This window comes from Labrus bergylta, chromosome 2 (assembly GCF_963930695.1).
Source record: "Labrus bergylta chromosome 2, fLabBer1.1, whole genome shotgun sequence".
Taxonomy (NCBI): domain Eukaryota; kingdom Metazoa; phylum Chordata; class Actinopteri; order Labriformes; family Labridae; genus Labrus; species Labrus bergylta.
The window spans coordinates 6,964,948-7,108,211 of NC_089196.1; the positions used below are offsets into that span (position 1 = coordinate 6,964,948).

At 40.8% G+C, this 143,264-nt stretch overlaps 5 protein-coding genes and 1 long non-coding RNA gene across 9 annotated transcripts; 4 read left to right on the forward strand and 2 right to left on the reverse strand.

Annotated features, from left to right (window-relative positions):
- The first annotated feature begins 19,292 nt into the window (after positions 1-19,292).
- On the forward strand, positions 19,293-46,491 carry LOC109982027 (trichohyalin). Of its 2 annotated transcripts, none has more exons than XM_065963397.1 (11): positions 19,293-19,413; positions 29,260-29,396; positions 30,567-30,752; positions 31,943-32,114; positions 32,500-32,679; positions 32,804-32,926; positions 33,364-33,497; positions 33,614-33,644; positions 33,732-33,837; positions 36,336-36,405; positions 36,486-46,491. In XM_065963397.1, exons 2-11 carry the CDS (start codon positions 29,262-29,264, stop codon positions 44,493-44,495), a joined length of 9,147 nt encoding a protein of 3,048 aa, XP_065819469.1. In that variant the 5' UTR covers positions 19,293-19,413; positions 29,260-29,261; the 3' UTR covers positions 44,496-46,491. The 2 variants fall into 2 exon arrangements, with proteins under 2 accessions (XP_065819469.1, XP_065819474.1); XM_065963402.1 differs by having other exon boundaries at positions 33,367-33,497.
- A 2,402-nt stretch (positions 46,492-48,893) lies between these two features.
- On the forward strand, positions 48,894-68,791 carry zfr (zinc finger RNA binding protein). Of its 3 annotated transcripts, none has more exons than XM_065963408.1 (20): positions 48,894-49,041; positions 49,218-49,299; positions 50,970-51,252; positions 51,343-51,481; positions 52,828-53,046; positions 53,193-53,428; positions 53,513-53,716; positions 54,190-54,508; positions 54,667-54,860; positions 54,943-55,062; positions 55,571-55,716; positions 56,519-56,672; positions 57,607-57,818; positions 58,090-58,240; positions 58,859-59,000; positions 61,812-61,909; positions 62,751-62,846; positions 64,763-64,874; positions 66,779-66,876; positions 66,967-68,791. In XM_065963408.1, exons 1-20 carry the CDS (start codon positions 49,005-49,007, stop codon positions 67,147-67,149), a joined length of 3,225 nt encoding a protein of 1,074 aa, XP_065819480.1. In that variant the 5' UTR covers positions 48,894-49,004; the 3' UTR covers positions 67,150-68,791. The 3 variants fall into 3 exon arrangements, 2 of the variants coding, with proteins under 2 accessions (XP_065819480.1, XP_020486778.1); XM_020631122.3 differs by having other exon boundaries at positions 57,607-57,809; XR_010668723.1 differs by lacking the exons at positions 61,812-61,909; positions 66,779-66,876; positions 66,967-68,791 and having other exon boundaries at positions 64,763-64,806.
- A 485-nt stretch (positions 68,792-69,276) lies between these two features.
- Positions 69,277-70,086, reverse strand: LOC136182687 (uncharacterized). Its single transcript, XR_010668726.1, has 2 exons — positions 69,948-70,086; positions 69,277-69,707 (listed from the first exon to the last, which is right to left on the reverse strand). It is a non-coding gene; the product is annotated as an uncharacterized lncRNA (long non-coding RNA).
- Positions 70,087-70,178: 92 nt separating this feature from the next.
- Positions 70,179-72,441, forward strand: uqcc3 (ubiquinol-cytochrome c reductase complex assembly factor 3). The gene is made up of 2 exons (XM_020631117.3): positions 70,179-70,420; positions 72,137-72,441. The coding sequence occupies exons 1-2, from the start codon at positions 70,304-70,306 to the stop codon at positions 72,260-72,262; spliced, it is 243 nt and encodes an 80-aa protein (XP_020486773.1). The 5' UTR covers positions 70,179-70,303; the 3' UTR covers positions 72,263-72,441.
- A 2,888-nt stretch (positions 72,442-75,329) lies between these two features.
- On the forward strand, positions 75,330-80,861 carry sub1b (SUB1 regulator of transcription b). The gene is made up of 5 exons (XM_020631041.3): positions 75,330-75,417; positions 79,031-79,100; positions 79,295-79,414; positions 80,332-80,440; positions 80,573-80,861. Exons 2-5 carry the CDS (start codon positions 79,032-79,034, stop codon positions 80,650-80,652), a joined length of 378 nt encoding a protein of 125 aa, XP_020486697.1. The 5' UTR covers positions 75,330-75,417; position 79,031; the 3' UTR covers positions 80,653-80,861.
- A 28,659-nt stretch (positions 80,862-109,520) lies between these two features.
- On the reverse strand, positions 109,521-142,760 carry npr3 (natriuretic peptide receptor 3). Its single transcript, XM_020631048.3, has 8 exons — positions 141,808-142,760; positions 120,581-120,703; positions 119,039-119,214; positions 117,122-117,257; positions 115,163-115,257; positions 114,919-115,036; positions 114,721-114,805; positions 109,521-112,515 (listed from the first exon to the last, which is right to left on the reverse strand). Exons 1-8 carry the CDS (start codon positions 142,466-142,468, stop codon positions 112,404-112,406), a joined length of 1,506 nt encoding a protein of 501 aa, XP_020486704.1. The 5' UTR covers positions 142,469-142,760; the 3' UTR covers positions 109,521-112,403.
- Positions 142,761-143,264: the final 504 nt, after the last annotated feature.

Sequence of the window (143,264 nt, forward strand, 5' to 3'; positions counted from 1 at the left end):
CAATATTTGATCATTTCTTCTATTTAATTGCCAAAGAATGCCGGCAAACTCCTAAATGTTGTCTAAATTTGACAAAAATGCTGGCAACGTTTCTGTACAGAAACCTTACAGATGTTTTCTTGCAGTTTAAACAATGTTTAGGTTTTTGCCTGTTATTTCTGATGGATTCATGCCTCTCCTAATCACCTGTCATATGAAACAGATGTAGTTTTGGTACTTTTTGATACTATTGATCATTTAAATAACAGACATTGTATTGTTTGAAAGCACATGGTAACAGAAAGATAGGAGTATCGAACATTTTGACAACCTTAGGGAAACCAGATCGGCCTTTAGTTATTCTTGGACGCTAGGATGTTCCAGAAACAATGTTGAGACGTTTTAGTTCAAATATGAAGCCAGATGAGAGTCTCCCTCCAGATGTTCTGCTTCTTTCTTGATGACTTTTATCTGCAGCATTAAAGTGATGTTGAGTTGATGATCTCAGGCTGAAATGGGATCGTGTAAAGCGGTAACAGGTTGTGGTGCTGTAACAGCAGCAGATGGTTTCATGTTTCTGTATGCTGCAGGGGGCTGTGAACTCGACACGTCTTTTATCAGCTGTTAGGAGCTCTCTGACTCCTTCAATACCTTTATTATGGTAGAATCGGAAAAGAAGCTCTAACATTGAAAAGATTTACTTCAAGAGTCAAACAATGTTGCAATTTATGTGTTTTTCTTAACTGGACAAAACAGCTACTGGTCCTGATCAGTACGCAAAACTGTTGTGTTATTTTCACTAAGACTTAACAAATAGAGAGCAGGCATGATCAGAAATAAACCTAATTATTTAAGAGGATTGAATGGCTTGCTAAACCTGTGCATATGAATCATTGAGAAACCCCTTTATTCACAAAACACACACAAAGGGTTAAATGCACCTTTCTTTGCGCTGCAGGGCAGATAGCGTCTCTAAATGGATCTTAATGCACTCATTTTGGTGGAAAAAAATTGCAAAAAGCTTCTCATTCACAAACACCGGCACGAACAGCCACGTGCAGTTAAAGGAGAAAAAAACGTCTATTGAGAGTTGGTGGTAACTGCACCGCAGTATTTATGAGATGTCACGCTCAAACTTTCCAGTGATTGGGAAAACAATTCTACCTCTGTATGACTTATAAATGAATGATCTGTAAATATGACTTTGACATTAATATAACCAGGAGTTCAATCAGTACGGGGCTGTCAGCAGATCCACTTGTATAAAAACCGGTCTGGAGCCGTTACCGTGACGACGATGTGAAGGTTAGGTTTTTTCTTCTGAATTGTCTTTTCTTACTCTATTCAGAGAGGAAGCTTTGTTTTATATGGCAAATCTCCCATGATGCACCATTATTGGAGCTATTAACGGTCGCGATCCATTCTTCGTGAATCAGGTCAGTTATCTTTCCAACCAGAAACGGCTGTGCAATATCTTTTTTATGTTGTTGTGTGACTTTGGTGTTATTTAGTGGTTATCTTAGATCCAATACAATATCTGTGTGGTGATTGGACATTTCTGTGTATTTTTCCTTGTTTGGCGCTTGTGTTTTTGTTCTTTCAGAGGCTGGGTGTGGCTTATTGGCTGCTGGAGCTCTCTGCAGTCACTCACCTGTTCGTCATCTGTAATCACCGGCTGCAGCATTTATACCCTGGTTCAACTCTCCCAAACTGCCAGATTATTTCCGCCTACACCGTGGTAGATTGGCTTCACAGTATCAGTAAACTTTTTGTGCTTTGGATACCTGTCACTAATTATTCCCCAGTGCCTCACCACCCAGCCTCTCATTCAATCCTCACCAGCCTTCACCAGCCTCCCGTCAATAAATACCCCTTTACCCACCACCCTGTTTTCCGGTCTTGCTTTGGGGTCCACTTAAAAACCTTTAAGATCATAACAATCTGTATAACACAAAATAAACAAACAACAACAAGTGATTAAGGCAGCATTAGATCATCAAATCCTGTGATCTGAGAGGTAAAATGACTGTTTTAATCTTCATTTTCAAAACTTTTTGTACCTATTTAGACTAAAACAATAAAAGAAATAGGGGCCGGGTTTTAAAATAATTGACTTGCCCTTTAATGCTTCAGTATAACCGAGTGTTTTTGGTGGTTGTAAGTAGCTCAGGGCTCATGTTGGTGGATCAAATGTTCTTTTTTCACATTAGGGATTAGTGGAGTGGACAGGAGGCCTCACTGTCGGGCCTCCTCTTCTCCTCTCCTCTGCTCCTTACAATAAACTCAATTCATGGCTGCTCCGCGGTGCACAGGGGTTGTAGAGGACAGGTGAAATTTGAATACCAAACCTGTGCCCCCTCCAACATGTGCGTCTATCTGCAGGTATACAATGAACAATAAGCATCTTTCTCCTTCTCTCCGTGCTCTGGTATTTTGAACTGAGTCCAAGCAGAGCTGTTTCTTTCTCTCCTTCCTCTGGCTCATTAAAACCTCTTTCACAAAAGAGCTGCTGTGTCATCCTCTGAGTCTGTAAAATAATGACTCCGTTTCTGTAAAAGTTTTGCCTCACCTCTTAGTACTCGCTGTGCGGTCTAATTTAATTTCTGAAAATTTTTAAAGCCTTTTTTTGGCTTAAAAAAATGCAAGACAAACCTCCCCCGCTTTAAGTAATTACATTACAGCACGCTGTCCAAAGATTGGTTGCTGTGAAAGAGGGAATGATTGATCAAACACCCAATGGACTTTGGCCAGAGTCAGAGCAGATGGCTGGTGGTTATTTATTTCCGCTGCTGATAAAATGTGAGTAATCATGTATTAAACATTCACAATTCCTCCAAATGTAATTATTAAACACATCAAGTTAACTAACTCACAGAGACACAGACTAACGCTCCCATTCCCAATATGATGCAAATAAAATAGTCCCTAAACTGAAAACTTTTGTGTTGAACTTGTATTTAAATTCTTCTCAGTTCTGACAGAGAAAAACTAAACCATGGTTAAACTGAACTATTGGAGTACTTTTCTATTTTTCAGAGATCACAGTGAGAGCTAACAATGATGTCATCCAAATTATTTTAAAGGTCAGTTGAAATCATGTGGGTCAGTTTACACTGTGTGATTTCAGAACAGAACAGTACTCTTGATGGTCGATCACAGGCCTGATCATCTACTCCTGATCGGTTGGAGGATATTGTGGCATGTTTGAAAACTCACATAGTGAGGGCAGAGCCACAGGCTGAGTCCCCAACTTCAGGGCTTTTTTTCCTGATTGTACCTGCACAAGCAGTGACGGACATCGTCTGAAATTACAAGGCAACGGCAGCCATGTCTGTTTGATCTGTCTACTTATTTTTTATGACTGAGCTTGTTATTGATGATGCAGCATGGTAGTGATGTGTTGTCATTAGGTATTTCCTGGTTTGAATTCCTGCTCTGACCGTTCTTTTTTGTGTTGGTTCTCTCCATGTACTCCAGCTTCCTCCAAGCACATGCTCCAAGATTAATTGGTGACTTTAATTGCACATAGGTCTGAGTGTGAGCGGGAATGTTGCCTCTAAGTGCCAGCCCTGTGATTGGCTGGTGACCAGTCCAGTGTTTAACCCCACCTCCGGCTTAATGACAGCTGGGATTGGCTCCATCCTCCTGTGACCCTGAACATGATAAGTGTTATGGGTGAATGGTGAAGTCTCTTCAATGCAATGAAGCAATTTTAACCTATTTTGTTGCCTGTGTCCCACTGCACAGTAACACAATCATTTTATCTGCGACATATAGGACATAAGACTTAGAAATGTCCTTTACTATGTGTGAATGTGTGATGAATCTTGTGAGACAAGCAGATTTCACAGTCAAATTTGGTCTTGACATAGACATTTAATTAACGTCTTCAATAAGATGGTGAAAAAACGTTCACTTTTGAGCTTCTTCTCAACATTGGCCGAAGATCTCTACAATGGAAAAATGGAATTGACCAATCAGCTTTTGTTATTTGCCTTTGGCAACTGTTGAAGATGCAGTCTGTATAAATAAAAGACCGTAATGTCCATAAACATAGTCTTGAAAAAACAAAAACAAGTGAACGTAAATGATCTTTTGGACTGTGAACTCAGTTTGAAAATTAAAAATTGAGAACTATGAACATGAACTGGTTTACTTTAATCTGTGAACTGAACATTGAGCTACCTCTTCTTAAGTTAGAACTGACACAACACTGTTGACTCCCTATTACATTTTCATACTCTGCAGTATGAATATTTAGTTCTTGGAGAGCACACAGCTCAACCTTCACAGAGTCCAGGTCTGATCGGGGGCCTCTCAGCCTGCTGTCATCAGGCCGACCCAGTTCCTGTGGTGACGCCTCGGACCTGGATGGACCAGAAATACCTCTGAGTGAACAACCCGTCTTTGTTACTGGAGTAAACAACGAACAGGACTAAGAGTCCAGGTATGAGTGGGGGATGGGAGCTAAATAAATAAATCCTTCCCCTTTGGCTAGTTTATCTTTGTTGATTTAAGATCGGGCTCGCCTCAGAAACTCGCCAACCTGAAACTGAGTCACTGGCTAAACATGAAAAAGAAAAAACTTTCAGGAGGTTTGTGGAAATCTGCTGCATGTTGGCAGCTTTCCCTCCTAGCAAATACTTTGAGCATTATGCAGAGGTGAACAGAATGTGTTTATGATCCTTGAGAGCAGTTTCTTTCCTTAATTGTCCGTCCTCTCTTTCTTCATCATGCTGCAAACATTCCTCTGTTTACTTTGTTTTAATGAGACTCTCTCATCTCAATGCAAATAAATGTCTGCTGAGTACACAACCAGAACAACAAACAACCAATTGTTGGATAAACGGAAACATCGGCTAAAATAAACACCCAGAGTTATTCTGTATATCTGCTTCACACTATTAAACATTTATTTAGGTCATGTCTTTGTAGGTTCTTAGTCATCAGGTCATGACAAATTCTAAGCTTGATCCAAAGGCAACTGGACTTGGTTCATTTGGATAACATCAGCAAGCTGCAGAAACACGACAGCTCTTTCACTGACTGTGAGACACTCACTTGTTGCTCAATCTTCCTCATAGATATGGACCTCATGTTTTCAGTAGCATGAAAAGCCAGCTTTATAACTGATGGATGGAGGAAAAAAACGCCCATGGAGCGCAGCTTACTCTGTATAAAGGCTGCCTTGTGTGAGCAGACAGCCGCTGGTTCCAACCAACACCTCACTACATGAGGTAATCACCCTAAATAACAGAGAGCGCTGTATGTGATAACTGCTCTCACACACTGCTGCACGGCTGCTCAGCAGAGATACTTACAGAAGACACAAATGACATATTCAAGTCAACAGAGCTTAGTTATTTGAAGATGGGTTAAGAAAACTGCTTTTAAAAATGGTGAAACAAAAGAATACTGATGTAAAAGGTTTTGAAATTCAATGTCAAGATGAAAAAGCTTCACTGATTCAATCTCATGATCACAATAAAAAGTCAACTGGTTCCTTAATGAAGCCAATGCTTTTGTCCAAATTCGGGCTGTTCCTTAAAGAAGGCATGAGGGACATTTTCACATCAGTACAGCAGAAATCAATACATAAATGTCAATCAATGTGAAGCTACGAGCTAACTAAAGAGCGCTAACATCAGCCTGCTAACACAACAATGCAGGCTACAGGCAAATGCAGCTTGAGCGAAGGACAATTTTGTCCGCTGCTTGCACTTGACTCCTTTGAGCGAATGCAAGGGAAGAGAGGAGTTGGAGGTGTGTCATAGGAGGAGAGCAGATTTTTCATTATGGTGAAGGTGTGGACAAAGTTTGTTTTGGTTTCATACTAGATCAGAAAAGTGCCAATTCTTCTTTTAAAACTCAACAAATTGGATCCCTATTTATAGCTTTCAGTCACGCAACCGAGGCAGAGGCTTGGAGGGCGAGTTAAGGAAAGTGGCGGCCATCCAATCAAAAAGGATGGGTCAATTATGCTGCAGTTTGGGAAGTGATGGGTAAGAAAGTCATCATCATCTAAGCATTGGTGAGTGCTAGGCCTACTTAGCTAACATTTGCTAGTTACTGTTCACGATGGTAGGATCACAAGCTGTCACTGCCTGTCAGTGTTTTGGGAAATCTCCTCTTTCTGAGTTTTCTTCTTTTGATTAAATTCTGTAAAAGTACAACCCAGGCTTGTATCTTTCAAGGTAAGTGTGTCACATTGATCAGCAACAGCCTTTCACTTAAAAAATCAAACTGATTAAAACATGTAGATTGCAACTGAGACCAATAACTCCTTGGTACTGTGAAGCAGTAAGAAGCCATTCTTACCTGCTAGTCGGGCAGTTCCTCAACTGAGGCAAATCTCATGTCATTATTTGAATCAACACATTTATTGTGTTTTAAGATTTTTAGTGTTCAGCCAGACCGTGTGGTCTCATGATTGAATTGTTTAGGGTGTGTGTGTGTGTTAGTGATGTGTCGGTCATGAACGATTCGTTCAAAACGAACGAATCATCTGGGTGAACAAACTGAACTGAATCACTTTCTGAAAAGAGTCGTTCATTTCTCAACTTCAGTTGCGCTCTCCTCTCTCCCGTCTCGTGTCTCTCTCTCTTTAGACTGTAAGAATCGCTCAAAGCCCGCCCTCCCTCTCCTTTCATGTCAGTGATACGTACTGACTGAACCAACAGGACGGAGTCGGTCGGGAGCTCTGTGTCTCTAAAGCCCGCCCCGACTTCTCCCTCTCATGTCTCCAAAATTGAGGAAGTAGCAAATGTTTTATGTAACATTTAGGTGTTGCGAAAATGTATGTGCTTTTTATAGCTGCTGTCAGTTTGCAAACGGCTTTTATATCCAACTTAATTTCACTCAGCTGACTGTTTTAACATCCACTAACGATCGTGTTTCAGTCAGTACAGTGTGTGTGTGTGTGTGTGTGTGTGTGTGTGTGTGTGTGTGTGTGTGTGTGTGTGTGTGTGTGTGTGTGTGTGTGTGTGTGACTGAGGCTGGTGACTCGCAGTCTCGCTCGTTCACGTTCAGTCAGTGTTTCGTTCACTGAATGAACTGAGAGGAAGAGAGTGACCCGGAGGCGGAGCTCTCGTTCAGTTCGTTCACTGAACGAACTGAACGAGAGCTCCGCCTCCGGGTCACTCTCTTCCTCTCAGTCAGTCAGTCAGTGAGTGATTTGTGTACTGAACGTACTGAAAATAAATGTGATTGTTTTAGCAGCTTTCAGTTTGCAAACTGTAGCTTTATCCAACTAAATTCTCAGCTCATTGGCTTATTATTCACCACCGGCTGTTCTCAGTACGATCGCAAGCAGAACTAAACGTTCGGCCGTGTTTCAGTTTATTAAATTCTGATTCACAGACAGAGCTGCAGAGAAGTACTGAACGATTCGATGAACGAATCTTTTGAACGAATCACTTTACTGAACTGATTCTACTGGTTCAGTACACTGAAAAGAACTGCTTTTCCCATCACTAGTGTGTGTTCAGTGGTTAAAAAGGTCAACAATTGGTTAAAGCTGTCCTAATGTCTATGGTCTACCACGTTTTTAAAATGAGTTAAGATATAATATTGTCTAGTGTGTAGCCAGGCTAGTTGGTTTCACAAATGCACTTCTGAAACTTTCTAGATAACATCAAAATATCTTTCTCAAGAGGTAGGACATGAAGCAAGACTCTTTAACTGCTTCTCTAAATCTTAAAACAAAGTGTAAAATAGTACATTTTTGAGGAGAAGTCTGTGAGGAGAACTGTTTTTTTCTGTTTGACTAATTCTTTCTGTTTTTGTCTCCATGAAGATGTTTGATAATGGCTTAATAAATGTTTGTTGTTCTGTTTTTTTGGAAAACCTGGATGTCCATCCTTACACTTTCACTCTGCTTGCCATCCAGTAACAATCAGTTTTAAAAGAAAATACCCAAAAGCATTTAGAGGGCGATCAGATGAGTGAAGATGTCAAATAAGCTTTGCAGCCTGAACTGAGGGAATATAATGCCCTCTGGTGGGAAAATAAATGAGCTACATGAATCAGACAGCCCCAATTTCCAATCAACTTCAGTTTAAATGTTATTGATGATTAATTCATTGGTAGGTATGAGACTTTCAGGGGAGAAAAATTAAATAAGGATTCCCTCAGTGCTCCGTCTGCACCCATCCCCTCCCCTCGGTGCTCACTCAAAAGCCATGCCCCTCACTTACATTTTTCTTTAAGGGGAAAAATCTGAGATTTCGAGATTAAAGTCCTAAATACACGAGAGTAAAGTCGTACATTTATTAGAATGAAGTCTTAGATTTATGAACATTAAGTCGTAAATGAATGAAAATTAAGTCAGAAGAAAAGAAAGTCAGAAATTTACAAGAAGTCATACATTTACAAAAATCAGTAAATGTTGTTTCTGTGTCTACTTTGGACTACTTCCTGTCCCGCAAGGGCTCTGGACTGTCCGATCTATTTCAGCACAGTGTGGACAACTCGGCCTAGTGTGAGCGCGCCCTTAAGGCCCTGACACACCAAGCAGACGGCAAAGAACTAGTAGCGACGAAGGCCGACTGTCAGTGGCGATTTCAGAGTCTGGTGGGGCCCTATGCAAAAATCCTCTCTCCTAAAGATGGTAAAGACACATAATTTCACTTCTTTTCAGGGGGCAGGCGGTGCTCTGTGGGAACAGGGGCCAGACAGCACTCTGCGGGAACTTGGAGCAAACGGTGCACTGCGGGAACAGGAAGCAGACCCTGAGGCAAAGGGTGGCTGGCTACAAAAGGAAATACGAAAGACTAGTCTCAGAAATAAAACTGTAGGACTACAAGGCAACAGGTAAAGAGAGAGATTACGCAAAAAAAACAAAATCTGCAGTGAAAAGACATAGTGCTCTGTCCACAGGGGGGCGCCAAATAAACACAACCTGAAAGTTCCTCACAGGAGCTAATGGACTCATCACACCTAATAAATTCTTTACAACAATATATTCTGAAGAGTACTTAACAAAGCTTTAAATAAATCTATCCATAGACAACGTATGTATTTTTCAAGAATGTATTTAGGTTTTTGTATTTCTATGTCTAATCAGTTTTTTGTGATTTTAATTGTTTAACTGTGGGGGAACCACAGAGAAAAGCCCGGAGAAAACCCGTACACTGCTGTGGTTCAGTATTTAGTCCTGACACACAGAAACCAGAACCAGCTGGCTACTATCTTTCAGGACAATGGACTGCATAGTTGCGCACAAGTCATTTGATTGGACCAAAGAGCATTTAATCAGGGAATGGGCCTTAAATAGGGATGAGCTTTTCTTTGAAGTTTTACAGTAATTTGTAGCCAAGACATGGGCAGAAGGGAGCTGGCTGGTCAAACTGTGGAAATGACATCCCGCCCCTTATCCAAATTGCATTTAATGAAGTGTATTACAACATGTTACATTTCGTAGGCCTTCGTGAGGGTTGTGTCTCCTCACTTGTTCATATCTCATGAAGGGCTAGGACACGGAATGTCACATGTTGTGATGAACTCCTGTGACGACCCTGCTGGTTCCTGGTCCCTTGTGTCGTTTTCCTTTGTTTCAGGTGCCGGTGGGTGTGGTCTGTTGGATCGAGGATTGGGCCCGGTGTTCTCAATACCATAAGAGCTCGCCTCACTTACTCCTTAGGGGGAGATGGGGAGACATCGAGAAGGAGATTGGGGAGAGAGGATATCCCCGATGCGCTGTACCTTTTGGTTTAATTCGCTGTTGTGCAAATAAATGTGCTTGTTGAAGCATACTCCTTGTCTCCTCCAGTTTTTGTCACGGGGTTGTGAGCCGGCCGTGACACTCCATGAATGCAATTTGGAGCAGCTCCTGGTGTGGACTCAGTCTTCCTTTTCTATGTTCTTTCCAGCACCCAGCAGCATACTTATTGATTTGGGTGTGCATGCTGTCTTCGTGTTAAGTTTTTGTTTTTCAAAAACTTTTGTCTGCCTCAAACTGACACAAGAATTAGGTGGAATGAGTCTAGACGGAAGCTCCTCAGCTGGAGCTTCGGGGCCCAAGAGTTATTCCAATTTGTGTTTCTGTGGCTTTTACTTTCACCAGTCCGGTTGAGTGAACGCTGACGCGTCTAGCTGCCGCTGCTCTCCGGTTCCTCTGACTGTTTTTTACTGATCTACGGACTTTATGCATTTGTTGTATTCTTTCCTGGACATACTTCAAAAAGATCAGATTACGCTGTGAGTTAATTTGGACTGGTAGCCTATTAGCTTACCTGTTGCGTGTAGGACTCCCACTCCTCACCTGGGTTGCTTCTGCTGCCGGAGCCCTTATCTAGTCCATCATCGGCAACAATGTGGATTAATAAAATGTTTGTATGGTCCGTGCTCGTCTGGACTGCCCTGTCCTTGGTCTTCAACCCAATGGCAGCGATACTCCATTACACAGCCACTGAGCTCCTGCAACTACGCTTCCACCTGTCCGATCCTCCACCGGCTTTGCATCTCTACCTGGATATCGCTCGTCATGCCCGTCGGAAATATATCCACCGTGGTTCCCGACGGGGCTTTCAAATTGACGACTCCACACTAATACAAACCATCTGGTCCTCATCTCGTCAACCCCGAAGAAACTCCACCCGGAAAGTTGACCGCACTGTCCTAGCCAGCCTAGCCAGGTCGGCTAACGTCACTGTCAAACATGACCATAATCTTTCAATGTCAATCTTACACTTTCCAAAAAATATCTGCCACGTGTCATTTCATATCGCAACATCAAGGACATTAACTTAACTACTCTCTTCAGTGGCATTGACAGCCTCCCCAGCATAAACTGTTTATCCACCCCTGATGAACTGGTTTCTCATTACAATGATGGTCTTCATAGCCTCTTCGTAACCCTGGCTCCTTTAAAAACCCAGACTGTTTCATTCACCCACTTAACTCTGCTCCATGGTTTACGCCTGAACTTTGCCAACTCAAAACAAAAGGCCGTCGCCTGGAACGTCTCTACAAGAAAACTGGACTTCTTATTCACAGAGAAATGTACAATAACCACATTCTCCACTACAAGGACAGTCTCTCTACAGCAAAATCAACACACTATGCAGGTATCATCAGCTCAGGTGAAGGGAATACAAGGACACTATTCTCCATCGTCAACAACATACTACGACCACCGGACTCTCTTGCTTCTCATCTGTATTCCACCGCCTATTGTAACTCTTTAATGTCATTTTTCACTACCAAAGTAGACAAGATTCACCAGCAACTGACTCCTAACATCTCATCTCTCCCAGTCTTCTTACCTCCTCTCTCTCACTCACTTTCAAGTTTCAAACTTCCTTCTGTTGCTGAAATATCTGACCTCATTCAGAAATCAAAACCATCTACCTGTCCATTAGACCCTCTCCCTACTGTCCTAGTAAAAGCTTGCCTACCCCCTCTGTCTTCCCTAATAATGGTCATCATACATTCCTCCCTCACCTCTGGTCTTGTTCCCATTTCTTTTAAGTCAGCTTCAATAAACCCTATACTTAAGAAACCTGGTGCAGACCCAAATGACTTCCATAACTTTCGTCCTATCTCTAATCTACCCTTCCTATCCAAAATTCTTGAAAAAACAGTTGCATCTCAGGTTCACACTCATTTGTCTGACAATAACCTCTATGAACAGTTCCAGTCTGGTTTCCGCCCCCTCCATAGCACAGAGACAGCACTGGTAAAAATCACCAATGACCTCCTCATGGCAGCTAACTCCAGACTTCTAACCATCCTCATCCTCCTTGATCTAAGTGCAGCCTTCGACACCATCTCCCATCACACACTCCTTGACAGACTTGCCTCTATCGGAATCACTGACACACCCTTGCACTGGTTTTCATCCTATCTCTCCGGTCGCACTCAGTTCACTCAACTCGGAACCTTCAAATCCAAGCCATTTCAAGTCACTACCGGTGTTCCTCAGGGTTCTGTCCTGGGCCCCCTTCTGTTAATCATCTATCTCCTTCCTCTTGGCCATATCTTCCGTAAGTATAACATCCAGTTCCATTGCTATGCGGATGACACCCAGCTCTATCTGTCTACCAAACCCACCTCCTCCCTCCCGCCCACTTCCCTGACTGATTGCCTGCAAGAAATCAAATCCTGGTTCACCTTCAACTTCCTCAAATTAAACAGTGACAAAACCGAGCTTCTCCTCATCGGCACCAAATCAATAATCTCCAAACTTGACAGTTTTTCTCTGGCTATTGACCATTCCTCAGTTTCTCCTTCCCCTCAGGTTAAGAGTCTGGGTGTCATCCTTGACAGCACACTATCATTCCAAGCTCACATCAATAATGTCACCCGGTCTGCTTATTTCCATCTACGTAACATTAATCGCCTCCGCCCGTCCCTCACTCCCAGCAGTACTGCCATCCTCGTCAACACCCTGGTTACATCCTGCATTGACTACTGCAACTCCCTTCTCTTTGGTCTCCCTCTCAAGTCCATCCACAAACTTCAACTGGTCCAGAATTCTGCCGCTCGCATCATCACCAGAACGCCCTCTGTTAATCACATCACCCCTGTCCTACAGCAGCTTCATTGGCTCCCGGTTAAACATTGCATCACCTTCAAAATTCTGCTCCTCACCTTCAAGGCCATCCACAACCTCGCTCCGCTTTACATCTCTGAACTCCTGCACATGAACATACCTACTCGCACTCTCAGGTCTTCTTCTTCCATTCAACTCACTGCACCACCCGCCCTCCTGTCCACCATGGGGTCCAGGGCCTTCAGCCGCTCTGCCCCCCACCTCTGGAACTCCCTCCCACCACAAATCCGTAATATTGACACTCTCTCCATTTTCAAATCTCATCTCAAAACACATCTTTTTAAACTGGCATATTCAGTCTGATCATTCTCCACCCGTTCTCATAACTCCTTTACATCCTGTACATTTGTGTTTTTTGTGTTAATTTTATCGTTGTGTTGTTACTTTGTTGTTTTTATCTCTGCTCTGTAAGGTGACCTTGAGAGTTTTGAAAGGCGCCTTTAAATAAAATGTATTATTATTATTATCATTATTATTAAGAATTAGTTCTGCTGTGGACTGTCCTGGAGGGGTCTTCGATGTTTTATCTGTCATTTTAATGTGTGCTGCGGTAACAGAAGGGATGTCATTTTCACAGTTTGACCAACCAGTTCCCTTCTGCACATGTCCTGGTCACTAATTACTGTCAAACATACTCGATACTTGATACAAGCATGATAGAATTATTTTTAACTTAGTTTGTTTACGGATAACTGTGTGCAGAGTTAATATTCAGTTTTCCTACTGGTGTAAATTTACATATTAAGAGTCTATCCCCTATGTGATGTGCACAAGTTTTGTTTGAAATTAATTAAAGGTCTGTCTCGTATTGAGGCCTGTCTTATATAAATTTAGGGTCATTTCATAGACTAAAGCAAATGAAAGCCCTGGCAATTAAATTGTACGGTAGCTCACCAGTGCAATATAACAGAGCCCATAGGGGGGTATTCTGACTTCAATTTAGTGCAGCAGAAGGAGAAGCACTGTCCATTTTAATATACAGTCAATGGTCAGGACTAAATACTGAACGACCGCAGTGCCAGTGGCTTGTTACAGCCTGTGTTTGTTTGTGTGTGTGTATGTATGTGGGTCACTCCTGGTACATTCTCTGTCGCTGACTCTTACATTGGCAGAGATGATTTGGGGTGATACGCTTCTTAAACCTCCTCCATAGAGAAATGTGTTCAATATCTAGTGTATACGGGAGTGTCGAGGTGTTAGATAAGGACCCTGTCGTCGCAATTGATCCCTGGAATGACAAAGAGTCCGATGTGTCATTGGACGTCTGGTCTTTTTCTTGGTTTGTGTCTGTTGAGTCAGAGGAGATGTCAAATGTGTCCCTGGTCGTCTCAAGTAAGTCCTGGATTGTTTCATTTGGGACCTGCACATTCTCAGGTAAGTGTCTGGTCGTCTCTGTTGTGTCGTCCTCAGCGGTGTATTCAATTGGAATAAACACGCTTGTACTGGGTAATTCCACCTTGCTGCTGTTGTCCTCAGCGGTGTATTCAATTGGAATAAACACGCTTGTACTGGGTAATACCACCTCGCTGCTGTTGTCCTCAGCGGTGTATTCAATTGGAATAAACACGCTTGTACTGGGTAATTCCACCTCGCTGCTGTCGTCCTCTGCGGTGTCTGTATGAATGTCCTTCAGTCCTGTGTCAGTAGTGTCCTGCAGGGGGGAAGGCTTAGCAGTTGTTTCACATGTATTGAGTTCTCTTTGCTTCTCGAGCTCCTCCACCTTTTTCTGCAGCAGCTCCCTTTCAGCTTGCAGTCTTGAGTTCTCCTTTGTCTTTTCGTTCAGCTGCACCGTTGACATGTTCAATTTCTCTGAAATAAACAGGAGTCTGCGGAAGGCCTCTCTCTGCACGTTCAAAATCTGGCCATCAAGGACGTCCCTTTCGTCTTTAAGCCTCTTAATCGCAATGTCTCTTTGTGTTCCCTCGTATGTTTGATTTAGAATTTCGTCTAGTTCGGTCTGAAGGTATTTAACTGTCATCCTCAAACTCTTCAACTTTTGGTTTTGAGTTGCAATAATGCCAAGTAGCTCGTCTTCAGTCAAGTCACTATAATCCGACATCTGTGGGATACTGAAAGACAAGTCATGATGTTTCAGCTTCTCTTTGTGCTTCACGCCTCCCACCCTCGACCCGTAAAGTGTGTGGTCATACTTCTGGTCTGCTTCGAAGCTACTGTTGCCGCCGCTTGCGCTGAGGACGTTGGTTGTAAACTCGCCTGCATCCATCCCCTTATCAAAGCTCTCGGCCAACTGGCAGTTTTCTGGTGCTGTCTTAGCCTTAGATCTAGTCTGATTTCTATTATTGTCCATACCTAAGTAGAGTCAGTCTTGTGGCTGTAAAGTAGTTAAAGTTATTGTTTAAGAAACTTTTCAACAGTGTTTAGTCTCAGTCTGATGGTTTAGATTTCTGTCTGGTCGCCTTGGCAACTTGTGGTTTGTCCTCATACAATACATTCCAAAAAGCTTTGATCTACAGCCAGAGTTCTAAAACTAAAGGTTGACAAGTAATGACATCATCAGAAGATCAGTGGCACCTGATATTCAAATCAAAACGGCTGCCCCACCAACAACATTAAACACAACATATTCAAACCTGCCATCATCTCTATACTGTTCACTTATATAATACACAGTTCTCACAGCTGTAATGAAGCTTAAGTCATTGATTCATTCTTAATAGTTTGTTAATTTGAGTAGTTTAAGAACAATCTTTATGTACGATGAATTATTAAATTAATAGCTTTCAGTCATGTGACGGGTGTGGAGGCTGTCCAAAAGAGTTTAGGAATGTTGCCTGCACCACACTCTGTGGGGCTGCAGGCTTTTTCATTTTCCCTCCCTTTACATCACCTGACAACCACAAAAAAAAAAATAGAGATATTAAGACAAAATGAAAGTGTTGGGCTCTTGTTACCTTTATACAGCACTAGGGGACATTACACTATATCAATCAATAAAAACACAAGAGTCCTCATCAGGATTTCACTTCAGTGGCAGTAACATTTTTCTAGAGGAGAATATTTTCCCTTACACAAATTCAATTCAATCCAAGGTGCTTTATTGGCATGAATGTAATTAACACGTATTGAGACACAGAAAATACAATACCAGAAGGAATCATCAAAAGTAGAGTAGCCTAATTAAGGTAAATAAAATAATTAATGCTGCTTTGATAATAATAATGAAACTCAAATAGAAAATCATTAAAAAAAATGTTACAGATGTTACAGTTACAAATGTTGCTGAATAGTCATTGTTGATGCCCTATGTAAAGCATTTCATAAACCTTGTTTCTAAAAGGTGCTGTACAAATCATGTTATCAATATTTTATATTAAAAGGGCTGCAAGGTGGTTCAATGGTTAGCACTATTGCCTCACAGCGAGGAGGATCCTGTTCCGAATCCCCTCTCTGTGTGGAGTTTGCATGTTCTCCCCGTGCATGTGTAGTTTCTCTCCGGGTACTAAAATGCCTGTAGGTGTGAATATGAGTGCGGTTGATTGTCTGTATCTATATGTCATGCCCTGTGATTGACTAGCAAACAGACCAAGGTGTACCACGCCCTGTGTGCCCCATGTCGTGGCTCTTTTTGAATGAAACAGGAAGCCTGGAAGTGGCTTGCTGCAGTAAAACCCCAGGAACTGTTTTTATTAGATTTATTATTTGAGAGCGTGCAGCATGTCTCTGTGAACCTTGCAGACCTCATTTCCTCTCTATGAAAATGCATCGCTTAGTGATTCTTCCTCATGTTTGGAGTCAGTTTGGTTTTAGTTTCAGCCGTGCATGTGAAAAACTGTCAGAGGTAAAGCAGAGCAACAATCACACAACAGGTGGACTGAAGAGATGACACACCATGTTCACAAAACACTCACAAGGATATGTTCTTTAAGTTTGTCTGAAACAGAATATGTATTAAGATGGACGGAGAAAAGGCTGCAGTACAGCTCATAAACCCCGCCTCCTCAGTGCTAACAGATGGGACACGAGTTAAACTATGAATTCAAAAAGCATATCAGATACGATACAATACTGGGTTTTTCTCTCAAACCTTGTCCATCATGATAGTTATTATCAAACAATTTGTTTTCGAATCATCTTTTTTCTGAGAAGTTTTTCAGTAAACGTATGCTTCAAAATGGAATAAAATGCTATGATTGACAGGTCTGTCGAGGTAGGGTTCCTGTGGCACTGAGTGCAACTGATGAACAGAGTACAGCAAAAACGGCGAGAGGAAACTTGACAAAAACTAGTGTCGTTGTACTTCGATAACCATTACGTGAATGCTGCAGCTCTACAAGCTGACCCCTACTGTGCAGATTTGGTTAAATTCACAATTTGTCAGCACCTATACGACGAAGTCCGTCTGGTTAAATTGGATGAAGCCAGGAGGCTGGAGGCTGATTGACACTGTCCACTTGTACATATAGTCTGTAGTCTGAAATGGTGCAGGCTCACATGTTATCAAAATAACACAATCCTTATTATTGTCATGAAGTTTTGAGGAGAAAAAAAAACATTTTAATAACAATGAAAATAAAAAACAGAAAAATAAAAGCAGCCTGCAGGCTGAACTACTGCCACACACTTATCTACAGGGTCTCTAGCAGGAGTCTTCAGAAGCTCAGATATGTTCATCACAGCGGCATGAGGATCCTGATGCGACTGTGTAAATATAAACATATTGCATCCCGTCCACATCTGGATTGAATTTTTAAAAATCCCAGCTGACCCATCAGTCCCCACCCCATCCCCCACCCCACACCACAAGGATCTGCTCACTTCACAAACCACCACAAGAAACTACCACTCCACCTAAATCAACCCTGTCTCCATCCCTGTATGGGGGATCTGGCCTTCTGGTCTGCTGCTCCACATCTGTGGAGTGCCATACCGGACCACCTGAGGGCGCCGCAGACTGCTGAGACTTTTTTTAAAAGCCTGAAGACAAAAACAACTTCCATAACTCCTTCTGCCCTTACTTAATTTAAATACTCATGTTTCTTTATTTCTCATTCATTGTTTTTGAGATCATCTTTCATTATTATGTAGCTTTTCAAGAGTTTTTTTTAAATAAAAGTGCAAAATGTATCAAATAAAACGTATTATCATTATTATTACCCATGTTTCTCCAACTCAACTATGAATCCATTTCTATAATTTATATTAAATAAAATATCAAATCATTGTGTTACCTACATATCTACTCAAAGTATAGTTGTATAAGTATAGTATAGTTAAGGGAAACTAAGCAAAGCTTTCAGTAATTGTCTCAGTAATAATATATGTATTCTATTCAACTCATATATAGGTTAGGATGGAATTGTTTCACATCTGCCGCTTCAGTTTGGTAAATGGACTTGGGCTTATATAGAGATTTAACTTAACGGTTGAGAGATGGCCAACTCAACCAACTGAGCCACAGTAGCTTCATTTCTGAATATCCTTTTTTATAATATATTCCTGACTGTTTCAGTGCATGATTTGGTTTTAAATCCTCCTTGCATTGATAATAAAATCAGTGCAAGTTTTTTTTCACCTTTCAAAAATAGAAACGTATGTAAAAGACTGCTGTGATCTGTTTAAATGTATTTAAATGTTGTATAATATTATGTTTATTATTATTATTATTATTTCATAAATATTCATGTTATATGTCACTTAGTGTTTACTCCTTGCTGAAATATCTTCTAATCAAATATTTAAAGCAAATTCTGAAATAATTTCTGACTGCCCCACTTTATCTTATTAAAACCTTTTAGGTATTGTTTGCACACAATTTGTTACACATTTACTAAAAGTTAGTACTGGTCATATTGATTATTGTGACTTCCTTTTAACTGGATTGCCCAAAACAAGAAAACACAAACATGATCACAAAACTCCATTTTAAAAACTCCATAAGGCTCGATGTTACTTAAAGAGATGATTAAAGAAAAACTATTAATTAAATTCTTTATTAAAGCTTCTCACAGCCTTGCTCCTCCATACATCACTGATCTTTTTTCCTTTAATGTTCCAGCCCGATCACTCAGGTCCTCGATTGCTTTTCTTTTAAATGTCCCTCATGTGACCCACACAAGCACCAGGGATCGTTCTGTCTTTATGCTCCTAACCTGTGAAACTCAAGGCTCCTGGACACCAAAACAGCGAGCTCTCTGTGTTTTTAAAAGTTAACTCGAGACCCATCTTCATAATCTGTCTTTCATAAGGAGTAACTTTACAGCCTTGTTCAATGTTTTCTTAAATTATTTATTTTATTTCTGGTTTTCATTTTGTCTTATTCAACCTTTAATAATGTGTAATTAAAGTTATTGATTACTTATATGTTTACTACTGTATTGATTTATTCTATTTCATTAGATTTTTTTATATTGTTGTATTACCTTCCTTCTTGTTTGAATCTCTTCATAATTGTATTTGTGCGTTCAATTTCTGTTAGTGTTTTAAATTTTTATGGGTATGAAATGTGCTATGAGGATGAGGAAACGTGAAAATAATCCATATTTGTAAGTGTTGGTTACCTATGAAGTTTGTTTTAAATAAAGTTCTGTTTGTCAAAAAAAAGTGCCCCAACATGAGTGTATAAGGTTTTGTTTAATCAGAATATAAAAGAGATGAGATGATTCAAAGTGTGCATATGTGATGTGAGCTTCTGTTGGATGTTACAAAAGCTGCTCGCAGTGATTGTCCCGGGTTATCGCGGGTTGGATTGGATTATAGCCTAATTTTGTTGCATAAGAGAGGATCCACAGGATTGGTGGCCTGAGCTGAGCGTGCGCAGAGCGTCGCACCTACCATCAATAAACCATACGCGTGTTTACAGAATTCAAAAACATCCCAGAGAGTTTTTTAAAGACGGGAGAAACGTCGTGTGCAGAGCTAAGGTGAGTGTGTGTTTGATTTCCTACAGTTTGGCTGTGTGTATTTTTGTTTGGAGTGTGTGTGTGTGCGTGTGTGTGTGTGTGTGCACGGCGGTTGTTGTGTGCTCTCTACAGTGCACTTATAGATTTAGGAGGCAGAATCCAGGACGGCCGCTGCATCTGCTGGAGTGGAAAGCAGGCAGGCATTAAATTGAGACTATCCCGTGCAGCTCTCAGTGAGTGTGAACACACACAGGAGAAACTCTGAGCGCACACACCGCAACAACTAATTCATTTTTACCCGGAACAAAATGTTCTGAATTCAACATGTCTGCAGGAACATCGAAGTGCTGCGTAGTTACTTGTGGCTGTTGTTAAAAGATGACCACAGAGACCGTGTGAAAGATTGATTTAAAAAAACAAGTGAGTCTGCTCCTTGTGTTTGTTTTTTTTTTTTAAACATTGGCTCGGATCATGTCTTGGGATCTTTTGCGCTCGACTTTATTTGGACGGTTCTGAGTAGGCCTACTTTGGCGCGTATAGACTTTTTTGGAATAACCATAATTGTTTGTTATATGTTTTACGTTTGAAATGACAGAAGTAGTCTGAATTTGGTGGAAAAAGTTGTTGTTTATTCCACTTTTTTGCTGTTGAGACTCCGCAGGACTCTTCATCACTTTGCGTGGCTGCGGGAGAACACACCCACCCATCCCCGCTTACACACACACTGCTCTCTTTTTCCACACACACCCCTACCCCCCACGTACGTACACACACACACCCAGTCCCATCCACAGTGACTGTGGAATTCTTCACAGCGCGGGTTGTGAGCTCTTTGTGTTCAGATTTAAAGAGACCCCATTTTTCCTGCAACTTTCACGGAAGTCTTCACTAGAACTTGTCCTGCTTTGCTTGTTTCCTGTGTGCCCGTGAAGTGCAGGGTGTGAGAGCCACACTGAGTGTTCAGAACATCGTGTTCCAAAAGTTTCTGTGGCATCTCTGCCCCCCTCTCTCTCTCGGTCAAAGACAAAACGTAAATAGAGCCACACTTAAAATACTTTGTCTTTGTTTTCTGACAGTATATCTTACATATGCACGGCCTGCACCAATTAGAAAAATGTGTATTGAAAGTTGTTACCAGGAGGTTAAAGACCTAAGGTTAGAGCCCTAGTTTGTTGTAGAGTCCTCTCTGTAAACACAGCTCTGTGCACCAGGGTGATACTTCCAAGAGCCCAAACTTTGCACATTAAGGAAAAGTATAACTAAGTTAATGTCCTCACTCCCATGATCTGCGAGGTAAAGATCCTGTTTCTGTCCATGTAATGTGGTGTGTAGAGAGAGGTGTAACAGCCATTTTCTGGTTAAAAGATCATCTTCCTCTGAAACAAAGGGATTGTGGTCTGACACTTGAATAACAATAAGAGTATCAGAGACACTAACAACTTAAAGTGGAAACACTTTGATCAGACTTCATTTGCAGGCTGTTGGTTGGAAAAGTTTTTGCACACATATGTCATTTAGACCACAAGTTATTAAAGTGAGCCTAGGTTTAAAAAAATAAATAATAATTTCCTCCAGAAATGATCTCTGAAGTAAAGCATCCCCTCCCCCGCCCTTCTTCCCGCTCAGTCGTCCTCTGAGCCATCAGTTAAGTGTTCAAGCTTTTGATCATTAAAGAAAGATTTCTCACTTAACTTTTGACACCTTAAGAGAACAGATAAATATAAAGTATTGTATATAGTCTACTTTTAAGTCTATCTGACCTATCCCAGCAGGATACAAAATCTCTTTTGTCTCGTAGAGCCAGCAGTGGAAAAAAGTTTAATACAAGAGACAAAAAAATGTGTAGCTGTGTATGACCTCATAGGGAAACATGTTCAAAATTTCAATTCTGCAAGTGTAGAACGGAAATGAACCAGCTTTCTAGGATGTACCAAACACTTTATTAAAGTCAGTCGTCTTGTACTTTACATTTGCAGAGTGATCTGGCGTGTGACTGCAGACTGCATTTGAAGTAATTAGCATTGAGACTTTTGGGAGTTTAAATGCTAAAGTTTCACTAGGCCTTTTCAGACAGATATTTCAGATATTTCCGATCCCTGCAATGTTTCACCCTCAATCTGAATACAGCGGAGGCCTGTCGAGGAGTTTAGAGGTAGTTACAGGGGCGAGACAGGATCAACTGGGCCAGGGAGAAAGCGCAGCACTGTGTGTGTGCAATTGTGACTGTGTGTGTATGTGAAGCTACCGCTGTGCCGTGCTTCCCCAACCCTGAAACTCAATGTGATTTCACAGATTAGGACACCAATATTACCATGTCACAGAATCATGATGAATGTACAAAGATGTAATGACAACTGAGCTTGGTCATGGCGTTGTTGTGGATCAGACTGAAAAGGGATACTGATGGGGTTTTCACGCATGCAAAAGGTGTCAATTTCCGTAAATTTTTAGAGTGAGCTGCATGTGTAAACGCTTCAGCGTCATTTTTATCACCTGGTCTTTATGCAGTTCCCATGCTCAGGGATTTGGGATGAGCTGATCCGAGCATGTAACAGGAAATATACAAGCAAATTCACAGAGGGCGAGCGTGAGGGGGTGATGTCGTTTATATCACGTGTGACACAACTGGTGATCTTTGTGCACATAATGAAACTGCTTCACACAGTCAGAGAGGCACACACTGCATGCTCAGCTCATCCTGTAACACCTCTGTTACTACCTCTGAAGACCATACAGAGGGGACATCACTTCAATTCCACCCCATAACTTAAATATCACGCCTTGAAATGGCAGTCTGAATAGGGCTAAGGATACCAAAGTTCCTATGGATGATGTGCACCTCGCTCATGTGGGCGAGTGATACATTTTACAGTAAAAATCATTAAGTTTCTTTTTTTTCCCCTGCAGTTCAAATCCTGTCTGCAAAAGCGGATGAACAGGGAAAGCTCACATTTACTAACAGACAAACATTCTCACATTGTTCCAGCATGGAGCCACCAGAGAGCAATAAAACCTAAGTGAGCTTTTTTTTATAGAGCAAACATGATAATTATAGTGGTGCATTTTAAGCGTGAATATTTGGTTGAATTTAGAAGTTTCCACAGGTCAAGTCTAGAAAACGTAAAATTTTAATTTTAACAACTTTTTGTACAAAAAGAGTGTGTGAGCCAAAAAAGCTGAATATCGAGCAGTGTATTAGGCAACACCAGTGGAGTGTGTGGTTTGTAGATAGATGCTTGGTATTCACTACTCCCCTCCCTCGAGGCAGCGTGCAGCAGAGCCCAGCACGCTTCTGCACACAAATACAAAATCTGCACACAAACACACTCACTCTTGTGCCAGAGCGATGATGTTCCTCTCACTTACATAGGAGGGGGCGGCAGTAGCTCAGTCTGTAGGGACCTGGGTTGGGAACCGGAGGGTCGCCAGCTCAAGTCCCGGCGCGGACCAAATATGGAAGTTGGTCTGGTAGCTGGAGAGGTGCCAGATCACCTCCTGAGCACTGCCGAGGTGCCCTTGAGCAAGGCACCAAACCCCCTCCCCACCACCAGCGCAGGAGCGCCTGCCGGGGGCAGCTCCGTCACCCTGACATCCCTCCATTAGTGCATTTCCATAGGATCCTGTTTGTGCACGTATATTTCAGCCTATGTGTGTTGCATGATTACAGAGTGTAAAAACAGAATTTCCCCTTGCAGGGATCAATAAAGTAAATCTTAATCTGACTGGATTTTTTGCTTTTCTGCTCATGATCAGTGACAGAGTGTTTCTCTGTCTCTGATTTTGTCATAGCCATCTGTAAAATGAATAACACATTTTAAAACAGCCTGGAGGACATCCTGCTGATTGGCTCAGTGTGGCTTTTTAACTTTTTTGATTAATCTAAAGTGGTTCCTTGCCTCACATAGAAGACTCCTCACAGGTCTTAATGTTAAGTGTCTGAGTACATAACAGTCCAAACAGGTCGATGGTCCAATTCTGAAGTTATGATTGAGTTTACTGAAGTTTGCTGCTTTTTTCTGTATATTGTGCTCAACATCGTTAATATCACAAGTCTATGATGTTAATTATTTTGAGGCTTTGAGTTTGTCAGGTTGGTAACCAAAAGAAGCCATATTTGGAGGAGAAGGTGAATATGCATCGCTAAATTAATAGCCTGGGTTACAGTCTTGGTAGTGACATGTCAATCACTGGTAGTCCTGCCCTAAAGCAGACCCTGCTTAATGGTCTTTTATTTAAAGGCTTTATGAGATTTTTTGATCCAGCAGATGTCGCCCTTGAGCACCAGCATGAAACCAAAACAACTCACGGTGCATTGTTGTGTTAGCATGCTAATGCTAGCGATTATGCTCATATCTTCACACTGCATGTAAATTTTCCCGAAATGAGCGTGATCTAGAAACGCAGTTAAGCAGTGAGTACAGTATGTTATTCTTCTTTTCTCTAGTCCCTCATTTAAACAACTTTTATACACGAGGGGAGGAGTCAGCCGGCTGTCCCGGCGATGTAAACAAACTGAAGATAGGACTCGGAAAACATCACAGACAGTGGGACTCGGGTGTTACACCCATTGTAGACAGTCATTACTCACAGAGTTATTTTCAGAGGATATACTTGATTTCTATTATGTTTAAGTGTGAAAAATCGCATATAAAGCCTTTAAAGTCTACTACTATACAGATTCTGTAGAAGTGCAGTAAAAAAAAAAAAACTATACAGATCCCCACCGCAGATTCTGATTCGTTTAGTCATTTGTGTTGTTAAACATCTCTGGCTGCAGGAGGAGTCAGGTCCAACACACACAGAGATCAAGCCGGTCACGGTCTTTGTAGAAAAGTGTAGAAAACTTTCGTGGAACAAGAACTGGATTATCCTTAAAAGTTAGTTATGTAACATCTGGACTTTGTGAAGTTTCTTCAATAACTCGATATTTTATGCATTGGTATATGTGACACTAAGCTACAGAACAACAGTCAGAGTGTTTAATTTGAGGTGTGAAACACTCTGAATGATTTTTATGATGAGCTGCCCGCAGGCTGTTTTTATGTAATTTACCTACATGTGTAGACATCAATGTCCCTTCAGGGTTAGCTTACATGCTGAGGAAACCGGTCCTGCTGGAAGCTCTCGATGAATCAGTCATTTCTATAGCTGTGTTTATCATCAGGAGTGTGTGCAAGCTGTGTTATTGTCGTGTAGGCTGATTATTAGTGTTTAGAATTTATGTGAGGATAGAGGTTTGTTTCAGGATAAATTAAATCCAGTGGAAATTCAAATCAAATACTCCTGTTGCTCAAAAACAAACCAGGCTACTGTAAGAAACTTAGGTCCAAATCCTCTAACTCTCAACACTCTGAACACATCACAATTATATCACCTGCTGCATTGACACATAAGCTCACTACCACTTCATGCACATATTTTAAGAAGGGGCTGGCAGGAAAAGGTCCAGACAAAGTTGGTATGAAGAATTCAGCTAGTTGTCTTCACACATACAGCTCACCGCTAACAACGAGCTGGACTTTGGGGTGATGCGTGCTTGGGCATGGTACGGATGGCCTTGTGTGAGTGCGCCCTAAAGGTTTGAATCAGACTCTGTTCAATGTACTCACGTCAGGCTCTGAGTTCAGACAGCTGTTGAAGCCGTGTGAATGGGTGTGTGTTTAAAAGACGTTGTTAGTGTGTTTGTGTGTGGACCTCCTGGTTGACCCTCCGTACACCCTGCCCTGCCCCGCCAGCAACTCAAACCAACAGATCAGTTACTGAAAGCAGTTGGCTGGTTTTACATAACTCCACACTGCAGGGAGGGATGCACAGTGTTTGTGTTTTTGTGTATGTGTCGGGGTGGAGAAGTGGTCGAGCTGGTTAAGCGTTTCACTTTAACAAATGACTTTCTGCAGAAGAGAGTGGACGAGGCTTAATCCCACCAGAGACTTCCTGGTAATCTCAAATTTAATAAAAGGTTTGGATTTGTTTAGCAACATGGAGGATTCATGCAAGACGAATAAAAAGTAAAATTAAGCTCATTAAGTTTCTCCTATATTCAGAGGAGCTCTGATCATTTTTGAACAACCATGTAAAGAAATGCAGAGCAGGAAGGTGATTCTGATATTTCACATCACAGGAACATGTCAGGGTCTCCTCCAGGTAACTTAGAGCTCCTGTGAGGAACTTTAGCTTTGAGTTTATTTGGTACCCCCCTGTGGAGGAAGCTGTATATCTTGTCAGCCTGTAAATAAGTAAGTTATCCATAACCCAAATATCTGCTCCTGCTTTCTTGTAACAGTCAAACATATGTGAATCTCAGTAATAGTCCAGTGTGTGTCTGCACAAAGCCAGTGTCAATATTTGATGTACGGTTGCCACGATGGCAGAAATGTAAACTTCGGTATGATTCGATTAAAATTATATTAATATCCGTTTGGATACCAAGACAACAAAACTAGAAGTCTTACAACCCCAATACTGGGTTATTTCCTGTTTTTAATCATCATAAAATGCAGGCGCTGTGAGAGAAAAAAAATAGGAGTAGCTGTCTTGATTGTAGAAATCTGTTAGGTACGTGGCCAAAGATTCACAGATCCAGAACAGTTAACCATCTTTATGTTAAAGGTCAGAGTTCATCAGCTGCATAAAGGGTGTCAACATTTTCAATACTGCACTTTAGTTCATCCAAATTTACAAGTCAGCAAATACTGTGATGTTTCTCAAGTCATTCTGGACTCTAATAAAGATTCAAAAGTTACATTTATGCCCCATGGAAACAGACAGAGAGCAGAGGAGGAGACACGGCCTTGATTTAATGTGTTGCACATATTAAACGTTGCCAAACATATGGCATTTGAGATTGTGTGCTTGCTCTTTTTGGTAACTATGAACAAGAAATCGCCTAGGACTTCTACATTTGATGCCGTGGTATCTAAACAGATATTGATGATGTTGGATTTTTACTTGAAGTTAAACATTCAGGTACAGTGACCTCCTACTGCTACTTAGGAATTTAGGAAATTAGTCCAAGAATTGGTTTCCAATGACATAAACTCTCCTAAAACGGTTTAATTTTACTACAGCGTTTGAGGAAGTTGAATTGGCGGACTGTAAATCTATTGCAGACGCTGTGAATGTAGCTGAAGTTCAAACAGATCGGACACAGGTGTAACTGAATCTGCAGGACGTCACTGTGCAGATTAACAAAGAGGAAGAGACAGGCCTGTGACAGCACAGTGTGATTATCTGAGTCAGTTCAGCCCGATAGAGAAAGTCTCATAGTTAGTTCAGCTCTTCATAAAATGAACGTTCTCTTCAGCTTACTATAACACTGAGCAAACTGTAAGATGTTTTGCTGTTTTATTTAAAGCATCGCTGCGTTGTTCCTCAGCATGAGTCAGCATGTCGTGAAGGGTCGAGTCATGCTTTTAGCGTCATTGGCTTATGATCTGCTTCGCTGTCACTGGTAAACCAATGCCAACAGTTCAGCGAGTGTCTTTGTCAAACCAAGCTCCATTAATTACGCAGTTAATTGGTCTCACAGGAAATCTTGGGGGATTTACTGGGATTGGCTGTGGCAGGTGGACTGGATCAGGTTACCACCTCTAGGTGAGAAGGTCAAGTTTATCCCACATAGAAACTCAACAGACTTCAGTCTCCCTCAGATCAACGTGCGAGGCTAATTAACTGATTATGGACTCATGCTGTACAGACATTAAAAAGGAAATGTGAATTAGTCTTTCATAAAGTTATTAAGTTTTCCTCTAAAGATGAGATAAAAAGCTGAACTGAGAAAATGAATGATTATGACATTGACAACAAAAAGTAACCATAAATCAAGGCTCTGTTAACTTAACCAACGTAAAACTTAATTTGTTTACATGCTGTAACCAAAAATAGATATAGTTGGCTTTTGAAGTAGGAAGAGACATTTGTAAAGTGGATTTTCATATCTGTCCTGTTCTGTTCCCACAAACATACACCCACAAATATTAGCATTTAATGTCCTTGCCTTTTTTCTTTGATATCTTTTTAGTATTTTAAATAATTAAAAAAAGGAATTTAAAAGGTCAGTTTAGTCAGTTTTGCAGAACTGATAACCCGAGTCTGGCTCTATTGTTGAGATTTCATTTGCAGAAGAATCCTTAATTCAAACTGGAAAGAAGTGAGGGGTTCAAAACAAACTTTTGGTTGTCTTTATTATCCCTGTGAGAGAGCATTTTGTCACACAGTAACAACATGCAGACATACAGCCAACAATTCATATATAGCATCAGACATACACTAAGAAGTAAAAGCCCAATGGACAATAAATACAATCGATAAAAAACGGGTTAAAAAGCAACACAGTTAGTCCTTAATAAAGGCAATGACAGCAGGGGCAACTTAATGCATTAGTCTCTTTGTCCTGCATGCTGGCAGGACGAATCTGCAACTTAAACTCAAGGATGACAAAGGATGTTTTCGATCAGATCAGATTGACTGGGCCTTCTTCAATGTACTTACTTTATACAGGTGTGATAGGTCAGCCAATGACGAACCTGCAATTGAATTATACTCTGAGTGGTTCTTAATGCTGAGTGACCCGTACCAAGTGACCGTCGAGAAAGTTAAAACCAATTCACCTTTGATTATTCAGACTGTTCTGGTTATTCAGATAACCTTTATTGTTCCACGACTGGAGAATTTGTTTTGCAACAGGAGCACAGAGTGTAAACATCAACAATCAAATTTACACCCATTTAAAATCGCTCACAAATGACAAAATATGAATTAACGTCACACACATCAACAATGACATCAGTCAAATCAGAGCTCATACTGAATTAGAATTTCCAAGTAATGCAAAGTGCAATGTGGAGGTGTAAAAATGTGCAATGATAGTGCAAGAAGAGCAACCCGAGTGCTCATTTCCATATATGTTAGAGTAGAATAGAAAGCCTTTATTGTCATTATTCAATTATACAATGGAATTAGAAATGCTTCATCTTAAAGTGCACAGGCATCCATCAGCAGCAAACAACTAGCATTCATATCGGATAAGAGGGACAATGGATATTTAGAAAATATTTACAGCAGGTAATGTAAAATAAAAAAAATTAGTTCGTCACAAGTAAAGAATATAAATAAATATTGCATAGTCCGAGATGTAAATATTGCAGAGGTAAGAAATATGTATTCTGCCTTTTACAACAAGTCTGTAATTGGGATTATATTTTTTTCCTTTCAAAAAACAGTCTGGAAGACCTGAACAACAGATGGAGACCATTAACTCATCTAATCAGAGTCTGATTCACTGGCATGTAGTTATTATAATCCATTCTCACCTGCTGCTGCATCTGTTTTTTCAACCTGTTCATGTGATGCATACTGAGCAGAGACAGGACAGGAGTCCAACAACCACAGCACAGAAATGTACCAGATACCTGAGGAGAAACAAAAGGTGTTGTTTACTAAAATCACTGCTTGTGATGCAGCTTTACATCTCATGGTTACAGCTGTTTTATCATCATCAGTCTTTCTTTTGCAGAATTACAACTTATTTTTGTTGAACATCTCACAGTCTTTATTGAAATCAGCTTTTTTAAACTCCCCCCTCCCTGCAATAAATCCGTTTATCTATAGGCCTATATCCGTTAATGGAGAAATGACTTCAAGGTTGTCAAAGTGTTTGATACTCTTTAATCCCAATCACGCACATACTGTCCTGAGAATGGGATTACTGTCCTACTAAAACCCTACATGTGGATGCATGCGCTGCTGGAAATATATATAATAGTCCCAAAGTATAGCACCATTTCTCCAGTGTATTAATTAAACTAACAGGTAACAGCGTTGTGGGGAAATTAAATGAAATATCTGACTGTTTGTTTGTTTGTTCAGGGATGGAGTTCCCCGTGGATCTGCTGGCTGATGTCAGCCACGCAGAGCTGGAACGGTCGGCCCAAAACTACATGAACAACCTCCTCTACAGCAACCCTGATACAGCGCAACACCTCACCCTGTCTGACAATACACAGGTAACACACACCTCACATGTAACATACACACACATTAACAGGTAACACACACCTCACATGTAACATAAACCCGTTTCACACATATGGAAATCTCCTAAAAAACTCTGGAGATTTGGCTACCCGGAGGGACTTTAGGGTATATGTGAACGCAAACAGCTGCATTTTTCACGTGGACTTTACCCCGAGTTTATCCTGCTGGACCCCTAGTATTTTATCCGCAGAAAGTCTGAGTGAGCTGATGTGAGAATGCAGCAGCTCCGGAGGATTCACCTAGAGCCAATGGGACCCGAGTGACGTTTATATACAGTGACTGCCGCACTGTGCATAAAGTGTCTGCACGCGACCACTACGATCTCTGTGCTCGTAATTAAACGTCTGCATTCTGTTTTCTGTTCGTCAGTATGTTGTTCTCCTCTCTTTTGTGGATGTTGTCATTCCATTGGATTACACATAGCATTGATATAAAGGCAAATATTCTCATTATAGCGTCGTGTAGCGGACTCTGTTGCTTCGGCCTCTACTTCCGCGTTGTTTGTTTAGTTCACGTCTTACGTCGGGAAATCCCCCGCCCCCCTCCCCCTCTGACAGGGATAGTCCCCCGCTGTGAGGAGCATATGTGAACGACTAGGTCGGGAGAATCTCCAGAGAAGTCCTCCTGTAAATATCTAGATATTATCCGGAGTGCATATGTGAAAACGGCTATACACACACATTAACAGGTAACTCACACCTCACAGGTAACATACACTTTACAGGTAAAACACATCTCACAGGTAACACGCATCTAACACATAACATACACACACCTCATGGGAACACACACATCACACATAACATACACACACCTCATGGGAACACACACATCACACATAACATACACACACCTCATGGGAACACACACATCACACATAACATACACACACCTCACATGCATCACAGCATAACTCGGGTTTTCGTCGGGTTCCTTCTCCTCGCTGTCTTTTACAGAGAAAGCACCAACGTCGGACTCTGAAAATATAAAGCCAACTCACCTGTAATACAGCAGGGATACTTTCTTTATTGGTTAATCCTATATCTGGCTGTATTTTTTAGCACAAGTGTATAATTGAAACGAAATGAGTTGCTGAAGACTCTATGATTTGATGTACTTCTCCGTCTCTCTATCCTCAGGTCAACATAAACATTTCCAGCGTTGGTTTAGTTCCTCTCTATGGAACCAGTGACAATAAGAAGATCCTGGCCCTCTTCTCTCCCCCTGACCCTCTGACCGCTGTGGCTCTGTTCCTGCTGGACCGCTGGTGGACGGTGGATGACCTGCTCAAGACAGCAGACACTGCTCGAGATGGAGCTGTGGAGGTACGATCTGATGAACTATTTATATAAATGTATTCTCCACATAGAGTGGACACTGTGCACCAACTAGATTTCTTATACTCATCATTACTATGAGGCTTTAATAGAATACATTTTATTTGGGTTAAAAAAAACCTGAATAAAATAAATAAAGTGATATCAAATGTGCTTACAAAACAAGGCCAAACTTTTGATTTGTGGATTTCACGAAAATGTAATAAGTCAATCTCCTCGTAAACTTTTTGCAGATGAGCAGAGTCTTCAGCGCGGTTAAATTAGCGAGCTTGTTTGGCGAGAATGGCAAATTTTAGCTGACAGCGATGCTGCTCTTCTCTTCATTACTTAGGACTCTTTATGCACCGTGAGTGAGGCTGTTTACATTCATGCTTTTGTGGGAGGGGCTTTGATATTCATTCTGATTGGATACTTTTTTATATTATAGCTTACTCTGACTGGTTCAGCTAAACTTGCCCACCTCAGCTTTTACATTTTGCAAAGGTTTGTGTGCACAGAAACAGATGCTGATAAATATTTCAGGTGCAGGATTTGAATAGTTTGTCATAGTTAACATCAGTACATCAGTCTGTTGCCACTCAAATCAAGTGGGTATCGTTTAAAGTTGAATTTATTCAATAGAAAAGTGCCTCTTTTGTTTCCTTGCAAAGCATCTGTGAAAGTAGCTTTATGACATCTGACAAAAGACAAAACACCGGCTGAACTGTGCTAGATATTTTTGCACAGGCAGAGGAGTGACTCTGGTGTTCAAAAGTATTTTTATGTATCTGACACATTAACTAACTATCTGGTACAGGCAGTGGCAGACTAGCAACTCCCATGTTCTCCCTTTCACTGCTCCAAAAATCCAAAACGTTTTGAGTCTGTCAGACTCTTAGGCCCAAAACATGTGACAACAGGGACCAGATAAAAACAAACAGAACTCTTTAAAAAGTGAACTCATCCTTTAATACTCAAGATGAGAATTCCTCCATAATGGAAATCTTATGTGTCTGTTGTTCATTACAGCGTGTACTACGTTGGAGTCTTTGTGATAGTTATTACAATGACATATTGTTTTCAACCAGCAGAAACTTTATGAAGACAAACCTTAAAACTAGATGTTCCATCATAATAATGAATTCCTAGCATTGTTGTAAAAGGTCTCCTGTGTGTATGTATGTGTGTGTGTTCCTTAGGTGAAGACAGTAGGTGAGAGGATAGTTTTATACATCCTGAACAGAGTCGTCTATAGAGCCAAAGAGATGAGCTCAGATGAGCTCCCCTTCCTCTGCCACGCAGAGAGCGAACATGCCAAAATCCTCTGGATCAACGGAGAGGCTGTCGGCTTCTACTCAGTCAGACCCAAAGGTAACATATACACACAGGTATTCTATAATGACCGGTAACTTATTCTCACAAGTAACCTATACACACAGTTGTCTTATACACACAGGTAACTTTTGCAACTTGTGTAATTTTTACATTAAATACATAAAATATAATCAAAATGTCTCAGCTGTAGTCCTTAATCTGTAATGAGGAACAAACGTCTCTAAAGGTGTAAGAGTTAAAATACCTGAGCTCATAAAAAAAAACCTCCTAAATGATGATCTAAGACTGTTAAGCCTAAATGAAGAGCTGTTTTAGGATTGTATCCTCAGCAGACATGTTTCAGTCCAGGTCTGATAAATATTTGTTTGGTTTCTTTCTGTGTCCTCATGAATTGACTTCTTCTCTGTTTTTTTTCCTGCAGGAAGCTTGTGTAGTTCCCTCACTACCAGAAGCTACCTGCTCTCTGTGATGGATTCCATATTTGTCAGAAAGTGTCATCGTGGGAAAGGCTTTGGCCTGCAGATGTTGGAGGACTTTGTGAACAGTTTCAAAGAGGACAGTCTGGGGTTGAGGTACCCCCTCACAAAGCCCATGTACAAAGGTACAGCAGGCCACACTGCAGCTTGTACACCTACCTGATTTATAGAGCGTTAATCCTCTTGCTAACAGTCTGCTCTGTTTGTGTCAGTGTTTCATCTGTTTTAAAAGTACTCATCTGTTGGCAGTGTGTGAGAAGTACCTGCGTCAGTATCCGGAGGTAGCAGACCTGCTCTGGGAAGTCGAGAGCATCGGAGGACCAAAACAGAGGACCAAAATCTCCAGCAGGATCCAGACCATGGCCCTGAGCGGTAAGACAGAACAGAAACTGCTCTTTAGAGGTAGAGTTGAACCCTCACAAAGAAATAATTAAATGCCCTAAAGGGAATCGGCTCGTGGCTCTGCTCTCACTGTGTCAATGTGTGCAGTCGTACTACCAAATGTCAAACATGGCAGAAAATCATCCAACTGGTCTGAAGCAGCTGATCGGGCCGTGATAGGCTGTTGTGCCTTCGTGTAAACTGCACGACTAACGACACAAGATTGGGTTGAAAGTCGGCAAGACTTCAGAATCAGTTATGGGATCATATTTCATGTACTAATCTGCTTGAAGTTGTACAGTGTACATCATGCTTTAGCGATAGTCAGATTTTTCAAACATTTTGTCCAATGATGACATAAAGGAGCTGTTAACAGATTCTCTCTGAGTGTCCTCATCAAACACTGCGTGTCCTCCTGTGTTTCTCAGCAGTGTCAAAGAGTCTGACGTTCACAGAGGAATCCATCAGGATCACTGAAGTGACTAAAAAAGATGTTTTGATGGAGGCAATAACCACACAGTTGAAAGAAACTGAGTCTGTGGAGTGCACATTTGAAATCGTGGTACATAATTCAGTTGACAAATAAAATAATTATTTCAATCATCATTTATTATTTACATTTTAAAGCGTTCATTAATACATCTGCATGTGAGACTAATGTGTGATATTGATTTCCAGGAGGAGGTTGCTGTACTGAGAGCTACGAAAGGTAAAGATTTTATATTCTTACATCCAAACTGTGAAGATATTGATATTAACTATGGGATGTTATATAATACTGTAACTATGGTAACAGTTTTAGATGACGAGGTGCCTGTTTTGGCCCGGGGTCGGAGCAGTGGATCCAAACAAAGAAAGATGGCAGAGAGAATCACAGAGGACAAGACGGAGAGAGTGATCAGGTCTGAATGAACTAAACCACATTAATTATGAAAATGAGTGTATTTATAATAGAAGATTCATGAATTTCCTTTCATATCTTTGTTTAAATGTGTCTATAAAATGTTTTATATCAGTCAGTATGTTAACATGCACAGTTAAGATGCAGTTACAGATCAATCAGTCAATTAATTTTAAAGACTGTTCTGTCTCAGTATAAGAGTGCCGGGTGAGAATCCATTTACAGACCAAAGTATAATAATAATAATAATAATAATGCATTTTATTTATAAGCGCTTTTAAAAACTCAAAGACACTTTACAATGGTTAAAACATAAAGAACAGCACAGTAAGGACAGACTAACGGACATCGCTGCATTACAAACAAATCATAAAGATAACAACAATAAAGGTAAATTACAGAAAACAGAAAATACATCACAATTATACATTAAAAGCTTGTTTAAAAAGGTGAGTTTTGATAAGTGATTTGAAAGTAGGAGGGTCGGTGCAGTGTTGAATGTGTGTGGGGAGTGAGTTCCAGAGGGAGGGGGCATCTGACCTCCCTACAGTAGGGGGCAATATGCCTCCTTTAAGCTAGATACTATTGGACCTTCTTCCTGTTGGCCTGTTACATCACAAACCAAACAATCGACAGTCATTATTCCTCGTTTGCCTTCCATCCACGTACTTCAATATATTTACCTCCTCCAAGTGCCTCGACATGGTCCTGGCTTGGTGGTTGACAAGATCAACTAGCTCCTTCAACCTCTTATCACAAATGCTAATTGAATAGCTATATAGGTTTGCACTCTCATCTGAGGAGAGGCGTGGCAGACCAGCAACCGATTCTTGCAGTGCTGCGTTGTCTGATCCAAAAGGAGTCTCAGTTCCTGGCTCACCTAGGGTCTTGGTACACATTTTACGTGATAAAACAGAACCACAGTGGATTACTGTTAATAAAGCTGCTAAGCTAAACAAAGCTAGATCAACATAAGAACAAATCTTATCTAAGTTTCCCAACTGATCACTGCAGTCTATCCTGGAAGCTAGGAGAGAGGATTCACACCTCAAGTCTTCAAAGGTTGGGAGGAACTCACACCTCTCAGACAGCTGGCTATGCAACAATTATGAGGTTACACTCTCAACTGGAAAACTGTCTAAATTGTTGTCTCAAACAACAAAGAGCACACAAAAAGAAAACTACTCAACTCGCCAAAACACAACTTGATGTATGCTTTGCTTGAAATGAGAAGTCAATGTTCAAAATAAATACATTTCAGGATAAAACTCTGGATTAAAGCAACAAACTAGTTCATAGTGAAGGTCACCCTTGCTGTCTGCTTTAAATAAACAACAAGCATGAAAAGTAAGTCTTTAAAAGAAAAGATAATTTTTCCTCAAGAAAAAAGTTTGGATTGCTGTGCATTAACAGTGCAATAAAGCTGGTTTTATTGAAGGCCTCACACAGGGCACCATTTGTTTGGGTTTTATCTAGTCAAATTTGGTTATATTGTGTAATAATTATATTTAATTATTATTAATATAAATAACAATATCATTAAACTATGTTTAATCAACTCGAGGGCAGGGGAAAATAACCAAAATATCACTAAATTCGGTCTCAAATTAGTTACTTAATATATATATATATATACTAATATATATATTAGTTACTAATATTATCAATAATTAATAACTATATTTAATAAATTGAAGGCGTGAAATCCGTACACAAGGCCCTCTCACCCAGCTTATATCACAATGCAAATACACCAGTAATCACAAACTGCTCTCTTAAATTCTAACAGGATTTATTTAACAAAGCAACATCAATCCAAATCAATGAACTTAATCAATCAAACAACTATTACAAACTAATCTAAGCAAACAAACAGTGTGGCACATGTGTGTGTGTGGTCATGAGTGCTGGTGTGTGTGTGTGTGTGTGTATGTGTGTGTAGATCAGGTAACAGTGGCTTTCTGTAGCACTCCTGTCTAGTTGCGTTCACCAACATTGACGAGAATAATAGGAAAGAATCTCTCTGTGCTCAAACCAGATAGTTACTGATTGCGCCAAAACTCCTAAAACAGGCCTTGGAAGTAGGCCAGGTTGGAATGCGTGTCTCCCCTGAAGCTGGAAGCTTGTGGAGAGGTATCCTCTGGTGTAGGGAGACCACACGTGAAGAGATCGAACAATGAGAGGCGGCTGCTTTTATCGACCATACACTTAACACCTATGTGTTAGATGTTGCAGAGCATGCTGGGAGTGTTTCTGCAGAACAGGGCATGCTGGGAGTAAGTGTCATTTAAGTACTCGTACTCAGGCTTCTGTGGCTACAGGACAGACCTTTGTTTCAACACATGGAGATCCCAACAGATGCATTTCTGTCGCAATGAACAAGAGGAAAACATATGTAGTGTGGATTTCTGCCATCTTTCAGCTGTTCTAAAACCATCTTCGAACCTTTATTCTTCTAAAAGAGGGGAACTAAACTCAGTGATTTCTTGCATCTTTTAGGATTGAAGACATTGAAGCCGAAACCCCAAGAGGTAATCTGCAAAATATTTCTGACCTGGTGCAGACTGAGGTGTGTATAAGTCAAATGGTCGTTGCATGTTTGTCCATAAAAGCGAATTGTTTGTGATGAAATTTCCTCTTTAATTTTAGGATGTTTTGAGTTTGACTCCTGAAGAAAACGGAGTGGATGTAGTTGATACTTCACCTGAAGAAGAAGAAGAGGTATCTCTGATGTCAGACAAACCAGCCCCACAGGATATAACACCTGAGGAGCTCCAAACAAAAGATGATGGCACACAGGATGTGAACACCTCTCATAACTCGCAGGTGATAGTCGAGAACGTGGCATCAGAAATAGAGGAAGCAGAGGAAGTTTTAGAGGAACACAAAGAAGCAGAAACTGACATTGTGGAGAAAGATGAAAAGTCAGAAGAAACTGTTACACAACACGAGGCGATCATAACTACACATGAAACATCACAGGATAGTAAAGCTGCAAAAACAGGACGAGCAGTTGTAAAGGCAATACAAACAGTAAAAAGTGAAACCCCTCGACGGAGATCCCTGCGGCAGAGAAAAACCGAGGAGGAGGTGAAGGGGGAAAGTCCAGCTGTGGGTGGAGGGAGAATTCTGAGAGGAAGAACTGTGATGAGCACGCCCACACCCATATCTACACGCCACAGCCAGAGAGTACACTGCATCTGTCTGACTTCTGCATCTGAAGTCGTGGAGGAGGTGACTGTAACAGAAGAAATAACCTCCGTGAAAGAGCATGTTGGAGAAGAGCAGCTGGAAGAAGACAAACAGACAAATAAAGAGGAGGCCCAGGAGCAAGAGGAGTCTGGGGTGAAGGCTCTAGAAGCAGCAGAGACAATGAATCCAGATGAATCTGAAAAAGACCAGAACACTGAGGATGGCCAAACATCAGTGATACAGGATGAACAAGAAGTCTCTGGTGATGATGATGATGAGGAAGAGGAGCCCCCTGTTGTGCAGAAAAGATCTCAAAGAGGCAGACGTAAACTCACAGCTAAACCTACACCTAAAAGGCAGAGCAGAAGACTTCAGAAATATGATGAAGAGCAGACAGAGGAGGATGAGCTTGAAGCAGGTGACAAGGCAACAGAGGAACAGGTGGAGGAACAAGAGGATATGGAAGACAAAACAGAAGAGAAGATGCAAACCGTGGAGGAAGAAGTTACACCTCCAAAGGCAGAAGAAGCAGCAGAGGACGTTAAACCTTCGACTGAAGAAGAGGAGCAGACGGAGGGAGCGACAGAGGCTGCATCTGTGATGGAAATGGATAAAGAAGAAGAGTCTGACACTGTTGCTGCTGCCTCTGAATCTGATGTTGCCGAAAAGGTTGATGAAGCCGCTTTACCTGCAGCAGAAGAGCCTCAGGAAAAAGACATTGTCTCTGAAATCCCTCCACTGCGGGAAGCCACTGTCGTTCTAGTGGACCTCAAAACAACCTGGGCTGATCTGGGTGTGAAGGAGGGAGACGAAACACCTGCTGATGAAGAGTTTGTTGCTGCAGAAAAGGAAGAGACGGAGCTGATATCAGCAGAAGAGAAGAAAGAAGAAGAACCAGCGGTGACTACAGGAACACCGAGACAGGGAAGGGGCCGACCAAGAAAAACCCCCCAAAAACCAATTGAAGAGGAGGTTTCTCAGAGTTCAGAGGAAGAGGAGGCAGCTGAGGAAGCATCTGTGGAAAAGGTTGATGAGCAGGCTTCTTCTGAGACGGAGGAACATGTAGAGCCAGAGGAAGGACAAAATGTAGTGGAAGAGAAAACTGAAGCGATATCCGAAGCATCTGAAAAGGCTGAGGAAGGGGAAAAAGAACAAGAAGAAAGAGCGGCTGTGGATGCTCCTGAAGAAAAAACTGCTGCTGAGGCTGAGGAGGAGCAGAGAGAAGAAGAGAATGTTTCTGGCTCTCCAAGACAGGAAGGGATCTCTACCTCTGGAAGGGGTAGGGGCCGACCAAGAAAAACCCCCCGAAAATCAATCCAGAAGAAAAAAGAAGAGGAGGTATCTCAGACTTCAGAGGAAGAGGAACCAGTTGTAGAAAAAACTGCTGCTGAGCAGAGGGAAGGATCAATGGAAGATGAGAATATTTCTGACTCTCCAAGACAGGAAGGGATCTCGACCTCTGGAAGGGGTAGGGGCCGACCGAGAAAAAAACCCCGAAAATCAGAGGAAGAGGAGGCAGCTGAGGAACCAGTTGTAGAAAAAACTGCTCATGAGGCTGACGAGGAGCAGAGGTTAGAAACAATGGAAGAGGAGAATATTTCTTGCTCTCTAAGACAGGAAGGTATCTCTACTTCTGGAAGGGGAAGGGGCCGACCGAGAAAAAAACCCCAAAAACCAATCCAGAAGAAAAAAGAAGAGGAGGTATCTCAGACTTCGGAGGAAGAGGAACCAGTTGTAGAAAAAACTGCTGCTGAGGCTGAAGAGGAGAATATTTCTGGCTCTCCAAGACAGGAAGGTATCGCTACCTCTGGAAGGGGAAGGGGCCGACCGAGAAAAACCCCCCAAAAACCAATCCAGAAGAAAAAAGAAGAGGAGGTATCTCAGACATCAGAGGAAGAGGAGGCAGCTGAGGAAACAAGTGTAGAAAAAACTGCTGCTGAGGCTGAAGAGGAGAATATTTCTGGCTCTCCAAGACAGGAAGGTATCGCTACCTCTGGAAGGGGAAGGGGCCGACCGAGAAAAACCCCCCAAAAACCAATCCAGAAGAAAAAAGAAGAGGAGGTATCTCAGACATCAGAGGAAGAGGAGGCAGATGAGGAAACAAGTGTAGAAAAAACTGCTGCTGAGGCTGAAGAGGAGAATATTTCTGGCTGTCCAAGACAGGAAGGTATCGCTACCTCTGGAAGGGGAAGGGGCCGACCGAGAAAAACCCCCCAAAAACCAATCCAGAAGAAAAAAGAAGAGGAGGTATCTCAGACATCAGAGGAAGAGGAGGCAGATGAGGAAACAAGTGTAGAAAAAACTGCTGCTGAGGCTGAAGAGGAGAATATTTCTGGCTGTCCAAGACAGGAAGGTATCGCTACCTCTGGAAGGGGAAGGGGCCGACCGAGAAAAACCCCCCAAAAACCAATCCAGAAGAAAAAAGAAGAGGAGGTATCTCAGACATCAGAGGAAGAGGAGGCAGCTGAGGAAATAAGTGTAGAAAAAACTGCTGCTGAGGCTGAAGAGGAGAATATTTCTGGCTCTCCAAGACAGGAAGGTATCGCTACCTCTGGAAGGGGAAGGGGCCGACCGAGAAAAACCCCCCAAAAACCAATCCAGAAGAAAAAAGAAGAGGAGGTATCTCAGACATCAGAGGAAGAGGAGGCAGATGAGGAAACAAGTGTAGAAAAAACTGCTGCTGAGGCTGAAGAGGAGAATATTTCTGGCTCTCCAAGACAGGAAGGTATCGCTACCTCTGGAAGGGGAAGGGGCCGACCGAGAAAAACCCCCCAAAAACCAATCCAGAAGAAAAAAGAAGAGGAGGTATCTCAGACATCAGAGGAAGAGGAGGCAGATGAGGAAACAAGTGTAGAAAAAACTGCTGCTGAGGCTGAAGAGGAGAATATTTCTGGCTCTCCAAGACAGGAAGGTATCGCTACCTCTGGAAGGGGAAGGGGCCGACCGAGAAAAACCCCCCAAAAACCAATCCAGAAGAAAAAAGAAGAGGAGGTATCTCAGACATCAGAGGAAGAGGAGGCAGATGAGGAACCAGTTGTAGAAAACATTGCTGCTGAAGCTGAAGAGGAGAATATTTCTGGCTCTCCAAGACAGGAAGGGATCTCTGCCTCTGGAAGGGGTAGGGGCCGACCGAGAAAAACCCCAAAAAAAACAATCCAGAAGAAAAAAGAAGAGATTTCTCAGACATCAGAGGAAGAGGAGGCAGCTGATGAACCAGTTGTAGTTAAAACTGGTGAAGAAGAGAGAGTCAAAAAGGTTGAAGAGCAGTTTGCTTCTGAGAAGGAGGAACATGTACAGCCAGAAGGAGAGGTGGAGCCAGAGGAAGGACAACGTGTAGTGGAAGAGAAAACTAAAGTAATATCCGAAACATCTGAAAAAGCTGAGAAAGGGGAAAAAGAACAAGAAGAATCAGCAGCTGTGGATGCTCCTGAAGAAAAAACTGCTGCTGAGGCTGAGGAGGAGCAGAGGGAAGAAGCAATGGAAGAGGAGAATGTTTCTGATAGCCCTATTGAAGCAGAACAAACTGAGCAGGAGGAGGTTGTAAAGGAACCTGAAGGGCTGGAGGAGAAAGCTGAGGATGCAGCCACAACACCTGAATCAGTGGAGGAGAAAGCTGAGGATGCAGCCACAACACCTGAATCAGTGGAGGAGAAAGCTGAGGATGCAGTCACAACACGTGAAACAGTGGAGGAGAAAGCTGAGGATGCAGTCACAACACCTGAATCAGTGGAGGAGAAAGCTGAGGATGCAGTCACAACACGTGAATCAGTGGAGGAGAAAGCAGAGGATGCAGCCACAACACCTGAATCAGTGGAGGAGAAAGCAGAGGATGCAGCCACAACACCTGAAACAGTGGAGGAGAAAGCAGAGGATGCAGCCACAACACCTGAAACAGTGGAGGAGAAAGCAGAGGATGCAGCCACAACACCTGAAACAGTGGAGGAGAAAGCAGAGGATGCAGCCACAACACCTGAAACAGTGGAGGAGAAAGCTGAGGAGACAGCAAAAGAAGATGAAGAGGAAAAGGAGGGGGAGGAGGAGGAGGTTACAGTCATGGAAACCAGAACACGGAGAGGTAAAAAGCTAGCAGTCAAAGCCACACCGAGACGCAAATCTGCAAGAAGACAGAATAAGGTCAAGGAAGAGGAGGCTTCTGAGATTTTAGAAGAGGAGCCAACAGTTGAAGTCAAAGTTCTCAGGGGGGGAAGAAAGTCTACCCCTGTGCAAAGAAAAACACCAAAAAAGACACGCAAACAACTCCAAGAAGAAGAGAAGAAAGAAGAAGAGGAATCTCCCATGGATGAGGAGAAAGAGGCAGAGGAAGAGAAGGAACAAGTTGAGGAGGAAGCAACCCAACAAGCAGAGCCAGAAATCACAGAGAAAGAGGTTTTGGTTTCAGAGGAATCAGTCATCCAACAAGATGCTCCAGAGGAGGAACAGGCCGACAAATCTGAGAGAGACGTACAAAGCGCTGATGATGAAAAGACCTCAGATGATGTTGTCCAGGAAGCTGTCACACAGGATTCAGTGGAGGAGGAGAAGTCAATACATGTAGAAGAAGAGTCAGAAGAAGGACAAATGACACAAACTGAAGAGGAGGAGACCACGACTGGAGTGACAGACGCCTCAGATGATTTAGTCGAAGAAGGAGAAACAGAAACATCAAAACCTGAACCAGCCACTGACTCAGCTTCACGTACACCTGCTGAAGAGGAGGCAACACCCGCAGAAGAAGAGCAACAGAGCAATGTAGTGGTACAACAGCTTCCCGAGCTCCAAAGAGTCAGCGTGGTTTTAGTGGATCTGAAAAAAACACATCTTGAGGTCCTCAAAGAGACAGCAGCTGTGGGGGAGAAGGCTCCCCTGGGAGAAACTTCTATTGAAGGAGAAGAGGAGCAGAAGGAAGAAACTAAAGAAGAAGAAGCAGGACAAGCAGAAGATGTTCCTGTTGAAGCAGAACAAACTGAGCAGGAGGAGGAGAAAGCAGAGGATGTAGTCACAACACAAGAAACTGGCAAGGGGAAGGCCGAGGAGACGGCTAAAGAAGATGAGGCCAAAAGTGTTGATGAAGAGGAGGAGGAGGTTAAAATCATTGAAACAAGAACACGGAGAGGTAGAAAGCCAGCTGTCAAAGCCACACCGATATGCAAATCAACAAGAAGAACACAGAAAAAGGATGAGGAAGAAGAGGAGGTGGCTTCAGATATTGTTTATGAGGAACCAGGAGTTCAAGTCCGAGTTCTCAGGCGAGGGAGGAAGTCTATCACAGTCGCTCCAAGAAGTTCCAGAAAAAGAACCCGTAAGCAACTTCAGGAAGAAGAGGAGGAGGAGGGAAAGGAATCTACAGCAGACGAGGGGAACAAGGCAGAAGAGGAAGACGTACAAGCTGAAGAGGAGAAACTTGAGGATAAGGATGAAAATCAACAAGCAGAACCAGAAATAAGTGAAGAGAAAGCTGAGGATGCTCCAGAGGAAGGACAGGCTGACAGTAGTGAGACAGAGGGACAAGCTACTGAAGCCTCAGATGATGTTGCTAAAGAAGCTGTCACAGAACAAGATACTGTCAAGGAGGAACAGTCAGTCTCCACCGGTGAAGGTGCAGAAGCTGAAACTGGGGAATTGGCAAAAGAGACACAGCTAACTGGAACTGAAGACCAGGCAGATCAGGAGGAGGACATACCGGTTATTGAAACAAGAGTTCTGAGAAGTGGTGAAAAGAAGGGAAGAAGGTTAGCTCCTTCCTCGCTCAGAGGTAAATCCAAAAGAGCAAGAACACAGCTTGAAACGGAGGAAGAGGAAGATCAAACTACCCCAGCTGAATCAGAGGATGCCAAAGCAGAGCTGGGAGAGGCTGTAGAAACCGAGGAAAGCAAAGATGAAAAGATCGAAGAAGAAACTCAAGAGGAGGCTGCAACTCAGGAAAAAGAAACGACAGAACCAGAAGAGGACTTGGAAAAAGTTGTCGCTGAAGCAGACGAATCCCCCAAAGAGCAAGAGACCCTGGAGGAGGAACAGCCAGCTGATTCAGAAGGACAGGTGGAGACACCTGGAATAGAAGATGGACAAGTTCCTGATGAGGAAGAGGCGCCGGTTGTTGAATCAAAAGTCCTGAGGAGCGGTGGAAAGTCAGTGAGAGCGTCACCAAGGAGCAAAACCACAGAGAAACAACAGACGGAAGACCAAGAAGAGGAGGGGACAGTGGTAGAAAAAGACGCTGATACAGATGAACCTGCAGTTCAAATAAGGGTTTTGAGGAAGGGACGGAAGTCTGCTCCTGCCCCACCGAGACGGAAAGCCAAGAGAGCCCGCACAGATGTTCAGCCTGAGGAAGAGGGAGACGATGAAAAAGAAGAAGAGGAAGAAGAGTCAGAGCGGGACTCACCTGAGGAGAAAGTGGAGACGACAGGAGAGGATCCTGAGAAGAAAGATGTGGAAGAGGAGGAGGTTGAGAGTGCAGCAGGAGGAGGAGGAGAATCAGTTGAAGAAGGTGAAGGTGAAGAAGAGTTGCCTGAAAATGAGGAGGAAAGCGTGGCAGCTGTGGACGAGACCGGCACCGACACGATCGAGACTTCAGCAGCTGAAGTAGATGAGGAGAGCACAGTCGTAGAGAAATCTACAGAAGTGGATTCTGACACAGCCGCCGCTCCAGAAGAGGCCCTCGTTGAAGATGAATCAGAAAAGGAGGTTGAAGAAGCTCCAGCTCCATCTACAAGAACTTTACGAAGATCCATAAGGCAGAATTACCAAGAAAAGGAAAGCGATGAGGATGATGCAGAGCTGTATGCAGACGATGCGGAGCCTGCAACTGAAGGTCCTGCTGAGAAAACAGCTGTTTTGTCCGACCACAGAGCGGTGGAATCACCAGAGAACCAGACATCAGAGAGTGAAGAAGAGAAAACCAAGGACATCTCGGTGAGAGTCAGAAGTCCCAGGAAGAGGATGAAGACTGATGATGACGACAAAGAAGAGGTCCTAACAGAAGAACGGATATTACAAAGAAGAAGATCCAGACGTATGAGGCGGCCCGTGGACTACAGAGAGAACGTTGTTGAGGAGGAGAGAGCGACATTGGGCACAGAGGAAGAGAGTGAAGGCAATAACTCGGCTGAATGGTCTGGTGATGAAGCAACACAGAAGGTGGAGAAAAGTAGTGAAGAAGCCAACAGAGAGAGTGTAAGAGCTAGTAAAAAGGGAGGCGCTCTAGACACAGACGAAGAGGCAGAGTCACCAGACGAGCAGGACATGTCGGAGGAAGAGGCGGAGCCTATAGTGATCGAAAAGAGACGTTTAAGAGGGAGGTTAGTTCCTTCAGTTTCGATCACGCCCACACGGCACAGCACTAGAGCTACAAAAGAAGAGTCTGATGAACAGGATAGCCCTCAGCCAGCTCTGAAGAGAATTGACCGCAAGAGAAAGAGCGAGGAGGCGACACCAATCCGCAAATCCAAGCGTCTCAGCAGAGTTTAGGATTGACCAGGAATGGGTAGGGTTGTCACAATGCAAATATTTAAACTTCGATATGACGCTAATGAAAATCAAATGATGTCAATCCTGTTTGAATACCACAGCAACAAAAATAGAAGAACCTAAGTCATTTTTTTGCATTGGATTGCCAAAAATTGCATGCAAACTCCTGCAGGCTGTCTTAATTGTACAAAAACATTGGCAACATTTCACAAGCCTCCTCTTCGTCTTCGCTTAAGGCAGCTTTTTTTAAAAACTTAAAATTTGAAGCTTGATACTACCGATCATTTATACAACAGATCGTATCGTTTTAAAACCTGTGGTATCAATGAGTATTGAATTATCTAAACTTTTGACGCCCTTAGTCTGAATACTAGTGATTTTTCATGACAACACTTTCTGAAATAGTCACAAAAACACGACACACACACAGTACACAAAGACAGAAATGTACTTGTGTGATTGTGCAAACAAATTTCAAATGGAAGTATTTTCGTGCAGTTCGTTGTGGTGGAAGCACAAATTTTGAGCCCGCCAGCCTCCATGGACTTTTTTATTTTAGCCCAGAACTTCCTTATAAACTAAACTAACTATCATGTGTGTCAACAGTTTCCACTCTTTGCCTCACACAGGACCCCAGTTTCTTAGGAATATTCTCACAAACTACCGTGAGACAGGGTTGGCCATTGATATAAAATGCAAACTGTATTTAAACCTCTAAATGCACCAACCAGGAGCGGCACTCTCAACCTCCTTGTTTCCTGTTACAATGCAATGACAATAAAGGCCTTTAACTCACTAAAGTAATGTAATGTAAAGTCACAATTGTACAAAAATGGGGGGAAAGTTCATACTTAATAACCACAAACTCACTGATAATGTGTTTCCTTGATTTTGAGATTAAAACCAACAAATACCAACCTGGATGGAAACATGCAGCAGGGCCAGATTTGATTATTTATTTAACTATTTCTTTAAAAAAAAAAAAAGCCATAATATGCATTTTAATGACAACTTTGAAAAGTGGTGAATAATATTTTTATATTGTAAATATTTGCTTCTCTCAATGTGAATGTGTTTGAATTTAGGGTGTAGGAGCTGAAAATGCTTGCGGTTTCTTTTTCCGATTGAGATTTTATTTTGAGGATTTGTGTCGGTGATTTTTTTGAACTCAGAATTATGCAACAAGAGTGAATGAAGATATTTGGTGAGATCAAAGGAATTGGTCCTTTTTTGAATTGTGAGACTCTCCAACAGATTCATACTGAAGCCCTGAGCAGACCTTCATGCATTATATTTTTACTCCGATTTCCTGTGATTACAAGTACATTTCGGTTGTTACCTTGAAAAAATTATGACGTTATACTGAGATTAGGAGATGATCAAGTCGAGCCCCTGAGACAACAAAAGAAAGGTACATGTTATCAAAAGGAAATATGAGTAAAGTTTGGTAATGTAGGGCTTCTGTAGATTCTTCCTTCACACAGGATTAAGATTCGTTTTTTAGTTCTTCTTTGTGTGTTTGATATTTAGTGATCTGTACTTTTACCAAAACACGTTGAGCTGAACTCAGGTCTTTACACTAACATGTTATTTTTAGATTAACATATGTCATGTAGAGATTTTAAAGCGTAGCTGTGTGGGTGTTGATAGTCGTCTCATATTTAACCCCTCACATGTTTCTTTTCATCACTTTTAGCGAGGATGATTTTCTGAAGCCATCGTGTAGCCTACGTCACGTTGGTATGTTTAATTTTGTGATCTTTTGTAGTCATTGATGTCCGTTCAATGTCATTTGTAACTTTAGCCTAACGTCATTAAGCTGTTCGACATTTGATATTTCTCAGACATATTTGAGTGTGCAGCACTTCGGGACATGACCTATGTGTATTTTTCCTAAGCAATGTTTTTCACTAGATTTACCTTTTCTGTAAAGTTATTTTTCCATGGATTGAATTCACTATTTTTCTGTGTTAAATAAAGATTTCTGAAGATAGCATTTCACCTCTCATTTATTTGTTTTTTCTTACTGTCTCTGTCGATGTCTTCATTTTTTTAGATATATGAGGGTAGAAATATAAGAAAGGAGGAAGATGTTATCAAAGCTAAATCATGTTAAATAACTAAATTAACCAAAGAAATTCCTAAAAGAGTTTCAAAGCTTTGGTTTAGATGATATAGTGGTTTAACTCAAGTTATGAAGCTTCCACTGTAATACACATTCCTTCCTTCTTATGTTGTTATGGTGAATACACTTGACCTGTTTAAAGAAGCAATGTGTACAAATGTTACACTAAGACAAAAAACATCTTTAGCTTTTTAAAAGGAGCCACTGAGTGATAAAGAAAGAGATTAAAAAAAAGCCTTCTGATGTCACTTTTTTAGCACTATTATAATCTCTGGTGCTGTGTACAACACGTGAATAAACAACAGAAAAGACAAAGGATGCATAATTCAATAAAATAGAATAGGTGGCTGACGAACATGAAAAGAGGACATGGAGATAAATGAGGAAAATTAAACCCAAGTTTTGAATTAGCAGCACTGTTTTGAGGGAAAGAAGTACAGTACTGTTTTTATTAATGTAATAATGCCAATTGTGCTCTAAATATAACCTCTGATATTGTTCAAGATATTGAGATAAGACAGTTCACCTATGTACCAAGGCCTTCAGACTAAGCAAACCTGGGTCTGCTCGGATCATCTAAACAAGAGACAGATAGTCAAATCCACTTTTGGTTTTATTGGAACTATCAACTCTGCAGACAAGAAATAGCATCATGTCAGTCGTCTGCTTGGTTGGTGTTTCACCCAGAAGTCCCCTGACACATCTGTACTATACCCTGACAATAACATTATACCCTGATCAGAGATCTCAATAAAAGCCTAAAAAAAAAAAATCAGTAGTCTGCTGTGTCGTGTCCAGAAACTGCCGCATTACTGCAGAATAATTGGATGCCTGGACTCATCGATGTACGACAGAGTATTAAGGAGTAATAAGAGCATTAGGGCCACGTTGAAGAAAACTTTCACACTTTGCCCGGGCTGCCATCTTGGATATCTTGTAAACATTAAAACTGCCAAATCTTTTTTATGTCATGTCTTGCCTTTGAAGACTCCTGCGTTGAACAACTTCTTTAACAGATATTTATCTCTGTTTCTGACCTTTGTGACCTCAAAGTACAGCGATACAGTGATTCTGCAATAATTGCTGTATTGAAAGACAATCATACAATGATACATCACCATCTGTCAACTGAAGAATATAAAAAGCCCCTTCTTTTATCCTGATGTCTTCTTTTTCTGTTCACATTACCAGTGTTAATGTCACAAGTAAGAAATCATGAAGTAGTGATGCACTGATTCAAATTGCCACGGACCTCTGTTTAGAGCGGCCTTATTGTTTTAATTAAAATATCAAAAATTGGCACCAGTGATGCAGCAATGAGGGTAAAATCACTCAACCATATGTCTTTTCCTTCATGCTACAAAGTCTAAATGTAAACGTCTTAAACTACCTTTATCTATAATGTAAGCATTCTTACACACGTGTTTGGAAATTAAGGGAGACTTTGGCTCCCTCATTGATTATGAAGGAAATCTTTTTAGAGCAACCTTTAGATAACAGCATGTGTTCAGCATGCACAAATATCTGAATTATAAGAAAAAGAGTAACGGGTTACTCTGCTCTTGAGATGGCCGGGTCCCTAATCCCTAATTTTGAAGGCCTTGTCGTAATCTTGGAGAGCCAGAGATTTATTTTGTTTCCCCTCATGAAATTAAAGGAAACTTAAAGGGGATATATTATGAAAAACTATTTGACAGTGTTTTTCAACCTATATTTGGATAACCTTAGTTTCTACCGACCCACAAAATGTGAAATAAACCCATCCAGTCTGTGGTCTGCATAAATCTTACAACACAGAGAAAAATGCTCAGTTTCAAATTGTCTCTCTTTGTGACGTCACAGTGAGATTGAGACTGGTAAAAACAAATCCCCTCCCCTCCCCTGGTATCTCCACAATTAAGGCTCAACTTATATATTACACATATTCAGTAAATATACAATCCAAGTTGCTTTTCTTATGTATGAGAACGGTTGGCTACTATAACAGAAATTATGGTAAAACATGTTCAATGTGTTTTCGGTCTACCAAACTCTTTTCCAGTTTTTATTATGGTAAACATAGAGTCATCCTCGGTCAAGAACTTTCAAGACATGGCTTGAGAAATATTGTGTAGATGTAAAAATGTAATAAATGATTGCTTTCGGTTGCTCACTTTCTATCTCTGCGCTTTTTGTGTGTGCTTTAATTAATGTCTGTATCTTAACACGATTTTTTAAAAATGTTTTGGTCGTGTAATGTTGCTGTTGCTTTAATAAAGTTTTTCGAACAGAAAACAAACAACCACATAACCCTTTCCTCTGCGCATGCGCCGACACAGATATCCGGGAACGACATGAAATAAGGCTGGTCTGCAGTACGGGCAACGATAGAAAATACGAAACCAATGATTCCCATATGTCCAGTAGTGTCCTTCACCTATGGTGAGTATTTCATAAACGTACTTATTATGTACCAGTCAGTAATTAAGAATGTATTAATTTAAAGTAAAGCTGTATGGAGATAATAAGGTTAAATGGGAGTCCTTGAAGCTCTCGGTTGAGCCTGATGCTAACTGTTAGCTTAGCTTAGCGTCATCCTGTGTATCTGTCCTCCGCAGTGCCCAGCCGGCTCGGTGAAGATGCCAAAATGGCTACCGGCAATTACTTTGGATTTACCCACGGCGCTGCTGCCCAATATAGGTAAGGATATCCTGGATACTCGGCATTTATGTCAATGTGCTGCGTAATGTGAGTGAGTAAAGCTGTGGGCTCAGGTTGTGTGGTGATGCAGAGGCTGTGAGGCTCCAGCAGCTGCCATCGTCGAGCTGGGGGGAGGGGGCGGGTATCCCTCCGCTGCTGCAGTGACATGTCAGCGGAGGAGCACTGTGAAGTACAAGGGGATTCAAACGCTTTACAATCTGTGATGAAGCTCAGATATTATACAGTTACATGAGCTGTATATAAAGCTTGTAATAAAACACTGTGTTTAAAGGGTTATCAGACACCACACAAAAATCATCAGAGCTGCTTAAAGTGTCACAGTAATTTGGAAGACAGGTGTGAATACACCTTGTATTACCAGCCAAAAGGTAGAGCCCCACATTAACTACTGTATTAAAGAATGAAGATCAAAATTATATTAAAATAAAAGTGCTTTATACGGTTGTTGTTCACCTTGTAATAATCATTCATGATCACATTTCAGTTAAATGAACCCTATCCACTTTGGTTTAGTGTTTCTTTATTGCTGTGTTGCATGTAGAGATTCAATGGTTGGAATGTCTTAGGCTGATTCTGATTTGCAAGATTTGATCTGCCAATAATGACTCATGTTATATTGTTACAATGTTACAATTCAATTAGCAGACGCTTTTATCCAAAGCGACATACATCAGAGATTAAGCACAACACTAATCCATTCATGCACCGCCACAGAAGCAGCGGGGTTAAGTGTCTTGCCCAAGGACACATCGGACATGTTGCTCAGCTGGGGATTGAACCCTCGACCTTCTGGGTGACAGGCGACAACTCTACCAACTGAGCCACAGCCGCCAACCAATTTTCTTTTTAAAGTTATCTATTATTGACAGCAAAACTGCATGCAATCTCACTTATTTTTAATGGCAATTACATTTAAGTTTCAGACAGCTGTCAATTAACTATTTATTGAAAATATCTAAACACTAGCCTTTCTGTAGCCCTATTCAGACTGCTGGTTCAAGAATGCGATTTTTACACCCCTGTTGATTTGGCGTCACTATGAATGTCACAGATTCGGTCATGAAGTCATACGACAAATATGTCTGAGTGGAGAAAAAAAGCATCACACATTGCAGTTTCACACCCCGATCCAGGTGGCTGTCATGCTTGTAGTGCTAATCCCTGTTAAACAAAGTACGAAGAAGAGAAATATACGGTTTCAAGATGATCCAGCAGAGCTAGAAGACGCCTGCTTCCTTAAATCAGTTGTGTGCATGAACTTAAGGTTCACAGTGCGGTACACGTTGAACATGCTAATGTATGTAAGACGGCATTACCAAGAGATGTCAATCAACAGAGATAGGCAGTTTTTAAAAAGCCTTTTTCTCATTTTTGTTCAATGTTAAAACACTTTAGGTCGTACCAACTATCACAGGTGGTTCGAAATAACACAACATTGAACAGACTGACTTGAACTACTGTTGTTTTAAAATAAATTAGAGAAACCTTGAAATATGTATCTAGTCATTTGTTATCGTTTGCCCTGCTTTTCCTGACCGAATTTGTACTGAAGCCTGACCCAAAAACTGAGGTGTGAAACGACCTGTGATCTCTGTGAACCATTACACCCCTAATAAAAACTTTGAATCTTTCATGGTGTTTCTTTGCAGTCAGCAGCCATCAGCTGGGGTAGCCTACACTCATCCCACCACAGTGGCCAGTTACACAGTTCATCAAGCTCCTGTGGCGGCTCACACTGTGGCAGCAGCCTATGCTCCGACCGCAGCCACTGTTGCCGTAGCGAGGCCTGCGCCTGTTGCCGTAGCAGCTGCGGCTACTGCTGCTGCTTATGGAGGATACCAGCCAACACACGCTGCCACCGACTATGGCTATGCTCAGCGCCAGCCTGAAGTCCCTCCACCACCCCCACCCGTCACCTCACAGAACTACCAGGTACATTTTCAGTTTGCAGAGATAATAAAAATCTCAGAATTCACACTGGATTTTTTAAAAAGCTAACTTCTTCACTGTTTCCCTCCGCAGGACTCGTACTCATATGTCCGCTCCACAGCTCCTGCTGTAGCCTATGACAGTAAACAGTACTACCAGCAGCCCACTGCCACAGCGGCTGTTGCTGCTGCACAGCCACAACCCAATGTGGCAGAGTCCTACTACCAGACAGGTAAACACACTCAACTCATTTTTATTCACTTATACCATTTGAAAAAACAGACATTCATTTAATATAACCATGAGCTTTTTAATTTATGCGCTCTTGTAAACCTTTAGAAAACTTCAGGCAGAGTCCCTTAAATCTTTCTGAGTTGCCTGTTCACACATCAAAGCGGAAGACTTTCCCTCTCTAACAGAAGGTGGGCCTCAGGATGCAAGACATGAAGTTAAAGAACAATGTAGAAGTGGCAGATGATGTGATGGCAATTATTGCATTTATATAAATACAACATGTCATTGGACACATTTACAATATAAACAACGAGCAGAGAAGAAAATAGTGACCAAAACAAAATGAAGTGGTTTCATTGGGCGCATGAAAGGTCTCCGCTGGTAGTGCACATACAGTTTATGGTCGTACACTGGTCACAGGATATTATTGTCATCATTCCCTCTCGTCTTAATTTTTCTGAATATTCCCTGATGCATTCTCCCATCAGCTCAACCCGATGTCATGTGATATATTTACTGAGGGGGGTGGTAGGACACAGTTTGGTTAAAGTTGGAGTGAAAATTAATCTGTTTGGTCTATGGGAGGGTGATAAACAATGATAGTCTGACAGACCATCCCCAACATCTGGGTTTTAATGGGGTAATAAGACTTAGTTTAATCACTGCCAGCGAACACACTCTTCATTTCTACTTACTGTAACATTAGGTGTAAAAGATAATAGAGGTGTGAGAAAAATTTGAATCACATCAGAATCACAGTTATTAACGTCTACGATTCAGAATCGATCCTAAACATCCGCAAATCAAATTTTGAAGACATACTTTCCTACTGAAGTTTCACAAGCAGCCAGTTTAAGCACAGTAAACCTGCTGCTGGCATTCTTCTCGTGCACCCTCTCTACCATCCTGGTCCTGGCTCATCAGTTGCACTTCTAACACTAGCTAGCTCTCAGTGTTGGTAATGTATGGCTGTGTCCAACATACCTAACATACTGCCTGTACTGTCTTTGGAGCAAGGCATTCGTTGAAGGAAAGCGTTAGAGCGCTCTGTGGATTCGATAATCTCCTGGATAAGAGGAAGCCTCACTTAACGTAGTCAATGTGCAGGGTCTGCAAAATGAAGTGAAGTACGCCAGGAATGATTAAAATGCCCGAGCTCACATCCTATGCCAAAGACCAAAGTTGATATAAGTGGAGCAACAGACAACAAGTGCTGACTGACACACTCAGCAGCACTTTACCGTTCTGCAGCCAATAATGTCAGCCAATCATTCTGTATTTCCTCCGTACATTTAAAGAAAGCTATTGTGAGCAGTAACGTCTAATCATCTCTGTGTGTTCCAGCTCCTAAACCAGGATACAGTCAGGGTGTAACATCGTACACGCAGAGCCAGCAGACTCGACAAGTGACTGTGATAAAACCAGCAGCTCCCAGTCCAGCCTCCTCCACCTTCTCCATATACCCAGTGACCTCCACGGTCCAGCCTGTGGCCGCTGCCGCCTCTGTGGTCCCGTCTTACTCCCAGAGCCCAACGTACAGCACCAACGCTGTCACTTACTCTGGTAAGATTTAATTAGTACTAGGCTTTAGATTTATGAACAGGACATCGGGTAGTAGCATTAAACTTTAGCTTTAATTATTGATGGAGCCTTAAAGATGATGTAACTACATGCAGGTTCTTAGCTGTCCTCGTTGTATCCTTATCCAGGAACGTCATACTCGGGCTATGAGGCAGCGGTTTACTCTGCGGCCTCCAGTTACTACCAGCAGCAGCAGCAACAGAAACAGGCTGTGGCAGCGGTAGCAGCTACAGCAGCATGGACAGGAAACACCTTCACCAAAAAACCCCCCTTCCAGAATAAACAGCTCCGACCAAAACAGCCCCCCAAACCCCCTCAGATCCACTACTGTGACGTCTGTAAGATCAGCTGTGCCGGCCCACAGGTGAGTTCAATGATGTTCCATGACGCAAATATTTGTGTAATATAAATATGGATATCTCTGACCCCCTCTATCCACTGACAACAGACTTATAAAGAACATCTCGAAGGTCAGAAGCACAAGAAGAAGGAGGCAGCTCTCAAAGTTTCTCAGAGCAGCACCAGCAGCGGCAGCAGTGGAGGAGTTTTGGCTCGAAATGCTCAGAATCAGCTTCGCTGTGAACTCTGCGATGTTTCCTGCACCGGTGCTGACGCCTACGCTGCACATATCCGAGGAGCCAAACACCAGAAGGTAAGGATACAAGCTAAATTAAACTTATTCCTTGCAATTCAAAGTGTTCTGGATTTTCTTTTTTAGAAATTGCGCATAGTCTTTGTGCAAACTTAAAAAACAACATCATTTTTTTCCTTAATTTCTTGGTTGCATAACATGAAAGCGCAATGGTGTTATATAAATATACCCTTCTATTTAGTGCAGTTATGTGTGGGCTAAAGCTTAAATCAGCTCACAGTGAAGACAGACATCCATTCAAGTTCACACCTACAGACGCTGTAAGGCTGCCAGCTTAGTGACGTCTCAGTTTTTGGCAGGATACTTGAGCAACCAAAGAAAACTTTGCTGTCCACAACTAAAGTATTTCCTTGTGAACAAGAAACCTCATGTTTTTATATTAATTTAATTTAAATATAAATAACAAAATACAATATTTTCTCAAGAGCGCCTCTAAGGAAGACTATTTATGTTCCCTGAATCCTCCTCTGCAGGTTGTGAAGCTTCACACTAAACTTGGAAAGCCAATTCCCTCCACTGAGCCCAGTATGGTCACTCAGTCATCGTCCTCCACCACAGCTGCCCCCAATAAGACCACCACAGCTCCCCTGAACAGTTCCAGCACCTCCAGCTCTTTGGGGGGATCCGCCTCTTCCTCCACCGCTTCCGCCTCCAGCGCCCCCTACCTGAAACCTGTTAACATCGTCAGCAGTGGTGTTGGTGGAGTCAAGAATCCGTTAACCAGCAGCCTCTCTGCTGCCAGCTCCGCTTCAGCTGGGAAGAAAGTCAACACCCCAAAGATCAACTTTGTTGGTAAGTACGAGCACGTTTATGGTGCAAAATCTGGATTCATGTGAGCTCGGTGTTAAGCTTTGTTTACATCTCTAAAGATCGCACACAATTTAAATGGAAAATTGAGATTGTCGGGAAATGGTTGATGAATAAACCAAGTTGTAATTTCTCAAATTCAGGTGGAAATAAACTCCAGTCCACAGTGAAGATGGAGGAGGGCAGAGTGGAGGCAAAGCTAGATTCTGCTAAACCTGCAACACCCTCTTCAGGTCTGTCGGAGCAAAAGACTGACATATCAGATTCTTTGTCCTCATCGGCCCTTGCTGCTCTTCAGAGTGACGTCCAGCCTGTCGGTCATGACTATGTGGAGGAGGTATATTGGGATGGACTTGTGCATGAACTGAAGCTAACATACGTTTACTTGATATGGAGTTTAACATGTGTTTATCTTCCAGGTACGAAATGATGAAGGCAAAGTTATCCGCTTCCACTGCAAGCTGTGTGAATGTAGTTTCAATGATCCAAATGCAAAAGAAATGCATCTAAAAGGGAGAAGACATCGCCTGCAGTACAAGGTTTGTATCTGACAAAATTGTTTTACTTTATGTTTACCTGCTGCTGTTATCAGAAGTCTCAAAGAGGGTTTTAATGAAAGTTTTCATAAATACGCAAAACAAGTTTCCGTGTCTAAAATCTGCAAAATATCGAAACTATCAAGTTTTCATTTATAGATATATAACCTATCTGCCAGCTTACCATGTGTTTCAAAGTGATACTATCCGTTATTTTATCAATTTAATCGAACAGTACCCAAACTTTAAATTGCACAAAAATGTTGGCAATGTATTTGTGCACTTTAAAGTGTTAGTGCACAGTAGTTTTGCTGACATTATAAGACATTATATGTCATTATATGACATTATAGCTTAAAACAATCTAATATTAAAACAATAACTTACCTAATATTGGGTGCCAAGGACTCCTGTTTTTGTTGCCATGGCAGTAAAAGAGTATCCATTTAATGTTGATTTTGTATCATCTTTATAACAACCCTGACGTCATTTTCAAATATTTGTTCTGCAGAAAAAGGTTAACCCCGAGCTGCAGGTGGAGGTCAAGCCGAGCATTCGAGCACGTAAGATTCAGGAGGAGAAGATGAGGAAGCAAATGCAGAAAGAGGAGTACTGGAGAAGAAGAGAGGAGGAGGAGCGTTGGAGAATGGAGATGCGGTAAATTCATTTCTTATTATACAGGAGGAAAGATGTATTTATGATAATTTACTCACATCAATTGCCTTAAAGGGCCCATATTGTGCTTTTTCTGGTTTTATATGCTCTTTAGTGTGTTTTCCATGTGTCCTGTGCATGTTTAGGCACATCTATGTGCAAAAATTCAAAGTCCGCAGAAACACAGCTTCTCTTACCTCCTCCTGTTAGCTGTAGCATTAGCTGCATGTAACGCTCGGTTCTAACCCGTAAAAATTTGCCAGTGTGACGTCTTGTCAGTGTGACATCACTGATCTAAGCCCATTGGCTCGTTGTGGCAAGCCCAGCAGCTCATGTTGCATGCCCGTTAACTTCTGTAGCACGCCCACGATATGCCGTAGCCTGCGGTAGCACAGTAGTGCTAAGGTGCTAATGTTTACGCTCCCCTGGGACGGAGCCAGTGGCTGCATTCCCAATATGGTAAAAGGGGCGGGACATTTCCGAGAACCGTGCTGAGCGACTGACCAATTACGGCAGAGCCCACAGGCCGACCAATCAGTTCAGACTTGGCACATGTGGGGACTCTGAACGTGGGCACTTTAGAGCCTTAGAGAGAGAGTCAGAAGCGAGCCGGTGCACGGAGCCGCAGTACATGAAAACAGACACTTATTTCGGAATTTAGTAGGTACATAGATTAACTATACGAACCCCAAAAGGGGCATAATATGGGCTCTTTAAGGACAGCTATGCTCTCTGGGCAAAATGGGAATGTGTGAAATGGGAATTTTCCTCTGTATCAATGAAGTTCAATGTATTTTGTTTTCAGGCGTTATGAAGAAGACATGTACTGGAGGCGTATGGAGGAGGAGCATCATTGGGATGATCGACGTCGCCTTCCAGACGGAGGGTATCCACAGGGACCTCCTGGTCTACTGGGAGTCCGGCCTGGCATGCCTGGCATGCAGCCACAGGGTCCTGTGGTAGGTTTAAAAAAATAAGTAACGTAACATTGTAGATTGGAGGCATTTGTGACAGACAACTGCTGTGATAGAGTTCCCCGGTCTTTTGCATGTTTCAATCTAACGCTAAGAGTAGAGCCAGTGGTTTCACATGCCCACTGATCACAGGGTTCTGCTGCCTCCTCGTCTCAGAGCAGGTGTCAGCAATCAGGTAAACTTGTATTCTACCTCTCAAAGTTTTAGTGAATAAAGAACATTTAGTGGGTTTGCCTTTTTGCAGCGTGTCTCATTCGGTCCGGGCTTTGATAGAGGTTATTTGCTGGAATGGCTTGACTTGGTGTCACTTGAGCTCAGCGCAGCACAGATTTGCTTCTCTATTAGGACGGGTCAACTTGCTGACAGTGTGTTTCAACTGGCAACTTGCTTCTCTCAAGTCCAATATGACTAAAATTAGCGAGCTTGTTTTGGTCATACGGCCCGCGACTAGCCCTCATATGAGACTCATCTGTTGTAATAATGGAAACCTAAGTGAAACTGGGGTTGTTTTGTTTTGGTATCTTTTTAAAACACACGTCTGATTAAGATTGCCAGAGGAGCAGACACATACCCTACAAGCAAACAGAAATGGGAAGAGGCGATGATTTCAGCGGGATCTGGACAAAAATGCTTTTATATAATCTGGACATTGTAACTTGATTCTGTGCATGCTGCAATAATAAATAAAACGTGTTTATCATTGGTATAAAAGCATCAAGATAGACTCTTTAAGACAGGGACACAAGACTAGATCATGATTATAAAATGGTGTCGCTAATGCAGAAATTGGTACATAAAAATCAGAATGCAGGAAACAAAATCTTGAGTGTTGTTACATTGGGTTCCTGCTTATACTGTCCTCTACAGATCCCCTCTCTGTATTCTGTTTTAACCTGATTTGATCTTTTGTGTGTTCCAGCCTCCTCGTCGGCCTGATTCTTCAGATGATCGTTACGTCATGACCAAACACGCAGCCATCTACCCCTCAGAGGATGAGCTCCAGTCCATTCAGAAGATCGTGTCGATCACAGAACGGGCTCTCAAGCTTGTCTCTGACATTATAACAGACCAGGACAAGGGCAAGGAGGAGGACAAAGAGAAAAAAGAACCTGCCAAAGACAGGTGTGAGAAGTGGGTTTCTTAAGTCTTTTTTCATCCATTTCTATTGTTTACTAAATGGTACAGCTTGTGTTATTGACAGGTTACCCGTCTCCACTCATTACACACTTCCTTCTAATAAACAAAAGTAAGAGATTTCCATTTCTAAGGAGACACCTAGTTGAAAAGAAAGAGACGCAAAAATAAAGCAAAGAATGAATGAAACTGTATATTTCTGTATTTATTGTTTCTCTGATATCTGACATTGTTTCACATGTTTCTCTTCCTCGTCTGACTGTTTCAGGGCACTGAAGGGTGTGATGAGGGTTGGAGTCCTGGCTAAAGGCCTGCTACTTCGTGGGGATAAGAACGTAAACCTGGTCCTGCTGTGCTCTGAGAAACCCACCAAGAGCCTCCTGACCCGCATCCTGGAGCACCTCCCCAAACAGCTAACAGTACTGTTCTTTCAGGATATCACACATCAACATATATATTCAGTGAAAGCTTTAATAGTCAGATTTATGAAATAGCCACAGAGCCCAAAATTTGCTCTCCGTTATATGCCATATTCATCTTGTCTGGCACTTGAAACCTACATCAACAATGGCCTTGAAATTCAATGTAGCGTGACTGTAGCACACATAACATCTTCGTGGCTCTTTTCCTCAATAAACTTCAATTTGAGTCACATTTAGTCAGAACAACAGCAGGGTAACAGACGACTTGCGCTAGCATAATTGCGCTAGCATACATGCAATGCTGTAACTGAAAAGGTCGATTAGCATGAGCTAGCGAGTGCTGACGATAGCCAAACTGCACTACTACTTAAGCTTCACAGTGACAAGTGCTGTAGGTTTTTGTCAGGTGGTCGTTTCTTGAAAGGTTCAGTTTATCTCTTAACAGCACAGACGGGACTGAACAAGAGCAGTGGTTTCAATATTTGTTGAAAAACTGATCCAGTCCCATTTTAAAAAATGTAAAAACACATTATTACAGAACTTCTACGACCTTGTCGGTCAAAATAACAGTCGGCAAGAAAATAACTACATTTGTATCTGTGCTGTTTGTTTCAGATTGTAACACCAGAGAAATACGAGGTGAAGGGATCTATCCAGGAAGCGGCAATTATTCTGACTTCCTGTACCGAGCCAAAGATGCAAGTGACGATCACGCTGACCTCGCCCATCATCAGAGAGGAGACAGGCCGGGACGGAGGTTGGAGACCCCCTCACAGCCCTTTTCTGTGCACCTCTTTTCTTGCCCTTCTCTCTCTCTCTCTTGCTCTCTCTATGAAATCAATTTCGACATGTTGGTTGAGTCCCTGAAGAGCAGCGACCTGCTGGCACTCCACAAACATGGGTTTTGTTGGGCTTTAGATCTGATCATCCTGGAAACTTGCTCCTCATTTGTGATTCATTTTTAGAAATCAAAAATGACGGGGCAACGAGGAGTGTGAGCTCATCAGAACTTTAGCTGTGGTCTCTTTCCTTTGCAGACATTTCATTTAAAACAACTAAAAACACTAGAAGAGATTATTTATTTTAATTAAATAACCGATTTATAACATTTTTTTTTACTGATTTGTGATAGGAGACCCCTACTTAAGTGATTTCTCTCCTTTAAATGATGCGGAACAGATCAGTGGATCTAAAAGAAGAAAGAGAAACGTGCCAGCAGTTTTGCTCTTAGGCTCTTTGCTCTGTAACTCCTTCCTCTCAGAAGCTATCTTTATCCTTTAAACAAAGCATGATCAGTGTTTGCATTGTGTTAAGTCTAGTTATTCCCAGGTGAGATTCTATTTTGTTTCCTGTGTTTCAGGCGATTCTGTTTCCATTGTACTGTCAGCCATATTTCAATGGGAGACATGCATTACAGTAACTTTGAGACGAGGAGTCAAAAAAGAGTGCAGAAGATTTAAAATGCAGACAACAGGAGACAGTTCTGTTCCTCAAGTTTGAATTTGGCATAAAGTTTGCAAACTTGTTTGAATTTTTTCTCTAAACAAGGTTTGTCAGAGGAGATTGAATGTTATTTTCTCACAGGAAACAAATCTTCCTTTTGTGTACTGGCGATCAGTTCACCATGCTGAGGTCCCCTGTTCCTAAAGTGCTCCCCTGAGTTGATCACTTTTTATTTTATTTTACACACATCAGACTCTTAATCGGGCCCACCAGGAGGTAAACTTTAGATCTGTTCAGAAAACACCAACCACCTTTTTGTCTTTTTGATTTCACAAAAAAAAAAGAAAGACGAGGTCCATTTTCTGTTCAATTAAAATATGAACTCAACCTGTGATCAATGCTTTAAAATCTGATGATCTGAAAGTATTCTTAGGGGAGTATTGTTAAGTGCTCAGGTTAGCAGGCTGTGAGAGGAATCTGTGTTTGGACCTGAGTACAGCCTCTGGATTGTTGGGGTCTTATTCCAACCTGCTGATGTTAGGTATGCATGCAGTGATATCCTAACCCCTTTCGTTTGCTGGTAGTTCTCATGTTTTTTTCTCTTCTTCAGCACCCATTGCTTCCTCCTCTTTATATCTGTAGTGATATTTTACCAGTCCAGAACACAGACCCCTTTACTTCTTAAAACAAAAAGGAAAAAAAAAAGTCTCCATTGTCTCCTATCAGAGTTTAAGAAGGGCCCGACAGCTGCGGAAGGATTTTTGACCAAGGTTTTCTCACATCCCAAAAACTTTGCCACACCTACTACTGCCATGCCACTTTTTATCAGGTCATTATTTTATAAACCATTGACCCTTCGTTTCTCTCTGCAGCCGCCTTAAACTAAAGCAGGTTCAGACCAAGATTTGCAACAAGTAAAAATATTTTACAACATCGCAGGTGAAAAGGGTTTTTGAGAAGTTGACAGTTTGAACTATAAAGAGAGATTTGGACAAAGAGAAGATTAAATCACCGAAATATACATGACAGAAACATGTCAGTCTGCTATTCTAAACTCGCAGGCTTTAAGGTTGTCATAATTTCAGATACCACATGTTTAAAAACTATATGGTCTATGATGTTTTAGTATTTAAAAGTTCCGAAGCTTTAAAAAACAAATACATCTTTTTCATAAGAAAAGTGTGCAGGAGAGGAATGAAACCATCAAAAGCTGCAGGCAAAATCATTCATTCGGTCGAAACTGAACAAAACTGTGGCCAAGTTTTAGTCGGCTGCCTGTAGGGAACCCAAACGTTGCAAAGTGATTTGTGCCATTTGGACGGTGTGCACCTTTTTTGTTTTGATAATTGAAGACAAGCAATGACCCAGTATTGGGACTTCAGTTTTTGTTGCCATGGTATCGAAACGGTTAACAAAATATTTCCATTTTGTGGATACTCCACAAATGTATTAATGTGTAGTTCAGCCCTATCTCCTTTAAAACAGACACAGACCTGAAGCTCTGTGCTGTGGGCTTCACCATGATCCAGACAGAAAGCAGACCACCTCTCAGTCACATGTAAGATAATAATCCTGTAAGATAAACAGGAGGGTTATGAGATCTTAGAGTAGAGCTTTCAAAGTAGTTTGAACTTCTCTTGTCGCAAATCTCTGGTCGTAACTGGTCTTAAAAATCATTATTATTAAATTCCTCCTCTGTGTTTGAAATTGAACCAAAAACAAAAATCTGCTCCCATGCAACTAAAGGAAGAAACGGGGATCTTTTTAAAACACAATAACCTGATAAAATGGTACTGGCTTCATGATATCTTTGAGATAAACACATATAATGTAGCTACAAACACACCAGTGTAACCATGTTCATTGTTGAGTCAGTGAATTCACACTCTTCTTACAGAATATAATGACTTAACATCTTGTACACTGTCGATCTGTTTCTATCCACTCTGACCATGTGTAGGTTTGTGTAGTCAGTTTTTTTTATGTTAGTAACTTTTGTACAAATCCAAAAACAACAAGACAACCATTGGTATGTGTGGCAATGTGTTTGTTCTCTGCCAGCCTCGCTGACCTGGTCAAACACCCGTTCCTCATCACCATTTTGACACTTGAAATCCATTTTTAGATGTAACCTCGGGTATGGTGAAAGACCCAGCGGACGTCTTGGACAGGCAAAAATGCCTTGACGCTCTGGCTGCTCTGCGCCACGCTAAGTGGTTCCAGGTTCGGAACATCATTTTACTTTCTTATTGTAGCCTTATGAGATGCATTCTTTATTTGTTTATTCATTTATTTGTGTTTCACACATTTGGTTTTCATTTTATAACTATGAGGAAAACTATTACTATTCGAAGAGAAAAAAAATATTCAAGGATGCCAAATATAACAACAAGGATCTGATTAATGTCCATCACAGCAATATGAATTTAATTTAATTTAAAGTTCTCCTATTAAAAAAAAGTCTAAACAAAGAGCTGGCATCCTTGTATCCCCTTTTCAATTGTCCCAGTACGACATCCAGTTACATGTTATTCCATAAGGCTGCACAATAACTTGCACAGAGTTGTGCCATCAAGAAGTGCTTCCATGTTTGTATTGTTTTTATTCTATATATATTTGGTAGGTTGGGGATTGAGAGAAAAATGAATATCTGAGTAGTTTCCTGTGATTCTGCTCTCGGAGCACAAGCACAGGTAAAGTAAAGCAGATTTCTTTGTCTCTTTCAGTCCCTATACTCTCCTCTCAGGCGGACTCTTGTACTTTACGTACCTGTTTGTCAGAAACCTGAATAAACCTGGGGTCAGGGTTTAGAAGATGGCAAGAAACGTCCTCATTTCTTGTGCATCTTGCAAACTTTGAACTCCCTTACTAACTGTGAGGTACAAGACTACTGAGAATGGCAGCTGATTGCAAACTCTTATGGCTTTATTTGCACCTAAGCATACTCAAGCTTCCATTATGCACAGTAGTGTTTGGACCTCTATGGCAGAACTGATTCACCTGTTTGGTCCATCTCCTGTCACCTGTTTGTTACTGTGTAATCCTAACTCTATTGCATCAAAAGGCTAGAGCCAACGGACTTCAGTCCTGTGTGATCATCATCCGCATCCTGAGAGACCTCTGTCAGAGAGTCCCCACCTGGTCCCCCTTCCCTGGATGGGTAAGTTCATGTTAGTTAAACAAATGAAACATTTGAACCTTCGATTCACTGAGCTTCGATTCTGTGCTTTAGAAACTGACGTTCATGAAACATAAATGTTTGCGAAATAAAATCAGGGATCTTAAAACCCAGATAGCTCGAAGTGGAAGCTTTAAGATGTTCCTGTCTGAGGACTCTGAACAGCATTTATACATTATTTCTCTATGACAAAGAAAGGTGTCTTCAACATTTTCTCAGCTCTTTTCTACCTCTAATGTCATACTAGGTATGAAAATCTAGATCTGTGGGTTACCAGAAAGCCTCACGGTTATGACTCGCGCCTCATGTACAGAGGCTATAGTCCTCGCTGCAGTGACTCTGGGTTTGAATCGGTCCTCAGCCCGTTGCTGCATGTCATCCCCTCTCTCTCTGCTCCCAACATTTCCTGTCTCTCTTCAGCTATCCTTTCCAATAAAGGCAAAGAGGCCCAAAAATAACTTTAACTAGTTTGAATCTGTCATTTTAAAGGTAATGTAGTTCTACTGTGTTTCAGTAGTAGTATACATGCATATTATTCTCATAGACACAATCACATTATTGTCACAGGTGTCCTCGTGTACTGTAGGTGTTTTGGATGGAACAGCAGTGGTCACTTTCTCAAAGCAGGAGTCTGATTAATTATCACAAAAAAGCACACTCACCAAATGTGCTTAAACACACTTGTGTTAGATGTAGTGTGTATGAACAATAAACAGAGATATATGTTCCAGTGAGAATAATGTCTCAAACAGAGTGAACCAGAAACATTTCTGAGTTCTAATGAGACAACAAGACCCGATTCACACTTTACCTTCCAAAATAGTTTCTGCATCTCCAAAAATCCCCTTCCCTTAAATCTTAAGCCCCTTTTACGTTGTTAGTCTGCAACAGTGCCATCAGTGCCAGCTCCACCCCACTGGTGTCCCAGTGTGTGATTTCACATGGTGTTACTTTGAGAAGGCTTGAAAGACACAATGTGTGAACACAGAAAGAGCTTCACACAAGCCATATTCACATATGCACTCCTGAAAATGTCTTGAGAATTCTGAATTCTGGAGGAAATGCTCCTGATCTGACTTTCCAAACATGCACTGGCATGGCACTGGCTGCATGCATACAGTCTATGGTCGTACACTGATCACAGAGAATAAACGTCACCACCCCTTCCACTTACAGTGAATTTTCCCATGATTGTATCCGGCTGTGTATCAGCTCCCTCGGACTTTGCACAGCATTTCTTCAAGGGGGCTGGCAGGAGGTTCCCTGGAAAAAGCCTGAGTGACATATTGAGCTGTTTTGCGTTCACACTTGCAGTTCACCCTGAAAACTCAATACATCACAATGCTATGCTAGGCTAACGTGGGCGGCTCCACTTCCCATCATATCTCCCTCAGGAGGTCATAATCCTTCATTGAAAGAAAACCGTTTAATACTTTCCAGTAAACAAACCTTGTGGAGTACTGGTTTGATAGAAAAGACTAAAGAGGAGGTGGTCATTACTAGACAACTGTCAACGTATCTGTAGGCTGAGAGCTCAACAACTTTAGCTAGCATGATTGAAAACTCCACAAGGTGAATACAGATGGTACTGAAAGAGCTACACAGCTGCACAGGAACGGCAAGTTATTGACTTACACATTAGAAATCATCACACAGGAAAACGGTTTAAACCTTTTTCCCCTCTGGGCGATCCCTAACAACAGACTGTGTCTTTTATACCAGTGTGATTTTTATTCCAGATTGTGTAGTGCTTTGTAAAATTTTGTATCTTCAAAAGATTCATGCTTCTGAGCTTGAGTTTTCTTGGAGTGCTTGGACCACCTGACTGTTGCTTGTATAACAGAGAGTTTGAACATCTGTCTGTCATTTAAACCATTCTTCCTGCTCCCTGTGTTCAGGCCATGGAGCTTCTGGTAGAGAAGGCCATCAGTAGTGCCTCGGCCCCCCTCAGCCCCGGTGATGGACTGAGACGTATCTTTGAATGTATTTCATCTGGGATTTTACTCCCTGGTAAGATTTTTCTGCTTTGTTTTGTGTAATCACTTGAAGTTTATTTCTTCTCATGGTTCTTCTCTTTTTTTTTTCCTTCTGAAAACATTAAAAACATTTTTCCTGTTTGATGTGAGGATCTTAAAAATCAGAACGAACACATTAACCTTTCTGTGTTTCATTGAAGTCATACAAACCTGAAGTTCTGAGTTTTTTTGAATACCTTCAGAAATCTCCAGCCTCACAACAGAAAAAGTTTGTTTTATATGGTTGCACTCTGTGCATACTGTAAACTCATAAATCAAGCTTAGCCTGGTCAACTTTAAAAAACTAAATTTAGTTCACATGTTCACTGAATCTATCTAAGGAATTAGACGCTGTTCTAATTCACAAAACACAGTCAAAGGGTTAAATGCACCACTAACTTGACTGCTGCACAAACAGCATTTCTGTGTGCTGGTGCCGTTTGTGCACATTTAAATGGGCCATTTTGGGGGAAAATGCCCCTTTTTTATTTGCAAATCAGCCTCATCAAATGCATCTAATTCACAACACTCACATGTCACAACAGCTAAGCAAAGTTAGAGGGAGGGAATGAGTGTGCTGAGAGTTGGTGGCAACTACGCTACTTTGTTTATAAGAGATGTCACGCTCGGACTTTCCAGTGATCAGGAAAACAATTCCACCTCTGCTTGACTTAAATTTAAATCTGTAAATAAAGTCTGTAAAAATGACTTTGACATGACTATTATTAATATAACCAGGAGTTAAATCAGTTCAGGCCTGTCAGCAACTCCACACTTCATCCACATTTGTAGAGACGGTCTGGAGCCGTTACCATGACGAGGATGTGAGCGTTCTTTTTCATTTAGAGTCTGGTCACTCAGTAAACTTGAGCACTTTCCTGCTGAGAGTGTGAATTGAAATAGGGAAAAGGAGTTCCACGTACACTGCTCCTGCAGCTCGAAATCTCCTGCAGGAGGATAGAAGTCTGAGGCGGCTGGTGTCTTTAAATCGTTTTGAAAAGAGATTGAAGGTGCTGGAAGAAGATGCGTTAGGGAGTAGATGCTTTGCCTAATAACTTCCTGCTCATGTTACCATGGCTATGTTGATCTGTGTTTGTGATTGTTTTCTGGTGAATGTCTGTAATTCTGTTCAAATGTGCTGGTGGCGCAGTGGTTAGTGCTCACGCCCCATGTATGGAGGCTATAGTCCTCCAAGCGGGCAGCCCAGGTTTGGATTCGACCTGTAGCTCCTTTCCCGCACGTCATTCCCCACTCTCTTTCCCTCATTTCTACTGTCCTATCTCTACAATAAAGGTATAAAAAGCCCCAAAAATAAATCTTTTTAAAAAAAAGTAACACAACATGTGCTGCTGGCTGTCAGCCAGAACACTCTTGTAAAAAAGATTCTTAATTTGAATGAGGCTTTTCCTGGTTAAATAAACTTAGTAAAATACATATAAGTAAAATAAAGCTTCAGGAGCGAGACAGGCATGAAAGTGAAATACCCCACTCAAAAGAAACCTCACTTCCTCGTGTTTCAGAAGCGTAGAATTAGTTTAATTTTAAAGTTGCCTGTATTTGTTCTGTGCTGGGGTCAGATATATTATGAAAGCAACCAGTTACAACTTTATAAAGTACTTTTATAACACTTGATGAGAAAGTGCTTCACACTCATCAGAGACTTTAATACAAACAAACAAACAAGACAGGGATAAAACACAAGTCCTAAATGCCTGAGATTCAGACATTTAGGACTTCAAGGCAGGTTAGTTTGTTTTTAAAGCATCATTCATACATAGAGAAATTTGTTTTCTTTTTTAAAAAATCTACCTACGGGTACAAATAAAGAGCCTGAAAAGAAACAAAAGCTAGATCTGCAGCATTAAATGTACATGATGCTGATTAATTCATTCCTAACAGGTGGGCCGGGATTGGTGGATCCCTGTGAGAAGAAGCCGGTAGATACTCTGACAACGATGGGAGAGCAGCAGAGAGAGGACATCACCTCGAGCGCTCAGGTACACACACTCTTAAAACACACACACACACTATCAGCTGATTGTGATGAAAACACTGTGCTGAAATGTCCACTCTGTTTCTCCGTACAGTTCGCTCTGAGGCTGCTGGCCTTCCGTCAGATCCACAAAGTTTTGGGGATGGACCCTCTGCCGCAGACCAACCCACGCTTTAACGTCCACACCAGCCGCAAGCGTCGCCGCGACAACAGCGATGGGACAGACAGCTTTGAGGGCGAAGGCAAAAAGGACAAGAAGGATTATGAAACCTTCTAAGCTCGTCTTCACTAATTTAAAGTAACCAGAGTATAAACAATACTAACATGTTGTAAACAGCGTCTCTGTGTGCAGGCTGAGCTGCAGTCACATTTTTGTTTCTCTCCCTCAGATGAAACACACACACACACACGCACACACGCACACACACACACGCACACACACACGTCAGCCTGTGTTCATTTTAGTTGTAGATTTCTAAAAGCTGAGCGTCACTCCTTTCTGTTAGAAGTCCAAAACAGATGTTACCTGATGTGATGCGGACAGCTGCTGCTCCCCTCTGAGCCGTGTGTTTGATTTTTAGTCGTTTTTAGAGGAAGGAGGACCTTATAGGATCAAAACCAGAGCCCGACTCTGAGCATCGTGGAACATAAATGGTTCATGTTGATGCCTTCATTCATCTGTAGCGCTGCATCCAGAGCTGGAATGTGTTGTTTTGTTTCTTTTTAATATGAATAACTGTGCTTAAAGCAAGTGATGTTTGATGGTGTGGTCTTGTTCTGTATCAACGCTAAGCTAACTCTAAAGATTTAAAAAAGACCTGTGAGCCATCGCACAAACATTCAGAAGAACTTTAACTGTGGATAGACTTTTTGTTTAGTAGTGAAGCTGTCAGCTCTAAATGTAGTTTTGTCTCCTCATTTTCTTTTAAGTATTTGTATAATCTTTACATAGATGAAGATGCTTTGGTTTGCCCTGTTCACACTGAGTAACGTTATGGCTTTCCTTGTGAAAAAGGAACTTGATCGGCCTGCTTGCCTGATAACTTTGTTAGTTGCTAAATGAAGTTTTAATACTGGAAAAAGATTAATGTCATGACTTGAAAAAAGGGGGCGAGTAGAGTACAGAAGAGGGAAAAATTAAAGAAAAAACAACCATGATAAGTCTTGTTAAGCCTGAACTCTCCTGGAGAGATAAATATTGTTAATGCGTTTAATAATTTGATGTTTTGTTGACAGTGGTGGAAAAAATCAAGTCTTGTATAATTCCAACTGCCCCCCCCCCCCCCCCCCCTCTGCCCCCCAAACTAATTTTCAGCTGGGTTCAGGTCTTTTAGACTTGTAGACTCTGTCCTGTAGTGTGAGGGTTCAGGGTGTCAAGACACCAGATATTTAAACCTCTCCTCCACCTTTATTTGAAGAAGATGTAGTTCTTTAGTTTTGTTTCTATCGATCAATGAAAAAACTGATTATATAATTTTAAAACACCAGATATCTGAAAAGTAACTAAATTGACAACCTTAGTTCAGCGCTGACAGATTGTTAAACCATCAGGAGCATGGGGGCTCCGATGCAGACTTGTCAAACTTAAATTGCTCTCTGTCCATGAATCTGCAGACTTTTCTGTAGGACATGCACTCAGAATTTAAATAGGCGACCTTTTGAACGTTGTTGTCCAGCTTCCAAGAAATGTAAACAAAGCTAGAATCAACGGTTTTAGGAAAGAGTTATCTCCAAACCCTGCCAGAAGAACAGACACAGGACCCTTCATTACTGTGAGGAGGCTCATCATTCAGGTTTCTCCTTTAATTCTTCTTCCGTCTGTATTCACCCTTCTGTGTCTGTCCTCTTGTGAATGCTTGCTGTGCTCTGCACTCTGCTTTACCTATTCCAGTAGAAGAATAAATACATTTCCAGATCAACTTGTTGTGTCTCCGTACATCCATTTTTTTTTACTACTTATCCGTGGTCGCAGTGGTAGAAGGCTAAGCAGGTTGACTCTTGACTACCAGCTCGTCCTGAGCGATATAGGGTGTTCCCAGACCAAACAGGATTTATAATCCCTCCAGCGAGCTCTGAGTCTAACCCAAGGTTTTCTCCTAGGTGGACGTGCCCGGAAAACCTCCAAAGGGAGGCAAACAGGCAAACCACTTCAACTGGCTCCTTTCAATGCAAAGGAGTAGCCGCTCTACTCTGAGCTCTCTCCAGATGTCAGAAACTTGTTTCGGCAGCTCGTCTGTGATTTTATTTTTTCAGTCACTGCCCAAAACTCATGAACATAGGTGGAACAATAGACTGTCAATACATATGAACTACGTGCCTCAGCCTCCTCCCATTGGACGTTTCTCTCGCTGTTTCTCTACTGTGATGATCCAGAGGGAATAGAGGAGCCACATTCATCAACAGCTGTCAATCATGGCATTTTATTCAGTTTTACAACATTAAATAACTAAAAAGAATCTTCTGATGTGTGTTATGATTTCATGGTTTGTTCTATCTGTTAACAGAGAGGAGGCAGGGTTTATGACCAATACTGCATCCAGTCAGTAGTGGGAGCTCTAAATCTTTTGGCTTTAGTCTCAGCTGATTGGAGTTCTGTCCATCTGAATATACAGTTTAGGGTTGGAACATAGATGAAGTTTAAATCCAAAGCTTTGCCTTCACTTAGGGCAAAAACTAGCTCAGTTGGAGGGAGCAATCCACCGTTTTTCAGCAGAGAACCATGGCCTTGGACTTGGAGATGCGGACCCTCATCCCAGCTGCCTTGTACTGGGTTGCAAAACCGCCCCAATGCCTGCTGGAGGTCGCAGCCTGAAGAAGCCAACAGAACCACATCATCTGCAAAAACAGTAATGCAGTTTTATGGCACCCAAACAAAACAAAACAGCGTTGTAATCCTGCTGTAATAAAATAGATAGTTCAGATCTCGAGAAAAAGGCTGAAATTACTCAAGGTAAAATGGCATTTAATCAAATGAATGTATGACTTTGTAGACTAGAGGTTCCACATTAAGCAGACATGCATCATCAACATTTAATTGTTATCCGTTTTGCCTGATAACAAGTAGCTTAGGCTTACTGTTCAGCCTTTTTTTTCCTCGAGATCTGGAAAATCCGCGTTGTTATCCCAAAATAACGCGACAAATAAGACGAGTTCTTGAGAAAACAACCAACATTTTCTCTACAAAATAAAATGTTCTCAGAGTTTTGTTTTTTTTGTTTTGTTTTTACCATGGCCGTACATACTCCGATACAGCAGGGGGCAGTGTGCACGTAAACGAGTCCACCAATGACCACAGAAGTTTCCGTTTACTTAAGTGTACTGCTGTGCCTCTGTTACCAAACAGAGGGAGTGAGATGCTGTAGGTTAGTGTGTTTGAAGAAGCAGACACCTGCCGGACAGACAGACTCCGCGTTGCCTTCACTGTCCGCAGGATGAGCAGCCTCCGGACCATCATCAACTCCTCCGCGCTGGTCGCCTGTATGGCGCTCGGCTACGGCATGTGGACGATGATTGCACCGGGAGAGGAACGACGGAAAGAGCTGATCAAGGTGAGTCAGCTGAATGACGACCCCGTCACAAAACTCACGTAAAGGTGCTAATCTGAACTGATCCAAGTGAAGTGTGTAACGTTATAAATCTAAACTAGTGCAAATGTAGATGTTGTTGTCAGGGCGTGAAGTGTGAGCTGGAGTCACTGTTTTCACTGTTTTCACTGTTTTCTACAGAATTAATGTAAAGTCAATGGACATTAAAATGAACATTATATTGAACAGTAATTGTCAGGCTCCTCGTGTGTCCTTCAGATGCAACACCTGCTCATATGGGTGATATAAAGATGACAAGTATTAAACTGTAAAATGTCCATTTGTGGTAGTTGTTTACCTGCTGTTACTGTAACACTCCTGTAGGTGGCAGCAGAGGAATGTTTATGATTTACCACATGGGCCTAATAGAGCAATTATACAGTTATTATTCCATGACATCTATCTTTAATTCAAAAAGACGTACAGAATCCCCTCTAGTTGTGGTACTGCTGTAGATCATGGCGTTATAGAGCAGTGCTTCTCAACTGGTGGGTTGGGACCCAAAAGTGGGTCGCAGAGCAGCTTTCTGTGGGTCCTGAATGTGTGCCTGGGAAGAAAATTGTCCGAAAAGTCTATGAAGCCCTTTTTAAACATGTTTGCTTTGTTACGTTTCTTTGTTTTTGTCACATATTTTCTACAGTCTGAGGTCCAAGCTGACATCTGTCATCAAATAAATCTCATTGGTTTAAAAATAGTTCATGAAAGAGTTGGTGGAGGGTCTTGAGGTTCGACAGTTATAGAGAATTAATGATCGTTTGTAGGGCTGGGATATTCATTTAGTTCTAAATTCAATTATGATTTTAGTTTCCCACACTCATGAAAACAAGATAATTGAGATTAAATGATATATCCATCTTCTGACATCAAACATTTCACATTTGTACCGTTAGTTTTTTTTTATCTGTAACAAGTTCCTTTTTCTGTGGTCAAGTTAATGAAATACTGTACCAGAAGGTCTTTACTTTACAGAAGCTAAGGTTCAGCACGTAAACTACTCTGGCTCAAGTTTTTTGGAAAAGTCTAACATATTATTATTGCTGAATTGGAAATAATGGAATTTCAACGCGCTCTATGTACAGAGGCTATAGTCCTTGTCGCAGCGGTCATGGCTTCAAATCTGACCTCGTCTCTTTGCTGCATGTTGTCCCCCACCCGCTCCCCCTAAATGTCCTGTCTCTCTTCAGTTGTCCTGTCCTGCTAGTGGTTAAAGTGTGTGTGTGTGTGTGTGTGTGTGTGTGTGTGTGTGTGTGTGTGTGTGTGTGTGTGTGTGTGTGTGTGTGTGTGTGTGTGTGTGTGTGTGTGTGTGTGTGTGTGTGTGTGTGTGTGTGTGTGTGTGTGTGTGTGTGTGTGTGTGTGTGTGTGTGTGTGTGTGTGTGTGTGTGTGTGTGTGTGTGTGTGTGTGTGTGTGTGTGTGTGTGTGTGTGTGCATCCTGAAAGAGAGATTTTAAAGGTCAAAGTTCAACGAAATACAGATATGAACACTTTTATTAACAGAATAAATGAAAACCATTAAAGACGCTTCCATTGCATAAAAAGTGTACCTGTAGTTTTTTTTTTTGAGGTTCAGGATAAGAAGGAAATTTTTTGTCACATGTCATCTTTCTTGTAAGATTGAATTATTAAGTCTCTTTTTTCTTTTGTGGATCGGATATTGTTTCATGCCATGTCTCTGTCCTTCAGAATCTGCCTGAGGCCAACCCGATGAGGATGGAGGAGACGAGGAAGAGGAATGCTCTGGTGATGCAGGCTCTGAAAGAGGCGGCTGAAACTGACGACAACATAGCCAGAGGACTCCGATCGAAATAGATGGACTCGGACCGGGGACCTGTCTGTCTGCATGGAGTGACAGCTGCTGGGCCAAAACGTGTTGAAATAAACATGGACATTATATTGTTCTACTCTGTAAGCTGTAATCGCTTTAATGTATGGGACAACAATTTACTGTAGAATGTTTTAAGCTGTTTATTAAAACTCTCTGAAAACGACGACATCTTTTCAGTCTTACTCAAAGCAGAGTGATATTCAGGAAGACGTATTAGTTTCACTAGCATGCATTTCTGTACATAATGGAATTTAATGTAGCCATGGTGTCAGAAGCAAATGCTAAAGTGCCTTAACTCTGCAATTCTTCCTATGTCCAGCAGGGGGCGCTGCAGAGTCTTTCATCATATGGTCCTACTTCCCACTAGACTTGGTCCTTTAGTAAACATTTGCCTAATGAGTTTATGGTCTCAATTTGTAGTTTCAAGTCTTCTTCAGAACAGCATCATGTTCATTTGGTAAAGGTCCTGATTAGAGTCAAACTGACCAGAAAGCAGGGGAGGTGTTAAGACTTTGACAAAATGCTACCATGGCAACCTAAAAAAGTGTCTTGTTTAGTGCTCAGATGTACTAGAAGAAGCTCTGGAGAAATGGTTGTTCATGTTTTCAGTAAGAACATTTTGTCCAGGAAAATGACCATATTTGGACAAGAGAGTGGAGCTGGAGATGAGCGAGGGTTTCCCTCCCAAAAACCAGTGGTCGATATTAAGGTGGCTATGCCAATTCTTACAGTCTCAGGCATATAAAACAGAAATTTTACTTAAGTAGAGTATGGAATAAAATATTCCATAGGGCTCGGGCACCAACACTGTAAGGACCTATCCTCCAGGATTCTTATTATCCCTATTTTAGGTCTTACGTTGGACTTATGGGTATCTGAACGTGTTCAAGAAGTCATGAAACTTGAAGCTTGCATCAGGCCTGGTAAAAAAATTGGATCCAATGCAGGAGTACAAAAAAGTGCAGTTCTGCTAATGTGACACTTGAGGCTCTCTCTGAAAGCCCTGAAGTCCCCATCAACCTTTGTAAAATGTCTATTTTAATGACAAAAATAAAAATGTTTTTTTCTTCTGATTAGCTAATTTCTATATCAGCACACACTACGCAGGGGTAATTTATTTTTCTAACTCACCTGATTTGATGATATTAAGACTAAGAGTTATTCATAATGAGGGGCGTTGCCGGACTTGACTGACAGGTGGAAGTGTTGTAGCTCTTTATCAGGAGGTTTAATGCCCGCCTCAGCTCCACCTCTGTCTGTTTCTAGAGCCATCTAAAGTTAGAGTCAGCATCTCCAATATGAGTGACTGATTGGTTGATATCTTTATTTCCAACATGTTAACATAAAATATTGCAACCGCCCTTGATGAGCGTCATAACGCCTCCTCAGAAACCAATGAGTGACATCACTGAGACTACATCCATGTTTATACACTCTGTCTCCAACATGACTGTGACAGATGGCTCCCTCTAACAGTTTCATAGTTGTCCTTTGATAAACTCATTGGCACGTAATAGCTGCTTAAAAGAGTCAGATCACCTTTGAATGTATCAACACTAGAGAGTCAGTAGGCCCTCAACTTTATGGGAATCAACAACAGGAGCCTTGAAGGACATGTGAGGAGTTTTCATCTGATTATGCAAAAGACTGATCATTAATACTGATGATAAGACTGATTATTTCAAAAGAGTTCATTTTAGTAACAGTACGCCCTAACGTGGGGTATGGATATAACACGTGCCGATTAGCACGCAAAAACATCCTGGAGATTCATTGGGAGTTGCATGTTAGATATTTAAAATAAAGAAGGATTTGATTTTTTGGTTAAAAAAAAGTGTAATGGAAATGGTGGGCAAAGGAAAAAGAGGTTGTTTTTCCACAGGGAGGTGTATAATCCACATAAACCAAAAATTCCTTACAGGAGCTTTAACCCATAAATGTCCACAGTGGAATATTATGATTTCCTTCACACAATTATAGTAGCAATTTATTGAGCTAAAAACTAACCTGTTTAATTTTGGAAATCTGTGAAGGTATGGGGCCACAGTGCCCATTTTTCTTAAACAACAATTTGTAGTTGTTGGTCTCAAGGGGGTAGCAGTGGCTTTGCAATGCAAACACACACACCCACTAACATAGACACACACACAAACTCTTAGAGTGAGAGAATAACGCTCTGAATATGACAGGCGGATGGTTTCTCAATCATTGTACATGATCGTTTGCAAACATCTTTGGTTTTTAAAATGCATGCACAAGAGTTGTTTTCCACTTTTCTGGCATTATGCACAGTTGGTCACAATCAGCGTGAAGTAAACTTTATTAGATGTAGTAGAAGCATCAATTGTGTGTGTCTGCTTGTTTATATGTGTTTGTGTTTTATATCTATGTGGTTAAAACATTAAGAAGGTCTTTGGCTCAGGAGTCCCTTGACTCCTATTGGCCCACTAGCTTGTCATCCTAGAAATACATTTAAGTGTATGGTAGCTCAGCCTGACTTTGCAGCGACATTTAACTTAATTTTCTTTTCTTTTTTTAAACTAATATTATTAATTCTTTACTGACTATCTAGTCTTTAAGTCCACAAGAGCTTTTGAACATGCAAGTACAAGATTGATTATTTACACAAAATGTTTCTTTTGTAAAAACAAATAACCTGACTACTCTTGTGTCTAGCAAATAAAAATGAGTTGTTATATAAATCTCTATATCTCAAAAACTACATAGAGTTTAATCAACAATTGAAAGTACAATAATGTTTAGATTAGATTTCCCTCCCATGCATGTTTTGTTTTTACCTCCAACAGAGAAAAATCAGTGGGACTTTTCCTCAACATACCAAATTAAGTTACATGTCATCAACGGATGAAGTAGATGATTATAATTTATTGGTATTCTGAAAATGTGATTTAAGGAGTTTAATTAAATGATAGAAACTCACTGGACACTGCAGTCCCTGTAATTTACATGAAGATGTAGATCATGAAGTATTGAAGGATGTTGTTTTGTTGTTAGTGAACTGCACCCTCCGGACCGGCAGGTGGCGCTAATGCTCCTTCGTTAACCGCCATCGGGCTCAAAGAGGAAAAACACGTTTTCCGTTTCCTGTCCAGAGATCCGATCCACTTCATCTTATCATGTAAGCATTAACGCTTTGAATAGAAAAAACGCTGAATAGTTTACTGGTTTAATTAAAGGAAGTACCCTGTGCACTGTGATCTTATTGCATCTGCTTTAAGAAGAATCTGCCGGGACAGCTTCCCGTGCAGCAGCTCCGCTAACGTTAGCAACCGTTGCTAAGCTATCCAGTTAGCATTTAGCAGCATGCTAACTAACCATGCCTGTGTGTGAGCAGTGTTATCATTACAATTAAATATACCTCTAAAGCATGTCCTCACACTGGTTTAACATCATTTATCACTTATATTTTAGCGCGGCGACTAGTTTAAGTAGATACAATGTGAAAAATGTCTTTAATTATCTGTGTTAACTTCAGTCTGATGTGAAGAAACGCAGTAGAAATAGCGATCATTTAAAATGTGAATGTGTGTTTATCCGAATGACCCGGGTCCTTAAAATACTCAACCTGATTAGTTACCTGACAGATACGAAACCACATCCAGGAGTCCATTTAGTGCATCAGATCAAAATGGAGCCTGACAGAGGAAGAAGAAGATGACAGAGCTCTCTCCCTCTTTCATTCATCAGCTCTCCTTTAGAAGAAACATAATATCAGTGCTTTTTAATCAATACTTCAAAATGCTGGGCCCCTCCGCAGATTATTTCTACACTCTTAAGTAGGGCTGGGTGATCAGCCCTCAAATCAACATCACGATTAATTGAACATTTTACCTCGATTACGATTAATGAACGATTATTTTGTTTTTTCCCCTCATAGTTCACTGACATGGTCTCTGCTGTAAATCTGCCATTAAAGCTGTGATCTTATTTTCTGCTCTCAGAGGCATATCTGATGAACTATTTTCTGGTTATTTATTGCATATTTAAAGTAGAAATTAACTTCTCTTAAACGGTAGAAAATAAATATCTTGCATTTCTTGCAAACTGTTTTTCTGCAGTGTTTTCATTTGACTTCTTTTTGTTAGGTGTCGTCTTCCCTAAAGACAAAATGACGGTTATTGCTTCCATGTCGCGGATTGGACGTATCAGCACGTGACTTTGCACTGAAAATAGGGATGTCCCGATCAGCCTTTTAAGCCTCCGATCCCAATCCAATTTTTAAATATTGAGAATTAGCTGATACCGATTCCTGATCTGGTACTTATATTTGCCTAGATAAGAGATGGTCCATGTTTTTTTTATTACAAAATAATGTTTGTAAACATTAAGTTACTACAAGATGTCTTCAGCTTATTACATTCAACTTAGTCCAGCTAGTATTGTTGTAAAACTCACATATAAAAACAAAATTGAAAACAGAATGGTGTAAAAGCTTTGTTTACCTTTCATATTTGGTCATAAAAAAACAACAAATTCACTTAATGCTGTTTTATAATAAATAACAAGTAAACTTGAATGCACTAGAACACACCGCAAAGACTAGAGCCGACGGCCAACCACCACGTACGTATTGCGCATGTGTGAGAGGAAATAACTCTCCATGCCAGCAGGTGGCAGTAGTCTGTAATTGTCATTCCAAAAAGGGGAAACCTGGAAGAGGACAATGAAAAACACGGATAAATAAACCATTGTTGTGAGACGAGAAGAAAATTTTCTCACAGCTGTCACTCAAGACTTGTAATATAGGTACTTCTAATGGAGAATAATGACTGATAAAAAGTTGAAAATGGTGTTCTCAGCCCTTGGTCTTTTATTTGTGGAACAAGAATAGAAGAGGCTCTTCCGTATTTCTTCTCGTGCACTGGCTCTCCTGTTTCACTTAGTTGAACATCAGAGAGATTCCTACCCCCACCCGCGCCGGCTCACGCCGATTCAACATGTGGAATGGGCCAAAAAAAGACCTACTGGGGCTGACGGGTAGCGACTGAGCTGGACACACCGCAAAACTAAGGCGACGACTGCTCACCGACGGACCGAGGGCCTCCTTGGTGCTTGTATGACAACTAACGTAGACGATCAGGATGAGCTCGGCTTTAAATTCCCGATCAGTAAAAAAAAACAGGCCAAAATCGTCTCCGATCCTGTACTTGAGATCGGTATCGGGACATCCCTACCTGAAAATTATCGACATGGACAAGATTACGTCGGTTAGAGGTTCTGAATGTTGGTTTCGATTAATTTACCAGCCCTACTCTCAAAGACTTTTCTAACCATCTCAATGATGACATATTTGTAAGGTATTAGGTGGTGTTCAGGTAACTGTCAGCTGTCCTCTGTTTACATACGGTGATAGCCTGGGATGGGCATCAATACTGACATACTTATCGATACTTCTATTTGGTTAAAAAAATAATGGCATTCCAAATTTTTTTTTAAAAGATTAAACACTTTTAATGGTATTTCTCTGGCCAAAAAAATGCAAACTCACTGTGGTTTGGTCTTTTATGTGGCTATGGGAATTCATACTGAGGACATTCTAGAAGCAGGATGCCAGGCCCATTCTGGATCTGTCCATGCCACCAAGCCAAATTGACCTGAGCCTGTCCAGCTTATCACGCTTAACCCTACGCATACAGATGCGCTTATACACAGTATTACACTTTGACAATTTTAGTTTAGCCAGATGTTTCCAAATACCCTGACCATTAGTGCCTGAGAATTTAACAAATGGACGACTTGATGAGTGCAACAGAAGGACCCTCTTTTCCGGCTGATACAGATGTTCACTGTCTTCATAAAGGAAAGTTATGTATTCAGATCATCCCCTAGGGATGGGAAATTAATCAGATATCTATTATGATTACCATTTTGGCTTCCCATGATCATCAAAACATGGTAATTGAGAACGATTACTGCTTTGCTTGTTTTGTCCAAAGTTTTTGTCATGTGGTTAATTTTTAAGAGTTTTTGTCAAGAGTATGTCAACACTACTCAGACGGAGAGGAGACGGGTGTGTCATAACAGGCATCTGTGTATATATTGCCTTTTATCTATTATTTTAAAACAGTAAAATGAGACTCAGGTCTGCCGTGCCAGTCTTATATTTTACTGATACTCCACAGAACTGTATAGGAACATCAGACTTCATGATCAAACAAAGTGTTATATCGATACACTTTATTGTCCCCTTGGGGAAATTTGTCTTGGACTCAATGTGGCGTCAGGCCACATATACCTTCCATAATTTATTTGTGGTGCAGGGCAAGTCCGATTTCAAATTGATTCATTAAATGTAAAATGTGGAAAATTAACAATTTTCTCTTTTAATTTGCAATGAAAGCAGATCTTTCTTATTTTGCATCTCTACTACAGAACTGGAACCTGGAATGGTTCAGGTTAATAAAATCCTGTTTTGGGAATCACAAATTGTCTTTATATTTATATAAGAGATATTTCCTACCTCCCAAGGTTTGTGAAATGAAATGTAAATGCAATATGAAGAGATAAGTAAAGATGAATAGTCACCAAAAAAATGTTATATACCATTAGTATTAGAAGCAGCTTTTTGTAGTCATTTCTCTGACAAATGGGTTTACCTTGTGGCATCTAGTTTAAAAAAAATGGTTTAATGTGCAACACTGAGAGATCCAAGAATAAACTTTCTGCATTTTTCTATTTAACAGTTGTTCAACTGAAGTCTGAATAAATGTCTGATATGTCTGTCTCGGCAGAATGCCTAAATCAAAGGAAGTGCTGTCCTCCGCATCTGGGAGTGACTCTGACAGTGAAGTCGAGACCAAGGTTTGTGCTGTGATTCGAACTTGTCGTTGTTAACCTTATCCATGTCTTTACAAGAAATATGTAGCAACAAAAGCAGATGTGTTTTTATTTGTTCAGGGGTACTCTGCTCAATATATCACATATGAACATGAACATATTTCAGTTACAGACATGGTAAGGGCAAACATTTAAAGAGTGCTTTTGTATTTTTCAAGGCAAAGAGAAAGAAGCCATCAGCACCAGAGAAACCAGTGAAGAAACCAAAGAGCGGAGAGAGCTCCAAGCCCAGCGGCTCATCAAAGGGCAGCGGGAACGGTGACGACAACATGTTCCAGGTGACTTTCCCAGGGAGACCGAATCGAATCAGTTACACTCTCTAGTAACTGCAAACTCCTTATAGAACAGCTGCTCCATAGATTCCCCCTCCAGCTAATGTTTCCTGAGGAACGCCTGATAAAAGAGAATTACAGTAATCCAACCTAGAAGAAACAAATGCATTGACTAGTTTCTCTACAAAGTTTTCAGACAGGATACGTCTTATATTTGAGATGTTGCGGGTGAAACAAGGCTGTCCTTAAATGTGTTTTATGCGGGAGTTGAAGGACATATCTTAATCAAATTGAACTCTCAGATTCCTAACTGTGGTGCTAGGTGCCAGGCTGATGCCATTAAGGACAGTTATATCATTAGAAAAAAGTCTGTCTGAGGTTTTTAGGGCCAAGCACAATAACTTCAGTCTTGTCTGAGTTAAGAAACAAAAACACTTCCAGTCATCCAGGTCCTAATGTCTTTAAGACATGCTTCTAGTGTACATAACCGATTGGTGTCATCAAGCTTTATTGATAGATATAGTTGAGTATCATCTGCATAACAATTGTGGCATTTTTCCTTGTAATATTACCCAGGAGAATCATTTATTAGTTGAAAGAAGTCGGTCCGAGCACCTGGAGGAACTCCATGACTAACTTTGTCAGGAATCAATTTTAATTTCAGTCTTTTTCATAACCAGCTGAAAAATCCTCACATGAACTACAAAATCAGTGCAACTGTTTAAATTAGTCAGGAAATGGGTCAAAAATGTAAGAAATACAAACATGTCATTTTTAAAATAAAAAAAAAATGACATTCACAAACTCATGAATTTAAAAATATTGTAGTCTTCTCCTTGAGTTCCAGTTTTGATGTATTGTAAAATATATTTTTAAAAAGTAAACTTGTCTAAAAAGTTTTCTTATACTTTTTTTTGGTCCAGATTGGGAAGATGAGATACGTCAGCGTCAGAGACTTTAAAGGTAAAGTCCTGGTCGACATCAGAGAGTACTGGATGAACCCAGAAGGGGAGATGAAGCCGGGCAAGAAAGGTATTCACATTCATTATAAATACATTTTGAACAGTGTGAAATGTTTAACATACACCTGGAAAGTTGGATGTCTGATGTTGTCAGTGGTGTGCATGTAAAGACTTTAAAATGTTGATTTCATATTTCTTTTAGGTATTTCTCTGAACCCTGAACAGTGGAACCAGCTGAAGGACCAGATGTCAGACATCGAGGACGCCATAAAGAGAACATAATCATTCCTATCAATGTTTTCTGTCCAACACTTTCAACGTGTTGGCTAATTTCAGTTTTGTAAAGAAAAATAGTCGAGGTTGTTTTGTAGTTGTGTGGATCTAGTTTTGTCTGTGTGAGTTTTTGTCTGTGGTGTGGTGTGGTGTGGGGGGTTGGGCTTCAATACAGTGACCTTTTTGTATTGACTAATAAAAACAAAGCACTGACTTAATTCTGTGGTTCAGTTTATGTTCAGCTTGACTTATAAAAGTCTAACTTCTATGTTTCTTGTTTGTGAACATCAGGGTCCACAGATCCTCATGCGTTCTTAAAAAGTCTTGAATTAGATGTTTAAATGCAAGGTCATTAAATGTCTTTAAATGTTTTATAACCACTTTAAAGAGTTCTTAAATTGAAGATGACTGAGGCATGTCTGATTACTTAACCAAATCTGCAATGTCCAGTGGTCATGACTTTGTTATTCCTTTTTGTGGATTTGCTTGTTCACATGACATTTCACTACAATTACAGCAGCATATTAAGTATTTACAAACTGCTAACAGGAGGAAGGAAATTCAAAATGCAGAGGCCCTGCTTCCAAACAGGCATGGCAGGCAACTGCTTGGGCGCCCCTGAGGGCTCACAAACTTAAACCGAAGCAGAGGCCCCAAATGTGCAAATTTTGCAATGATAGTAGGAAACCTCCCCAACTGACAGGACTCACTCGTTGCTCTGCTAAGCATTGCATGCATTATAGCAGTGAAAACCAAAGATTGTCAATGAAGTAAACAAAGAACAATGAAGAGGAATTATCCGTCTATAGGAGAGAAAAAGGAAACAGGAAAGCATTGGGACACTGGTTGGAGGGCACCCCAATTGATTTTTACCTAGGGCCCCACCAGACTCTAGAATCACCACTGTCAAAATGACAAAAAGGGAATGGTTGGACAACGATCATGGGAAACTTTCTAGAAGCTAAAAACCTTTTCAATTTGGGGCAATGACTCAAAGCCATTTAGTACCATGGATATCTGAAATATACAAAGCTACGTGTTGTTAAAATAGCACACATTCATCTTTGTTTTGTGTTAAAAAGGCTTATATTTGATGTTGAAAAGTGTGCAGGAGCCCTGAACATATACTTATAGCTCAGATATCATCAGTGCTCTTTATGTTCTTGAGTGCCATGTTGTACCTGCAGGGCCCAGCTGTTCAACATATTCTAATCAAATCACAGTCTAAAACAGACATGGCTCACTTTTCATGATTTTTCTCCGTAAAGAAACCAACTTTTGAAACATAGCGGTGAAAATGAGAACCACCTGTAGCATCAGCTTCAGTCGTAGAGCAGAAGGGCATGCAGTACTGGAATATGAAGAAATTAAAACAAAGAATTTATCTCTCAGAATAAGATCAAGCTAATACCAATGCACCTCACGATATCTACCAATATCAAACTGAAGGATTTCAGTTGAAACCATTTGCCTTCTTTAAAATGATGACAGAGTTGAAAGGAAGTTTCTAACAATTACACCCCTTACTGCGAAAGATGTTTGTATCGTTTATTTAGCTTTTTTCACTCATGCATAATGCGTGGGGAAATGTTTTTGGTCGTCAGGTCAAGAATTCTAAACATTTTATAAAGGAAATACATTTTAGAAAGAAAGAAAGCAAAGTGGTGTCTGTGGCCAACTTGGCTGCTTGTGTTTTTGTTTTTTTTTAAAGATTGATTTTTGGGGCTTTTTGGGCTTTTTGGGCCTTTATGTGACAGCTGATAGAGTTTAAAATCAGGAAGAGAGAGAGTGGGGAATGACATGGGGGGGGAGGCGCCACAGGCAGGATTCGAGCCTGGGCCGTCTGCTTGGAGGACTTATAGCCTCTGTACATGGGCGCCAGGGGTGCGCACTAACCATTAGGCTACCAGCACCCTTGGATGAATTGATTAGTTAATTCTGATGGACACTTTACATAGCAGCCTCTACCATCAGTGTGAGAACGGGTAAGTTTGACCTGCAGTATAAAAGCGATTTTGGGGATCAGAAGACTAGAATAGCGCTATACAAGCTCAAGTCCATTTACAATTAATTTGACAGCAACCTCACCTTAAATCAGAACGTCACCCAGCTCACAAGAGCTGCCTTCGTCCACCTTAAAAACATATAGCTCATCTAAGCCCATCAATCCAATTCTCTGCTGCTTAAACACTAATTCATGCCTTCATTCATCACATCTAGACTCGGTTATTGCAACAGCATCCTTTACAGTACATCATCTAAAGTCCTCAATAAACTCCACTACATCCAGAACTCTGCTGCATGCTTTCTCACCCGCACGTAAACACTGAAGTCAGAAGAACTACTTCCCAACCTGGAAACTGGGACAATCAGAGGAGCACATTTATGCTGTATATGCATCATTGACACCCCCTCTCCCACACACACACACACACACACACACACACACACGCACACAAATTTGATTTCCCAGAATATTTTCTGCTGCTTCCTCACCCAGACTTCTTGTGGACATTTTATTAGGGAGCTGGCAGGAACATATCTGGGTAGAGTTGGGGTGAAAAATTAATCAGTAATTAGCATTCACAAAAACTTTCAGGATGATTTCAGGAGTTTTGTGCATGTGTGAAAACACCAGAGTCCTGATCATAAACCTTTCCACAGTGGGATCATTTCCCCGAACCGCCACGGAGTCCTGACTTTAGGTAAAGTTTACGTCGTCTGGGAGCCCGCTGAGAAGAAAAGGCTGACGGGAAATGTTTGAACAGAATTTACTGTTTACTGGTGAGCTGTCAGGAGAAGACTGGGCAGAGCAGAAGTTGTTGACATTTCCCAGGAACTCGCTGCGGTGTGGACACACGTTTCAACAAAGAGTGACACCTAACAAAGCCGGCCTGAAAAACACACTGTCCAAACGTTACATCTTTCTGCTACTGTTGACTCACGCATGCCTTCACTGCTCGTGGGTGTGTGTGTTTGCATGTGTGTGTGTTTGTGGAAATCAGAGCTCTGCAAACACATTCTTTATTCTGGATTTTTGATCATTGGGGATTCCTGTGAAAGTAGTAATAACTAAATCAATCCGTCTCTCTGAATAAATCTATCTAAATTAATGTGATGCACAGAAAAATATTTCTCCTCTTGAATAAATGGCTGAATCTGTAAACTGTTTTCATTAATACAATTTTGGACGTTGTTAAATTCAATCACAGGGAGGAACCTTCATAAAAACAGCAAAAAAGGAGCACACTCGACAATGAGAAAAGTTCCAGGTGCACGACCACAACATGACTTAAACAGAGGCAAAAAAGTCAGCACACTAAATGTCCTTCAAGTAATTTTAGCACACAAAACAACAACGGACGCGTTTCAGCACTAGGCCTTCATCAGCGAATCTTTATCAAAAGCATATTTGTGAACTGAGCAGCAACTTCCAGACAGTGGCATGGCAGAAATGTAATTTTGGGTGGGCCAGTACAAAAACGGGTGGGCCAACTATTCCTATAAGAAAGGACTTTTAAAAAAAACTTTGAAGCAGTCAAAGGATATTTTTTTGAATTTTACTGTAAATTATTTAATATTAGTCACCCTCAATTTATTTTCAACATTTTCCATTTTGTTTCTGTCTGGCTGAGTTTTGAGGGAGGGCCAGTGCCAACTAGGCCCATCACTTGCTATGTGGCTGCCTCCAGAGCTATAAAAAGAAGCCACCTCTGCAGTTCCTTGGGTGTCCACTAGAGGCTGTCTCCTAAAGTAAATCAATCCCCATCAAGCCCCATGTTAAAATGTCCAACTTTACAGCAGAAATAAACGTGTTTAAAGCCGGGTACAAACAACCGTTTCATGACCATTTGCTCCGCTTTTAGCTCCACCCACTCCTCCTAATATGATCACTTCTGGCCAATAAAACTAAATTGTGATGTTTGAGTTATCAACGTTTGATAGCATCCCCTTACAGAATCTTGGTTGAATCTTTTATTTAGACTGATCTTTTATTATCAGGTTGTTCCTTATGTTTCAGTCTGTTAAATATCAGAAGATTTTTTAAATCTTATCTTGTTTTATCTTTCACAGAGTATTTATATCTTCCTCAGTTAAAACGTTGTAAAAATGAATGAAAATGAATATGAACTTGCATTTTCCGCAGTCTGAAAAATGCTGAATATTTTAGTTTTCTTCACCGGATCTCATTTTCTGCTAATAAAACACAAGACATAAATGAACATTTTACTCAAACTCAAAGCTATAAATAGTAGAACCAGAAAAAAAAAACATTTTATGAATGCCCTTTTTTGTTCTCTGGAGCTGTATATGTTCTTAAGGACAGAATGTGTTTGCTCCTCTATTAAAAACCTAACCTTAAGATATGGTAAACATGATAACAGGCTTTTTAAATGTAAAATAAAACAGATGCTTGGATTACTTATCTTACTGACTGATGTAAAAAAAACAGAGAGACTGACCATTAAAGTTCACTGAGATCTAAACATGTTCTGCGTAAATACAGGAAATAACTTCAACTGGACCACAAGTTTGTTTAATTACAAACTCATCATTTATTTATTTATCTATCTGTGTGTTTGTTTGTGACACTCATTTTACACTTATGTAAGTGTACCTACCCGCCTGGTTTAACTTTATTTTACTACGGTCTGGGTGAATACACGATTCCGATTGGCTGCAGATTGTCTGTCAATGCTTGAAAATTAACACCGTGTAATTCCAGTGATACTGTCTTTTCACTTTTTAATTGTTCTGCATAATCCTGTAAGTGAGTGATAGGGCTTTCACACTTGCAGAACACTCCTGAAAAACTCATGATATTTCCCGGAGCAGCTGTATGTGTGAATACAAACAGCCATTTTTTTGTTTGGACTTCATCCGGAGTTTCTGCTGACAGACCCGCAGTGTTTTTTCCGAAGCAAGTCCGGGTGGGTTGATGTGAGAAGGCAGCAGAATATTATCAGGAGAATTCAACTCAAGTCAATGGGATGGGAGTGACATTTACATACTGTAACTGAAGTCAGTGCATTGACTGTCTGCCAACAGTGAGGCCTCTGCCTTCCCTGTCCTCTTTCTAACATCTCCGTACAGACTCTGCATTCTGGTTTTCCCTGTTCTTTTTTCTAGTGTGGGTAAAGTGGGCCAAGGGAACTGGCATGCAGGGGGTGCTCTGGGACGCCGGAGCTAACTGTCCAGCCTTTCTGAGCTTGTCGTGGGACTATCAAACGAGGTTCCACTTGACAATGCTGGTGATATCCTGGCTCTTGCTGCCCATCGGTCTATATGGTTGAGTTTGGTTGCTGATAGGGGCCATGTTGATGTAAGGTAGCATCAGCGTTGTCACTACCTGGCTAGCTTGCATGAACAGAGCCTTGGTCTGTTAAAGGCATAGACTGTAAATATTAATGGAGGAAGCCTGAGTGACATCAGCCATCTGTGCCACCTGAGGCTTATTGGCAGCAGCCGCCATGCTGGAAATCCTGTCTAGGCCTAACTTTCAGTCAATCAAATGACAGGCTGAGAGCTGGAGCTGAGGTGAGTTTTAAGCATCTTGACTAACCGTTTCATCGCGCCCTAATCAGACCTATTTTGTTTTTTGTACCAGGCTTTAAACACGTTTATTTACTGTATGCTATAAAAATGTATTTTTTGCCAGTGATGTGTATGTGACCTCTGGTCTTTCTGAGCCAGCCCTCAAGCTGACACTCAATGAACTGCAGGATTTTGCACTTCCGCATTGGCTTTATTTTTCAAGATCGGAGGTTGCCGCTTGTTTGAAGGTGGCAATACTGTTTGGGTAATGGGATGAGGGGTTCCTTCGCTGAGCGTTGTAAGAAGTCAAAGAACCATCTTGACAAGATACAGTAATGTTACTGGATTTTGAGCAAATAAAATTCTACTAGCATCTACAGCCCTTTGTTTGCAAACTGTTTGCACGTAGAGTATGTGTATTCAAATGTCACCATGATAAATGCAAAAATGGCCCGAAAATATAAAAAGAAATTGTCACAAAATCTCAAAATAAAGGAAGACTAAGCGGCTTTTTGATCCAGTAAATGTCGCCCTTGAGCACCAGCATGAAACCAAAACAAACTGCTTTGGCGAAACCTCCGCTGTTCTGAAGTCTCTACTCTCCTCCAGCAGCACACATCAACCCCTCTCCACTCGCGTTCACACGAAGGAGTTATCAAATTGAACGCACCATAATTAAGCACCATTAAGCACAAGTGGCAGACAAACTTGTCCTCAGGTTGAGCTGCAATGGTGTATGGCCTGCATTGTTATGTTAGCTGGCTAATGTTAGCACACTTAAGTTAACTCCTAGCTTCACATTGCATGTCAATTGAAACAGAATGACTGTGATCTAAACACACAAGAAATGTGATATCCAAATAAGCAGTGAGTATGTTATTCTTCTTTTCTCTAGTCTTTGACTCAAACAGCTTTATATGCAAAACCGTCCCGTCCATGTAAACATGATGTAAACACAGCTCCAACAACAGTACAGCTGGCGGGACTCACGCTTCTCACTCATTGTAGAGTCATGACTCAGAGAGACATTTACAGGATATACTTGATTTCTGCTGTATTTATGTGTAAAATGTTGCACATTCTTCATTTAAATGATCTCGATACCTGTTTTGATGCCTCAGAAAGAAAACAACAGAAGTCCTAGACAACCGTCATTGGGAAATGTATCATTTCTAACTTACAAAAATTGCAAACAAACTCCAGCACACTGTCTGAATTGTACAAAAACATGAAGAAGACCGCACAGTGCTGTGTGGAGCGATGAATCGTCTCAGACTGAAGAACATGTGTACAGTGAGGCATGCTGCCAGTTTCTCAATAAAACACATGTGACCGAACACTTTGGTAAGCCAGCGTATTAAAGACACACTCCTCTGGTGCTTTATGAATGACCTGATTCAAAGTGGGTCATTTCTGCCTCAGCCCGCTCTCACAGCAGTTCATGACACAGTCACTATGTGATGACGTACAGAATGGACACAGATTCCTCTGCTTTCTATTTCGTGTGCGTCAACTTAAATTGAAAACTTGTGTTGTTCAACTTGAAGAATATACGGTTCCTCCAACACAAAATCCTTTATAGAGGAGGTGATGATCAGAGCCAGACACTCTGAAGGGATGAACATAAACACACTGGAGGGATGAAGGGATGAACATAAACACACTGGAGTTTTACTGAAAGTTGAATTGTTTGATTAAATAACTTAGAACATGAACATAACAACTTTTATTTCTTGCTTTAGAGTTTAAATTAACAGAAATTCAACCAAATCCATAAACATTGTCAATTCTTAAAGATTGCCAAACTGGCCCCTTTTTTTGATATGGTATAGTACAAAAACATATTGGTTAATTTAAAGAAAAGATCTTAAGAAATGTTGACTTCTGGTTCAACAAAGGACACAAGCAGCTGTCCTCATGGGTCGAAGAGAACATATTATACACAACACGTAAATCAATAAGAATAACCAGTCATCATAATCTCTCCTCTACTCTTTAACTATTGAAATAAATTAAAGTTTTTAATTTGTTCGTGTTTGTTTTTCAAACTGTTCCACAGATTATGGACTTTTTCTTGAGTACTTGAGTTATTTCTTTTTTCTTTAGTTCGATTTCATTACTGAAACGCATAACAAGTCACCATAACATGTTTCCACTAATAAGGGTTAGGACGGTTCCAAATGACCTTGTGACAGGATGGCATGTTTCAGCACAGATCATTGATATTCAACGCTTCTAAAAAGTGATAGTTCTTTTTCCTACAATATTTGTACATGGATGAAAACTCTGACAGTAAAAGTTAAGAAAAGTTTCAAAAACAATAGAAACTCCTGGTTTCAGAGAGTGGGCAGTGTGGGATGGATAACAGGTTATCCTTAAGGGATTATGTCCACAAACTGCTTCCCCCAATCCAAAAACAGCTCAGCTGTTGTCCAGCCTTTGTCGATACCTTCACCACTGTGTTTGGAATAACATTATAAAGACACTCAGCTTTGAAGATGACCAAGAGGGGACCATAGTCCTGCAGCAGGTCAAAGCTGGTGTCGTCTCGCCTCTTTCCCCTGACGTGGCCTCTTATAGCAGGCACTCCCCACTTCTGAAATCACGATAGATGACAGGACATGGTCTTGCATTCCTGTCTCATCACAATTTTAAATGTGTGAAGGCACATCCTTGACTCCTGGTTCAAAAAGATCTTCTGGAGCCAATTCTCAACTGTTGTGGGGTTAATCCCTGACACTCTTGAAGCAGATGCAGGGCCTCTCGTTTCCTTCGACTCAAGTCTGGATTGCATCGCATAACATTTTCAAACTAAACCTGCTCAGTGCTCTTTTTTTTAAAAGAGTATCCAGGCAAGTTGTTTGCATCAGCATACTGGTAGGCAAGCAACTGGATATCCATTCTTCTGAGTGGGAAACTTCTCTTGGAAGGGGTCTTGATTAGCTTGGCCAACTCTACCTCCCTCTTTGTAGATAGGACCTGTTTGTGACCTGAAGCATGCTTGTAGCCTCATACCTGATTCTTGACTCTCTGCAGAGGATGCTGTTTGGTACGTTTCACGCACGAGCAATCATGCATTGTTGAGGAGTCTGCCATGCCTCCCTCTGTTCCTTATATTCCATATTTGCACCGTTCATCCGAGCGTATGTAGAAAGGTAACTCCATTCCCCTACAACAGTGACTTGAGTAGCTGTCCCAGTTTAACAAAAGTCAATTAACTGTGAAAGTGTCAAAATCGGCTAAATAAAGAAGATGAAAATAACTGTTTTCTTTATTCACCATTATACCCCCTAAAATATATATAAAAAGCAAGCTAATCAATTTTTAAATTGTCCTAACCTTTACATTATTCATCTCCCAAAGCTTTGTCATTTTACTTACCGTAGATGGTTCACTGCTAGCTTGTTGAATATAAAAATAATAATAATACTTTATCTGTATAACACTTTTCAATACAGGTAAAAAAGTGCTTCACAACAGATAATAAAAGCAAACAGGCAATAAAAAAAGACTATTAGAATAAAAGACTTAACATAAAATAAAATCACAGAGTAAAAAGAGTGTCTTGAGTAGAGAAATAAAACAAGAGACTGACTCTGAAAGATCTCCTCTGGCAGGCTGCTCCAAAGTCTCGGACTCTGACACCTAAAGCTGTTTTCAGTCTAGACTGGAACAGCTAGCAGAGCTCATCCAAAGGATCTCAGACTGCGTCCTGGTTCATAGAGGAATAAAAGATCAGAAATAAAGGGAGGGACCAGCTTATGATGTGCCTTAAAAGTGATTAAAAGAATCTTAAAATCAATCCTTAAATCAACAGGCAGGCAGTGAAGGGATGTTCATTATGGGCACATTTGTATGTTCTTGCTAAAAGGCGAGTTGCTGCATTTTGGATGCTTTGAAGGCACTCGATTGAGTTTTGCCTGAGACAGGTGTCAAGTGAGTTGCAGCAGTCGAGGCGCGAAGAAATAAAAGCGTGGATTTAGTGTGCAATGATCCTGGAACGTTTTTGTTAATATCATACCTTTTTATGACTAAGTCAGTGATGATTTTTAGTACTGGTAATATATATTATACACAGTACATGTGAAGATAAACATGATGCTAAACTGTCCACCTTATCAATATTCACCCCACTTTTTCTTTTTCTCCCTGATTCTTAGTCAGACTTTATCATCACTGATTTGCACACACCGACACACTTTCACTGACCTACTCGATTCATAGAACTATAAATAATTATCAATCTCATAATGAAAAGTGGACCCAAACCTGCAGGAGGTCACAGGCTGATAGGTCCTGGGGTGAATAAATGAAGACCTCAAAACAACACAGTAAAGCAGGAAGTGTGAAATCCAGCAGGTCATGTGAAAGTAAAGCACGCTGTGAAGATTTATCCCTCGCCCTCCTGCAGCTCAGGCTGCTGAGGCTCAGACGAGCAACCTGCTGTGAAGGACAAATCATGAAGGGCAATTTGACAAAGGAATGTCATTTTATTAAGGAGAAAGGCACGTTGAGTATCACAGGCCTGACTACCCAGGGCCCCAGTGGAGGACGGGGCTGTATGGTTTTTGTTTGTTTCACTCTCAGTAAGTTTTTAGATGCTTAAGAATGATTCAAATGCCAACAAGATGCTGATATAACATAGTGACATTCAATGTTATTAAGTTCAAATGTTGTTCAAGTGTTTTTAAGGATGTAGCACAACGTTACAGGGATTTAAAGTAGTCACAATAACAGAATTGAAAACTTTATAAAGATTCTAGTCAAACAATGTAGATACCTGCTTGATACCACAGAAATACAACACAAATAGAAGTCCTATAGACACTTTATATTGTGTCATGTCTGGTGCAATGGATCACATATCTCAGATCACAGATGTTTGTCACGGATCAGATTGGTTTTTGGGATCGGCAAAAATAAAAAATACATTTATGACTTCTATTTTTTTTTTCCATTGATTTATTTTTTGGCTTTTTGTGCCTTTAATGGAGAGATAGGACAGTGGATAGAGTCAGAAATCAGGGTGAGAGAGAGTGGGGAATGACATGTGGGAAAGGGAGCCACAGGTGGGATTTGAACCTGGGCCGCACGCTTGGAGGACTATAGCCTCTATACATGGTGCGTGCACACTAACCACTGCGCCAAAGCGCCACCAGTGCCCTACATTTATACCTTTTACATCAAGTGTTTTTTTTTCTTTTTGTATGAGCTTTGTCAATGTTGAACATGTAACACATACACGCGCATCATTCATTAAGCGATGCTTCTCCTGCAACATATGCTGTGTGAGTCAGTCTCCAAAGGGAGCGTGTGCATTTAGGGACTATACCTTCAGTATTTGGAGTGATTACAGCAGGCTGTAACGTTACTTTCTGATTTTTTTTTGTCACCCCTTACCACAAGCTAATACCTGTATGATAAATCAGCCGTTTTCACATATGCACTCCTGAAATTCTCCTGACCCGTCTGTTCACATGCACCTCACAGCGGGAGGTCAGGTGGGTTGGCGGCTGAGGCGAGACATGACGTCAAAAGAACAACTCAGAAATTGCGGCCGAAGCAACAGAGTCCGCTATACTATGCTGTAATGAGAATATTTGCCTTTATATAGCACTTATACCGTCTATAGGACTAAAGTAGCTACCACTACACCAGATGTTTCACCAAGAATTAACCGGTTGGTGTCTCAATTAAGTCGACAAGAGGATGGTAGTTTTAACAACATAGTATTTATTTAAGAATGTAACACAGCGTTAAACAAGTTAAAATGAATGACCAATAAAGGCGACACAGTAGCTTTATAAATATACGCAGTTCACTAGACAAGGCACACATACATTACTGTGGCAGTGTGCAGGAATGACTGATGAATCACTTGATCCCCATAGTAACAAGGTACACAGGGAAAAATAGCTGCTCCTAATCACACTCAAGATCCAACTGATACATTTAACAACACTCCCTAAAAATCACTAACTTCACCTGCTCACGCAGCAGATAATTCATGCATAACACTACAAATTAATAAACACAGCAAAGGGGATCAAGGCTTTCAGAGCTACTACCCCCGCCCATATAGCTTTACTATTAATTCATGAATTGCACTTCGCCTATAAAGTCTATTGCACGTGGCCTGTCAAAGTATCTAATTTGAAACTACTTCTAAAAACAAACTAATTAAGTAAATATTAAAGTGGGGAAAAACAGTGACAGTTTTGAGTTAATTCCAAGTCCTAGAAATAAACAAGACTTTAAATCAATATCAAAAACATATTAATTACATTTCTTAAAAGTGTCAACCCAAAATAGCATACCTTTAATTCATCAACATAGCACCCAGACCAGCAGTGTGCTTTTAATGTTGTGATGAGCCATACTAAAAATATATAAGAAAATAATTCCACAGTGTCACATAATTTGATACATTAATTTTGCACAATAATAATCAACAAGTTCACTCCCCGTCCGTATGGCGACAGCGTTGGACGTAGGCGTTTGAGCTTGAAAGTGTTGTATGGCCAAGGTGTTAGCATGGTCCACACCAATTTTGAGGGGAAAATGAGCTACCGTGTAGCAATGGCTAATGCTAATTGAGAAGCAGTAACTTCCTGTTGTCAAGAGGTGGCGCTGCGACAAATCAAAAAATGTAAATCATGGATGTGTTCAGGGCGGGTCCCGTATCATGCATGAGACATTTTAATATGATTGAACACTAGATGGCAGAGATATAAGCATTTACTTTTTTGGCAACTTGCCAAAACGCTCCAAAAACTTAAAATGCACACCACGGTCACACCCTTTGATGAAATAACGTGCGGAGCATAACAAGATATGCTGAGCCTGTCTAGAACGCACTGACACTGAGTTTGCGCTGATCAGATGAGCGCCCTCGGACAAGTGCGTTCAAATAGGAAGGCTGAAATCGGCGATTTTGGGCCGTTATTCTGAAATTCAACTTTAATTTGTGAACTTCCTGTCGTGTTTTTTGAAATGCTGCAAGAGGATTTTTAGTCTGTCCCGACAAGATTAATATGCGTACCAATTTTCGTGAGTGTACGTGAAAAAACCCTTTATGGGGAGGCCATTTTTTAAATTTCAAGGGGGCGCCACAGAGCCATTTTGCAAATTTGTTTTACGAAACCACCAAAATATGAAATTTTTCGCGAGACCTGATGACCGTGGAAAGTTTGGTGAGTTTTCGGCCACGTTCAGGCCCTGAAAAGTGGCCGCAAAGAGGAGGAATGATAAAAAGAATAATTGCTAGGGTTTCAAGAGGGTCCCCGCACGGTTCGTGCTCGGGCCCTAATTAAAGCCCAACAAAGATGATTTCATTCATAGCACAACATGAGGACTCTCGTTCCGTTAAAACAATGAGTCACTACAGAGTCCAGTCGTCCTCCTACTTGTTGTAATCCGCGATCTACAAGAGCGAATAAATTTAACTTTAGCACTGTTCTTGCATGTGCTTTCATACTGTGTGGTTAGAAATGTTTTAATCTCAATAGATCACTTACCGCCCTGTTTGTAATCAGTTCGCCTCACACTGCACTTCCTTGTTCTACACACAGGTAAGAGAGGGCGAGCGCTTGATTACGTCACCCTTATATAGCCTCTCCCGGGGACCGACAAGCAACCACATTACATTTATATCAATGCGACGTGTAGTTTGATGGAACAGCAAGATCAACAAAAGAACAGAGAACAACATACTGGAGGATTGAAAACATTATGATGCCGTTTAATTCCATGCATGGAGATCGTAGTGGTCACATGCTGTAGTCTATGCAATGTGAACAGGTCAAAGGATATAAACATCATCACCCCCTTACACTGACTAGAGGTGAATTATCCGAATAATATCCTGCTTCAGGAGTTTTTCAGGAGTTTTCTTCATGTGTGAAAGCACTAATACAGAAACAGTGAGATGAAACACAGAAACACTGAAGTTGGTTTGATAAAAAGTCACCATGAATGAAATGTCAACGCTTAAAAATCTGTAACTATCGGAAGGTTTGCAAAATACTTTCGGAAAATTGTATTTTCTGATTAATTGGATTAACTTTTAACTTTATGAACTATTTCATCCAATTACACAGTCCTCTGTTTTTGCTTTTGAACAACTTAATTTCAAGATTGAATTCTGTCTGATAGCTTTAATCATGTTGGGTAACCTTTGATCAAACGAGCCCTGGATCTAACATTTAACCATCTGTATCTAAATTTAGGATTATCCTCGACACATTTCCTTTATAAAGACCTGTACAGAAGAGAGCTGGATTACTTGATCATGGATAAAGACAACAAAGTGGATACAGACTCCATTCTCTTCATTTACTTTCCTGCACATTGAAGTGGAAAAAATGTTTTAAGTATACAGTATTGTTCCTTTGAGTCCGATATTATGATGAGACCAACAAACTCACCTGAGAGAGTCTTATGTAACTTCAGCTAACAGGAAGAAGACAAACAGAAGGTGTTAAATGAAGTTTTAAAGTTTAAAGATCAGACTGCAGACGGTGATATATATATATCAGGAAGCGCAGGTTGACCCCTGCAGATGTGTTGACATGTTGCATGCTGTTGGAATGCATGTCTAAAGGAGCCAACGTTAACCTGTCAATGAGAAACCATGTTGATTTATAGAAAGTGTTACTGCGCTCAGCTCCAATCAGCCTGACAAAGGACGACTCCAACTTTCAGTTTGCGAGCTCGGATAATTGGCATTCCTGTTGTCAAAGAAACACGTCGAGAGGAAGCCGCTAAGCTAGTAGGCATAATACTCTGTCTCCATGGTAACCAGCGGTGTGGAGGCAGCCGACAATGACCATGTGACACCACTGTTCAAAGTGGTGATGAGTAGGTTAGGTTTTACTCAAGAGTGTGTGATGTGTGTTTGTGTGTGTACACCTGCTGCACAGAACGCACAACTCCAAACATATAAAGAAAGAGAAGAAAAGGTCAAGTGTGGACTCTTACAGGCAGACAAATGTTGGTTTAACTGTCTCTTTAGTGTGTGTGTGTGTGTGTGTGTGTGTGTGTGTGTGTGTGTGTGTGTGTGTGTGTGTGAGTGTGTGTGTGTGAGAGAGAGAGAGAGAGAAAGTCAAATCTGCAAAATTTAGGGAATAGTTCCTCAAAATTGGAAAAACAAAACATCACAGAATTTTAAACACAGTAGGAGGGAGACAAATGGTAATAGCTATAAGTTGAGAAAACAAACTCTATAATATCTGTGCTCAGACTGTGACCTGAGGGATATTCAGTAACATAATACAGGATGTAACATTCACTGAAAACATTTTCATGATCTGGCAACTGATTAATGGGGAACTCAAACTGTAGTGTTTAAGGCGGTTCATTCACACAAAAACACATCCTGCTCCTTGCTCTTGTTTCCAATGCGTGCGCTGCTGTCTGTCTACGGCGCATAACAGCAGCAAATACGCCACGAATATTGCTGCTTATTACTGCGCTTAAGGTTCAGGAACAGACCCAGTGGGTTAGGGGATCGTACCGTCAGACAGAGCAAAACCATCGCTGCACGGATGCTGTGGAATCTGCAGGAATTAAACTTTCATATGCATCTGCATCGTGTTTGAGGAAAATAAAGCATATTTGATAATGCTTTGGAAAGATTGAACATAATATGCCTTTCTAGATTCAAATGCAATCAGCAAAACAGACGTAATATTTGATGGGAAATTAACAGAACTTGTGGCGTACTCCAATAGATGGAGTTTGTTTGTTCATGGTGCTGGCTTTCAGGAGGACATCTATCCATCCGGTCTGAGTAGAACTAACATTGAGATAGTTTGTTCAATGTAATGTTTAATGATAATATTTTTGTCAGAGTTATTTTATTAAAGCAGTAGCATAAATAGAACAGTACACGCCTCAGAAGGTTTTTGTTCCACTGATTGAACTCCCTGCTCTCTGCAGTGTTTGTCACAGTCACACTTTATTTACCGGCCGCTTTCGTCATGTAATCACTGATAAGAGCTCGCAGCTCTGCTTGTTTTCCCTTTCCTCACTCCTCCCACGAGATCTTAAGTGCAGGGAAATGAGCGCTCAGGCCTGCAGTGTTGATGTTCAGATCTGGAGAACATCATGGAGCAGTTTATCCCTGATGCACTTTGAGATTAACTCACTAAACATTTCTCTTCAGCTCACTTTGATGTATGAGTTACACTCAAAGAATAGAGCTAAAATAGTGACCTCTGAGGTTAACCAACCACCTGACCTTCTTTTAATAGACACATCTAAAATCACATTAAACTAAACCATCTGACTTATTATGCAACCTGCAAGAACAATACCTGCTGTTGACCTGTGCAAAGGAAGTCCAGAGTTTAAAAAAATAAACTGATCTTAATCTTTGTGATGTTGCCAAGCAGAAGGACATCAGATACAGAAGAGGACACACATCTATACGTTTTATTTTACTCCATTTTGTCATGATAACAAGTAAGATTCAGTTGTTTTCTCGTGATCCTGACTTGTTCATTTCTTTATCTCGGGATAAAACACTGCTTTCTGATTGAAATTAGTGTATTTCTTAAGATCCCTTGAAATCTGGCATTTTAACACAAAATAAACAGATAAATAAACACACGATCTCAAGAAAACAACGAAGACTTGCTCCTTATCACAGAAAACGTGAAATAAAATGTATGGATGCATGTCCCCTAGGGCTTCCGTAATCAGAGGTTCAGTAAAATTGAAAAAAGGGGCGACTGTGGTTCAGTGGGAGAGTCGGTCCTCTCTCAAACGGATAGTCAGGGGTTCGATCCTGCATCTACATGTCCAAAGTTTCCTTGGGCAAGACACTGAACCCAAGTTGCTCTTGCTGCTTGGTTGCCTGCTTGTGAATGGGATTAGTTACTTCTGATGGTCACTTTACATAACAGCCTCTACCATCAGTGTGTGAATGTGTAGGTGTGACCTGCGGTGTAAAAGTGATTTAAGTAGTCAGAAGACTAGAAAAGTGATATATAAGCTAAAGGCCATTTACGGTTGTAAAATGTATTTGGTATTTACACAGAAAAGAACACAATAAGTTTTGCTGTAGAGTTTGCAGATTTGGCTCACCTAAGCTGTGACCAAACTTGTCTTAATAAACACAATAAGTATTTTCAATTGTAATAAAGAGCTGCAGAGGAGTCTATTCACTCAGATGTTCTTTGTCAGAATAAATATATAAGATTTATTCATTACGAACGAATGTTGCAATATAATATACTTATCTGGAAATGTTTCTTGGACTTTAAGTACTGATCACGTTCCTCTACAGTTGAATCAAAAAATAAAATCAATGAAAACAAACAAAACTCCACTTGTACACAAAAGCACATGCAAACCAAATAACACAACTACATATATTGCACAATACCCATATTGCACAGACCTGCATAGAACATTAAATAAGAGAAAATATAAGAACACCTTGAGACTATTGCACAAGCCGTACAGCCTAAGAAACCATATTCAGAATTTTAATAGAAATGTGCTTGTCGTTACATTATTGTAGATCCATGCTGCTCAGAAACAAGTTGATCCCCATGTATCTTTGGAGAGGAGTGTGGTCAAATATCGCTCAGCAGGGCTCAGCTGGTCGGGGGTGATGATGTTGATGAGATTTCTCGTTTAAAAAAGTCTCTTGTCTGCCAGATACTGAGAGGAAAGTATTTGTGGTATGTTATCTTATTCTCAGTGTTTCCCCATGAAACAGTTTTTGTAGGATATCTAGTGAAAGATATGCCCCCCATTTGGTTTTCTCTACAGGCGCAAAGTTTCTGTTGAGAGTCTGTTTCCATCTTTCCTCGCTGGTTGTTGTCTTAGAAACGGTCTGTTTGGTTTTGTTTAGGCTGATAACTACTAGGGTTAACTTTAGGAAACACATCATAAGGGCTAAATAATAACTCTCTAGTTAGTGGACATTTCAGTTTCTACTTAATTACCTGAAGTCCATGATGCTGAAAATTCAGAACAGATTCTCTGAGAGTCTCATAATGATAATATAAGATAATACTTTATTGTTGCAACAGCAGGAGAAAAGATTTTGTAGTTTTATGTATTACAATGCCTTACTTATTCACAGGTCTAGAAGTCTGAACAGTGAAAAAGAAAAGTGAGATTCTGCAGCAGAGTTTTCCTCTTAAGCACAATAACTTGCTTGAATTGGAAGAGGTTTGAATGCAGGCCCTAAAGATATCGACAGAAATACAAAACAGAGTTTCAGCATCTTCATCCTGAGCTGCTTCAACAGAGCCAAGAAAAAAAACAACAAAAAACTCAAATGTTATTATAAAATATAAATGTTTTTTTTCTAAAACAATGTGACTGTTTTAAAACAAGTGACTGAAAGCTCTCCAAGAGGCTGATCCCACCATCACAGACTTTCAGTGGACCCCCATCTGAGTGGAAAACAGAGCTCAGTCAGCCAGCTCTAGTGTGTTTGTTGCTATGGAAACCAGGTGCTCATCGTCTCACTGCGTATCTGCACCAGCCTCAGCTACAACCTGTATCAAAGTTGATCAGATTGAATAGTGTTTGACAGATTATCTGTGAAGTTACATTAACACTCTACTTTGCACTCAAACGTGTTATCCATCACAGCTCTCATGGAAAGTCCTAAAGAGGGGATTGAGCTCAACACCGATTTCATTTCAAGTACTACAACACTATGGATCCATGTCCTCTTAGTGCTTCCTGACAAAAACACTTTCATCTAATAAAACAGCTTGAGGAACAGATCAGCTCTACCCAGGGGCCTGTAAAGCAGGATCTCCTGTTAGTGAGGTAACTTCAGGATTAACTCTTTTTTTTCAGTACTATGAAGGTGGTTCACTTTTTAAGGGGGTAGATTGCCATGGTAACTCCTGCTTGAAGTGAACACCTTGCTCGCTCTGGAGCAGGTTAAGAGCTCAACCTGCATAATCTCCGCCAACTAACCAATCAGATCCCTTTTTCATGGTGCTCTAGATAACATTAGTAAACATCAATCAACAATCTCCTTTTTGCATTTTCTTTCTCTGAATAAATTCTCTGGAAGCACAACTTGGGCTTGTCTCCTCGTCGGTTAGAGAATCACTTTGAACAACAACTGTCTTAAGTTTAAGAAATAAAATAAAACCAGTTAAAATACATAGCTGGCAACTGAGATTGGTATACTTAAATGGTAAATGGCCTTCAGCTTGTTTGGCTCTTTTCTAGTCTTCTGACTACTCAAATCGCTTGTACACAGCATGTCACACCTAAGTCTGATGGCACAGGCTGCTATGTAAAGTCACCATCAAGCAACTAATCCCATTCATACACATTCATACGCCACCGACAAAGCAGTGGCAGAAACTTGGGGTTAAATGTCTTGCCCAAAGAAACATCGGACATGTTGCTGCAGGAGCTGGGGATCGAACCCCCAACCTTCCGATTGAGAGATGACAGACTCTAACAACTGTGAGCTACAGCTGTCCCTCATAGACGTCTCAGTTTTATTATCTGGTTGTTGCCATAAAAAAGCAGGAATACACAGATTTGGCAGGAAATTATATCATAACAATAATCCACATTGTTCTGCTGTTGTATCTTTTACAGTCTCTGTGTTTGGATAATCTGCTGTTCTATTTAAAGTGTTGCCACAAAGAAGCAAACAAAGAACATAACAATCTATTCTATTTTTACTTATAGAGGACAATGACTAGAATAAACTAGAATTCTTTTTAACTGCAAACTATGACAAAGAATGTATAAACACTTTATGAATGAGAACTAATGCAAAATGGTAGAGGTTTAATTATTTTTAATGTTGCTTGAGATATATTATAGAGCTTAATTGATTTACTGAACAAGAATCCTTGCAATATCAGCGTTTAATTGAATTGAATTCTGAAGAAGTAGAAACATAGAGAGCCAGCATGGTCTGCATAAAGTCAAACATGCATGAGGCTCGTTCAAGACTGATGAGAAAGGAAGCAAAGAAGGAAGGAAGGAAACCATTTCTTCCCGAGCTGAAGGGAAAGCATTCCTCTGCAAAATGTCAACTTGGCCATGCAGAGTGTGACAATTCGATCTGATAAAAGCATTTTGACGTCAGTAAAGTGAGCAGATGATGGCCAGATGGATAAAGTCCAGATGTACGAGGTGGGCTCTCTGATAGGGCGATGGGGAAATGAGCTTTCTTTGTTGAGGCTAACGCTGAGTGGCTGCTGTGATGTTTACAGCGTTGATACCAATCAACACTCAGGCATCACTCCAAACATCCCGCCTGGATGCCACTGTGTTCCAGCCTCACATGCAACTGCACAATGTCAACACGGTTTTATCTTTCCTGATAAATCTGATTCCCATGTGAACAAAATAAATGAATGAGCAACACTGCTAACAGGCAGGGACACCCACATAGTGTGCTGGGAGATGTCATTTTATATGATGACAACATGCTTTCTGCTGCGCAAATTCATATTTTATTAATGAATTTCTTAATTTTAGGATTTTATATACATCATGTCATAATGGTTGGTGGCACTGGTTATGTTTTAGGATCATAAAAATGTAACTTTTAGTCGTAAGAGTGCATGGTTTTACGTGTGTTTAAGAGATGAGCGTGCATGATGGAGAGCTTGGTCTAAAGCTAAACTCAGCTCCAAATTTAGAGAAACACTTTTTTTTATGCTGCTCTGTCTCACAGCATGATGAGCGGCTGTGGCTCAGTTGGTAGAGTCATCGTCAAGGTCTAGGGTTCGATCCCCAGCTCCTGCAGCAACATATTGTATGAATGTGATTAGTTACCTCTCATGGTGTCACTACATAGCAACCACTGCTATCAGTGGGTGAATGGGTCAGTGTGACCTGCTGAGTAAAAGCACTTTGAGTATTCAGAAGACAAGCTCTGTTACGGCTAGTACAAAATCTGAACCCAAAAGCACGACTCAGACAGGCAGGATATAGTTACAAAAAGTTTATTCTAAACGTGACTCAAAAAGGTGCAAGGGGGAGGGGTAGTGCGAGGTCCCAAGTGGCAGTGTCCGTGATCCCAGTGCGGTGTCCAAAAATGCACAGGTGAGGTGAAGAAAAACACGAAAGGCGATCTGGGGCAAGGCAGAGAAGAAAAAAGGGGGTTAGCTACACAAGCTATAACAACGAGGACCTGTAATCACAGAGGAGCCAAGATAGTACAATACCACACGAGCTGGTGAAACAATCTGGCGGCGAGGTGAGGCAGACCCTGATGACCAACGAGCTGCACCTGGCGCCGCCTGGGAACATGAACCCCGCCCACCACACTCACGGACGGAAGGAGGGCATAGAGTGCTTGTAGAAACTGGCTTCAATTGAGAGACGTGGAAGGTTGGATGAATCCTGAGAGATTGAGGGAGCCTGAGGCGAACAGCAGAAGGGTTAATAACAGTCTCCACTTCAAAAGGCCCAATAAACCGGGGAGCGAGTTTCTTGGAGGCAAAATGTCTTTGAGGGAAATGTCTTTGGAATTAGCCAGACCTTTTGACCCGGTCTATACACAGGAGCATGTATCCGTTCAGGGTCAGGGTGCGAAAGGTTCCTGGATGGCAGGCAAACCGTGATGTGTGACACCACTGAAGTACCTGAGGATGGACAGAAACAGGTACAAACAAACGATCTGGGTAAAGGTAAACTTAAACCGTCAAAAAAACAAAGCCCACTAGGCTTGGCGAGAGTTAAGACGTTTTGCACTTTGAATGTAAGCAAGATTTTTGTGGTCAGTCCATACCATGAAAGGTGTCGTAGCTCCCTCCAGCCAATGTCTCCACTCCTCCAGGGCCAGTTTGATGGCCAGCAACTCCCTGTTGCCGACATTGTAATTCCTTTCTGCCGGTGATAGTTTCTTAGAAAAGAAAGCACAGGGGTGTAATTTGTCATCACCTGCAGCTCTTTGTGACAGAACAGCTCCCACACCAATACCTGAGGCGTCCACCTCCACAACGAACTGGCGAGAGGGATCAGGCTGTACCAGGATGGGAGCTGTGGAGAACCGCCTCTTGAGTTCCCCAAATGCCTCTTCTGCTGCAGGAGACCAGACAAAAGGAACAGACAGTGAAGTAAGCTAGTAGGCATTGTGCAGGTCCAACTTAGTGAAGATAGTGGCTCCATGCAGGGGTTCAAAAGCAGAGTTAATGAGAGGCAGTTTGTAATGATTGTAATGTTGTTTAACCCACAACTATGCAGGGTGTCAGGGTCTTATCCTTTTTATCCACAAAGAAAAATCCCGCTGCCAGAGGAGAAGAAGATGGTGGGATAACAGTGCCCCCCCCCCCCCCCTTGAAGGTCAAGTAAAAAAAAATAATAATAATAATATATATATATATTTTTATTTTTTTGGGGGGGGGGCTTTTTGTGCCTTTATTGTAGAGCGGATAGAGCCATTTAGGATACCTTTCCGATAGAAAAGGATAGCTGTCATTAAAAGTAACGCATGAACACCAAAATTCCTTCAAGTGTTTGTGTCGGCGTGTGTCCCCCCCCCCCAAAAGCTGTAAACCTAGGGGAAACACTGGATAATACCTGAGTTTAGAGACTCTGTGATCCTGCAGGTCTTTAGTTTCGTCTCTCCCCACTAAACAGTCTTTTACAGCTTTGTTCAACCCTTTAAAAAAAATGCTTTGCAGTGCTCTGTCGTCCCACCCTAACTCAGCGGCTAGCGTCCGAAATTCCACGGAGTAATTAGCTGCACTAAGGGAGCCCTGATGTAGGCTAAGTAGCTGGTTGCTAGAGTCACAGCTGGTAACAGGGTGGTCCTAAACAGATGTCATGTCCGAAACAAACTGGTCAAAGGTAGCATTAGCGGTTCCCCAAGACCTAGCCCTCCCCATGGGCTCAAGTCCATTTATCATGACCAGATGCACGATGTGTGCACACAGCTGTGAGTTGTATCCCTCAACAGTGAGCAAAACAATCCATAGAGTACTACAGAAAATCCTCCTATTGATGAACTTTATCCAAAATATCGTAAAAAGAAGTAAATATAATTTTAAACATTATTATAAGCTAATAACATTAATTGTGTATGATTTCAAAAGGGTTCTGCATCATCCTCATCACCTTTACTTCCCGTGTTCGTGCTTACAGGGAAATATTCATGATCAATCACACATAAGCAGAAACTCACACTGAGGGCCCTTTGTCTTCATCATACTAAAAAAAGGCTGCACTATTGATCCAGTTCTGAGCATAATAATTTTATATATGTCAGTTTGAAGTTTACTGTGTTTATCTGACAGCTAACTTATTTCTGTTGCTGCAAAGGCCTCAAACGTATTTAAAGAAAGACGCTTTAAACATTTAGTATATCATATAAAAGTCAAGAAAAAGGTATGCAAAAAAAGCTGCAAAAAGCTCAAATAAACACAACAACCACACAAATGATGCAAAGTCAAACAAAAACATACAATCCCAGACAACAAATGCAATGTATTATATAGTCTTAAAGTTGTTCCTACATTTGCATAAATATGGGCGTGGCTGTGTTGACTGACAGGTGGGTGTGTTGTAGCTGTTTATCAGGAGGCTGTAATCCCGCCTCAGCTCCACCTCTTTGTTTCTAGATTGATTTTAAATTAGGTAGAGTCAGAATTTCAAATATAGCAACCGCCATCTTTTGGCTTCACTGGTTATTGAAGAGTCAATAACCAGTAACATAACAGCCACTCTAACTTTTGCAAAGCGAGCCATCTACTGTACCTGATAACTTAAACTATGAAACATGGCCCAGTTTCTCTAACATCATAAACTCAAGTTGTGCTTTCCTTTTCCTTTTTTAGTCAGGTTGCAGAGTGTTTTTCTTTGCACCATAGACAAAGGAGTCCGACCAACAGAAAGACTCAAATAAGGACTGTCTCTCTCTCTCTATAGTCAAAAATATAACATTTCCGCAAAGTGCTCCCTACAGGCCTAGTTTTTGCATTTTATTTTTTTTCAAATATGCTACATATCTCAATTTGCAGCTTCTTTTCTCCTGACTGGAATATTTTGGTCATTACACTGTAGTTGCTTTAGTGCAGAAGCGAATTGCATTCACATGAAAAGTTTTGTTTCTGTTTTTCTGAATTTACGAGATGCTGACAGTGTCACCGTTTAACTGTTGTTGCATAAAGGGGGGTTTGTCCCATTATTGTGGGCATATGTTGCACCATCATAGGTTACCATGAGTGTATCAGCACAGTTTGAGTGAACAGATAAATGACCAAAGCACACATATAAAAAAATTTTTTTAAAGTATGCAGGGTGCGCAAACTAACCACTAGGCCACCGGTATCCCATATGAACAATTTAAATATTTAATTCAACACCAGATAAATGTGACACCTGCCAGTATCTTGTTAATCCAGAAAAATAGAGAATATTTTTTTTTCTCCATAAAATCGTTTTTCTTTATTCTGGGATAATTATCTAAATAATTCAGAAAAACTGAATTGATTTTTATTTTCTAATATGAATGCAGTACAGTACCATACTTTTGTCATCTTATTTTGTTAGTTTGGACTCATTACCATGTTTCAGATGGCTGTGAGCTTTTAGCAGTTCCATTTGAGAAAGAACTCTACTCCAAACTTCAACAGTGTTTCTTTTTTCTCTGTTACAATACATCAGTCCGCTATTAGACGTGTTGAGATTCTACTCTGTGTGGTTTTTAAAAACTGATATTAAAAGTCTTTAGATTCTATTATTTGTTTTGTGGCAGCCACCCAAACATCAGCAGACTGATCCTTTACTGAACAGAAGATGATAAAAGACTTGTGAGGGTGTGTTTGTGTGTGGTGGGTATGTGTGTGTGTGTGTGTGTGTGTGTGTGTGTGAGTGTGTGTGTGTGTGTGTGTGTGTGTGTGTGTGTGTGTGTGTTTGAAAGAGAGAGACAGAAGACAGACACAGCAGCAGGATTGAGAAGTGAGTGTTTTATCCTGATCTACTGTAGTATATTCTGACTGTTGAAATAATGAAACCTTTTTATTGAATAAAGACTCTCTGAACCACACTTCAAGGATGTCTTATAAACCCTCTGATGGATGAGGACTTTTCTCCTCCCTCTCTGAACACACATACACACACTTTCTCCACCACACACACACTTTAATTTCATTTGTAAATGTTCTTTTCTGGGACATTTGGAGCGCTCACTTTTTGTTTAAGACATTAGGGGGACATTGTAACTTTTGTTAGCATTTGAAATTTTCTTCATTTTTATGAAATAAGAAATGAAGAAGCTACTTTATTTCAAATTATGCTTCGACCATGTCTGATTTTATGCAACTGACTCTACTGCTCTTCAGCACTAAATTTTTCATCCCTTGTTTTGTCTCGTATGAGTGATGTTTTAATGTTTTTTAACAATTAACATAAAAATCAATTTGTAATGAACTAAAGTGTTTTTGCCTGAGAATCATTTAATTTCAGGTCATGTGCTTTGGTCATGTGTTGGAAACAGTGTGAGATATACCACCACAACATATTTAAGGCTTTTCTGTGTTTATTCAATAGGACAGTGGATAGAGTCGGAAACCTGCGAGAGAGAGTGAGGAATGACATTCAGGAAAGCAGCCACATGTCGGACTTGAACCTGGGTCTCCTAACCCCTCAGCCATCTGAACCCACACCACAACATTTTTAAATTGTACAGTGTCTCACTGTTCCCTCTTTAAATTTATTTCATAAAGTTGGTTACCCAGTAAATTGAGGCCTTAATTCTACCTCGAGTTGTTCTTATGATGGACAGATTGTGTGCCTTGCAGCTAGATTTAAGTGTAACACCTCGTCATTTAGTTACTCCACAGTCACAGTTTACATTTGTACAGTCCATGTCTGACTTTCAGTTCTATTAATTCATGGACTTCACTTCAATGTACAGATATACTACTTCCCCGTGACACAAAACAAGGCATTAATGTCCTTATTTGCACTTTTTAAAAAGCTTAAAAAAAAATGATCAAAGGCTCTTCCTGTGATTGGCCGTACTGTCTTGGCTGAAACGCTCAGAGATCTTGATCGGATTTGAAGATTAGAGGTGTGAATCCCAGACACATGAACAGGATTAAAATCAGGATATGATGAAACTCTATTCAATCAAAAGCAGATTTGATCTGGTGTTTAATAAAAACAACTCTCTCCTGATTCAGAGACAGAGAAACATTCAGGCCTTTGTTCAAACATCATTATCAATCTCTCCCCCCCCCTCCCCCCCCGTAAAGAAGCTGTAGATTGTTTTGTTAGAGAGGCCTGAGTTGAGGTGATGTTGAAATCAGACCTGCAGATGTTTAGCAGGTTTTCTTCCTGCTCTTTATGAAGATTGCTACATTTTGACATCAGGGAGAATTTTTCAAACTGCTCTCCCACACGAAACACTTAACTCTGGAGAGACTCTCCCCGTGAAGCTACTGTCACAGCTGCACACTGGGGATGGGGGAGGGTGGCATAAATAAACAAGTAAATTAGGGGATACACTAACAGCCAACAGGAAACATCCATCAGCACAGATACCGATGGACGCCTTGCTTCTGTTCCTGTCAGCTCTCAGCCCAGCTGTTGTGTAATATGTTGTTTGTGCTGTTTCCTTTCAAATCAATGTCTCCAGCACACTGAAGGTATGTTGAAGGTTGTTTGTGCACATGCACTCCTTAAACAAATTCACAAGGAAATTCAGGACAGCCTGTCACTGAAATCTTCCTGAGTTGCTCTAACCACACAGCCACCTTACAGCTGGAGTTTTTACCACAAGTAAACGAGAAAAAAAAAAGAACTTAAAAATAAATGTTAGACGATGGACAAAGCGTCCGAGTACGACTCTATGATTACAGTTTTTACCTTTATATCAAAGCTCCCTCTAATTGGACATATTTTCAGTATAAACAATGGAGTGTAAAAGAAAATGCAGCCAAGCAGATGAAGCAGCTTTTTTACCTGCTCAGGGATCGCACATGCTCATCAGATGTAATCGTCATCAGCCTGAATATTGTCTGATGTTTTCTTGCAACAGCTTACCCCGTCCTTTAACATTTTACTGAGTGGCTGGAAAAATCCCAGATGAAGTTGGGTTAAGAAATGTTGACGTTTGCATTCACAAATGCAGCTTAGTCAAAATGTTTTGGTTTTGAGCATGTGTGAAAACAGCTTTAGTAACTTTTAAGTACATGCATCTCGGAGTGTCAGACAATCCCGTAGCATGACAGTAAATAGTAAACATACTGCACTCAGAGCTTCTTTAGATCATCAGTTTATAATTCTGATGTTACGAGAATAGATATTCCATTGACATGACACTTATTAAGTATTGTTGGCTTTTTTTTGCATCTGTAAGGCCATATATATCCTTCAGCACCCATTGTATTATTTTCACTGTTATTTACATTTATTTTACTGAGCGTGCCTGTTTCAGACTTAAGAGTTGGATTTTTCTAAATAGGGTAAGATGGCAGACCCAGCCCACTACTAATATTAAACCTTTTATGTATTATTCTAGTGTAAGCTGTTGATTCTGTAAGTGGCCATTTATTATCATATATGTTCCTTCATGGTCTCCGTGTACATCACACAGAGAGGCAATGTCACATTGAAAGGACTCTTGGTTAGATTTCCAATAATTGTTATAGGGTGGCGTAGGAACAGCTAAAATCACTCTGCCCTACCCCAAATTTTTTTAATATGAGCCCATGAGAAAGGAGGATGAAATTTGCCTTGTCAAGTAAGCAAAAACTTAAAAAGTTAGACTACTGAAGCATCATATCAAATTAAAAATGTATTATTTAAATGCATAAGAGAGAGAAAGGCTGGCATCCACAACAATGTTGTCAGCGGTTCATTTTTTTTTTTTATAATTCTGTATGTTACCGCCAAGCGGTAACTTCTAGTGTTGAAAAATGAAGCCAATACGGAGGTGAAAAATTCTGCAGTTCGTTGAGTGTTCGGTTGAGGCTGGCTCCAGGAACACCGGAAGTAACATACACAGAACACAAAAAAAGCAGTCTTACAGCATAAATAAACAAGTTTGTAAGAGGGCGATTTTTTTTTTAACGGCTCCGTTTTTATTTTTTTAACGATACATGTTGTCCATAATTAGGCTCGTAGCTGACATGATTGATAAATGGGTGCGATGTAATGGGTTGTTGTAAGGCTTAAACCTTGCCTCATCTCCCGCTCTCATTATGTCGTTAGGTTGACTGACAGTTAGACTGAAACAACATTTCAGCGGCTGCCGCTGAGCCCCCGGCCATCCAGAGGCTTCACTCTGGATATTCAACAGTATGAAGCTGTAAAAGAAGCTGTTAACTTGTGATTTACTCACATCAGGCTTAGGTTTGATTAAATAACATCAAGATGCAGATTTGTAAATAGTCAAGCTGTGTCAGGTCCATTCTCAAGAGGAGAAAACTACTTTTAAATCTGTGATGTTATTGAATGAAGGTAGGATCGACCATGTCTGATGCCTTTGAAGTAGTCAGGAAACCTTAACGCTTATTAGCTTTTTCCCCACAGCAGGTTTGTGGCTGAACATGAAATGTTTGATGTAGAACAGACTGTTTTTCCTGCATTCACTAAAGCCTGCTAATACTGTATGTGATTGGTCAATACTATTCAGACTACAAATGTACTACCATCAGAAACCAGGACACTTCTCATACAGTAATCCAGCCTACATATTCCCTCTTTTATGTAGAATTGCAGTTTAATGTATTTGCAGCACATTACCTCTCATGGAAATCCTTCCAGCTGCTGCAGCTTGTTTAGCACCAAACGGTTTTCAGGATATTTCTCCCAAACACACTGAACAAACGGGCACAGACATTTCTTTACCAAGTTCACTGTCTTTATTTTGTGTCTATAAAAACCTTGTCCTCAAATCCTGCATGAATAATGCAGTCCAAATGACAAAGAGTTAGCTACAAAAATAAAATAAAAGGTTGCTAATGTGATGTGAAATATGTTTTTATGCTGTCACCACTGTTCTTGGATTGCATCTCACACTCTTGATAACAAGAAAAACAATTATCTCTGGGAAATATCACAATTAAATATGATTACAGCTCTGTTTTCTGATAAGGAATACTTAATAAGTAGTTGTAACTCATGTCTTGCAATGTCTGCAATGTTAATATTTAATTATAAATTAACCTTTAATAAGTAATAAATGTGTGTTTATCCTTCTTTAGAATTTGTAAACCTTTGATCTAATTATCATTTTTTGGTTTTGCTTTTTTTTAATCTATGGCCATTCGTTTAAATGGTTACGATTACATTATACTATCCAGTGTATCTGGGATCAATGAACACAGTTGTTTTACTAAAAACAATTTAAACAGAGCAATAAACTTCACAGATGTTCATTATTGATAGAGGGTAGGCAATGGATAAAAAAATTAAACCTATATTGAGTCTTCCTTATTTGCCTCTCGATGATTATAAGGACAAACGACACCAATCTAACCCATGTTGTTTTTATAGCTATAGCCTTATACTTAACATGTTAAGCGTAAGTTATATGTTTTTTAAACCATTAAGTAAGCCCTATTTGTTAAGTGTACCTTATCAGAAAGAGAAACCACAATTTTGTACGCAATGGAATTAATTAAATAGACAAATACGTGGTAAAAGAGGTGATCTAAAAGCATAGAAAAGATGATTGTGAAGATGAAATGTGACCCAGTGTATTTCATTTTTGGAGCAAAGTGCTTAGTTAGAAAACGTTTGTGTACGGAGGCTGCTGCATTTCAGCAGGGTTACTGTGAGCTTAAAACCTTACAACATCAGCAGCTTGGGGGGGGGTTACATACTTTGCAGAGAATTGTATGAGGAACTTGTCAATATTCAGGGTATTACCTTCATGGCCCCTGTTTGGAAAAACAGACCAGAGTACCAGCATGAAAGCTAGGCTGAACACCGCTGTGGACATGGCCTGCAGCTCAGTTTAACTGCATGCTGAATTTTTTAGTGTATTCTAAAATACCAGATAACTCTTTCCTTTAGAAATACATTTTATCAATGTAATGCTAAAAGAGTGCCATTCCTGCACATATCAAACAACTTACTTTTTTGGTCAGTGGTTAATGGTAGAGATAACATATACAAGAAAGCATGAGTTTAACAATTATAAGAGAACAATGAAAGTAGACTTAAGAATTTTACTTAAATTTAAAAACCTTGAAAAACCAGCTGCCTCCTAATGCCAACCCTATAACTAGGGCAGGTGGATTGTTGAACAACCCATTAGACGAAATTTCTGGACGCTGTCCTCTAGCTTATTGTGGGTGGCGTCAATTGACGCAGTATGTTGACTGGAATTTACAGCTCAAGGTGACAGTTTGGAGCAATGGACAGTCCAAACAGAGGACTGTTGAAGTCAGGAGAGTGGTGTTAGACTGCCTTGTGACATAAGTTGTAAAGGTTGTGATTCTTAAAGTCCATGTAAAGCAAAAACAACATGTATATTTATATTATATATATATATATATATATATATATATTACAGCACAAGGCCAAATGTCAGTAATGAATAAAATCCATCAATCCATTTTCTTTCACTTGTCCAAAGTCAGGCTGCGGCGGCATCCGGCTAAGCAAGACAATTGGACTTCCCTGTGCCGAGCAACTCCCCTTGGGGGATTCTGAGGCATTCCCAGGCCAGATGGGACATATAATTCCTCCAGCTGTGGGGCTACCCAGGGATCTCCTCCCAGTTGGGCGTATCCAGAAAACCTTCAATGGTAGGCTACCAGGAGGATCCTAATCAGATACCCCAACCATCTTAACTGGCTCCTTTCAATGTGAGGGAGAAGCAGCTTTTCTTCAAGCTCCCCCCAAATGTTGGGTGTCCTCACCCTATCTCTAAAGCTGAGTCCAACCACCCTTCAGAGGAACTTCATGCTGAGGGCTTTTATATCATTGTAGTGCTAGAGGGTGGGATCAGGCTAAGGAACACCAATATGTGACCAAGCCCCTTATTTAGCCCCACCACCCAGAAACCGGAACCTTAAAGTGATGAAAAAATAACTATTAAATATGGATTAATAACAGTCATAATCCAGTCAAACACAGTCCTGTTTTATCATGTTTCCATTAACATTTCAAACATATTAATATTTTCTGTGACGTCATTCAGTGAAGTACTTCTCTTACTTAACCCAAATCATTGTCTCTTTCTTAACACACAAGGACTTAAACACAAAATTGTATATGGGGGGCCTTTTTGGTGTCCTCGATTTATCGCTGCTCCGGTCCACAGCATTACATACCTCAGCTATTGAACAGTTTACTTGTGGATTCCACAGGATCCATGTGCATAGCATTCTGTCTCAGCTGTGGTTTTTCTCCATCCAACGGTGGGAACCCAAACCCACTGGGTCAGTTTCTGAAGCTCAGGTGCAGCCGTGAGCAGCTGGACTTAAAAGTGACTGTATGTGCTATGTGTGCCCTTATCTGATTTCCTTGTCTGGGTAGATCGGCTCTTTTTTAGCTTGATACTTGCAATGTACTCCATCACCCTAAAGCGCTGCTAGCACACGCTGGAGTCGGACTGCAGCCCATGCATTGAAACTCTAGGGAGTGTGCAATCAGCTCCGGAGTGCGCGGAGCAAACAGAATGTGGCGCACAAGGATCCTGTGGAAACTGCAAGTTACTCTTACCTGCTTATCCAAACTGGGAGAGTCCTGACCTCATCATATGAAGGTATTTTCCCAACTATTAAGAAGTTCCTCATATTATCTCACTTATAAATGAGCTATCACTTTAACATCAGTAGCTTTCAGCCTTAGGATATGGATCTCACCTTTATCTCTTTTCAGTCCTTTAGTTCCAGATGAATCATTTCCTCCAAAGTGATGTCAATAAAAACAACATGTTCTTGTTTGTCTTGAGACCTAACCATCTAACTAGTGCATGCCACTGTAGTTTTAGATACACCGTCTGTTCTGAATCATTCACAGTCATGGGAACATCTCTAAAACAATTCCTTAAAAAGTTCTTAAAGAATATTATGGCCAAAGCTCTCTGCACACATCAATACAATCATATATCTTTGTATTGGGGAAAAATCCAAGTAAGTGGTGCTTTGTGACTGTCACAACTGTCCTGAGTTACAAGAAACAAAACAATAAAAGGATAAAAACACATGTCTAATTTTTAACAGCATGGCTCCGCTGACAACCATTTCAAAGTCTTTGGTCACATTCAGATGTGTGAATCTCTGTGAAGAGACGGTCGGTGCTGATGATTACGCTGCTGAGAGGTTTGACCTGATGGAGTCCTCTCGTAACTGACGGTGCTTCCCAGTGTCGCATTCTTCAGTATGTGTGCGGCGCTCAATGGTTATCCTGTAGTTTTTTCTGGAGAAGAAAGGACAACATTAATGGAATAATCTTGTTTTCAACTTGTTTTTATTTAAATGACTGAGGTTCAGGGACTCAGCAGCAATGAAGCTATTAATGATTTCCTAGAAATACCTTGCAACTAAGTATCCAGACTGTTGTCACCCTCGTCATTGTCTTATGTGCATACTCAGTTTTTATTCTTCTGCTTGATTGACTTGTATTCAGCGACATTTGAGCATGCTTGCTTTAGCGGTACAGCTGTTATTGCTGTAAATAGTGAGTAATAATAGTAATTATAATAACATTATTAATAACAACGACAATTTTATATACAGCATTATATCAGTTTGCAGTGCTTTTTGTGTATATCTAGTTGGACTGCACTGAGCTAGGATGATGAGCTTTATCTACATACATTTTAAATGGTAAATAGACTTAAGCTTCTAAAAGCTTCTTTTCTAGTCTTCTGACACCTAACCATTCACACACTGATGGTAGAGGTTGCTATGTAAAGTGACCATCAGAAGTTACTAATCCCATTCATACACATTTGCCGCTGCAGAAGCAGCAGTTCAGGGTTAAGTGTCTTGCCCCAGGGCACATCGGACATGTTGCTGCAGGAGCTGGGGATTGAACCCCCATCCTTCTGGCTGAGAGACAACCGACTCTACCAACTGAGCCACAGCTATTTGATTCAGAAAAGAGTGGCGATACCATCAAGCTTCTGAAATATCTAGTTAAACTACTTATGACGCTATTTGTTGCAAAGCTGAAAATTTCACATTTTATGCTCAGATCAATTACTGGAAAATTTGGTTAACAAAAGTAGTTTTGCGAGACTGTCCTTTTAAGAGTGACCAGTGAGTGATACCTTGATAATATTTTTGTTAGCTTGTTCCGTTTGATTTTAGGACTGCTTTTGATTCAGTGGATCACATACTTATTATTTCAGGGCTAAGAAGGTCAGAATCCCTTCTTATGTGTCCGAAAGAAAATTCATCATGTTTTTTGATGGTTTTCTCCAGACTCAGCAGACTTAGGAAGAAGGTAGGCCTGCACACTTGCTCAAATGCGACAAAACGTTTTAATTTATCGCAACATTTTGACCGGGAAGTCTTCTTCAGGTGAATGAAGGATGGTGTTCCACAGGATGTCATTCTAGGTCCAATGTTATTTTGATACCAAGCTGTACTTCACCTGCACCTTCCCATCTGAACTGATGGCATGAGCTACCCTGCATAATTGCTTTGCTGTGGAGAAGGTTCTAATGGCATAAAAAATCTTCAGCTTTACTTCTTAAGCAGAAAAAAAAAAAACAGAAATCTGGCTCTATCCCAAAGCCATGTTTGAATTTGTTGGTCTTAACGTACAAAGGACATTAGGGTGGTAAAAAAAACTTTTCAACCAAATCATAGAAGCTCTGGGACCATATTTCACCAATGTTGGCTTTCCCTCTGGGGCAGCCTGTCTACTTTAGAGTTTCTGAACTTTCTATTTGAAACTGGTAGTTTGAGATCCTCTGCAAGGCCCTGTTACCATTTCCTTCAATAAGGCTGAAGACCATTGGGCCTAACCTGTACTGGTTTGTGGATTTTGCAAGTTGGTTAGGAACTATAAACATTTAAATGATGTAGGCCCAGACAACTACAACAAAACAGCTGGACGGAGATCGGACAGGAACTCAATGTCAGTTGGACGGCAGAGAAGGAAAAGTGGTTACATTGTTTTTAACATCCATCCCATTGTAAAGGATGTGTGTGAGTGAATGTGTAGTGATGGTTATATCGTTTATAATTCTTAAAAAGGTACGTATCTACTTTCATATGTACAGGAAGCATTAATGAGCCTTAAACCTTTGAAACAGCTAACCAGATGAACTTACACAAGAACATTCATTCTCTTCCTTTATACGAATCACTCTTGATTTTTACTTTGTATAATTTTCTTATTCTTTCTGTTTCTGCATGTGTTCCTGTTCATTTTGATTCTGTGATTTTACTTGATATTGTTCTGATTTATTATGTATTGGTTAGTAAGATCAGCATAATTGTGATTAATTAATCTTGAAGTGATTCCTTTTTATTACTGTATTTAAAAAAGTAAGTATATAAGTCATTGAGCAGAATGGCAGTAAAACATGTTAAGCTGAAGCCTAAGTCACACACTGACAGAACTTAAAATATTAGTTTAAATTATAAGATAAATATCTCCCATTCTTACCTGAAAAAGTAGAATCCTATAAGCATTGCAGTTCCAAGAACAGCTCCCACTATGACTCCAGTCATAGCTGATACTCCTAGTTCACCTGTGTTCAAGAACAGTTATTGGTAAAAACATGTACTCCATTACAAACTTAAGATCATTAAAAATATCCAAACCAAATTTCAGAGTCAGCAGTTTAGAGTAGTGTTCACTTACATGATTTGTCAGGTATCTCCAGGTGTTCTTTATATTTTACTTTCAGAGTGAAATGGTCAGTGTTGAAGGCAGGAAGCAGCTGAAACGTTCCATTTACACCAAAGTAGTTGGCCACCACCTGCAAGTAAGCACAGATTACCAGCCTGTTAAACTTTCACAAGCACATAATTTATCCTCTTCCTACTGTTCGGTAAGTTAGCACCTTAGCGATGCCTTATAACAATGTTTAAAATTTTCGTCTTACCTCATAGGTTCCTGCTTCAACATTGGTCATGGACATCAATGAGAAATCTCCATTTCTGTCACCGTTAGCATCCATGGATACCTGGCCAGCGATCCCTGTCCACCATCATGCAAACAATGAAAAAATCATAAAGCTAATCTACTTTTTTAATCCAGAGAAAAACTACACGATCAGCCATAACATCATGACTACATGCTTGATATTGTAATATTGTATCTGGTAAGGTCAGGGCCAAAAGATCCCTTAGCAAGAGACATGGACTACACAAGAATTGTGAAGTGGATCAGACTTGATTTCCAGCATATCCCACAGATGCTTGGTTGAATTGAGATCTGGGGAATTTAGATGGGGCAAGTCAACACCTTGACCTGGTGGCCGTGTATCTCCAGGCCACCTTCTTCCATTGCTCCATTGTAAAGTTCTGATGACCATGGAGGGGTCATCATGGACACTCTGATTTTTCTGTGGCTATGAAGTCCCATACACAACCAACTGCAATGCACTGTGTTCTAACATCCTTTCTATCAGAGACAGCATTAACTTTTTCTTAGATTTTAGCTCCAGTAGGTTTTTTCTTGGATCATACCACACAGATCAGCCTTCACTGCCCACACACATCAATGAGCATTGGCCAACCATGACACTGTCGCTGGTTTATTGGTTTTCCTTTTTTGGACCACTTGTGTGGGTACTGACATCTGCGGATGGAAGCGGCCCACAAGAACTGCAGAGTTCGAGAAACTCTGACCCAGTCATCTTACGATCACAGTTTGGCTCTTGTCAAAATTGCTCACATCCTTGTCCTTGCACATTTTTCCTGTTTTCGACATATCAGCTTTAAAAACAAAATATCCACTTATTGCCTAACATGTCCAACCCATTCACAGTTGCCATTGTAAAGAGATAATAATGATGAGAAGAGATAAACAACTATAAAGTCAGCTGTCAGTGGTCATATTGTTAAGACTGATCAGTGTGTTTGCCAATATTTATTTATTTGTTATTTTAAAACATGTTGGAAACAACTAAATTCTAGCTGTAGTCCCTTTATTCTAAACATAAAAACAGTTTTGAATAGTGACGTATAAGCTGGTGAGGATTCCCTTGTGTAACACTTGCCAGTCAGCAGCTGGTTGAACAGGCTGTTACTGGGTTTGCTTTAGTAATCATATAGCCTCTGATGAGGCACCTCACCTCACTGATATTGATGATAAATGATTGATGGGTACTCATTAGGTCTTCTAGAGATCTTAACCACCTCGGATAGGTATCAAGGACGTTTAGGTTTCCATTGAGGAGTCAGGGGGAGCAGGATTTGGCTCAGACAGTGTTCGGAAGGGAAGGAGAGAAATTAAGCTTAATGGGGACTTGCGGACAGGGAAAATCCTGATCAATACCCACACCTCTTTTGTGGAGGTGGCAGGGTCTTTTTTAGGGTAAATATCACCACTGGCAGAGTTTGTTGGGGCACTCAAAAACGTTCTTCACAGCTGTGTGCTGGGTATGTTTGATATTCCCTCCAAAGGCCTAAAGGCTCTAGAGGTGTTGGTCCACTTGCAAGTCTGGGACTGATGCTGTGGAGTGGCAAACAAGTGGCAGTGGTTACCATGGGAAAATGAACCCCATGGTGCAGGAAGGAGGTCTGGACCAATCACTGAACCTCTGATTCAGAAAAATAAATGTTGATTCTCTTCTGTCCATGAAGCACCAGACCAGCACTTGATAGATAAGGCATCTCATTAAAGTAAAAAATGTTTCCAGCGGGGTTTGGACTTGCTAAGGTTCCCACTGATTCTGTTTTTTATATTCATGTCCATGAGCTGGCGTTAGAAGAAGGTCAGTTCTGGAGTGCTCAGAATTGTCTCATTTTTTGCAGATGATAATGTTCTGTTTGCTCAATCATACAGTAACCCCCAGCATGCACTATGGCATGCTCAGATTTTATATGTTTGGTTTTACCTTCAAAAGTTCTGTTCCACATGTGAGAGGTGACCTCTGTTCCATTCTTCTTACTAAATCCATTTTTCATGGCTTCATGCAGGGCGATCGCGTACAGCAACATGGCATCATGAAACCCCTCAACAAACATGTTGACCTAAAATGAAACAAAAAATGAAGATGAAGTATTGGACCATAGCTATCACATTATGGTTGGAATAACACAGAATCAAACATGATTTAGAAAATAGATTAACACATTGAGGCAGACTCGACAGTGTTTGTGTCAGATACCTATAGATTCTCTGTTCTTCTCAAATAGTTTGTTGTACTTCAAATACCATTATTTTAACGTTATGAATTAAATACACCTTAAATGTTCTTCAGCTTAAAGTATCTACAAACATTAGGCTAAACCCATTGTCATGTTTACCCTGAAACAACTTTGGGTGTTGCACAGCAGGTTTTCCCTCTGCTGGCTCACCACCTTGATGGTTTTAAAACTGTTCAAACTGAATTCTGCTTTTCTAAAAATAATAATAGAATTTCTGTTTATAGGACACTGGCTGGTCTATCTGACTTTATATAATTCATTTTTGCAGCATGAAAGGTTACTAGCCACAGATTTGTATCAAACTTGGATGTACTTTCAGGGTGCACTCACACTAGTCAAACGAACTGGACTTAAGAAGTGAAGCATGCTTGGGGACAGTACGGATTTCCTAGTGTGAGTGCGCCCTCAGTGTTACATTTGTTTACTGAACCAGGCTGTGAACATGTTTATTTTTGCTGTAAAAATAAGCATTTTAATATGGGACCTAATGGGGGATTTATCTGCTTTTGCAGCAAGCCTCAAGTGGACTCTTGAGGAACTGCAAATTGTTGCACTTTTGCAAAGGAAGTTCACCAGAAGTTACAGTAAACCTACACTTACACTAAAGGAAAATGTTCACAGTATCATGGAATGCTGTATAAACACAGTGTGTTGTACACCTTTATTCATCAGTAATCAGGCTCTGTTGTGCATATTTAGTGTCATTGTTTGCGCTAGTCTGCTGATTAAGTCTCCAATAGAGCTCAGCCTGATTGCAACTACACACAGAGATGATGTTTGTTTGTTTGTCACTATCCATTTATGAGGATAGTCTCACATTTTTTATCCTTAACCAATAACCAACACTAGTCTTCTCACAGATTTTCACATTAAATTTATCTGACTGTTGATCAGTTCTCACACTGACCATTGGAGAGTGAAAAATACACAGACATTTAGGAGGTACAAAAAGTCCAATAACGACAACTATTCTAATCAAATTTCCACATAGGACAAAGCATGAGCAAAAAGATTTTTTCATACTTGCACTAAACTCCTAAAAACCTCCTGAAATTTTCAGAGTGAGCTGCACGTGTGAACAGACAGCAGAATGTTTCACCATGACTTTACCCAGTCATGTTCCTGCCAGCCCCCAAGTAAAATTCCTGTGTGGAATTGGGTGAACTGATGTAAGAAATTTTGAGTGGGTGGGGCTAATGGCGTTTTTATCATGCGACTGGTACAACGGTCTTGCACATAATGAAGCTGCTTCATACTCTTCTCTGCTCACCAGTTCTTTTTACCTAAATCTGTCTAATTAAACTTAGCTTTGATATAAAGACAGAAACTGTAATTATAACGTCAGACTGTTGATTCATCTGCCATTTCCTTGTTGACCTCTTTACATGAGGTCTTTCCTCCTGAGACCCCAACCTGTCCTGTCCGACAGTGAAAGTCTCCCATTCAAGTCAGGAAGATTTTAGTGGCAGACTATCCTATTTTCTTTTTTAGCGATTTTCAGGAGGCCATTTGTGAAACAAACAAACACAATTTTGACGATTACATGCCAGAAATCACATCACGTTTGTCCCCTTCATGTTGAAATCATAGACAGTCATACGTACACTTCCACAGTCATTGCAGTCCAGAAATCCAGAATTTTTGAAGGACTTGTTCATTTCCATGGAGAAGTTTTCAAACTCAGGCTTGACGGTCCTGAGCATTGTCACAGTGTTCAGGGAGGCGTAGGCTTTTTTTGCATCATTGTCATATTTATCTCCTTTCTTCCACGAGCCGTTTCCTACAATGTCATGTAAGAGGGACAAAACAAAGTACACTTAATCAAACACTAATGTTGACGGTCAATCTATTTACGAAAACTGATTCTTAAAACCAACATGCTGCTTCTACGGTGAGGCATGGCATTCTGTACCGTGCTTATTGCTGTGAATCAAATAGTGTAGACTTGATGTAAGAGGCCTAAAGTAAAAGTGTTGGAGGCCAATTGACACTTAACATCTCAGACTCTAATGCCACGCTGTATTTCAATTCTGTTCTCAACAACTCATCAAATACAGCAGCTTGGTCAACAGCCCAGTGCTTCAAAATATCACTCTTTGTGTTTCCATGTGAGGTCATTTCTTTAGGGGCAGCTGGCTCAGTTAGTAGAGTTGTCGCCTCTCAACCGGGAAGTCTTGGGTTCAATCCCCAGCTGGGCAACATGTCCAATGTGTCCTTGGGCAAGACACTTCACCCTGCATTGCTGCCACTGCATCAGTGGTGGTGTATGAACAAGATTAGTTACTTCTGATGGATGATACTACATAGCAATCAGTACCATCAGTGTGTGAATGAGTGGGCGTGATATGCTTTGAGTAGTCAGAAGACTAGAAAAGCACTATATAAGCTCAAGTCCATTTCATGTTGGTGTTTTCCTTCTTTTTGATGCACTGTTGGAGTTAGTTGACTTACTATTCAAAGCAACACCAAGAAAACAAAGATGGGACTCTCATCCAGGATTTCCCTGTTAAATCAATACTTGTTGCCTTCTTTTTACAGGATGAATTCTGTTTATGTTACCTACAGTAACATGTGTATGAAGTATGTAGCATATTGCCTACCTGACCACAGAGCCCTACAGTTCAAAACTTACTATAGAGAAGAATATGAACCCTCCAAATTTGAACTGTCAGGCTGTTGACAGAGCTGCTGTATATGATTTTAACGGAGAGAAACTGTTGGTTTTACACAACATGAAAGGAAACAGATGCCTGTTTCTGTATGGTTCACTATGTGGATTCTTGTTTGTGTCCAGTTTTAATCAGTCTACCTTCGACTCTGACTCGCCACAGCAACTGGTTTACAATTTCAACATGTATTTTTTACCCGTATCCTTTTTGTAAAATCCCTCAAATCAAGGATAAGGTATGCACTGCATACTAATGATTTCATTTCATATCTAATGTCCCAGATGTCAGAAGCTGTTACTATCCTATCCACTCAGCGAACAGTGACATACAAAAGAATCTGTGGCTCTGTTAAAATATGTATGGATTAAATCACTGTACATAAACAGAGATCTTATTCATACAAATGTAAGAATATTTCTTTATAACTTTAGTTTGTAAAATATCACAGACTTGAACGTTATGTGATGTTGAACGTACCATAAGAAGTGGCGTTGAAGAGTTCAACATTAAAGAACATGTGGTTTCCGTTGGTCAGCCTTCGTCTGTGTGCAGCAAGCATGATCTCTCGTATTTTTTCTGCAGGCATGCACATGATCACCACTGCAGGACAATCACAAAGAGAAAAACTCAGTTAGAGAAAACAGTTTGGAGCAGGAGTTTGTACAACTGTAAGAGCATTAACACAAACAAATAGCAGCTCAGATGAACCTCCAACAAATAAAGAAGTTAAATTCCCATTTCTGTAGATGCTAAACTTCTGACAGTGTTTTCTGAAATTAAGACTGATCTAATAACCGTCAGCAGTTAATGCCACTAAAATGGCTTTGGTGATTGACTTCATCATGTAGTGACAGAAGGCAATTTAAAATCAAGCAGTAAGTGATGAGTGAGAAAGCATTGCTAGGTTACGTTATTTTTAGGGCTGTCAAATGTTTAAAATATCTAATCGTGGATAATCGCTTCATTTCAATAGTGGCAAAAAATAGTGTCTTAAATACGACATACTACGTTTCAAAGTAGTATGCAGTAGGTGGTTTCGAAATCAGTCTCAGCCTTCGACTGTTGTACCTTTATGTAGTTTGGTTTGATTGTTATTATTTCCCCTGTTACGATGGCCCATGCTGACCATCATTTCAATCTCTGACCTGGCGCTTTGCATTGTGGGAAATACTAGTAGGTGAGAAGACTGGTCTGATGCATACTGTAGATTTACCTGAATAAGTACACATCGGGTATTTATGGCAAACTGCAGATCTTGCATTTGTTCGCATGCTGAATACGTACTTCTAGTATAGTAGGCGGTTTCCAAATCCGCCACAGCCTGGAGGGTTAATTGTTGCTTGTGGCAGCTTGCTGTGAGGCTGTTTGATTCAGCTGATACTGTTTATTTTTGAGGGATTTACCTGGGACAATGCCATTTTGGTTCATTAATACACCCTTTTTATTTGCCAAGATTTCAGCCTCCTGAGCAATCCTTTGAACGTCATCTTTTTACTCACCACCAGAGCCGAACAGCCACACTTAAAATCCCATTTTTAAGTAGAATTACAATCAGTGCTGCAGACTCCAATATGCCTGTGGATCATTAATAATCATAACCAACAAGCTTGATGTGCACATGTGATTCTGTGGTTGGTTGAAGTGGTTAATTTTCCACAGTCTGTAGTGTGTAATCCTGGCTTTCCAGAACACGTCACAGTGATCAGAGCCTGCCGATGGAGCAGATGGGGTCCTGCAGCTCTGTGTTCAGAAAATATTACCATCTAAAGGAAATTCTTTGCATGGTTAGGCCTGCAACTATCTATTATATTTATTATTCTTGTTCATCCGCTGATTCTTCTAACAACTAAAGGATTTACCATTAAAATAAAATTAAAATAAATAATCTTAGTTAGGGTTGTCACAATACCAGCTTTAAACTTCAATAGGATTCTAGTAAAATCAAACATTATCAATTCATGTTATGATATGACAGCAACAAACATAGAAGTAATAGGTACCCAGTATTGGATGATTTCTTCTTTTTCATCGTCAGAACATGTAGGCAAACACCTACACACTGTCTAAATTGAATATAGTTATTTCTCTCCTACACACCTGTCTTATAAAATAGATTTAACTTTTTGACCTTTAGTCTGTAATTAGTTAAAATTGAATTGATCCTGTTGATCGTTAAAATAAAAGGGATTGTATCCTTTTTATAAGACCTCAAAAAAAGTATCAAACATTTTGAGACCTTAATACAAATATTGAAGAGCTTCATCTTGCGTTTTTTGTCCAATTAGTGCTTAAGGAACACAAACAAACCCAAAGTCTTCAGAAACTGTTGTAAGTGACAAAGACAGCAGCACATCCTCACATTTAAAATGCTGAAATAATTGCTGATTGACTTTCTTTAGATCTAGCTAGTGATAAATCATTGCAGCTCTATACACAATCACATCATCATGTCAGCAGATTTAAGATGTAGATTTAAAGTTGAATTTATCAACAAAACATGAATGCAAATCTTTGTGAGATATATCAGAGAGGTTCATGTGAAATAGCAAAAAGAACAATAACAGACAATTTTTTCCAGGAACTTGGGAGAGCACCTGAAAGGGAGATGGAGCAAAATAGTCAAGTTGCGTAACACCTCTAGATTGGCAAGAGCACATTGAATCATCAACACCTGGCACAGGTGAGGAAAGTACCTGCCACAGTGTCTGCACAGGAGGCATTTCAGTCTGTTTTTCAGTCATCTGTGTCCTGTGCATCTGATGGAACAGATACTTTTGATATACTGGCTGCATAACGACTCTAATTTCACTCCAAAAGATCAAAACCTTCTGATAAATAACTGCTTCTGATGCTGCAGAGTTTGGTGAAAGTGATTCATTTCAGACCACAGAAATGAGCAACTTTCAAACTGACTCACTGAAACTGATCTAAATATCAATGGTTCTCAAACTTTTAATAATGTATTCCCTTGGAAAAAAACAAATCCAGCCCATTCTCCATTGATTTAGAAGTGCAGCAGCTGCAGCATCAGTCTGATTTACAAAACAACAACCTTGTAACACTTGAGGTGCTCTGGTTTCATGCAATTGTTGGCTAATTGGATTGGAGCGCTTGACGTGAGCAAAACGAAAGTGGAAAGGCATTACCAGCGCCAAACAAGTCCAGGAGGCAGCAAGAGATCAACAGGCTAATCAAGGAGAGGAGACAGATGAAAAAGCAAAGGAAAAAAGCCTCTGCTGCACAGTTAATACCTCAGGCAGACATCAGGAGCTGGCTTGCTGCCTTGCCCTAAGCAGAACACTTAAGAAACTTTAGGAATTAAGAAAACACAGGACAATGGTTCTATAAAGACTCTTCAGAGGTTAAATTAGGACAAAACCTTAAGCTCACAAATACCACCCTCCTCCTCCCCAACAAGTAATGATCTCCCCTACAGGGAGCATTTAGAGGGGTAATTCCCCCAAATTATGAAAAACCCATTTCAGGCCCTGCAACTGTGCTTCATGCACGGCTGACTTTACAACAACATAGCAGTGCACTGCAACAGGCATCATGGCACGCTGCACTATCACCCTCTTGGCCTTCAAATGGATGTGCAAGTCATCTCCCAGGCCTCAAGATGGGTAGTGGGCAGTGAAAAAACTGAGACTGGACTTGGCCGTTCACCAGTCAGGGCAGCCATGAAGGACATGACAAAGCTGATAGGTCGAATGCATATAGTCAAGAGGGGCTTAAAGACACCAGATTCTGCATCTGTGAAGACCATCAGTATCTGGGCTGTCTAGCAACATTTTGAAAGATTGAACAACACGAACCTCGAGGACAAAGAAGGAGCAACAACTAAAGAGGGGTACACACTCTGAGATAATCAGGCCAATTTTTTGATGGTTCTTAAGATGATGTTGTCAGATGTTCCTTTGGTTTGAGGTCTGTTCAAAAAGATCTGGTGCTCAGATAAACTCAGGGCCGCACAGATTTAAAATCTTAAATAGTTCTGAGACAAGACCATCAGCATGGCAGTACCATCAATATGAACGTTGTTGAAATGGACATCATCTAACACAGTGCAGCGATCTACAGTTGCCCTGAAAAAGAGGGTTGTTAGAGGGCAGGTCCAATGTACAACAGGAGGCTTGGACTGGGGAAGAGCTTATCAACTTGATTCAAGGCTACAAAGCCAGAGGGAAGGTAAGTGGTGGTTCAGGATGTCCTCCAACAGAAACACACAGAAAGAAGTACAAAGGCTATCAGTCTTGCTGAACAGGGGTAATGTATGCAATGACAAAGTGAGAGAAGAAGGATCAGTTGAATGGACCAATGAGAAATGGAAGCAAACAAGATCAGCTTTACCATCCGCGCTACAGATAATGTGATTCCTTTAAGTATCTCCATTAGTGGTTCTGACCCAACTCAAGAGATGCCGATGAAGACATCTCTCAGACCAGCTGTACAATCAGCCTCTCTCCCTCATGAGCCTAACAGAAGATCTTTAGATCAAGTGGGGAAGGGACATGTCAGTGCCACAAAGTATAAACAAAACCTAGAAAGACAATGGTCTGAGGTTCTGCCTTTATATTCTGAGACAGACAAAGGATAACTATGCATGGCCAATAATTGAAATATTTTGTTGAATATAAGACAAGCAGTTTATCTTTCGACCTGAGATTGTATCCACCATCTCATATTTGGTACTCTAATCTTTTTGCTGATGAATATTGCAGAGCCAACAGTTCCTTGAAAGGCCTATAAGGATTTTATAAGGAAATTTGCAGAGGCATGTGGCTTCTTCTTCTTTCTGACTACTGAAGAAGCAAAGGCGCAAGAGACAGGCTCTACAGTTAACCCCTGGATCAGTCTCAGGTGCAGGTAAAAGAAGCAACCAGTGGATATGGCTCAAGTTGGAGAGAGCCATCTCCTTGTCACAGAGAGTAACTAAGTCCAAAAGATGGTCTGAGAAGATAAAAAAAAGTCCAAAGATCCTTCTGTCGACAAAGGAAACCATGCATGGCCTGCTGCAGAAAGAAGGTTGAGAATTGCTGGTTTTGACCTCAGACTGCCTGCCCCAGACCTGGACCTGATTTGATACTTTGGTAACCCTTCACTGAAGTTTAAACAAAGAGGTCTATGAGCATGTAAAGCAGCTTTTGATGAAACCACTGGGTCAGTCTCAAAAGTGGTTGCCAGAAGCAAACAGTGGATATGGATCAAGCAGAAAGACCCCTACTGGATGCCAAGAACAAAAATACAAAATATAAAAACTACGGACAGTGGGGAACAATTTTGTTTTTTGTCCACTTTCAATATTCATGGATAAATCAATGATACAAACTTTATGTGGCTACGTTGATCTTTAGTGATTGATAAGGAAAACGGAATCCCCCTCCCAGACAGAAATCGTATTAACTTCTGTTTCCAGCTTCAGTCTGACAGTCAAGAAACAAGTTTCAGCACTATTACCCTCCATGATTTATCCAGAGGTGCTGCTTGTCCATAGATAAGGCAGGCAACTGCTTGAGGCTGAACAACTGTCTTAAAATGCGCAAAGTTTGCTAGAACTCACACTCATTCTGCTAACTGCGCATGTATTATTCCTGTAAAAACCCACGTTTGTCAATGAATGTCAACGGAGGATATGGAGGAATTAAACCTCTGGGAGTAAAAAATAAAGAGCAAAAAAGAGGAAGACAGCAAGACAGTGGTGACTGGGGCAGATAATGATAATTAGAGACAAAGGTAAATGACTGAATGCTGCTAGTCCAGTCTAAACTATTGGGTAGAGACACTTGAATAACATAACCTCAGCTGTCATTACATTAAGGCGTCTGTTCACTGATGTCTAACATTAGCAGCTTAGCTAGCAGAGCAGCCTAGTGTGTCCAACTCTGCTGGCCATGACCAGTCGAGTGTATACCGCTGGGGATCAGAGTCGGGTCATTGGCAGTCGGCTTGTTAGCTTAGCTAGCAAGCTGAAAGAACATGAATAAGCTAGTAGAGACGGTACAAACTCCTTATAACCAATCAACTGTGTCTTGGACGATGTTACACAGAATACATTTTCTCAGTAGTGACCTTTGGAGATAAATAATGAAATGTTTACATTTTGCAGTTTTTTTTCTTCAGATTATTTATTACATAATGCTGATGAACGCGGTTGGAGGGGCCCCTTGTAAACTTCTGCCTAAGGCCCCAACAGACTCTTGTATCCCCACTGGGTTGATCCAGCCATGTGCTTCCAAACAGGCCGAGTGAGCAGCAAAGCGACACACTGCCAGCTGTGTTACCACTAATGGAAATCCAGCAGACTGTGAGCGATTCTGCTTTTAATTTAAACCAAACATTCAATCATTGATAAAAATGTAGTGCGTGTGTTTGCCAACAAATATCATAAGTAAAAATGTCCTTCACTGGCTTGATATTAACTTTTCCTTCGGTATCCGAATGATTAAAAATAAATAGGGCTGCTACACAAACAAGGCTTGCGATTGAAATCACAGTAACCCCAGCATCCCTGTTAATAAGGAAGATTCAGAGTGTTGCTGGAACATTCCTCACAACTCTGTCACTTAAACACACCTCCTGAAATATCCCTTGAGTCAGTGGGACAAACTTCACCTCAGTCCTGCCAGCACTATAGCACCCTTTAATTACACTGGGCTCTACACACACTACTGGCCCTGTGTATGCTCTGCAAGCCATTCCATGGGGCAGCGCTTACAGCCAGCAATATTTCAAAACTTCTGGATTTTCCTTTTTGCGAGGGCACTGATGCTAGTTACAAATTAACTCAGGAATGGGGCAGCACATGGCGCACTTACTGAGGGCCCACAGTGTGTTTAAAAGTGCCCTGTGTTGGCTGTTAACATGTAAAACCAGAACATATGCAAATTAGGGGACTGTTTTGCAAATCTTTAAAGCCATTTCTCCAAAAACGGGTATTTCTGTTGTCGGCTCCATCTGTCAGAGAGGTGAACAGGGTAAAGAGAAGAGAGCAAACGGCAGCAAAAAACATGACGCATCTGTGGCTTTTAAAGATAATGTTAATCAACACACTGACTGAGGGACTGCTGGGTAAGCTGACTAATGTTTTCTTGTCTGAGGTTACATATCCGTGTCTTTGCCCTCTCAGACTGAACCTGAACACACTTGTGGTCGTATAGTTGAAGCAGGTCACAGCCTTACATCTATGCTGCAGCCCAGGGGGAGTTCTCTGCAAACACAAAGACTTCATACAGACTCTGGATGGGAGTGCATGTCTCAGGAGGATTAGCATCAGAAACTGACCAATCACAAGAGAGGTGCTTCATTTTCCCTCTAAGAGGTTGTAACATGTTATAATATTGTGCAGTTAATGGTACAGAAATGTGCAGCATACAGATGAGGTGAAATGAGTGGAGGAGAAGTGGGTACAAGGATAAATTATGTGCAGCGTCAGCTGGAATGTCTCTGGAATCTCTAATCTCAGCCATTCATCCCTGCATGTCATTTAACATATTTTAAATCAAAATGGCTTTGAATTGGAAAGAGTCTTGTGATAAGAATCATATCATGATACAGGAGTGCCAAAGAAGCATGTTAAAGATAAATCCCAGACGAGGTATCCATTATCAGACATAATGGATGTAGTGGACCAAAAGAACGTGGCCCCCTTCATGTATGATTTCATACATTTTAACAAGTGATAACTCCAACATGATCTTCTGCTCCATAGACTTCGGGTTGATGGAGTGGAGCAGAAGATCGCGTTATTCTTTTCCTGGGCCATATTAAAAACTATCGTAAGATACATCATCATTGCCTGGTATGGTAACTTGACATGCAGTGCAGCTACATCATTAGGGTTGAAAACTATCCGTCCCTTCTTATCAGACAAGCACAGAAAATTTGTGTCAGACCCAACTCACATTTACACCAGGAGTCCCAGCCTTTACCTTCCAGCAGGAGATTCAGGGACCCTAAGTGCAGGCTGAACCTCCACAAAAACTTATTTGTGCGGATGTCACTTAAACTCGTCAATAACCCCTAACATGAGTCGTCATGAGGACACTGCATTATGATACACAAAGACAATAAAATATGATATACAAAGACAATGCAATATATGAGACATGTGCAATAATAGGCTTACCTGTTCAACATAATTAAAATACTCAAGTGTAAATACTGCCATAATGTGTGAACGTGTTAAAATCATTTTGGGTGTGGACAAGCGTATGCACAAAAATACATTTTCTGTAAAATTGTTCATTTTTCCCTTGTCTGGTGCAGACCAGCTGCAGTTGCTGATTATTATTATTATTATTTTTTTTTATCTCTGTGGGATTAAAGAGGCAGTGACCTGTTGAATCCCAGCATTAACAGTTCTGTTCTCAGTGTATATGAAAACAGAAATGAACGATTGGAACATAGCGTCCTGTTTTACCTTTGGACCCTAGGTGTGAACACCACTAACATTAGTTCTCCTGGTTTTAACAAATAACACTTGAGTGTAAAAAGTATTCTCCCCCTCCCGCTCATCTTTTTTTTTATAACACCATGTGCATGTGTTGTAGAGTATTTGGGTAAAAGCGGGTTAGTTGTGGACTGGAATAAACATCTGTCCATCACATCAGATCCTCTTATTCCCTCTTCAGCAGCGTGTTCCCCATTATAACTATCTGACAGCTGTATAATAAAGGATATACCACCAAGTCAACCTTTTACCAGTTTCTAATGTAGAGATGCTGTTCTATCTGGTTTTGTTATGGTTGATATCAATACAAATGAAAATAAAGTTGTTTTAATAAAGGCAGAGTTTTCTTTATGATAGACTTACTTTAAAGAGTGCGGCTTCTGCACGGGCTAAATGTATATCTCTATACACTCGACTGTCCACAAAGTTTTGGTTTAAAAAAAAATATATATTTTCCTCTGCGATGTCTGTTCAGGTGAACTGTCACTGACTCAGCTCTGTTACATCATGTCATTTGGTTCAGCCACAGGTCCACCTCTAATCCTATTATACATGCCCAGCCTCAGGCGGCCTCTGCCAGACCTGTGGGACAAAGTTTACAACATGTTTTAGGAAACCTGTTTGGACCCGATGGGAAGAAAGAAGAGCTTTTCAACTTAAAACTGGCTATTAAAACAGTTTGTCTTATTTTGTACTGGAGGTTTCATAACGTTGACCATGTTCATAACAGAGGGTCTCTGAGATGGTGGTTAGGTAAAAAAAAAATAATGAAAGTGTGAAGCTACCAGAGCTTAAAATCGAAGGACTAGTTCCTGATATTTTTCATTGAAACACCATGAAAACAAACAAACAGTTCATCAGGATACTTTTTACTGGAAGTCAAACTGAACGTGAGAACAGCTTACAAAGTCAACGATAAAAAAAAACGTATTCTCACAACTGAAGTCAGAATAAAATTTAATTTACTGCTCTTCAGTAGTTTAGAATCACCGGGGACAAATGCTTTGCGGTAATCCCTGCATGCCTGACCTGACCCTTGTTCAAAGGTCTTCTACATTTTTTAGGGGATGAGGGGATTAACTGTTTTTTCCCAAATTCCCAAAAGAGAGCTTAAGTGAAAAAGGCTAAAGAAAAGTTTTGGGTAGTTCAAGCAAGCTCCAAACGGGTTATAAAAAGCAGAGCTCTAAGTATGCACTACAAAAATTATGTATGCTAATGTGCGTGCCAGGCAGCAACGGTCAATGGTCATCAACCACTGCTCGTTTAGTTTCAAAACCATTCTCCCAACTAAATGAGGAGCCAACGCCTTTGGATCTGTCCCTCATACTCTCCTCTGGACAGCCTTTGAGTTCTTCCACGTTCCAGAGACCATCACCAAACTGGTCAGAAACTATTTCCAAGATTTGCAGTTCTGCCTCACAACATCAGAGTTCACTACATCCTGGCAATCTTTGGAAATAGGAATAACGGCAGGGTGCACCATCTCCCCATTAGCCTTTACCATGGCAATGGAGCTGATCATCAGAGCATCTAAGTGGGTGGTGGGAGGAGAACGTCTGAAGTCGGGACAGCAGCTACCTCCTATCCGTGCCTATATGGATGACATGACCACCCTGACATCAACCGTTGCATGCACGAAACGGCTGCTAAAAAAGCTTCATTCAAACATAACATGGGCACGGATGAAGTTCAAACCCAGCAAATCCAGGAGTATCTCCATTGTGAAGGGAAAACTCACAGACCAGAGATTCCATATCGACCCATTCCAATGGTGTCAGAGAAGCCAGTTAAAAGCTTGGGGCGTTGGTACAACTCAAGCCTCAAGGACTCTGACCAAAGCGAAAAACTGAGGGAAGAAACCATCAATGGCCTTGTAAACATAGACAAGACCCTCCTTCCTGGCAGGTTGAAACTGTGGAGCCTCCAGTTTGGATTGCTCCCCCGTCTAATGTGGCCTCTGACAGTCTATGAGGTTCCTGTCACCAAAGTAGAGAAGCTAGAGAGAACAGTCAGTTCATACATCAAGAAATGGCTTGGACTCCCACGTTGTCTCAGCAATATCGGCTTGTATGGAATTGGCGTGCTGGAACTGCCGGTCACAAGCCTGGCTGAGGAGTACAAATGCGCCAAGGTAAGACTGGACATGACCCTGACCGAATCCCAAGACTCCACAATACGAGCGGCTGCTCCCAGATTGGCAACAGGGAGGAAGTGGACCCCAACTGAGGCTGTACAACAGGCAAAATCAGCTCTCAGGCATGGGGACATTGTAGGCCAGGTGCAGCAAGGAAGAGGTGGTCTTGGTCTCGGAACAGACCTACATGGCACAAAGCAACACTCAGCCAGAGAAGAAAGCTTGTAGTAGCAGAGGTGCGTCACTAGGAAGAGGCAAAAAGATGTGCAATGGCTGTCTCACAGGCCAAACAGGGCCAATGGACGAGATGGGAAAATCTGGAGCATCGAAAAATCACATGGAGGGATGTTTGGGAGATGGAAGGAAGCAGACTTAGTTTCATCATTAGAGCCACCTATGATGTCCTTCCCACTCCTAAGAATCTAAGCCAGTGGTTTGGAGAAGACCCAGCATGTCCACTCTGCCAAACACCAGCAACCCTAAGACATATCCTCACCGGCTGCAGAACAAGCCTCACCCAAGGACGGTATACCTGGAGGCACAACCAGGTCCTCCGGCAACTGGCTCTAATACTAGACGGGAGGAGGGCTACCACCAATGCACTCTCTCCCCCAACCTCTGGCATCAATTACACTACTACCTTCGTACCAGCAGGACAAGACCGAAGGAATCCAACTGTGAGAAGGGAATGCAAGTTGATCTTGACCAGAAGCTTGTATTTCCACCAGAAATTGTTGCAACCAATCTCAGGCCGGATTTGATTATGTGGTCAGCTTCACAAAAGTCCCTATATATTGTGGAACTAACTGTACCATGGGAGGCTGCAGTTGGGGAAGCATATGAACGCAAGAGGCTGAAATATTCAGATCTGGCAGGCGAGGCAGTACAACGGGGCTGGAGAACTCAAGTACTCCCTGTGGAGATTGGCTGCAGAGGCTTTGTTGCAACATCTTCCACCAGGCTACTGAAAGGGATGGGAGTCTGTGGACAGGCCCTCCAACGAGCCATCAAGTTGCTGTCAGAGGCTGCAGAACAAAGCAGCAATTGGATCTGGCTGAAAAGAAAGGATCCCAACTGGGCTGCAAGATGACCATAAACATACAGGAGGGGTAAAAGCAGAGGGGGGTGCACCTGGGACGCCAGGTGTTGCCGTTGAGCCCACTGGAGATGTTGTGGGCCTATCAATGAAACATCAAGGAAGGAGGGTGCCCACCTGATAACCCCAATGAAGTGATTACCCCCCCCCCCCCCCATTCAAGACTCAATAAAGTGCCAATTATTGTAAGAGGGATTGTAACATCAAGTCCTATGAGCTCAACCATCGCCTGAAGAGCGTAAACTGAAACGTGTAGCAGGACACGTCGAAGACTTTCAATCATTATCTGATAATCACAAAGAGAGCGGGCAGCAGACAAACAAGCCAGTCAAGCTGAAGTCCTCTCGCCCACATGCTCAATGCACCGAACAATGTTAGCACTGTGCAACATTTTTCTCCATGCAAAGCTGAACGTGCCCTTCCAACGTCTTCGAGTGCTGAAGATCTTCTTCATGGAATCAGACATGAATGACTGAGGGAGGTATATATCTTCGGACACAATATGGAATTGAAGATCAAAGTTGTCGCTACACTTTGCTGGATTGGAAGACGTCACAAAATCAGAGCAGGAGATTGTTTACATTCAGTCTTAGTCAAAAGGAAGAGTTTACTTCCTCACTCATGCAGGACTGGTGACACTGCAAAGGCCATACAGGATGGAGTTGTGAAGCTGTTGTTCGAGTCGTCTACAGTTGGAGACATGGGCAGTTGTTCAACATGAGTGAGTTGATCAACTGGAGATAATGATTCATGCTGATTGCCACACACCAGAAAAGATTTGTCTCTTGCAACGTTTGCCTGAGGAAGAGCTTGTAGATAGAAACGTTGAGTTGTTTAAATAAAACTGCATCAGGAGCTGAACAGTCTGAGGACCTTTGACCTTTTTACAGCATTGGTAAGTAACAGCACTTTACCTGAACTACATCAACTAGCTACAACCCTCGTGCAAAGTTCTGTCAACTCCACACCCTACAAGAAACTGCACAAAATAAGCTGACTGCAAGAATACTTACTGCAAGAAATTTGAATTCTTTGATGTCAAGGTTCTGACGTTTATATGGAAAAAGAAGCAGGAAATACTGCTGTGCTGAAGCTGCTGGCGGAAGAGATGCGTATTTCACACCATCAGAGGGTCTGGATGAGGTTGAGATGTGCAAATACTATTTGTGTAAGGTCAGAGTGACCTTGACCTTACTCCATCAAATTCCAATCGTTTCACCCTTCAGTTGGAGAGGCTGTTTGAGCCAAATTCCGAGAAATTCTTTCACAGCGTGCCTGAGATGTTCCTTTCACGAGAGTGAGATGGACAGACAGACGAATGCTGAGAGAGAGAGAGGCAGAGAGAGAGAGAGAGAGAGAATGAGATATTTGATCTGGCTGAGGTAGAGGTGTGAAAGAAAGTAAGGGCTGTTTATGTTTTGAGTTTTTGAAATTAAATCCCCCAATAATTTGACAAAAAAAATACATGCACAGATGTATTGCTTCATTGCAGAGGTGATGATAGGGAAGAAAAGCAGCCCCTTCCAGCCAATCAGAAGTAAACTTTCTCTGATAAGATCAATGGGAAACATGTTGACATCTAATCCATTCCCAGCCCGTAGCTTAAAGCTTTTAACTTTGCAGATGGACTCAGGAAACATGCTGCGTCTTTCGCCTGTGTGTTTAGACTTTCTGCAAACTCATTGTTTAATATATCTTTGAACTACTTTGAAATATACATGCAATTAATATTTGCACGGATACAAAAAAACACTCAGAGGATTCAAACTCCGAGCAACTCATTTCCAAACCCTGAAGAGTGAACTATTAATCTCATATTTGCAAATAACGAACACAAAGAGCAACAGATCTAAAGTGACCCGGGTGGAAAGGTTGAGTGGTCCACACCTTTAACAAGAATATTTCTATCTTTATGCAAGCTTTATACCAAGTGTGCATGCAAATTCCTAATGTTCAGCAGATACAATTATCCAATATTTCTGAAACATAAAAAAACAAATGTAAAATTTGAGCTCTTAAATGCAACCAACCGGCAACTACAAAACTTGAATGGAAAACAAACAAGAACTCCTTCACACATCTTGAATATTTCTGGATCTCTTTGGTCATAGTATACGCTACCTCCAAGAGTTTAGCTGTGAAATGATTCTTCAACCCCATTTGATTGCTGAATTTCAAAATTTAATTGTGGTAAATCACATTTTTAATCGCATGTATGAAATATATTTTGCATTGCAGTAAAGAAAAAGTCACGAAATGACTCCTTCTTAGATCTTAGAAAAAGGATCTCGCTCCAGATTGACAAGTACATTAAAACAGCAAAAATTAATGTTAAAAGGAGAAATGTTTGATGTCACAAGGTGGTGTTATTTACCATCACTGCAGCTGTAGGAAGACACTACAGAGGCGTTACTATGGTGCACCGAAAGGGACAAAATAGAACACGGTTTCTATGGTTTAAAAAATGTAATGCATTTATTTTGGACATAAGTCTAATTTTCATTAAGGAGTTAATTCTGGCAGAAGTAGTTTAAACTGTTTTGGGTCATTAGACAGGCAGGTTTCAGGTGTACCTGTAAATGAGACAAAAGAACCTGTACAGTCACATCTACTCTGAGTGCAGGAAGATGAAGACCGTCTGCAGGATGGAAAATTCATTAACACTTTGTCATATTTAAACCTGGTTTCCCAAATGTAAATAAAGGGATTTAAAAAATAAGTAAATTCATGGTCCATATAAAGCGGTGCACACACAAAGACGAGTCGCGTTGAAACAAGCTTCTATCGCCCCGCCTCTCTCTCTGTTCAGGTTTTACTGAAACCCTTCACACCTCTCAGTTAAGCACCTGACATGCAGAGAATACTAATTCCTGCTGTCAGGTGCACTTTGCAGCTCTGCAGCATTTAGATTGTATAATTTATGCTAAGTTATACAAGAGCACTTCACTTCTCTGATATATGAGGTGATGTAATCAGCAGAGGATGAAAGTAAAAAAAGCTTCTCATCAGAGCTGATGTACTGCTCACAGCCTCTCAGAAACAAACATTTTTCATATTAAAACATGGTTGATGTATTCATTTTCATCTCTGTGTTTTATGTGCAAGCTGCTCAAAACAAATCACCCCTGTAATGAGGTGGTTTGATTGACTTGAATGATTGAGACACCAGCCTAGAGGTAACTTTCACATTTCCACTTTTAGTTTACTTTGATAAGGACACAGGCGCTGGCTTATTTTACGGGTTAGCGAAACAGACAGTCAAGTTAAACGCAGCAGCTGTACAGTTTCAGAATAGTGTAATTCGTTTTTGTGTAGTATCGTTGTTTAGATATCATATTCCTCATGTAGAAAACATTAAAGGTCTGGGTCCATTGACAGCAGTTTTAGCGCTGGTAGCGCTCACAGGGTCAGTTACATAACGTTTCACAACGAGCTTACTGTTACCACAGGTTACCAAAGTTGACTTCCATATCAGTCAATAGTGACTGTATAGTCTGTTTTGAAGTAACAATATGTCACTTTTCTAACTAAAAATAGTATTTACAAAGGTCAATCTAACAGTATAATAACTTTCAACAAGGAGAATGGCATCTCTGGTTTTATATCTAAGGTTTGTATACAATATATATAAATAAATAAATCCATCTTACACCTGTAAGTTGTCTCTAAAACGAGCTGTAGACGAGTCATTTTTACGCAAAATCTGGTAATATTACTGTACCTTGTCAGTCGACATGGTTTTCTGGTTTCTAACAACACCATTCTCTGCTTGTCAGAAAAATACACATTTAGGGTTTTCACACTTGCAGAAAACCCCTGAAATGTTCCTGATATTTCCAGGAGGAGCTGTATGTGTGAATGCAAACAGCCAACCTCTAGTATTTTTTCTGCAGCAAGTCCGAATGAGCCGATTTGAGAACTCAACAGGATATTCTCCGGAGAATTCACCTCTTGATGTTTATATACTGTGACTGCTGCATGGTGCATAGAGTGTCTGTACCGTGACCTCTACGATTGCTGTGCAAATGACTAAACGGCTGCATTATGTTTTCTGTTCGTCAGTATGTTGTTCTCCACTCTTGTGTTGATAGTGTGATTCCGCCAGACTACACGTAGCATTCATATACAGTAAAGGTAAATATTCTCATTACAGCATTGTGTGTCGGAATCTGTCGCTTTGTCTGCTACTTCTGTGCCATTTCTTTTTACATCACGTCATACCTCAGGAGACCCCCCACCCCCCTCCTGACTGACAGGGAAACTCTCCCACTACGAGGAATATATGTGATCAGCCAGGTTAGGAGAATATCCGGAGCAGTCCTCCTGAAGTTATCTAGATCTTTTCAGGAGTTCATATGTTAAAACGGCTATAGTCTGTGAGAGGGAGCCACGACAGCAATGTGTTTTATGACCGTGCAGTTGAAGTCCAAGACCTTCAGTGGGCTCCAAAGTGCACCAAACCAAATTCCTACGTAATGTTGCTTTAAATAGACATGTGAGCTGAATATTTTCCTTCATTCAAGGAAATATCACCAAGAACAAATGAAACAATGTAACGGAATCATGTCCATTGTTTCCTCGCAAAGACCACTTAGATTAGTTGTCCTCCATCATTGCTGATGACAAAGCTGATATCACAATTAACACCCCTTCTTGAATTTTGAGTGGTCGGTGAGAGAGAAGTGACATTGACAAACACGGTGCTGTTTCAGAAGTTGAACTTTTTTTCAAGTTACAATGAAGAGACCTGGAACAACTCATGATGAGGGTGTTTTTGCACTCTGAAAACGCTGAACTACATTGGTATTGTATTGAAGACTGCCATCGCACAATACGGCGTTAATGGACACAGGCTCTCAGCTTCCTGCTGATGTTACTCATTCGCACGGTTTTAATTGAAAACATAAATATTCAAAGTGAGTTTAGTCGTCATGGAAAAAGATGTCTGTCAACGCGGGTTGCAGTTTCTGTTCATGATTGACTCGTGGATTCAGGATATTCCAAAGACTCTCACGGAACATTTTAAACTAGCTTCTTTTCAGACAGATAATAGTTCATCTTAATTGACAGTAAAACAGTTTCTCACAAGTGTTTGATGTAAGCGGGGCCATCTGTGGTGTAAACGGTGCACAATAACCCAGTGACAGTCTCAGAGGTTCGTCTGTAGGAGCTGTGATCATGCTTCAGGCCACATGTGGAGAGAAGGTGTCCCGTCTTTTCTGCCAATTCTCAAGTCTTCTAAACAGTTTCCAGCTAAACTAACCCATGTGGCTCATCCGTGCAGTCTGCAGACATGAGATAATATTTCGTGCCAGCATCGCGCGGAACGTTGTGCAAGTGTGTGTGAGTGATGAAGGCTGCGGGTGCAGTGAGGACAAATCAAAACACAGATGCTCATCCCCAGATTCCTCCTCACTGTCGGCTCCTGCTGCAGCTCAGAGGGAGGAGACTCCTGCAGACGCCGTGTATTTTTAAATTAAACACTTTTTTATTTATTTAGTAGGTCTTAAATTATGTGCAGGATGTACTACTCAAGTTTTCCACATTTCTGATACTATGTGTTTGTAAACGATACATACTCCGTTATTTTAATGAATGATATTATCTAAAAGTAATGACACCTTAAAAAAAATAAAAAAATCTATTTAATAAGACAGGTGAAGAGAGAGGGGAGAATCCATCAAAAGTTGCAGGCAAACCTTAGCATCATATCGGTACAGAAATGTTGTCAGTGTATTTGTGCAATGTAGACAGTGTGCAGGAGTTTGCCCTGCAATTTTAGTAACTAAAAACAAGAAATTAAAGCGCAGGTATCCTAGTGGTTGGTGTGCTTGCCCCATGTATGGAGGCAGTAGTCCTCCAAGCGGGCGGCTAGGGTTTGGGTCCGACCTGTGGCTCCTTATCCTGCATGTCGTTCGACTCTATCAGCTGTCCCAAGAATAAAGACATGAAAAGCTCAAAAATAAATCTTAAAAAAACAAACAAGAAATTATCAGTATTGGGTGTGTAGGACTTCCGTTTTTGTTGCTGTGGTATCGGTAATGATTGATTTTTTACTAGTAGATTATCAAAGTTTACATTTTTGGTATCGTGACAACCCTATGTATTACAAACGTAGCTTATTCTGTCTTTGTGATGGAACATTTTCTCAGTTCATTAATTTGTCCACAAATATGAAAAACTGTTTTGCCTGCCAGAAATGTATCATGTATTTTTCCTGCCATTTGCTTTATATAACATAGTTTAGATAACTTACAAGATATATGTTATTGTCTCAGATGTGAATGTGGCTCCAAAATGCTCCCTCACAAACCTGTGAACATCCAAAAGCCTACTCGTGTATGAAATGAGGTCATATACACACATGCTGAGGGTGAAAGAGGATAATAGAAGAAGACAGTTTTCATTGATAAACAAAGTTATTAAACTTGGTAATAAGTCAAATCAAAAATGTTTTAGTTGCAAATTCAAAAAAGTTAGATTAACATTTCTGTTAACTCGTGAAGTCACCTAAGTTTGGACTTGAAACGAGCCTCTTTTGACATATTTAACACATGACAGAGGAAAACCTCCACAGAATGTTTCGAAGTTCAGTAGAAAGTTTAATGAGGTCTCAGCAACAAATCATGAGATTACTGTTTAAAGTCATTCTGCTACACGTACAGTCTGACTGAACTTTATGGGTCTGTTGATATTATTCAGCCATTATTGGCCTGTCAGATTTATCAGCGTTTATGTTTTATAAATGTCGCACATTCTTCCTTTAATGAAACGCTGTAATGGATAATGATCCTAACTTTTTTGTTTCTTTTTTGGAGTATAGGGTGGGATATCGTTTGTAACGGTACAAACACACTTTTGTTTTTTAGCTGTGTCAGTGTACACAGATCAATGCAGAAGAGGCAGCATGTAGAGCTGTAAACTTTACAAACAGAGCCTCACAACGACAAACCAACAGAGACAGACAGAGTGACTGCAGCCTGTCTGCTCAGATGATGCATGATGATGAAGACAAGACAAATCTGTCTTGTTCTCGAGTGGAATATAAACGTTGCACGTAATGGACTGTAATGCTTGTCAGCCTATTTATGGCCGTGGCCCCCTTTGTTATAAATCTTCTCATGAAGAAGACCTCTGGTTTAGGGCTGCACAATAAATTGCAATTTTATCGTTATCGCAACATGTCATTTTGCAACACATCGCAAAGATCTGAAGTTACTTCAGATATGTCAATTAGATCAACGTTTTGATGCATACAAGCACTACTTTCTCAATCATCATGTGGACATTTTACACACTCTCACACTGTTTTCATGCATTCAGATGAAGCTCAAGCTAGCAATCAGCGAACCTGCAGATTAAGTGTTGCAAATTTAGTTGTGAAAAATACTTTTTATTCATTCAATTCACTAGAAACGCTGATACGTATTATTTAGTATCAGTTTGTTTATCACGCATTATCCTGATTTCTAAAAATAGAGCTGCCCATCACTTTTCTCTCCTCATAGTGCTGGCCTTAAACGGCCAATATCGGCCCTGTTGACAAACATAGGCCCATCAGTGAATAATGTGCCATACACTGATATATAAGGTATAGCCGATATCTATCTGATGTGTTGCAGCATTTTAATGCTGGTAAGCTAACTGCTGATATAGAGGAAAGGTTTTTATATGGCAGAAGATGTCACCTGTTGGACAAACTCTCATTTGTTTTCATGGTAGAATGTGACAGAAAAAGCCAACTGTGTGGTAGTCTTACACCGTCTCTCACATACTGAAAGATGAGGGACTACAAACAATAATTTAAAAACACAAAATGAAAGAGCTTTTTCTGAAAACAGACACAAACAATTATAAAGAAGTAGAGAATGAAACATCGGTATGAGAATCAGCTATTTGATAAATTGATATTTTAAACATTGGTATCGGCCCTGATTTTTAAAATCACTGCACCTCTGTTATATATCTGTGTATGGAACCACATCAGTAATAAGCAGGGGAATATGTCAGTCTGGCTTACTCATTCTTACATTTAGCTAAAGCTGACACGAGGTTAACTTTCTTCCATGTTGACCTGAAGAGCTGCCGTGGAGTTAGAGTAACACACACAGAATCTGGTGCTAAAACGATCTTTACTTTGATTAGTCTACCTTTAATCACAGATGGGGGCTCTATTTAGCACGAGAACCACAGTAATGAGAATGCCTTTAATGTAGTCTAAACATGTTCATGTGAGTAAGACTTCAAAAAATGTAAACCTTTAATTAAATGTGAGGATTTTCTGTTTGTCTATGTCTGACAGCAAGCCATTTATAGTCTCTCTTTGCCTCAGGAATTTGAACATTTTTTACCCTTTACAAACATTTAGTAGACTAAACACTCACAGAAAATATTAGTCAGATTAATCCGTCATAAAAATGATTTGAAAAAATGTTAGAAATGTTTGCTGCGGCCTGAACTCAGCTCCTGGCGGTAAATGCAAGGACATGTTTCCCTTTGAGAAACCAAACTCTTAACAGGTTTGTCATCATATTGATCAGGGGCGTCTCCAGGATTTCTGGGCCCCTCACATTGGGCCCCTCGACCACAGCCTCAGCCAACCCTGAGATATAACTACAACCACAACGCCATTACGCAAATTACCCATTCAAAGATTGAAGTCAAGGTTGTCAAAATGTTCCTCCTTTAGCAAGCGTTATAAAACATCACAATGTCTTCTTTTTTAATGATCGATACTGTCAGAAAATACTGAAGCTTTAAAATAAAGTACAACCTTTTCACAAGAAAAATGTATAAGAGAGGAATGAGTCAATCAAAAATGTACAGGTAAACCCCTGCAAGCTGTCTAAACTGCACAAATATATTTGGGCAATGTTTTGGTACTGAAATGTTGTGAACGTGTTTGTGCAATTTAGACATTGTGCAGATGTTTGCTGTCACTCATTCTTCTCTTTCTCATCTTTCATAAGAAATAGACGTAGTTTTTTTTTCAAAGCATCGACCCATAAGAGAGATAGTCTCCTTATACAATGTGTGACATTGATGAGTATTAAAGGAGGAAAATGTTTTAATAGGTCATTTACATAACGGAGGTGTGGTCATAGTAATATCTCAGGGTTGGCTGAGGCTGTGGTGGAGGGGCCGAATGTGACATCTTTTCATGGACCCCTGGAGATGCTCCAATTGAAACATGTATCTACTGTTTATCAAAGTTTTAAATTCAGGTATTGTGACTACTTTGAATTAGTAACACTATGTTAGTCATTTGAAAATGTTTTTTTGCACTTTAAATTAAAACATAACAATGATTTAAACTGTGATGTATTCATCTTTTTGGGAATTTTAATCATTTTTAAGCATCTAAATGTTTATATTTATTTTCTTTAAAGAGTTAAGACAGAGTTAAAGGTGCACTTTGTAGTTTTGTTAGAGAAATGTGAAAGTTGGAGAAGTGTACAGATTATGTGGTATATGTTCATAACTCTATACACAAACTGTCCTCAGAGGAAAATTTGGTCCCTGTTACTGTTTGTAGATAAAATGCTACGCAAGAAGTTATAGTGGTGGGTCTGCAACAGTGAAACCGTAACTCTCCTGGTCGCTTTTTTAGCTCCAAACAGTGTTCAGGGACCCATTTTCTTCTTTGAATAAAGTTTGTGAATTAAGTTCAGAAAATAAAGCATAGAAAAGTTTCACTTCTCCAACTTTCAAATTTCACTACCAAATCTACATAGTGCACCTTTAATCATCATGTTCATTTATTGGGCAAATTTCACCTGTCCCATGACAGTTAGAGAGAAACAAATCCCTTCCTAGTCAGTCCCACTTCTCTCCCTCTATGACGCCCATGAAATGATTACATTTGTTTGATTAATTTTCAGATTTGATTAAAGTGACAGGACCGACATGTGACGTCCAATCAATAAACATTACATAGCTTACATGTGACTTAAAAAAAATAGTTTTTTTTAATGTTTTCATTCATTAGAAACTTAAAGGAAAGATTAAAAAAAAAACATGTTTACCTTCTGTCTGCTCGATGTTGTGCAGGATGTCCTCGGTGTCCATTCGCTCGTCTCTGGAGAAAGAATAGGTTTTAATGTGTAAGTCCACCATCAGGTGATAGATCCCCTCCACGGTGAAGTAACAGTTCCTCTCCTCCTTGTCTTCCTGGTACACGAGCAGCGCGCTCCTCCAGGTGAAGTGCTCAAACATCGCGCTGAACGTCTCTGCCATCTTCACGTAGGACGGCGCGATGCGGGTCAGGTGGGAGAACTCGGAGTTCTTGTTGCTGAAGCCTGCGGCCAGAGCACCTGCAGAGATCACCGGGATGTTCCAGTGGGACGCCAGCCTCACCACCGCAGCCGCCTCGTACTCACACACTGGCCCCAGGATCAGGTCGGGCTTCAGCCCGCACGACCTGTCCACCAGCCGGTACAGAGCGTCGTTCAAACAGTCCGAGTCCTCAAACTGGATGGTGAAGTGGAAGCCGGAGTACGCTCCTCCGGCCGTCTCCAGTTTCTGTTGTGCGTAACGGATCGCTGGCGCGACTCGCGCGTTTGAGAAAAGGTACGAGTTATTCTGAGGCAGGAACACCAGAACCTGGATGTCCTCGGAGAAGGTTTGTGTCAGAGCCGGGCTCAGGAGCAGCACAAAGCAGACACAGAGCGCGCTGAAACACGGCATGGTGGAGATGTTCCTCAGAGGTTTGTTTCCCGGAGTTGGCTCCACTCTGCAGCGCGCATTCAGCTGCAAACACAAGCTCTGCTGTGAGACGTGTTAAAGAGATTAAATCTCACCAACTTAGTTTGTCTGTTTCTATCAGAGTGCGTGTATTTGTGTTTGTGTTTTTTTATCCCGCAGACAGAGCACCTCCTGCTGTTCCTTGGAGTGTTTCCTCCTCTGTGGACCGCGTCAGGCTCGATCCTCCAGCTCAGCCAGCAGCACCACACACGCTGGCTCTGCTCTGGAGTTTTGAAGCATCTTTTCAGGATTATTCCTGCGTCATCGGAGCGCTGCCCACCTCCTTCTTAAAGCTACACTGCTGCATGTGTGACAATGAGCCTCTTCAACACACTGAGAGTGAGCAGAGGTGGTGGGAATTATGACGCTGTTAGCCTCCAACAACCAACGAAATACAAAACTTTCCTGCTGTGTGTTTACAAAGATGCATTTATTCTTGATGCACCTCCACCGGGGCTACAGCCAGGGTCAAGATAATTTAACTCCAAGTAATTACTGTTTTGACCTTAAAAAGAAGGTGTTGTCCTTTTTGGGGGCCTGAGACTTTTAGAGCAATATAGACCTTTTTAGGAAGATATTTTGAGAGAGCTAGAATGAAACTCAGTAATCACCATTAGATTGTCAAGTCAAAGATATTCCTGAGTAATATAAGGAGGTAAAACTGCATGAACAGAGAAAACATCAGAATCATGGTTTCACTTTGTCATACCGCTTTGATAAAAACATGTTTTAATTTATA

Bases quoted from the DNA above. Each gene is read 5' to 3' on its own strand.
- LOC109982027 (XM_065963397.1), top strand. From the start codon at position 29,262: ATGGAGTTCCCCGTGGATCTGCTGGCTGATGTCAGCCACGCAGAGCTG. The intron at 29,397-30,566 runs GTAACACACACC...CTCTATCCTCAG, and splicing joins CCCTGTCTGACAATACACAG to GTCAACATAAACATTTCCAG. The intron at 32,680-32,803 runs GTACAGCAGGCC...ATCTGTTGGCAG, and splicing joins CACAAAGCCCATGTACAAAG to TGTGTGAGAAGTACCTGCGT.
- zfr (XM_065963408.1), top strand. From the start codon at position 49,005: ATGATTCCCATATGTCCAGTAGTGTCCTTCACCTATG. The intron at 53,717-54,189 runs GTAAGGATACAA...CCTCCTCTGCAG, and splicing joins GAGGAGCCAAACACCAGAAG to GTTGTGAAGCTTCACACTAA. The intron at 55,717-56,518 runs GTAAATTCATTT...TTTTGTTTTCAG, and splicing joins CGTTGGAGAATGGAGATGCG to GCGTTATGAAGAAGACATGT.
- sub1b (XM_020631041.3), top strand. From the start codon at position 79,032: ATGCCTAAATCAAAGGAAGTGCTGTCCTCCGCATCTGGGAGTGACTCT. The intron at 79,101-79,294 runs GTTTGTGCTGTG...GTATTTTTCAAG, and splicing joins ACAGTGAAGTCGAGACCAAG to GCAAAGAGAAAGAAGCCATC. The intron at 79,415-80,331 runs GTGACTTTCCCA...TTTTTGGTCCAG, and splicing joins GTGACGACAACATGTTCCAG to ATTGGGAAGATGAGATACGT.
- uqcc3 (XM_020631117.3), top strand. From the start codon at position 70,304: ATGAGCAGCCTCCGGACCATCATCAACTCCTCCGCGCTGGTCGCCTGT. The intron at 70,421-72,136 runs GTGAGTCAGCTG...TCTGTCCTTCAG, and splicing joins GACGGAAAGAGCTGATCAAG to AATCTGCCTGAGGCCAACCC.
- npr3 (XM_020631048.3), bottom strand. From the start codon at position 142,468: ATGCCGTGTTTCAGCGCGCTCTGTGTCTGCTTTGTGCTGCTCCTGAGC. The intron at 120,704-141,807 runs GTAAACATGTTT...ATTGTCCTGCAG, and splicing joins CAACATCGAGCAGACAGAAG to TGGTGATCATGTGCATGCCT. The intron at 114,806-114,918 runs GTAAGTGAACAC...TCTTGAACACAG, and splicing joins GGAGATACCTGACAAATCAT to GTGAACTAGGAGTATCAGCT.